Genomic DNA, 144,179 nt, shown 5'->3' with positions numbered 1-144,179 from the left:
GGGATGTCATTCCATGTGTGGCGAGGTGGCGATGGGAATGAATAAAGGCAGTGTGAATTGTGTGCATTTGTATATATGCATGTGTCTGTGTGTGTATATATATGTGTACATTGGGATGTATGGGTATGTATATTTGCGTGTGTGGACGAGTATGTATATACATGTGTATGGGGGTGGGTTGGGCCATTTCTTTCGTCTGTTTCCTTGCGCTACCTCGCAAACGCGGGGGACAGCGACAAAGCAAAATAATAATAATAATATATATATATATATATATATATATATATATATATATATATATATATATATATATATATATATATATATATATATATATATATATATATATATATATGAATAAGTATATGTTATAACAAAAAAGCAGAGGGGACGGGGAACAAGAATTTTTTTCTAAACTGCTTTTTACCTGAGGAAATGTTACCTTAGTCCAAGTGCCGAGCCTGAACAAAAATGCTCAAAAATCAGAACAAAAAGATTATAATGAAAGAAAAACATCAGATCTTCCGGAATCGCGTGTTGAGACGAAACTGATTTGTAAAACTAAGGAGCCACAATACCAGAGATGAGATTTCATGTGAAAATATTAGTCATGGACTCTCTCTCTCTCTCTCTCTCTCTCTCTCTCTCTCTCTCTCTCTCTCTCTCTCTCTCTCTCTCTCTCTCTCTCTCTCTCTCTCTCTCTATCTCTCTCTCTCTCTCTATCTCTCTCTCTCTCACGCACACACACACACACACACACACTGTTTTTCTTTTACAGTACAGACAACCTCACCACATGTGCCCCGAGCATTTTCAGTTTTTTTTTTTTTTTTTTTTTGCCATTCTGAGTCGAAGAGAAAATAATTTTTTCAAAAAATAGGATAACATCCTGGTTTGCATAGATTTTCCGAGAATAATAGTTTCAGATTTCATGACGGCAATAGATTTTACACTGTCGTAACCAATGTTGCTACCAGTGTCTTCATGGGTTGGAATAATTCGTAACGAGAAGTTGTTGTCTCCTGCAACACTGTACCAGTAAAGAGAACAATTTCCGGTGCAGTGTTGAGTCTCTCTTAAGAAACGAAAAATCACAGAATCAACAAAGCAAAATCTGGGTTAATGTCTTCGTCGAGTAAGATTCTTCTGTTGCAAAAATTTTACTGCAGATGTAATATATATATATATATATATATATACATATATATATTTTTTTTTTTTTTTTTTTTTTTTTTTATACTTTGTCGCTGTCTCCCGCGTTTGCGAGGTAGCGCAAGGAAACAGACGAAAGAAATGGCCCAACCCCCCCCCCCATACACATGTACATACACACGTCCACACACGCAAATATACATACCTACACAGCTTTCCATGGTTTACCCCAGACGCTTCACATGCCTTGATTCAATCCACTGACAGCACGTCAACCCCTGTATACCACATCGCTCCAATTCACTCTATTCCTTGCCCTCCTTTCACCCTCCTGCATGTTCAGGCCCCGATCACACAAAATCTTTTTCACTCCATCTTTCCACCTCCAATTTGGTCTCCCTCTTCTCCTCGTTCCCTCCACCTCCGACACATATATCCTCTTGGTCAATCTTTCCTCACTCATTCTCTCCATGTGCCCAAACCATTTCAAAACACCCTCTTCTGCTCTCTCAACCACGCTCTTTTTATTTCCACACATCTCTCTTACCCTTACGTTACTTACTCGATCAAACCACCTCACACCACACATTGTCCTCAAACATCTCATTTCCAGCACATCCATCCTCCTGCGCACAACTCTATCCATAGCCCACGCCTCGCAACCATACAACATTGTTGGAACCACTATTCCTTCAAACATACCCATTTTTGCTTTCCGAGATAATGTTCTCGACTTCCACACATTTTTCAAGGCTCCCAAAATTTTCGCCCCCTCCCCCACCCTATGATCCACTTCCGCTTCCATGGTTCCATCCGCTGCCAGATCCACTCCCAGATATCTAAAACACTTCACTTCCTCCAGTTTTTCTCCATTCAAACTCACCTCCCAATTGACTTGACCCTCAACCCTACTGTACCTAATAACCTTGCTCTTATTCACATTTACTCTTAACTTTCATCTTCCACACACTTTACCAAACTCAGTCACCAGCTTCTGCAGTTTCTCACATGAATCAGCCACCAGCGCTGTATCATCAGCGAACAACAACTGACTCACTTCCCAAGCTCTCTCATCCCCAACAGACTTCATACTTGCCCCTCTTTCCAGGACTCTTGCATTTACCTCCCTAACAACCCCATCCATAAACAAATTAAACAACCATGGAGACATCACACACCCCTGCCGCAAACCTACATTCACTGAGAACCAATCACTTTCCTCTCTTCCTACACGTACACATGCCTTACATATATATATATATATATATATATATATATGTAAATGAGAGGGTTAGGGATAATGATTTGGTAAACAGAGAAAAGGTAATAAAAGCTTTGCGGAAGATGAAAGCCGGCAAGGCAGCAGGTTTGGATGGTTTTGCAGTGGAATTTATTAAAAAAGGGGGTGACTGTATTATTGACTGGTTGGTAAGGTTATTTAATGTATGTATGACTCATGGTGAGGTGCCTGAGGATTGGCGGAATGCGTGCATAGTGCCATTGTACAAAGGCAAAGGGGATAAGAGTGAGTGCTCAAATTACAGAGGTATAAGTTTGTTGAGTATTCCTGGTAAATTATATGGGAGGGTATTGATTGAGAGGGTGAAGGCATGTACAGAGCATCAGATTGGGGAAGAGCAGTGTGGTTTCAGAAGTGGTAGAGGATGTGTGGATCAGGTGTTTGCTTTCAAGAATGTACGTGAGAAATACTTAGAAAAGCAAATGGATTTGTATGTAGCATTTATGGATCTGGAGAAGGCATATGATAGAGTTGATAGAGATGCTCTGTGGAAGGTATTAAGAATATATGGTGTGGGAGGCAAGTTGTTAGAAGCAGTGAAAAGTCTTTATCGAGGATGTAAAGCATGTGTACGTGTAGGAAGATAGGAAAGTGGTTGGTTCTCAGTGAATGTAGGTTTGCGGCAGGGGTGTGTGATGTCTCCATGGTTGTTTAATTTGTTTATGGATGGGGTTGTTAGGGAGGTGAATGCAAGAGTTTTGGAAAGAGGGGCAAGTATGAAGTCTGTTGTGGATGAGAGAGCTTGGGAAGTGAGTCAGTTGTTGTTCGCTGACGATACAGCGCTGGTGGCTGATTCATGCGAGAAACTGCAGAAGCTGGTGACTGAGTTTGGTAAAGTGTGTGAAAGAAGAAAGTTAAGAGTAAATGTGAATAAGAGCAAGGTTATTAGGTACAGTAGGGTTGAGGGTCAAGTCAATTTGGAGGTAAGTTTGAATGGAGAAAAACTGGAGGAAGTAAAGTGTTTTAGATATCTGGGAGTGGATCTGGCAGCGGATGGAACCATGGAAGCGGAAGTGGATCATAGGGTGGGGGAGGGGGCGAAAATTCTGGGAGCCTTGAAGAATGTGTGGAAGTCGAGAACATTATCTCGGAAAGCAAAAATGGGTATGTTTGAAGGAATAGTGGTTCCAACAATGTTGTTTGGTTGCGATGCGTGGGCTATGGATAGAGTTGTGCGCAGGAGGATGGATGTGCTGGAAATGAGATGTTTGAGGACAATGTGTGGTGTGAGGTGGTTTGATCGAGTAAGCAACGTAAGGGTAAGAGAGATGTGTGGAAATAAAAAGAGCGTGGTTGAGAGAGCAGAAGAGGGTGTTTTGAAATGGTTTGGGCACATGGAGAGAATGAGTGAGGAAAGACTGACCAAGAGAATATATGTGTCGGAGGTGGAGGGAACGAGGAGAAGTGGGAGACCAAATTGGAGGTGGAAAGATGGGGTGAAAAAGATTTTGTGTGATCGGGGCCTGAACATGCAGGAGGGTGAAAGAAGGGCAAGGAATAGAGTGAATTGGATCGATGTGGTATACCGGGGTTGACGTGCTGTCAGTGGATTGAATCAGGGCATGTGAAGCGTCTGGGGTAAACCATGGAAAGCTGTGTAGGTATGTATATTTGCACGTGCGGACGTATGTATATACATGTGTATGGGGGTGGGTTGGGCCATTTCTTTCGTCTGTTTCCTTGCGCTACCTCGCAAACGTGGGAGACAGCGACAAAGCAAAAAAAAAAAAAAAAAGAAATATATATATATATATATATATATATATATATATATATATATATATATATATATATATATATATATATATATATATATATATATATATATATGTATATATATATATATATATATTATTTTTTTTTATTTTTATTATACTTTGTCGCTGTCTCCCGCGTTTGCGAGGTAGCGCAAGGAAACAGACGAAAGAAATGGCCCAACCCCCCCCATACACATGTATATACATACGTCCACACACGCAAATATACATACCTACACAGCTTTCCATGGCTTACCCCAGACGCTTCACATGCCTTGATTCAATCCACTGACAGCACGTCAACCCCGGTATACCACATCGCTCCAATTCACTCTATTCCTTGCCCTCCTTTCACCCTCCTGCATGTTCAGGCCCCGATCACACAAAATCTTTTTCACTCCATCTTTCCACCTCCAATTTGGTCTCCCTCTTCTCCTTGTTCCCTCCACCTCCGACACATATATCCTCTTGGTCAATCTTTCCTCACTCATCCTCTCCATGTGCCCAAACCACTTCAAAACACCCTCTTCTGCTCTCTCAACCACGCTCTTCTTATTTCCACACATCTCTCTTACCCTTACGTTACTCACTCGATCAAACCACCTCACACCACACATTGTCCTCAAACATCTCATTTCCAGCACATCCATCCTCCTGCGCACAACTCTATCCATAGCCCACGCCTCGCAACCATACAACATTGTTGGAACCACTATTCCTTCAAACATACCCATTTTTGCTTTCCGAGATAATGTTCTCGACTTCCACACATTCTTCAAGGCCCCCAGAATTTTCGCCCCCTCCCCCACCCTATGATCCACTTCCGCTTCCATGGTTCATCCGCTGCCAGATCCACTCCCAGATATCTAAAACACTTCACTTCCTCCAGTTTTTCTCCATTCAAACTCACCTCCCAATTGACTTGACCCTCAACCCTACTGTACCTAATAACCTTGCTCTTATTCACATTTGCTCTTAACTTTCTTCTTCCACACACTTTACCAAACTCAGTCACCAGCTTCTGCAGTTTCTCACATGAATCAGCCACCAGCGCTGTATCATCAGCGAACAACAACTGACTCACTTCCCAAGCTCTCTCATCCCCAACAGACTTCATACTTGCCCCTCTTTCCAAAACTCTTGCATTTACCTCCCTAACAACCCCATCCATAAACAAATTAAACAACCATGGAGACATCACACACCCCTGCCGCAAACCTACATTCACTGAGAACCAATCACTTTCCTCTCTTCCTACACGTACACATGCCTTACATCCTCGATAAAAACTTTTCACTGCTTCTAACAACTTTCCTCCCACACCATATATTCTTAATACCTTCCACAGAGCATCTCTATCAACTCTATCATATGCCTTCTCCAGATCCATAAATGCTACATACAAATCCATTTGCTTTTCTAAGTATTTCTCACATACATTCTTGAAAGCAAACACCTGATCCACACATCCTCTACCACTTCTGAAACCACACTGCTCTTCCCCAATCTGATGCTCTGTACATGCCTTCACCCTCTCAATCAATACCCTCCCATATAATTTACCAGGAATACTCAACAAACTTATACCTCTGTAATTTGAGCACTCACTCTTATCCCCTTTGCCTTTGTACAATGGCACTATGCACGCATTCCGCCAATCCTCAGGCACCTCACCATGAGTCATACATACATTAAATAACCTTACCAACCAGTCAACAATACAGTCACCCCCTTTTTTAATAAATTCCACTGCAATACCATCCAAACCTGCTGCCTTGCCGGCTTTCATATATATATATATATATATATATATATATATATATATATATATATATATATATATATATATATATATATATATATATATATATATATATATATATTCTATTAATAACGCTTTGTCACCGTCTCCTGCGTTGGCGAGGTAGCGCAAGGAAACAGACGAGGAATGGCACAACCCACCCACATATATATGTATATACATAAACGCCTACACACGCACATATACATGCATATACATTTCCAACGTATACATGCATATACATACACAGACATATACATATATACACATGTACATATCCATAATTGCTGCCTCCATCCATTTCGTCGCCACCCCGCCACACATCTCTCTCTCTCTCTCTCTCTCTCTCTCTCTCTCTCTCTCTCTCTCTCTCTCTCTCTCTCTCTCTCTCTCTCTCTCTCTCTCTCTCTCTCTCACTTTCAGTTTTTCTCTATCTATCTTAACCCCACAAGCAGTACAACTCAGATTTACTAGACTCATATTTTTTGGCACAGTATTGGTTCCCTTACAGTGCTGTAGAATTACCCGCGCAATTTTCCAATCATTTGGCAAAACTCTGAAATCAAATGGATTTTCTATAAATCAGACGTAATAGCAATGTCAGTTCAACGAAACATTCTTTTTTCAAATTTGGGGATGTGATCGTCCAGGTCCTGCTGCTTTATATTTTAGATTTATTACGTTTTCTAAAACGTCACCATTATCAAACATTGCGTGAGAAACGTCTCCTTCCGTGACTGTCTCGTCTAATCACGGTAGCAATATTTGTTTTTCAAGTACAGTCATAAATTCAAGAAGTCCATACAATATTTTTTAGAGCATTTGTGCCGTACAATTACCATAACCTAACCTTCACGAGAAAACGCCACGTTATTTGTCTTTCAGACTGCTATCCTGATTCAGTCTACTTCTTGTCTTTATCAGTGACGACTTTCTGTTCACTAAACGAATCATTATCATAATAGCGTTACTACGATGATTCATACTACTGTGGTCAGTGGCGTTGTTATCTTTTTGTTATTGTTGCTTTTCTGGACATTCGATATCTATCAACATTACTGATATGATAGTTTCGTTGGGCGTTACCGGGCTCTGCCGCCTTGTGCTTACGCTGCGACCTGCATCATCACACCACAAAAGAGTCAATCCTTTCTCTGTTACTGACTGCAGGCGGCACAGTCTTGAAGCTGCAGAAACTCGTGGAGTAGGGGTCATGGGATTACTCATGTAGCTCAAAATCTTATTTCTGTCTCTGTTCTTTTTCTTTTCTATATCACTCAGGATCAGTCTGGATACCTCAGGTCATGCCTTATGTGGTACATGACCCGCTGGTCTACACAGATAAAGTGAAGTGAATGATGGCTGCCTGCCCGTGTACGTGCCTGCTTGTGTACCCACCTCCTCTTCATTATAAAGTGTCGACGACCAGATAACCATTTATAACATGATCTCTTGAACGCTGCCTGATGGGTACCTCCAGGTCTCACCAGGAGAGGATGCTTCCTCCTCCTCCTCCTGCTCTGTCGTTGCTGGGAAAGTCATACAAGGTCACACACAATGCTGTACTTTCATTAAAGCCTTTTGCGATGCAGATCCATATCTCAGTTGTCATTTTCACTATCAGTGACCATTTTATGTAGCGTACAACGAAGAAAAGAGAACCTCAGAACTCTGAACAACGGTCACGTCCACATAAACTCTTCATCTTGTGAGGGAACAATTATATGAACCAAACAAACTCATCCACTTTGTAGGGAAAGAAACAAAGTTAATGTTTGCTACACGATGAGGTAACTTTGGAGGGGCAAACGCATGTGTTTGTTACCGGTAACGAAGGTGACTACACTCTCTCTCTCTCTCATTCTCTCTCTCTCTCTCTCTCTCTCTCTCTCTCTCTCTCTCTCTCTCTCTCTCTCTCTCTCTCTCTCTCTCTCTCTCTCTCTCTCTCTCTCTCTCTCTCTCTCTCTCTCTCTCTCTCTCTCTATCTATCTATCTATCTATCTATATATCTATCTATCTCGCTCATTAGAAAACTGTGACTTTATGTTTAGTTAGTGTATAATCCGGTTTCATCGATGTCACCCTCGTCAACTATTGACCAGAAAGCATGGCCAAGATACGATGTTCCGGTGCTGACAAATACCATAAGAATACAGTTCTAAGTGCTCATCATTCAGTTCCCTTGCAACAGGAAGTAACCGATGTTGGGCAGATGTCTTGACTTACTCTGTGTGTGTGTGTGTGTGTGTGTGTGTGTGTGTGTGTGTGTGTGTGTATGCGAATGTGTGTGTGTGTGTGTGTGTGTGTGTGTGTGTGTGTGTGTGTGTGTGTGTGTGAGTGTGTGTGTGTGTGTGTGTGTGTGTGTGTGTGTGTGTGTGTGTGTGTGTGTGTGTGTGTGTGAGTGTGTGTGTGTGTGAGTGTGTGTGTGTGTGTGTGTGTGTGTGTGTGTGTGTGTGTGTGTGTGTGTGTGTTTGTGTGTGTGTGTGTTTGTGTGTGTGTGTGTGTGTGTGTGTGTGTGTGTGTGTGTGTGTGTGTGTAGCAAGATACTGGACTATAACCAATTCCCACAGTCTGTCTGTAAAGGTAGTGTGCCGCTGTGTGTTGCTGAATGTTAATCTCTGTAAATCAGTTACATAATCACTGGAGTCAGTTAAGTGAGTCTCAGATGCGTCTGGGTACAAGAGAAAGAATGATTAACTTAACAGGTTCTCCTTCTTTGACTCAGTGATGAACTGTTAGGGTGTCACTTCCCAGAGAAAATAACCTAAACTAAAGGACGAGAAAAAGAATGACAGGCTATTTCCTTTTTTTTCTGGTGAATGGACCTGAGCCCATACCTCTTAGGAGAAGTGAGCAGCTCATACATCCTTAGATTAACAACATCAGCTTTAAACAGGAGACTCCAATAACGGCAGCAGCTTTCTGTATGGCCGTATAGCTCCACGCTTTCACGAGTTTTCCTGAGAACTGGAGCATTAAGATTTGCATCTTCGTTGCATATTCAGAATACCTTGATGGCGTCTATACAACACTGATATAACTTGCCTTTATCGTTTTGGCTTCAGTAGAGCGTCTATGCAGCCTTTGTGGACCTGTCCTTGCGGATGTCCAGTTAATTAATATTCTATTTTTATGCGACTTGATATATCTAACAGTTAGCTGACGAGAAAAATTACGGTATTTGCTGTAACCTTACCAAAGAATATCAAAATTATCTCCATGTATAATCTGGTTCGTAGTTTGCTTTTACGTATAGGTGATTGGTCACTCTTACCAGATTTGCATGACACTAACAACACTGTGGTTGTAGTTTGACCGGCCCATCTGTATGATCCGTCGACCAGAGTTGCTCCTAGCTGCCTGGTAATGGTTTCTAAACTATACATCTCAGTAATAACGATTCACGCCCTCAAGCTTAGATTAGTCCTACCTGGCAGAACTATTTATTGTTACCTGCTTCATGATCAAATGAGCAACTAACAAAAGCCGTGCTGTTGTGCTCGAGGGTCGCTCCGTTGTGCACGAGAGTTTAATCAGGAGCAGGAAACCCGTTCATTAACTAATGTGAATTACTCGTAGTTAGAAGTGAGAACCAAGTGCACAAAGATACAGGTGGGGTCGCTTGGCAGCGCCGGCCTCTCGGGATTTATTTTGATTATTCGCAAGGACAGCATGGACCCCTTGGGACGAGTCCACTGAATCCACGTCGTTTTTAAACTGTACCTGAAATCACTGATAAGCTGTGATCATCCCCCATGAACTGAATGTGATATATAATATACGTACTCTGGGTAGTGAGACGATCTGCACCCACTAAACATACTCCAACATTGCCTACCAATCTTTAGGCCTTTGGTGTGTCGAGGTTTTGTAATGGCGTTGGTCTTACTTTGAAGAAAATTTTTTGTTCTTGTATAGTCGGGTTAAAGAAAATGGGAGGTGCCTCTTCTGACGTCCATAATGTTCGTTCTCATACATGTCTCTGTTTTTAACTGAAATTATATTTGGTAAGCTCCTGTTGATGCTGAATAACGTCAACGGTCACTATATTTCACAATGATTTAAGTTACGTAATTAGGATTCCCCTAGAAAGTACAAGTTCAAACAAGAGTAAATATGGTCCGGATGGCGTACCGTACTGTATCCTCTTGTGACATAAAGGAATGTGCCTCTGAATTAGCTCCACTCCTTGCTCACCTATTTTCTCTCGCAAGAAAACCCAAACTTTACCCTCGTCTTAAAATCATGCATTGATCAGCCTCCCGTGAGACAGGAGAACATTCTAACTCTTCTAACCATTGACCTGTCGCTCTCGCTTCTGCATTTCCAAACCATTTGAAACTTTTCTCTGATTTAGTTTTCCTAAACACTTAGAATCTTATTGCTGTCATATTGTCAATACTGTTTTTGAGGTACAAGGTCCACTGATGATCAGTTTTCCTATGTGACTCATCCCAAGTCATCTCAAAAGGATTTTGATGAATCTATTGTCATGGCCTTTGGCATATCCAAAGCATTTGACAAGGTTTAGTTTGTCTTTGCTATTCAAACTGTATCCTTCAGCGTTTCCGCTTCTTTCTGTTCTCTAATCCATAGCTTCCTTTACAGAAGTTTCATAGCGGTAGTTTTTGATGGCGCGATGTCTCCCTTTTATCCAATCAACTGTGGTGGCCCTCAAGATTCTATTCTGTCGCCTATCCTCTTTCATGTATACGACGAGGATTCCACTCTACACAAAACATGTTCTCTTCCCTCCAATCTCCAATGTTTATTCTTTTTCTCTGAATGAACATCTTTCCTCTCTTGATTCGGGCCTGTACAACACCTCAGAATGGGGAAGCGGTAAAATTCTTAAATTTATTCTCAAAACACTACCTCAACCCTGCAGTTACATAAACATACTGAACCTATTCATATAATCTACTTTATACAGGAAGCCCCAGCTAATGAATATAGCAAAATTTGCTCTCGAAAAACCTGAGGTGTTGTTGAGGTGTTGTAGTTATTTTTCCTAGAAGCTGCCGTTTCTTGTTAAGAGGAGGAGTGTCCTTCGCCCCTTTATGATGGTCCGCTTAGATGTCTGGGGTGATTTTTTCTGCCATGTCTCTTTTAGCCAGAGTGGAATCAATTGACATTCATCATATCAACTCTCCTGGTATCATCTCTCTTCAACCATCCCTTTCCGTCCGCAGTTGTATCTGCGTCCCTTTTGTACCACAGATAACATTTTGTCCATAACTCCCAGAACTGCCTGTGTCTCCCATCTACTATGGCCTGAAACTGCGCCACGCGACTGCCTGTTGTTTACCTTAGTACCTGGGTAGAGACCGACCACATTAGGGTTGGCGCTAGAATACCTCCGACTTCCTCTGAACTATAAAACTATAAGATTTTCCTCCTTAATTCGTCTTTCATGTACACAAAACGTCTCATTTATTGCAGGACTAAAGTGAAAATCAACATAGGACATTAATTCACACTGTATCTGATGAAGCAAAACGTAATGAAAACTGAAAAAAAGCAATAGAAAGCAGTGTTACATATGCATTGGCTTTTCAAGAATATATATATTTTTTTTTTTTTCTTTTTTATACTATTCACCATTTCCCGCATTAGCAAGGTAGCGTTAAGAACAGAGGACTGGGCCTTAGAGAGAATATCCTCACCTGGCCCCCTTCTCTGTTCCTTCTTTTGGAAAATTGAAAAAAAAAAAAAAAAATGAGAGGGGAGGATTTCCAGCCCCCCGCTCCCTTCCCTTTTAGTCGCCTTCTACGACACGCAGGGAATACGTGGGAAGTATTCTTTCTCCCCTATCCCCAGGGATAGTAATAAGTACAACATATATATATATATATATATATATATATATATATATATATATATATATATATATATATATATAGGCTAGATCATATGTTGGCAGCCCCACGGTGTTCATCGGTTCCCAAGGTCAACAACGAAGAGCTGGCAGTTGCCTACTGTCCCCTCATCACATCCCTCCCGCGGGGGGAAACGCCAGTTATGGGTACTCTTATAATATTGTTTAGCTAGTAAGGCGCAAAGTAACATGTAAGAGTAATGTAAGGACTTAGCACGTAGAATAACCTTTGGCATGTATCATGAGTATAGCTGTAGGTTGATTATAGAGATTAAATTGTACGGGAAATGTTCTCGTGCATAGCAGTTTCCATATAGGATTATGCCATGTGCAAAAGTTTACTATCTACGCTGCTCGATTAAGAACGTACAGTGATAGTTTCAAATAATGTCACCATGAAAATGCATCAAGAGTGGAAAAGAGAAAAAGTGTTATAGTGAACTAATTAACCAGGAAAACTGAAATGACCACCATGGCAACTCAACGTGATTTCAAGTCATGCAGTACACAGGCAAGACGCTGTGTCAGTAAGTACCCTAACTCGTAGAGAATCACCCAGCCCACCGGGAATAGCATTCAACATCCATAGAGAAATCCCGCTTGTGGGAGGCGATAAGTGCAGCTTTTGTGAGGTGAAGAGTCCAGCTTGTGTGGGATGAGGAGTTGTGGGAGTGCAGCTGGTGTGATTGACCTAGCACCGTTGTAGGAAACGCGAGCACGGACCGACCTGACGTGGATAAAGAGGGTCCATTGCTTGGCCACAGACACACTCACACTCAGAGGCTCGGCTGCAGTCTAGCTACCAAAAATCCAGCTAAGACCATGTGTTACACATGCATTGAACTTTTAGCACCAGAGAACAAGAAGTCCCTTGCAACTGTGAGTTAGGAAGTTTAATTACTACAAGCATTTGTGTTAGCATGAATGCCACATAATTTCTGATACTGTGAGTAGTCTTAGATATTTAATGTAAACGTCCGCGGACCCATGCAGAATGACTGATTATTAGTTTTACAACCACTTAGATATCAATATTCCAGTCACTGAGTGCTTACGCACATTTAATTGCTATTTCATGTGTACCCATGTCATTCTATTCAGGTATTGAATGTAAGAAGGTTATTAGCTTTTCCTTAGCCTACAGGGAAATGAGTAGTCAAAGTATGCTTAGCAGTCCATTGACCTAGTTGGGTCTTTGATATCTGAATTAAGTGGTTTTGCTTAAACCATGGCTATGGGCCCCATGGTAATCTCACTTGATTTATTTATATTTATTTATATTTATATAATGAATACATATATTATCATCCCTGGGGATACGAGAGAAAGAATACTTCCCACGTATTCCCTGCGTGTCGTAGAAAGGCGACTAAAAGGGGAGGGAGCGGGGGGCTGGAAATCCTCCCCTCTCATTTCTAATTTTCCAAAAGATGGTACAGAGAAGGGGGCCAAGTGAGGATTTCCCTCAAAGGCTCAGTCCTCTGTTCTTAACGCTACCTCGCTAACGCGGGAAATGGCATATATATATATATATATATATATATATATATATATATATATATATATATATATATATATATATATATATATATATATATATGCGCTTCTATATAAGTTAGAATCCAGTTATTTCAGTGTTACATGAAAAACGCATTTCTTTAGCCCGTCAAATAAAAATTTCAAATCTGTTCCATCAAAAGCATAACCGTAAATTAATTATCCATAGGCCATTGTTAATATTTCCGTTAACATAATAATTCATGTTCCTGATATCGTTATTGTATTCTATAATGGGGTTGGTCGTTGAACAGTAGTATTTTCCAATAATAATGATAATAATAATGATAATAATAATAATTACGGATACTTTTATTATGTTTAGAAATAACTCTCAAAATTACTCTCGCGTAACAATATAATGATAATTGCTTCCAGTTTGACTATAATTCAATTCATTTCTCTTTAGGGATTACACTTTTAATATCCTGTCTGTGGGTGTCGGCAGTTACCATTCCTCGCCCCAACACTCGATTGTTTCCTTTTTGGAAGTCATATAGACGATAAGATGTAACAGTAGCCTTCAACATGTTTTATTACCTTAACGATCTTACAGTATCCTCCCTGGCAACGTCATCATCATCACCATCATCAGCCTAGACTTGTCCGTTGTAAAGGTTATGGAATGTCTTCACGTTGCCACGTGAGGTTCCTTCTTCAGTGCATTTCTATGTTACGGTTAAGATAAAGTTCAGTAATCTGTTGATGAGCATATCACAAAGCCGAAATTTTAGAGAGCATGAACTTCATCTAATATGCTCTTCTTGAATTACTGCTCTCCTTTAGCCCAGATATTATGTAATTATCTGTATATTCTTTAATCAAAGGTATTTCATTAGTACTTCAGGAACTTTCACCCCATCATTCATTAACATAAAAAAGTTTTGTCCCTTTAACATTCTTCCACTTATTTCTGAAATTTTCTTGAAATTTTTTCATCTCTATCAAATCTGATGATCTAATCCGGCACAGCAGGAACTTCAGCTGTTGACTCTGATCGGTTAACTTCATAATATGAGCATCAATCTTCAGTACCAGTTCCAGCAGTTGAGGCTTAGTGATCAGTGACGTTAATATTTTGAGCAGATTCTTCAGCAACAACTTCAGCAGCTGGCAGAGTATATATCTAGGTACCATTTCTTCGACAGGATTGTTAACACATGGAATGATATACCGAATATGATAGTTGAAGGAAGTATCATAGATAAATTTCAGCTAACGCTTGATAAATATTTCGTTTCAAATCCATGACTGACATTATTTGCAGCTCCTTATCAATACGTAAATCTTACAGGTCTTCCTCTCTGAAAAATCTGTGTCATTCTGTTCCCACCATACTGATTCATGATTTTTTGTTTTCCTCTATCACAAACAGCCTCATTAGCACTCACTATTTTGTTCCTATTTGAATTCAGTTGTATTCAATTATATGTTTTCTTTACTTGATTGAAGGTATTATTGTTTCATGAGCAAGTCATGGCGAGTCAGGTGGTGATGAGGATGTGTGGCACAACCTGTACACTGTATCTCTGCTCTTCACTGCTATGCCATCTCTCACTTCGATATTACACTGAAAATTGAACCTTCATGTTTATCTGTTATATACTCCGAGGCGCACAGTTCCATTCTCTTGCCATTATTGTATTTCTTAGATATTGCCTGGAGTTGGAACATTTTATCGTAAAAAGCTTTCTCTTTCATTATAGTAATTCTCTTTTGGATGGCCTGATATTTTACGAAAATACTGGTTTTGATCATAAACTTTAGTCCCGAGACGATAACCAAACTCTGAAGATTTTTCTACTTCCAAAATTTTTATTGAAACTTTTGTCTTTTAGTACTGAAGTTTGTGTCTTGTGTTTCACATTAAGTATGTAATGTACTAGAAATACTTCTGGTGAAAGTACCGTTAGTCTTCAGTTTATTTGTTTTATTCACAATATAAACCATAATTCTGTATGTTTAACAAAATCCTTTCGTACATTTTATTTTATGGATAACTAACACACCTATCATTAAGAGGTAAACTTAAACAATGAATAGACTAAGGAAAGTAAGCATAGTTCCTAAACAGTTGCATTCATACTTCTACCCGTTTGTTGTCGAAAGATCTGTTTTTATGTTTAACATTGTTCACTTAACTGGTCCTGTTAGTCACTATTATGGCAGATACGTAAGCAGAACGGTAGCACCTGGTATCCCCACTGTTGTAGTGATATACTATGGGCTCTGTACATCTTAAATCTTGGTTGGGGTCGCATCCTCACAGAGAAAATACCAAAATTCTGTGACTGATCTTCTGTTAGTTGCCACAAGTTGTGATGATGCAGGTGAGACACACAGTGTTCACCTTCATCCCTCCGTTACAGGAATGTAAATCCAGGACTACGTCTCGTGTCAGCCTGTCATAACTAGGCGTCCTGATGCCACCATGATGCACGACGTGAGGACAACAGCCACAACACTGACCCACGATGACCTCCTTCCCTACTATAATGCTACATTAAGACATAATTTTCCTCAAGAGCGACAGGTAATTACAAAGTAGTCGGATTAACAGAATGTTCCGTCGTATCCTTGTATGTATAAACTCACTTATTCATATCAGTAATGGTTGTGGGTGCTACATTATATTAGTAATGAAATTATCATTATCATTATTGTTATTATTAGTAGTTGTAGTTGTAGTAGCAGTGGTAGTAGTAGAAGAAGTAATGGTAGTAGTAGTTGGGGTTGTAGTAGTAGTAGCAGTAGTAGCGATGATGGCAGCGTCAAAAACAAAATGATAACAACTTGATATGATCATAATGACTGACACAAACATCAGCAGACATACATTAAACACATGTATAAACACACAGAGATAATCAGTGTTACCAGTCTCATATACATGTAAGTGTCACGTACAGATACCACACGTATCTAGCTATTTTTCATTTTCGAAAAAAAAGGCCTTTTTTTGCTGAAGGGCTTAATGATTAAGAAAAATTAATCAGTTTTTCAGAGCACTGACATGAGTATGAACCACGAAATGACTAAAATCTTTTTGTTTTAACTGTTCTTGAAAAGCCAAAACAACAACAATAAACATGTGTTTAGAGTTAGGAAGGGAAAGCATATAATTATTGATGATCCTGTGTGACCACTAGATTGATACAGGGCACAGTTTCCCACCAGTGTTCAGCATGTTAACCCGAAATGACGGCCACATTTCTTTTTCCCTAACATGATAACAAGAAGTTAATTCAACTATTCTTGAATTGCCTCAAATATGAATCAGAAAACACAGGTCTTGGTGAGTGTACCTCGTCATCCCGGAAGCCGTTTGTCGCTGTGAAATATGCCTCCCTGGGGGTTCCCCACTCCGACGCTCTGGTAGCGGAAATTAAATGTTTCCACGAACATTGCTACAGACTGTAAGACACTTAATCCAACATTTCTTAATATTTATCAATATGTCTTCACACACACACACACACACACACACACACACACACACACACACACACACACACACATACATTGAAGAAATGATTATTCTACTAATACAAGTAGTAGTAGAATCCCCTCCCTTCGTCTTGTATAATCAAGCAACAGGGTTTCCCTATTCATTTCCCGTCGGACAGCTAACGTGTCAGCGATACATACTGCCAAACACAGGTATATATGAACTCTGGCTATCGTGCAGTGAACGAGCACTTCATAAATAATCCCACCTTCCACACCAGTGGCGGCGATACGAAACCTCCTGTCGGAGAAATAGTATGTGTGTGGGCGTCCACTGCACCGTAGGTGTCATGTGTTACCTCCGCGTATGACAGTAAAATTCAGTGAAATGTTAAGTACTGGTTACGGTGTGCCTGAGAAAGGATGATCAGTGACACCTTGTTCTGTTTATGTAAAAAGCTGAGGGTGTTCGAGTATTCATGGTCAGATAATCGCTTCTGCAGATGTACTCCATATCCTAGAAGCTAATATTTTACCCTCCATAACACTGACGGCTTTTTGAATCCTGGTATCATAGAATATTGTATTTCAATTGGAGTCGAGTTCCCTGTACTACAATCGTTGCTTTAGAGAGAGAGAGAGAGAGAGAGAGAGAGAGCATGTAGAGATAGAAGCAAAAGAATCTCTGAACATTTACGTTTCACGGAAGAACCAAATTCTTGCACTCTGGGTTTTTCTCAATCAACAATACTATGATCATCGTCAGAGTAACATTCATTACACAGTTTCACTCATACCAGGAGTGACATTGATTTGCCATGGGTTAGAAATTCGTCAAGATTTCTCGATCAACATTAATTTCCTCGCTTAATTTCTTGCACCAGTTCTTGCTTCAGGATGTTAGAGAGTTGTAGGCTGGTGTTCGGCAGGCAGAGATGCTCCATTGAAGTGACAAAATAAAATGTTAGCCAACTCCAAAGCCGGCCACTGAGCCAGACACATCTACAAAGGCCACACTTCTAAAACTCTCACGTTGCATAGCATAGTAGCCCAGGTGTTTTTTTTTTTCCAACTCTCAAACTCTCTACCCGTCATCCACAGTATGGCCATCGTTGGATGTGTGGTAGCTGTTCCCTGCAATCATTTTAGTGGGTTAATGGGATGATATTGAAATAATAGGCTTACTAGATACTATGCAGAAAGAAAGCGACATCATACACAATGAGATATGTACTGTATATACCTCTTGGTCAGCTGTGGCTCACCTCTCATCACACCTCACCCTTCACACAGTAAGAACATTTTCTATTCTCTACCTGAGAGACTCTAGTAAATTTCTTCAAAGCAGAAAATTTCATGAAGTCGGTAAGACAAGGAAAATTTATTTGTACTGTGAAACAGATGTAGCTTTTTGATATTATCTAGAGTTATATGAAAATTGTAAGCTCGTCCGTCCGCTCCTAAAGTTGAGGGTCAGTGCTATGATAACTATCTCAATACATCAAATGAAAATAAATACAAACGTACAACCTTTCACTCTACAATGTGATTGTAACTTGTTAGCTTCTCTGCCTTCCTGTTGTGAGACCGCTAATGTGTGAACGAACACCTTGCTAATCTGGATACTTGCTTACATTTCTGCTTACTTAAGACTGCCCAGCCTACGTGCACCCACAAATGCCTGCCTGATTGACTGAACAATGAGTTCTGATGTGCACCACTTACCGATGTATTGATTAGTTGTGTGTTTACCTGCACGCACACCTCCTGCCTAGAGTGACTGCCTCACTGCTGCCACTCTAACTTGTTCTAGGAAAATTTTCTGCATTTTGCATATCGCCTTGATACGCAGCCCTTTTTAGCTCGCCTTGGCATCCACTACTCCTGAAGCACTACTCCTCAAACTACTACAACTCACACTCCCAACCACCACACCACTACCCCTCACACCACAGTTCTGTACAACACTTCCCTTTAGGCCTCCTCCTCTCTCACTTGATCCACTGACGCTATTACCCCCACAACTCCCTCCCCTCGTAATACTTTAGTGCTGAGAATTTCACCTCTTACACTAATCCGTTACACTGCTATCCCTCATATTACTATCTATCACACCAGAATTCTTCAAAATGTTAGCCCTCACATAAGTACTCCCTTGCATCACTAACCCTCACACTATTGCCCTTTGAAATACTACCCCTCACACAAGTTCCTCTGAAACCTAATCTTAACATTACCTTCACCACCTCCAACTCGTCGTCTCACTACTACATCACCATTTGTCTCACCATCACCCCTCACGATTTCTCTTACTACTCCTCTCAACTCTATCCCACCAGTAACCTCGCCAGTACCTCGCCACAACCTCATTACTAGCTTCATAAATTCCCACTTCTATCCTCCCCTACCCCACCTCCCCTACTCCAGTTATTACCCACACAATAACCTCCACCACCTCCCCACAACTGTCACAACATTTAATGAAAGTTTTCAGTAATTTTGATGATATAGCTCAATATGTTTGGTTCATGTTTGCTACAAATACAATGAACCTCTTATAACAATATGAAATTAAAGGGAAGGGAATATGTCACACATGTATGAAAAAATCTCATCACTCGAGGTTTAAAACACTAAAATAAGCTATCAGCAAATGCTGAGGAAGTTCAGACTATCGAACTTTTAAATCAGGACTTAGACAGATGCTTTAATGATAATGATTATCAGTGAATAAGAAACTTAGGGTCTATGACAAGCAGAGTGTTCGAGGTGACATTATAGTGTGCTCGTACGTACATCAGTCCTCAGTGGCTGAAATCATGATACCAGACGCCCGTGATTATGTCTCCCTCTGCACCAGGAAAATATTGTTTTTTTTGGCTTTTTTTTTACTTCTATTTCTATATCTAATTATCAGCAACATAACGCGCCATTACTTCCTTTTTTGGCCAATAGACCTGAGCCTTGGTCGGTATGTATGATCATTTTCACCCTTCTGGAAAGTTTAAAGCCTGCCGAAAATTCCGGATTTTTGCAGCTAACTCGTTTATTTCAACAAATGCTGATGAAACTCTCAGCCTATCTTAATGAGTCCTGGTACAAGGATATCTAAGGTGTGTATGGAGCGAGATACTTCATGCGTTCGTGAAAGTTGGCTTTTCTTGTTATACAAGATTTTATTTTTCCTTTCCTATAAGATTTCAATGTCAGTACATTTTCTCTTTATTACATTGTGCTCCTTCGTAGCAATTTTCCTGCCAGCTGAGATATCGGAGGGAGTGATGGGTAGGGGTAGCCAACAACTTTACTAGTCGGCATCTATACACGATGGGTACCCAGGTTGGTCTTACCATCCTCTTGCAGATAACCTCGTCATGTCTTCTTTCATCTGGTTGTTCCAATACTCATCTTTCACCCACTTCACTACTACTGTCCTCACCATTACCTCACTTCTGATCTGCCCATACCCCATTACCTACACAGCCATTACCACCACAACCACTTCTACCTTAACTACCATCCCAGCTCTTGACTAGTCACTACCTCACCATAACCCCACTACTTGATCCATCACTTCACCATTACCATCACCACCACTCTACTGCTATCTCACCACTAGCACCACCCTCAACACTACCGAGCTCCTAGCTTACCATTACAGATATCAATAGCCAGCGACTATTTCCACCACACCCTTACCACTACCCCAACACTACCTCTACCAACAACCCGCCACTGACAACCACTGCCCTTACCACTACCCTCATCACACTTCCCATCTGTAGTTCTGTGTACAAGAAACCCAATAATTACTTAAGATGGTTCCTGTTGTTTCCAGCCAGGGATATGGACGAACATGTACAGCGCCGCCCTCTCCACTCCACCCACCACGCCCAGTCAGTGTTTCCTCGCGCTATTTCCTCTTCTATCTCCTGTTCCGGCCTGACGCCCGTGTTTCCTCTCTTCCTCCCGTCTCCCTGTGTACGTGTGGGTTGCCTTGCCTTTGCTAATCTTAGGCGCTGCCTCCTTCTCTCACCGACGTTTACCTTAGCATCTTCCTCCCACAACTCCTGCTTCTCCCCCACCACCGTTCCTGCTGCCCCTCTCCTCATGGATCACCGTATCATCCTCCCCCTCCCCCAACTACACTTCCGTCTTCCCTCACCCTCAGCCAGAATCCCATCCTCATCCTCCCCACCCTCAGCCACACTACCGTCCTTCCCCTTCCTCCAACAACTATCCCATTCTCACCCTCTCCTAGCAACGCTCCCTTCCTCCCCCTTCCCTCAGCCACAATCCAGTCCTCACCCTCCCTTAGCTACACTTCCATCCTCACTTTCCTACAGCTACACTCCCTTCCTCACCTTCACTCTGTTACACTACTTTCTCACCCCTTCCCCACCCTCACTCCCTTCCTTACCCGAGAAGGCTACATATCCTGGTATTCCTGGGATATCTCTCAGGGCCCCGCCTCACAGTATCTTCCCCACCTCGGCCTCGCCTCACAGTATCTCCTCCCCTCACTCAGGTCTTGCCTCACAGTATCTCCTCCCCTCACTCCGGTCTTGCCTCACAGTATCTCCTCCCCTCACTCAGGTCTTGCCTCACAGTATCTCCTCCCCTCACTCCGGTCTTGCCTCACAGTATCTCCTCCCCTCACTCAGGTCTTGCCTCACAGTATCTCCTCCCCTCACTCCGGTCTTGCCTCACAGTATCTCCTCCCCTCACTCAGGTCTTGCCTCACAGTATCTCCTCCCCTCACTCAGGTCCTGCCTCACAGTATCTCCTCCCCTCACTCAGGTCTTGCCTCACAGTATCTCCTCCCCTCACTCAGGTCTTGCCTCACAGTATCTCCTCCCCTCACTCAGGTCTTGCCTCACAGTATCTCCTCCCCTCACTCAGGTCTTGCCTCACAGTATCTCCTCCCCTCACTCAGGTCTTGCCTCACAGTATCTCCTCCCCTCACTCAGGTCTTGCCTCACAGTATCTCCTCCCCTCACTCAGGTCTTGCCTCACAGTATCTCCTCCCCTCACTCAGGTCTTGCCTCACAGTATCTCCTCCCCTCACTCAGGTCTTGCCTCACAGTATCCTCCTCACTCCGGCCTCAGTCTATCGGACTGGGCAATAGGTATGGCGCACACCACACCGTGGTAAGAGGTGAAATGGACTCTCTTTGTCTCTTGATTCATATGGGGTGATTAAGTTTGACATGAACCTTTATTACTATTTACGTTTACATGTAACAAATTTTGTATGAACCAAATAACCTGTCAGATTTTAATACAAAATAACGAATTAAGCCCTGAAATACATTATTATATACGACAAACTGCGCTGTGTGTCAAATGACTCTATATAGTCGGTCATATATCAGGTATGTCGACAGCCATCATGTAACGCAGGACCAGGCAGAGTAGGAACCAACACTGCTGCACATCACAGAACTACATCCCATACCTGAGGGAGATGTCAAGTCTTAGAACTAAGGGATATATCAAGTTGTAGAACTTAGGAATATCAATATTAGAATTAAGTGAGATAACAAGTGTTACAAGTGAGAGGGATGTCAAGTGATAGGGTACTGAAGTGCCGTTGGAAGGATGGTCCAATAACGCCTTCTCTTGAATATATTGTTAGTGTGAGATCAACCAGAGACTGCAGCATCACAAGCAGGACGTGAGGAATTTAGGAAAGTGTTTCTTTTCGCTCTACATCCTGCCGCATCTATGAAACAAATAAGGAAGTCAGACATGAATGGTGGGTGGTAGAGAACGTCACCCACTGAAACAAGACCGTCAAAAAAGTCTGCACAACGCGAACCTTGATTACAACGATGACACCTGCAAGTTGGTGCGATGGCTTCTTGACCTAACTCTACGTAGGATCATACCGTCGTACTCGTGGATGACACCAACATCCTCGATATATTGACACCGTCATGCATTTTCATATGAACACTTCCACCTCCAACTTCGCAGTAGCTGATGACGTACACACACACACACACACACACACACACACACACACACACTTTTTTTTCCCTAGGTGGTCAGGGTGAAGGGAAATAGGTAGGACAGGGGAAAGTGTAGACGTGAAACGGAAGAGTTATAAAGAGTGTATATATTTGTATAGAGTTGTGATGTGTGAGAAAATTTTCTTGAAACATGTGCTTTGTAGGCTGTACGTCATTTAGATTATGTATTTCCCGTTACGAAATAAAATCGATATGTGTAAAGGCAAAGGACATGTACAAAAATGTGAGCTAACACATACGTCCGTCGTACAACGCTGAAATTAAGGCGCACATCCCCAGGGGAAGTGTTGCAGGAAGGGTCTTGAAAGGTGGGCATCACTCAAATTTTCAGTTTCGCATAATGAAATAAATCTGTCAAAAAGGTAACGATATGTACTAAAAATTAAGCCAACATATTTTATATGTCTGTGGTAAACTGCTGAGGATAACGCGTTGATCTCCAGGAGAAATGGTGGATGAGAGTGTGCATCACTGTCTGAAGTGTCACTGAGTCAGTACTCAGGCTGCCAATTGATATGGTTTGTACCGGTATCCAGTGTGAGGTAGAAACTAAGGCCACATTAGTTGCCATACAATTGTCATGATATCGGCGCGCAGTTCAATAAAAGCCCGGCAGTATTAGCGTCGCTGTTACGACTACCGTCGCGCCACATTTCATTTGATTTCAAAAGTTTACTCCCAAGAGAAAAGCCACCTCGGCCACCCTACGGTGAGGCGCCTTTACTTCCTTCCCCAGTCAGTCAACTATGTATGGGTCACGTTGTTTATGCTTAAAATTATCTGCCTGTTATATAAAAGCACCTCGGGCTCTTCAAACTATGTTACATAATTTTCATATATATATATATATATATATATATATATATATATATATATATATATATATATATATATATATATATATATATATATCTTTCTTTCTTTTCTTTCAAACTATTCGCCATTTCCCGTGTTTGCGAGGTAGCATTAAGAACAGACGACTGGGCCTTTGAGGGAATATCCTCACCTGGCCCCCTTCTCTGTTCCTTCTTTTGGAAAGTTAAAAAAAAACGAGAGGGGAGGATTTCCAGACCCCCGCTCCCTCCCCTTTTAGTCGCCCTCTACGACACGCAGGGAATACGTGGGAAAGTATTCTTTCTCCCCTATCCCCAGGGATAATATATATATATATATATATATATATATATATATATATATATATATATATATATATATATATATATATTATTTTTTTTTTATTATACTTTGTCGCTGTCTCCCGCGTTTGCGAGGTAGCGCAAGGAAACAGACGAAAGAAATGCCCCCCCCCCATACACATGTATATACATACGTCCACACACGCAAATATACATACCTACACAGCTTTCCATGGTTTACCCCAGACGCTTCAAATGCCTTGATTCAATCCACTGACAGCACGTCAACCCCGGTATACCACATCGCTCCAATTCACTCTATTCCTTGCCCTCCTTTCACCCTCCTGCATGTTCAGGCCCCGATCACACAAAATCTTTTTCACTCCATCTTTCCACCTCCAATTTGGTCTCCCTCTTCTCCTTGTTCCCTCCACCTCCGACACATATATCCTCTTGGTCAATCTTTCCTCACTCATTCTCTCCATGTGCCCAAACCACTTCAAAACACCCTCTTCTGCTCTCTCAACCACGCTCTTTTTATTTCCACACATCTCTCTTACCCTTACGTTACTCACTCGATCAAACCACCTCACACCACACATTGTCCTCAAACATCTCATTTCCAGCACATCCATCCTCCTGCGCACAACTCTATCCATAGCCCACGCCTCGCAACCATACAACATTGTTGGAACCACTATTCCTTCAAACATACCCATTTTTGCTTTCCGAGATAATGTTCTCGACTTCCACACATTCTTCAAGGCCCCCAGAATTTTCGCCCCCTCCCCTACCCTATGATCCACTTCCGCTTCCATGGTTCCATCCGCTGCCAGATCCACTCCCAGATATCTAAAACACTTCACTTCCTCCAGTTTTTCTCCATTCAAACTCACCTCCCAATTGACTTGACCCTCAACCCTACTGTACCTAATAACCTTGCTCTTATTCACATTTACTCTTAACTTTCTTCTTCCACACACTTTACCAAACTCAGTCACCAGCTTCTGCAGTTTCTCACATGAATCAGCCACCAGCGCTGTATCATCAGCGAACAACAACTGACTCACTTCCCAAGCTCTCTCATCCCCAACAGACTTTTTATACTATTCGCCATTTCCCGCGTTAGAGAGGTAGCCTTAAGAACACAGGACTGAGCCCTTGAGGGAACATCCTCACTTGGCCCCCTTCTCCGTTCCTTCTTTTGGAAAATCAAAAACGAGAGGGGAGGATTTCCAGCCCCCCGCTCCCTTCCCTTTTAGTCGCCTTCTACGACACGCAGGGAATACGTGAGAAGTATTCTTTCTCCCCTATCCCCAGGGAAAAATATATATATATATATATATATGTATGTGAGAAATACTTAGAAAAGCAAATGGATTTGTATGTAGCATTTATGGATCTGGAGAAGGCATATGATAAAGTTGATAGAGATGCTCTGTGGAAGGTATTAAGAATATATGGTGTGGGAGGAAAGTTGTTAGAAGCAGTGAAAAGTTTTTATCGAGGATGTAAGGCATGTGTACGTGTAGGAAGAGAGGAAAGTGATTGGTTCTCAGTGAATGTAGGTTTGCGGCAGGGGTGTGTGATGTCTCTATGGTTGTTTAATTTGTTTATGGATGGGGTTGTTAGGGAGGTAAATGCTAGAGTTTTGGAAAGAGGGGCAAGTATGAAGTCTGTTGTGGATGAGAGAGCTTGGGAAGTGAGTCAGTTGTTGTTCGCTGATGATACAGCGCTGGTGGCTGATTCATGTGAGAAACTGCAGAAGCTGGTGACTGAGTTTGGTAAAGTGTGTGGAAGAAGAAAGTTAAGAGTAAATGTGAATAAGAGCAAGGTTATTAGGTACAGTAGGGTTGAGGGTCAAGTCAATTGGGAGGTGAGTTTGAATGGAGAAAAACTGGAGGAAGTGAAGTGTTTTAGATATCTGGGAGTGGATCTGGCAGCGGATGGAACCATGGAAGCGGAAGTGGATCATAGGGTGGGGGAGGGGGCGAAAATTCTGGGGGCCTTGAAGAATGTGTGGAAGTCGAGAACATTATCTCGGAAAGCAAAAATGGGTATGTTTGAAGGAATAGTGGTTCCAACAATGTTGTATGGTTGCAAGGCGTGGGCTATGGATAGAGTTGTGCGCAGGAGGATGGATGTGCTGGAAATGAGATGTTTAAGGACAATGTGTGGTGTGAGGTGGTCTGATCGAGTGAGTAACGTAAGGGTAAGAGAGATGTGTGGAAATAAAAAGAGCGTGGTTGAGAGAGCAGAAGAGGGTGTTTTGAAGTGGTTTGGGCACATGGAGAGAATGAGTGAGGAAAGATTGACCAAGAGGATATATGTGTCGGAGGTGGAGGGAACGAGGAGAAGTGGGAGACCAAATTGGAGGTGGAAAGATGGAGTGAAAAAGATTTTGTGTGATCGGGGCCTGAACATGCAGGAGGGTGAAAGGAGGGCAAGGAATAGAGTGAATTGGAGCGATGTGGTATACCGGGGTTGACGTGCTGTCAGTGGATTGAATCAAGGCATGTGAAGCGTCTGGGGTAAACCATGGAAAGCTGTGTAGGTATGTATATTTGCGTGTGTGGACGTATGTATATACATGTGTTTGGGGGGGGGGGGGGGGGTTGGGCCATTTCTTTCGTCTGTTTCCTTGCGCTACCTCGCAAACGCGGGAGACAGCGACAAAGTATAATAAAAGAAAAGAAAAAAAATATATATACTTATTTATTTTGCTTTGTCGCTGTCTCCCGCGTTAGCGAGGTAGCGCAAGGAAACAGACGAAAGAATGGCCCAACCCACCCACATACACATGTATATACATACACGTCCACACACGCAAATATACATGCCTATACATCTCAACGTATACATATATATACACACACAGACATATACATATATATACACACACAGACATATACATATATACACATGCACATAGTTCATACTGTCTGCCTTTATTCATTCCCATCACCACCTCGCCACACATGAAATAACAACTCACTCCTCCCTCATGTGTGCGAGGTAGCGCTAGGAAAAGACAACAAAGGCCACATTCGTTCACACTCAGTCTCTAGTTGTCATGTAATAATGCACCGAAACCACAGCTCCCTTTAAACATCTAGGCCCCACAGAACTTTCCATGGTTTACCTCAGACGCTTCACATGCCCTGGTTCAATCCATTGACAGCACGTCGACCCCGGTATACCACATCGTTCCAATTCACTCTATTCCTTGCCCGCCTTTCACCCTCCTGCATGTTCAAGCCCCGATCACTCAAAATCTTTTTCACTCCATCTTTCCACCTCCAATTTGGTCTCCCTCTTCTCCTCGTTCCCTCCACCTCTGACACATATATCCTCTTGGTCAATCTTTCCTCACTCATTCTCTCCATGTGACCAAACCATTTCAAAACCCCCTCTTCTGCTCTCTCAACCACACTCTATTTTATTACCACACATCTCTCTTACCCTATTATTACTTACTCGATCAAACCACCTCACACCACATATTGTCCTCAAACATCTCATTTCCAGCACATCCACCCTCCTGCGCACAACTCTATCTATCGCTCACGCCTCACAACCATATACATTGTTGGAACCACTATTCCTTCAAATATACCCATTTTTGCTTTCCGAGATAATGTCTCGCCTTCCACACATTCTTCAACGCTCCCAGAACCTTCGCCCCCTCACCCATCCTGTGACTCACTTCCGCTTCCATCCGATATATATATATATATATATATGTATATATATATATATATATATATATATATATATATATATATATATATATATATATATATATATATATATATATATATATGGTAAAGTGTGTGGAAGAAGAAAGTTAAGAGTAAATGTGAATAAGAGCAAGGTTATTAGGTACAGTAGGGTTGAGGGTCAAGTCAATTGGGAGGTGAGTTTGAATGGAGAAAAACTGGAGGAAGTGAAGTGTTTTAGATATCTGGGAGTGGATCTGGTAGCGGATGGAACCATGGAAGCGGAAGTGGATCATAGGATGGGGGAGGGGGCGAAAATTCTGGGGGCCTTGAAGAATGTGTGGAAGTCGAGAACATTATCTCGGAAAGCAAATATGGGTATGTTTGAAGGAATAGTGGTTCCAACAATGTTGTATGGTTGCGAGGCGTGGGCTATGGATAGAGTTGTGCGCAGGAGGATGGATGTGCTGGAAATGAGATGTTTGAGGACAATGTGTGGTGTGAGGTGGTTTGATCGAGTGAGTAACTTAAGGGTAAGAGAGATGTGTGGAAATAAAAAGAGCGTGGTTGAGAGAGCAGAAGAGGGTGTTTTGAAGTGGTTTGGGCACATGGAGAGAATGAGTGAGGAAAGATTGACCAAGAGGATATATGTGTCGGAGGTGGAGGGAACGAGGAGAAGAGGGAGACCAAATTGGAGGTGGAAAGATGGAGTGAAAAAGATTTTGTGTGATCGGGGCCTGAACATGCAGGAGGGTGAAAGGAGGGCAAGGAATAGAGTGAATTGGAGCGATGTGGTATACCGGGGTTGACGTGCTGTCAGTGGATTGAATCAAGGCATGTGAAGCGTCTGGGGTAAACCATGGAAAGTTGTGTAGGTATGTATATTTGCGTGTGTGGACGTATTTATATACATGTGTATGGGGGGGGGTTGGGCCATTTCTTTCGTCTGTTTCCTTGCGCTACCTCGCAAACGCGGGAGACAGCGACAAAGTATAATAAAATAAATATAAAGAAAATATATATATATATATATATATATATAGAGAGAGAGAGAGAGAGAGAGAGAGAGAGAGAGAGAGAGAGAGAGAGAGAGAGAGAGAGAGAGAGAGAGAGAGACAATTGAAGGGCATGTATGCTATCACAGACCAAGCAATAGTTGCTGGTAAGTAACCGTCCGTGATGATGATGTCGGCTACTTAGAGATAAGATCTGGTCTCTGCAGGAAAAGAAAATTCTTTTCAATTTTCCAAAGACCTAACTAGAGCAAAGTGAATTTTCTTAGCAAGATCCTGCTTTGAATCATATAAGTTTTAAGGCAGTGTTGGGTTTGGCTGTGAAGACGATAGCCCCTAATAAGATCCCCTGAGTCCACTGTTTAAGATATAGGAAGTTGTAAACCTAATCATCTCTTTTAAGATGTCTTTTGAGTCGTCTAATCATAATCTGTGACAATGTCTAAAACAGATCATGAAAGAAGGATTAATATTTCACTGCTTTGGTAAAGCAAAATCTACTTTCTGAAGAGTTCTTTTTGGCACCTTTCTAAGAAAATATGAAGCAACGCTTGCACAACAAATATTCATATGTGATACATCTAGATCAACCTCAGCGATATTCATAAGAGTTTATAAATAACACATCTAGTGACCTGAATTTTTCTCTACATGGCCATGACCTAAGCAGTAGAGAGCATCACCAGATTCGTCACGGACAGTCACCATAAAGTCCGTGACCACAGCCACCAGAGGGTGATGCACACAGATACTCTCACAGTCATCCCAAACAGTCACGGGAGGTAGTCTACTGAGGCTGTTTGTACACAGCTGCCCAGGACCTTCATAATCATGTCCTAGGGAACATTTATTGGAGACACCAGTGTCTGTCCCCGGAAACGGTCACTAGAGTCGTCAGACATCGGTAGGCATCACATAGCCACAGGAAACAATAAGAAGAGGCTGCTGCAACGAGGAAGGGGGTGGGGGTAGGGGTGATTAGCTGGACGATAGGACTTCCTGATTGGCTGGGGGCGGGTGTTGTGATGACTGAGACACCCACGACACCCAGACGTGTGTGTGTGTGTGTGTGTGTGTGTGTGTGTGTGTGTAACATCCGGCGGTGGGGTGGGCGCGTGACGGAGCTCCGTCACTGTGCTCAAGGTCTTCACGCCCACCCTGGCCACCCCGCCCTCACGCCTTCCTGCCGTTACCACTTCCTTCCGTTACGGGCTGGCGCGCCCCTTGTGACTCACCACTCCTCATAACTCACCTCGCCTCATGAATTTGTCCTTTACCCTACGACCCTCAGTCCCGCCAGAGCTTGAATAATAAACATCCTCATACAACGGTTGTAAAAGGTCTGCTCCCTACCTGTCCACAACCACTCTGGCACACCACCTCCCCACAACCTATCACGACATCATAATCAATGTCCTAAAATTCTACATTTATACTTTATCCATTTTCTCCTCAAACCTCCTATAACCACAGACTTGTTGGTCAGAGGTAAAACACTTGGATAATACAGCTGTGCACCACCATCGAGCTCATAAATCAATCTGCTGACAATACCACAATACAGAGCTATCTTGACTCAGCAACCAAGAATTGCAACCATCCCAGTTTACAACAGCTCACAGTCACCGCAACCCTAACCACCATAACCTTCAACCATCAAAATTCAGAATCACTACAGCGCATTACCACTAAACCTCAGAACCACTCCAACACATCCACCACAACTCAAAATCACCAAAGACTGCAACTAACAAGAATCACAACCACAACTTGTCTCCACGAGCCAGCCAACCAACCAACCCTCTCCTCTCTCAGGTAAGTTACCGGTTTAAAAATCATAATTGAATTCGCTCATGTATAAAGAATGTTTTAATTCCTCCCCTTTTTTTGTGTCAACAGTATCGTGTTTTTTACGTCGTCAGGAACCTTACCCTTACCTGCTTTTTTCCCCTTTCATCGCAACTAATTAATTCCAGGTACACCAGGTACCTCTTGGCACCCTCCACTTCCCATCATCCCCATAATCATCCATGTACTCATCAACTTACTCATACTTATCGTCTTCATGATCAGGTCTTAATAGTCACTCTCCATCTATTTCTTCCCCACTTACCATGAGTGTTATTGCGTCCATGCTGGTCCTCTCCACTTATTGCCGCACAAGCTTTCCCCCGATATTCCTCCTCCCTTCCCCGCAACTGCCTCTCCCTCCCCCACTACAACCCTTCCCACCACGCTACTAATCATCCCCTCTCCCACCGCCTCCCTTCCCTCCTCCATCACCTTCCCATGTCCTCCGTACGTCCGGCCTGCCTCGTAACACTCTCCCTCTGACCTCAATGTCTCTCGACATCCTCTTACAGCCAAGCCGCCCCAATTGTGGGTGACGTCGGGCGAGGGCGCTCACACTAAGGGTGACGCCCGGCGGGAGCGCCCATACTATAGGTGACGCCAGGCAAGGGCACCCATACTGTGAATTACGCAAGATTGGGTCACCCACGCTGTGGGTGACACTGGACCTTATCCACAAAATCGAATCTTCCTTCCATCAGCAAGAGGCGCACCCCGCCTCCCCCTTCACCTTCGCCAGTGGGGCTCGGCGCTCTCCCTTAGGGCCAATATCATTGGTTTATCAAGACCCTCCTCCGGGGCTTCACTATTAGCGTTTTATCAAGACCCTCCTCCGGAGCTTCACTATTAGCGCCTCACCAAGACCCTCCTCCAGGGCTTCATTATCAGAGCCTCACCGAGACCTTCCTCCGGGGTTTCACTCAGCACCTCACCAAAACCCTCCTCCAGGGCTTCACTATCAACGCCTTATCAAGAATGATTTACTCGACTATTTTACTTTCGGGGATAATAAGGTTGACTTTGGCTTTGGTGCAAGTGAAGAAGAGGACTGTTGGAAGCAGTCAGCCGGACTGACTGTTACAGTACCAGTCGGGCCAGACATGGTTCACTGGTGCCCGTAGGGCCGACCCCCACTGGTGCCCGTAGGGCCGACCCTCGTTGGTCCTCACGAGGATGATCCTCAACGGTGCCCACCTACCAATGCTCACATACACGACGCTCTCTGATGTCTTCCCATCTGAGTGGGATCTGTGATGTGGATAAATAAGACTGGGAGACGTGGAGGACAGAGTGATGGAGTTTCCTCAACACAGACAGAAGTAGTTGTTATTAACAAGTGCTATTTAAGATGATACCGTCATCTCGCAATAGAACATCGAGTCTACACATAAGCATTGTTTGAATAGCTCGTCTTTGTATATCAGAGTACGAAGAATCATGATTATGATGCACTAACGTCATCACAATATACCTCCGTATACCATAGTATGCCGGATTTTATATGTAATCTTCAGCATGGCTGAGTGTCCCGACTTGGCCAAATGTCCCATTAACTGAAACGAACGTGACATATTCTAGACATCCGAGGGTAAGCGTAACTTTTTTATGCTTTTCAATAAATTTGATTTCTTTCCTCTGGTTGGTTACCGTTAGAATCGCCTTAGCAATTTTCTACTTTTGTAAATTTACCTCTCTATATTTAGATCAAGGCCTGCCCTTGTGGACTTTTGTCCGTGACTGGAGCCTTCAGCGTGAAAGAAAAGATATTTTGAACTAGGTTGTTGATCTTACGTTATCCATCAAGGAATTTATTATTGTTTGATATCGACTGTTACAGTAATCCTATTATATTGCAGTCGATACATGCGGTGAGGGTCTTCAGATTGGTCCGATGGGGACAAACCCTTACCCATCTCGCCTGGATTGTGGCAGCTCAAAAATCTGTTAAATCAGGTTACAGTATCCCGGGGTATATTCTCATAAGTCTTACACCTATAAATGTCATAGGCTGGTTGATGCCGCACTTTTATTGATTTTATGATAAGTCCAATGGTCTTACCATAGTAGAGCAGACATAGGTCTGTTTGGAGGAAGTCGAGAGGAAGTTTTCTTTACACTAATCTGCTGTAGATTTGAGACATTCATCCTAGAGTAAAACGAATAAAAATGGATAATAAGTCTTTTTATTAAGAAGTGTCAGTTTCTACTAGTTTCTCTATGAGCAGTGTATTATATGAGCTCTCTATACTGATTATAACTTCAGCAACATTGCTTACTGATATAATGATAAAGTAGATTAGCAGGCTAGTGATATATATATATATATATATATATATATATATATATATATATATATATATATATATATATATATATATATATATATATATATTTATTTATATATATATACATATACTGGAAATGATTTTCTGCTCCATCTCATGCTTTGTCACACTGACTAAAAACAACCTAAAGTCCCCTCTCCCCGCCTCCAACACTCTGTTTTTTTTCATTATATGCACTTTTATTGTTCTATGATAGATTTTATCATACTTTGGATTAGGTATTGCATATCATTATCTGCAGCAGAATTTTCGTAATGTTTACCTGCGTTTGTCAATGTCAGCAGAGGCTTGGGATATGTCAATGGATGATTAACAGAGCAACTTTACATAGAATAGCAAGGTAGACTGTGAATGAGAGAATATAACGTTCATGGCAAGTAATTAAAAATGGATTATTGGAGCAAATGTATCATGACAATAGATAAAGTTCGAAACAAGCAACGATAGGCTTTGTACGGAGAATAGTAGTAACCAAATATTGATCACATTCGCATGGTCTCACGTGAGGTTGTATCCTCATTAGACTAAAACTCCTTTGCATAAAATCTCATTTGCAATACAGAATCTAAACATTTGGAGCAGTCTTTCAGTCCACGTAGCAGTAGCAAAAACAGTTTACTTGACAATGGAAGGGAAAATGTTAACAATTGATGTAAATCTCGATATAAACCGATTTTAGCCTGCAAATTCGTATATAATTGTTTTTTGCTCGGAAAAAAAATAGATTTACGAATTTTTCCTCCTTCTGTAAGATGAAATATAAATTTCATAATTCTATCTCATTTACGTGAATTAATGTAATTTCCCATCGAGGAGGGAATGTGTCCTGCAGTAGATGAGAACGAATGTTTGTTGTTGTGCGTCAGCTGATGTGGCAGACCTGCCTGAATACAAGGCGAAGCACCGTCTTGTCGTATCTACCCAGGGCATAGTTTTCTGGATGCTGTCATGATAAAGGATTAAGGTCAATGCTAGTAATATGAACTCAGTAATATGGATATACCCACGGTCGAAGTTCAAGCAAGGGACATTCTGGAGGATTTATGTAGACTGTGTGGAGCTCAGGATGGCAGAATGTTACATTTAGCGGATACCTTCTCCGTCCTGGGAGTTTCTTCAAGTATTTTACACCTCTTAGAAAGTATATCCGTCTTGCTTAAAGTACAGGTATATCAGTATTGTGGTTGGTAATTGTCAGAATCCTGCCGAGTTGAACAATTGATATAGCTTTGGAATATGTGCGATTTTGTTTTCACTAGTAGTGTAGTACGTGAAAAGAATAATCTTGGTGGAGCATGATGTTGGTTATTACTTTATAAAGAAAATCTATTGTTCGAAGGTCAGGGAAGTTACAGGGTTAACATTAAAGTAGGAGAAACACTGAAATAAAAAACTACTAACAGCATAGTTATCTGCTAAATGGTGAAGAACATTTGTTGTAGCTTGTTTGTGCAATGAAAACCATATGGTAGGAATGTGTGCTAATAGTGTCCAGTAACTAGGTGTGAAAATGATATAAATCACATAGCTTTCGTGTAACTTTGTACTTATGGGAAATGTAGGTTAGGTTTTCATTGGTTTTGTTGAGGACAAGACATTTCCCCAGCATATACTCCTGTTTAAAAAGATAATACTTAAACACTGAAATATAGTTCATTACCAGGAATGTAAAGGAATTCAAGAGGATTACCATCAGGATGGTGAACTACTTCTTTGATTCTGTATTAGACCTAGTCGACTAACGAAATTAATGTTCACAACAGCAGTTTGTTGTATTTCTGTATATTTTTTTCAATTCATTTTGGAGGATCTCCATCTTGCTGATGTGATACGTTGCAGTACTTTTAAGTTAGTTATTCTGAATTTATTGAAAAAGCTACTCTAGATTATATACACTGGATATCTGGAGTAGCTACAGTCTATGGTTAACTCGAAAGATTCCCTGATCCTCATACCTTTCCTCTGTTGATTTCATTAGTATTTGTTTATCATTGCCACCCTATTGATTGTTGAAAATGCAAAATATCTTATGAATGATGTTCTTACACCTTGCATGATTAAACTAGAGAAGAGAAGATGCTGTTAAATATCAGTCTTTAACATATAATTAAGACCCACAAAATGTGCAGGGCATTGAGACAGAGGGAAATTGTGGGGTTAAAGGAAGAAAAAAAGTGATAAAACAAACCTAGAAAAGCAGTCTAAGCACATAGAAAGCACCAGCAACTAAAACCCTAACCCAACTTCACCTAACATGACACTCTTATCAGAATTCTGAATCTTCCTTGTTTAAATCAATCATACATTGACACTGTCCATAACTCTCAAATATTGATTGTGATCCAACAAAAAGTTGACAATTTTTCGGTACCTGAACTTTTAGGATGGCAAGAGATATATATTAGAGTAAGTTGGATCACTGTGGTATATGGCGTGTAACATATTGATATGTTAGGGCATTTGAAGTGGTCAAGTAGTAGTTGATAGTACTGACCCCAGGTATAGGGAGGGTTAGTGACACCTGCATAGTGAGCTAGCACTTCAGTGGTTCTTAAGTTGCACTCCTCTAACCCAGGTAGCTGTCTTTTCTTTCTGCCTCACCAATATGTGGACTACTGGAATTCTGTCCACAAACATACAATCTTTCCTTGTAGTACATAACTCTTGACAACACTTATGTCACACAGCTCATTCTTTGTCACTAGATTTTCCTATGGTAGGCACTGTGCACTCACCCTGCCTTTTAGCAAAATTTTAGGAGCAATTGACAGAGGTAGTAGGTAGGAGCATTAGGTAGAAACATTATGTAGAAGCAGTAGGTAGGAACATTAGGTAGAAGTAGTTAGTAGGATCAGTAGGGAGGAACCTCTGCAAACACTGCACTAGTGTTGCCCTCTGCCAGTAGCCTGGTAAGGGTGAGGTGCTAAAGGCTTAGAAGCAGCTCCAGAACTCACTAGTTATGGAGACTCACTGCTATGGCCACCCCCTTAGGGGAGTTCAAGTTCGGAACAGGCATCAGAGATATAGATAGATAGGGAAGATAAACCAATTAGGCATTGAATTGTATCTGGATGGTGGGCATTTGTTTCAGAGAGTAGGATTGTGCAGATGAGGAGGTTGTTCATGTTTTCCTGACACTACCTAGCTAAAACAGGAGAAGCAGTTAGTTATAGATAAGAAATGTTTTTGATATGTGTTGTTTCACATTATATAAATGTTCATGAGTTATTTGGATAAACTATTATGAAATGGGGAGACCTCACAAAGCAAAATTTTGAAAACAGGAACAGTTTGAAGTGATAAGTCAATTAGATTTTAGATATATTTGTTTTGCATCTCTCATCACATTCTGTATATTGAGACCATTTTCTTCCTAGCTTTATATTGTCAATTGGTTTGAACGTATTTCATCTTCAATATTTTTTCTCAATTCTGAGACATTCTGAAGGTTTGAAATGCAAAAAAAAGTAAGATAACATCAGCCTCACTAGAAGCAAAAAGTGGATACAGTTTATCCTACATCCTTAAGAACCTAGCCATTTTGAAAACCTACTGTATCCAGGTTTTTCTTGGGTTATAGCAAACAAAAAAAAAAATGCCCCATTTTGAATTAAGGACATTTTGTCATATTGTCATACCCAAACTCAGAGTACTTTTGATGCCTGTTAGTATTAGGAACTTAAAAAGGCTGCGCACCAAATATAGATCAGAGATAGATCTCCAGACGTACAAGTACATAGTAACATATACACTCAAAGATGTTAATAGCTTTAATGTTTAGCACAGCATATACTGTTATAGTTATAGTGTAGGACATATTCTGTGTGGCACTTTTTGTGTATTGTTTGCATCATGTACGCTATATCCCCTGAATCTTCTGCATTTGACAGATCCATTCACATTACCTAAGGGTGCACTGCAACTGGAGTCTTTAATGTACAACTTGCCTCATCTTATACAAGGCACTCATTTGTTTACTGACCTTTGATGAAAAGGGGAAAGCCCAAAAATAGGACACACTCTTTTAATCCATCCCTTGAAGCATCCAAAGAGTAATAAGAGACTACATTTATCATTTTGTTTGATTATGATGTCCATGTTCATATACTTAGTATACCAGCACAATAGTTATTCTTAGCTGCTAAAGATAGTCATATAAGAATGATATTTGTTAGACATATCCCTTCCAACTTAGGTTTTAATCCAACAGATCATTAGTTGCATGACACATTATTCAGATATCACATATTAAAGTGAATTATGGATTTTCAGGATGATTGTGAAGAACTGATGCCCAAGAATCTTTGCTTTTCCTGCTTTAATACAGCAGTCGACATTCAAGCTTTTATTGACTCCGGTGTTAATTTCCAGAAAACGACAATCAGTCAGCTGTTTCCAAATGCAAAAGTAGAAGAAGCTTATGAACTACCAATAGCTGCTGCTTGCCACAGGGATTCACAAGTGGCAGACACAGAATTTCCACAGTGCATTGAAAATGGTTTGAAAAATGATGGATCACTGGAGGGAAAGCCACGGGATTTCTTAGACTGTTATAGCTCTTTTGAAACTTCAGGTGCTGTCAATAAACAGAAAAATTATAACAAAACTCATGGTCACGAATTGGCAGGTGAGCAGGGTGCAGATAATCATGGACACATTCTTGACTGTTGCCAAAACTCTGAAGGAATTTTAGAATCAAGTAAATCCAAAAACAGACAGTGTGTTACTCTCATTTCCAAGGCAGCTAATATTGAGCCAGATACTACTAGTCATTCTGTAGAAGTAAATCATAGGATCTCTCCTTCAGCTGAAGGAAATTCTCATGCTCGTCAACAGTGTAATTCACTGATAACACTCACAAGAAGAATTTCCAGCTTGAAACAGAAAAGAAATGGGAAAGACACACAAAATTACTTAAAACAAGACCTACAAAATGTAAGCAGTCATAGTGATGATTGTATCAAGTACCCTACAAAGGTACAGCACTTTGTTTCTCCTGAAGTGCCATCAGATGGTGATGTTAGACTGAAAAAGTGTCCAGCTTGTAATAAAACATTTCCAAGGCAGAGTCAATTAAAAAGCCACCTTGCCAGTCACAGTGAAGTGCGGCCATTTGAGTGTAAAACATGTTTTTTAAAGTTTAAATATCGTAGGAATCTCGTTGAACATTCCAGTATCCATGATGAGATGCCATCCTTCATTTGCTCAGTGTGTGGATTGACATTTAAGCAAAAAAGCAAGTAAGTTATGTCTCAAACATATGTTAACATCTTATTATTTCTATTATACTTTGTCGCTGTCTCCGCATTATTGAGGTAGCGCAAGGAAACAGACGAAAGAATGGCCCAACCCACCCACATACACATGTATATACATACACGTCCACACATGCACATATACATACCTATACATCTTAACGTATACATATATATACACACATAGACATATACATATATACACATGTACATAATTCATATTTGCTGCCTTTACTCATTCCCGTCACCACCCCACCACACATGAAATGACAACCCCCTTCCCCCGCACGTGCACGAGGTAGCGCTAGGAAAAGACAACAAAGGCCACATTCGCTAACACTCGGTCTCTAGCTGTCATGTATAATGCACTATAACCACAGCTCCCTTTCCACATACAGGCCCCACAAAACTTTCCATGGTTTACCCCAGACACTTCACATGCCCTGGTTCAATCCATTGACAGCACGTCAACCCCGGTATACCACATCGTTCCAATTCACTCTATTCCTTTCACGCCTTTCACCCTCCTGCATGTTCAGGCCCTGATCACTCAAAATCTTTTTCACTCCATCTTTCCACCTCCAATTTGGTCTCCCACTTCTCCTCGTTTCCTCCACCTCTGACACATACATCCTCTTTGTCAATCTTTCCTCACTCATTCTCTCCATGTGACCAAACCATTTCAAAACACCTCTTCTGCTCTCGCAACCACACTCTTTTTACTACCACACATCGAGTTAGAAACAGTTAAAGATAATGGCATTGTTGTATATGCAACACTGGGAGCTGTGATTTTAGGAGGATTTAAGTATTGAGTACAGTTTGATGCAAGAAAGATTGAAAGAGAATAAGTTGGATTATCAGAAAGTTTTTCATCACTAACTAGAATATCATCATTACTTGAAGAACTGCAACAGGATATGCTTCTTTTCTTCTAGTTTGTTGAAGCACGAGCGGACTCATCGGGAGATGAGTAAGCAAAGTTTTAAGTGTAACTTTTGCACTAAAGAATATTCACAGTCCTCTCACCTGAAGACACACATGAGAAATGTCCATGGTGGTGAGTTAAGAACGGATTAGAGGTTATGAGATGAATAATGATTTTTGAATATATGAATTCTGATACATTTTCACCCTCTTTGACGATGAAAAAGTAGGGCAATTTACTTTTTTTGTTTACTTTCAGATAACTGTGGCTACACATGTAGTGAGTGTAATATTATGGTACTATGCCAGTCTTCTTTGCGACGTCACATGACTACTGTGCATGCAAAATCTACAAAATTCACTTGTTCACACTGTGATAAAGGCTTTAATAACTATCAGAACTATCAAGGTAAGTTTAGATGCAAAGTTTATTTCACTATGATGTTTCTATCTCGCCAGTTTTCCTTGTGCCCTTCTCATAGCAGTTTATTAAAGATGCAGGTAGGTCTAAAAATAGAGTATAGTATCCCAAAAGTGTTTTAGAGTGTAAGTCTAGAGCCTTGAATATATTTACATATTTATACAGTACTGGGAGAGAGTTCTACACCTGTGGCATTTCATCTTTGGATCTTCTATACCATCACGTAGCCTTTTAAACCTTTGTAGACTGCCATCATTCACCATCTTCTTGAATAGTCAGTTTCAACCATCTACCATCCTTACACTAGACCATTACTTTAGTTATTCCAGTACTCCATCTTTATGAAGTTTTGTTTACTGTCATCATCATCCAGCTGCTTTTGGAACTTGGTGGCTATTCTTAGGTTCCCCATGTCTCTTTCCTCCATCATGGACAGCTGTTAAGCTCACAGCATCTCATGTAGCTCAGTTCTCTTGATTTGGGTGCCATCTTGGTTGTTCTTACTTACACCTTCTTAATCAAATCCCTGCACTTCTTTAGATATAATTCAGTTTTATTGTGATACATGTTTTATTTCATCAAATACTTGAATGCTATTCTATTTTTTGCCAGCTGAGAGTTTGCCTCTTTCACAATTCTCCAGATGTAGCACTCTGGCAACAGATTTAGCACATTGTTGATCCCTAGATCTCTCTAACACATACACTCCTGTAGTTTATTTACTGCTGAGAAATGATTTCACCAGTGCCTTCTTTCACTATGTTACATCCTCATCAACTTGCACTTATTTGGATTAGATTTATTCATCCATTTACTGAATAAACTCTGCCCTCTCCCCTACAAAAAAAAAAAAAGCAGTCATCAGCCCTTATTTTTCTCATAACCTTGGCATCATGTGTATACAAGTCTGTCAGGCAAGTCATTTACAAATACTAAGTATAATATTAGGTCCACTACCAAGCCCTATGACTTGCCAGTTGTTAAACTTAGCCCATTTCAAGATGTACCTCTTACCTTCCGCCTTTGTTGCCTTCTGCTAAGGTAATCATCAACCCGTTGGAGGAGTCACCCCTTATTCCTTCCTGTATCTCTAGCTTCTTAATCATCCTCCAGTTGGATGCAGTACCAAAGGCAGTGTGATTACTATTTTTTTTTTTTTTTTTTTTTTATACTTTGTCGCTGTCTCCCGCGTTTGCGAGGTAGCGCAAGGAAACAGACGAAAGAAATGGCCCAACCCCCCCCCCATACACATGTATATACATACGTCCACACACGCAAATATACATACATACACAGCTTTCCATGGTTTACCCCAGACGCTTCACATGCCTTGATTCAATCCACTGACAGCACGTCAACCCCGGTATACCACATCGCTCCAATTCACTCTATTCCTTGCCCTCCTTTCACCCTCCTGCATGTTCAGGCCCCGATCACACAAAATCTTTTTCACTCCATCTTTCCACCTCCAATTTGGTCTCCCTCTTCTCCTCGTTTCCCTCCACCTCCGACACATATATCCTCTTGGTCAATCTTTCCTCACTCATTCTCTCCATGTGCCCAAACCACTTCAAAACACCCTCTTCTGCTCTCTCAACCACACTCTTTTTATTTCCACACATCTCTCTTACCCTTACGTTACTCACTCGATCAAACCACCTCACACCACACATTGTCCTTAAACATCTCATTTCCAGCACATCCATCCTCCTGCGCACAACTCTATCCATAGCCCACGCCTCACAACCATACAACATTGTTGGAACCACTATTCCTTCAAACATACCCATTTTTGCTTTCCGAGATAATGTTCTCGACTTCCACACATTCTTCAAGGCCCCCAGAATTTTCGCCCCCTCCCCCACCCTATGATCCACTTCCGCTTCCATGGTTCCATCCGCTGCCAGATCCACTCCCAGATATCTAAAACACTTCACTTCCTATTTGTGTTCATATTTTACGAGGAGAGAATTTTACACTTGTGCTGTCCCGACTTCATAACCTATTATATATGTACCATGTCTGTACTCTTCTACACACCCTAACTCATGTTAGGTACCCATTCTAATGACTATTCCTTAGGGGAGGATGAACATGTGGGTGGGCTGTGGACTGGCTGCCACGACCTGGAATTGTACCACTGCAGGTTTGATCCAAGGTGGCTTGTTCGTGGCTAATGGTCAGTATGCTGACTACTACACCACTAAGGTCTGTGGTTCAGGTGCTACGGACCTGTGGAACTGTGGATCCTTGGTCTGGTAGTCTGGGTGTACACAGTCTACCCACTGGTCTCTGATCTAAGATAGAATTCACTATATCTAAAGATCAAGAGGATTCATAATTCATGGTCTCCTTCCTTGAAACGTATCTCCCAGTTAGGTAATTTTCCCTTTGTAAGTAGCCATTAACTTCTGATTATGTTTTCCAGTGTTTTACAAACCATACTTATTAGTGAAACTAACCTGTAGTTCAGCTTAATTTACTGATCATGTCTTTCAAAAATGGGCACTACATTTGCCCTCCTCCACATCTTTAGAACTGCTTTGTCCTTTAACAGCCTATTGAACAACCTTTTAAGTGGCCTAGTAAGATTTTCCACACCTTCACACACCTAGATTCATCCAGCATAGTGTGTGAAATATAAGTGGATGAATAGAAAAAGGAGAGATTTTAAAGGTTGAAGTATTTGGGTAGAGTATTTGGCAAGGATAGATAAACTGAAGCTGAGATTTCATTAAGAGCTAGGAGATTCAGGCCTCCTAGGCCCTTGTCTGCTCATTCCAGTTGAGGATGGAGAAATGGGGAATGTAATTGTTCAGTGCTGTAACCAATCACCCCAAACATTTTTCCTCCTAATAGTTCTTATATTGCAAGCACAACCTTTCTGCTCAAAACTAAAAGATTTTCAAGAAATATATCACCTTGGTAGTCAGCAATTTCTATCCTACTAAGGAGATAGATGAATTATTGGCCTGTGTATGGGACTTAGTTGACATTCATTTGGTAACTTTTTGGCATGTCTCCAGATAGAAGATGGATAAGACCAGCTTTCATGTTATGTGATATACTGTATTTTCCTGAAAATATATCATCCCCAACAACCAGAAATTTCTGTCCTGCCAGCGAAATGGGTACATTATTGGCCTCTGTATAGGAAGTTTTGTTGGTATGTCCAAAGACCCTGTAACATTGTTTGCACTTGCTTATACATCATCTTTAAAATGGAGAAAGGCTAGTAAATGTGCTGCTCCTCATATACCAGACCATGTTAACCATTTGTTTATAGCATAATGCATGCCAACTTGTATGATTTAGAAATATATTTATATTATACTTAACCGCTGTTTCCTGCATCAGAGAGGTAATGCAAGGAAACAGACGAAGAATGGCCCAACCACCCACATACACATATATATACATAAATTCCCATACACTCACATGTACATACATATACATTTCAACATATACATACATATACATTTCAACATATACATACATATACATACACAGACATATACATATATACACGTGTACATATTCATACTTGCTACCTTCATCCATTCCCGTCGCCACCCCGCACACATGAAATAGCTTCCCCCCCTGCCCCTTCGGCGAGGTAGCGCCAGGAAAAGATGAAAAGGCCACATTTGTTCACACTCAGTCTCAATCTGTCATTTGTAATGCACTGAAAACCACAGCTCCCTTTCCACATCCAGGCCCCACAGACCTTTCCATGGTTTACCCCAGATGCTTCACATGCCCTGGTTCAGTCCAATGACAGCACGTCGACCCCATTATACCACATCATTCCAATTTGCTCTATTCCTTGCACGCCTTTCACCCTCCTGTATGCTCAGACCCCGATCACTCAAAATCTTTTTCACTCCATCCTTCCACCTCCAATGTGGTGTCCCCATTCTCCTTGTTCCCTCCACCTCTGACACATATATCCTCTTTGTCCATCTTTCTTCATTCATTCTCTCCATGTGTCCAAACCAGTTTAACATACCGTCTTCTGCTCTCTCACCCACACTCTTTTTATTACCACACATCTCTCTTACCCTTTCATTACTTACTCGATCAAGCCACCTCACAATATTGTCCTTAAACGTTTCATTTCTAACACATCCACCCTCTTTCGCACAACCTTGTCTATAGCCCATGCCTTGCATTCATATAACATTGTTGGAACCACTATTCCTTCAAACATACCCACTTTTGCTCTCCAGATAAATTCTTGCCTTCCACACATTCTTCAGTGTTCCCAGAACCTTTGCCCCCTCCCTCACCGTGTGACTCACTTCTGCTTCCATGGTTCCATCCACTGCTAAGTCCACTCCCAGATATCTAAAACACCTCACTTCCTCCAGTTTTTCTCCATTCAAACGTACCTCCCAATTAACTTGTCTCTCTTCCCTACTGAACCTAATGACCTTGCTCTTACTCACATTTACTCTTAACTTTCTTCTTTCACACACTTTACCAAACTCGGTCACCAACTTCTACAGTTTCTCACCTGAATCAGCCACCAGTGCTGTATCATCAGCAAACAACAAGTGACACTTCCCAAGCCCTCTCATCCACAACAGAATGCATGCTTGCCCCTCTCTCCAAAACTCTTGCATTCACCTCCCTAACTTTTAAAGGAAATATATATTTCTGTATTTTTGCTTTATACTAAGTGCTTATACAAGTTATGACTTCTCTGAATATCAATTTCTTCATTTCTCTTTTTTGTATATTTTCCTTTTCAAGTAATATTGTGAAACTTTATTTTGTCTCTTCAGGTCACATACGACGGCATACTGGAGAGCGTCCTTATTGTTGTGCAGTTTGTAACAAGACTTTCACTACTACTAAGGCTCTTAGCAGACACCGCTTAATTCATCAGGGCACTAAGACTCATAAGGTTAGTACCATCATTATTTGACTATGGTACATATGTCCAAAGCAGTTTTAGCTAAAGGTGTTGTGCAGTGTTTGGATGATTTGTCTTTTACAGTTTGTACCCATACAACCATACTTCACATGTCATCTTTGTATCAAGATAGTACACCCATTTACTTATATTCAAATTAAATTTTTTTTGACAAATTTGTAATCCTATTCTCATTTATGTATTCCACTCATAGTCCTATTAAAACTTTAAATTTGCTTTAGCACCCTAATTTCTGTTTTTTTTAGTTTTATATTATGATTATTATACTTGATTGTCATTTTCTGCTTCAGTGAGGTAGCTCTAGGAAATGGACAAAGAATGACCCATCCACTCATATACACATATGTATACATAAACACACCCACACACACATACATACATATACATGTATATATACATACATATACATACACATACACAAGACATATACATGCATACACATGCACATATTCATACTTGCTTGCCTTCAATCCACTCCTAGCACTACCCCACCCCACAGGGAACAGCATCGGTACTCCCCTGCTTCAGTAAGGTAGTGCCAGGAAAACAGACAAAAAAGGCCATATTCGCTCACACTCAGTTTCTAGCTGTCATGTGTAATGCATTGAGACTACAGCTCCCTATCCACATGTATTCCACATCGTTCCAATTCACTCTATTCCTTGCATGCTCTCACCCTCCTGCATGTTCAGGCCCCGATCACAAAATCTTTTCACTCCATCCCTCCACCTCCAGTTTGGTTCCCGCTTCTTGTTCCCTCCACCTGACACATATACCTTCTTTGTCAACCTTTCCTCACTCATTCTCTCCATTGGCCAAACCATTTCCTGCTCTCTCAACTACATTTTTTATTACCTCACATCTCTCTTACCCCTTCATTAATTACTCAGTCAAACCACCTCACACCACATATTGTCCTCAGACATTTCATTTTCTACACATCCACCCTCCTCCATACAACCCTATCTATAGTCCATGCCTTGCAACCATATGATATTGTTGGAACTACTCTTCCTTCAAACATACCCATTTTTGCTTTCCAAGATAACATTCTCTCTTTCCACACATTCTTCACTGCTCCCAGAACCTTTACCCCCTCCCCCACCTTGTGACTCACTTCCACTTCCTTGGTTTCATTTGCTGCTAAGTCCTCTCCCAGATATCTAAAACATTTCACTTCCTCCAGTTTTTCTCCATTCAAACCTACATCCCAACTAACTTGTCCCTCCACCCGTGCTGAATCTAATAACCTTGCTCATATTCACATTTACTCTCAACTTTATGCTGAAATATCATACACGTTACCAGACTCAGTCACCAACTTTTGCATTTTCTCAATCGAATTAGCCACCAGTGCTGTATCATCGACAAACAACAAGTGACTCACTTCCCAGGCCTTCTCATCCCCAACAGACTGCATACTCACCCCTCTCTCCAAAGCTCTTGCAATTACCTCCCTAACCTCCCCATCCATAAACAAATTAAACAACCATGGAGACATCACACACCCCTGCTGCAGACCGACCTTCACTGAGAACCAACCACTCTCCTCTCTGCCTACTCATACACATGCCTTACATTCTTGATAAAAACTTTTCCCATACCATATACTTTTAAGACTTCCACAAAGCATCTCTATCCACCCTGTTATATGCCTTCTCCAGATCCATAAGTGGCACATACAATCCATCTGTTTTCTAAATATTGCTCACATACATTCTTCAAAGTAAACACCTGATCCACACATCCTCTACCACTTCTGAAACCACGTTGCTCCTTCCTAATCTGATGCTTTGTACATGCCTTTACCCTCTCAATCACTGCCCTCCCATACAGTTTTCCAGGAATACTCAAAAAGCTTATGCCTTTGTAGTTTGAACTCACCTTTATTCCCTTTGCCTTTGTACAATGAGACTCTTCATGCATTCCTCCAATCCTTAGGCACTTCATCATGATCTATACATACTCTGATTATCTTTGCCTATCAGTCCTTGCCAGCCAGTCAACACAATCACCCCCCCTTTCTTAATAAATTCATTCTTTTTTTCCAAGATTTTTGTCAGCCACCATCAAGACCATGGTAATCCACATGCATTTCGGCTGAATATAGAAAAAAAATTGCAGAGGAAGATTATAAACAATATATGAGCTCAAGCCCAAATGAATACATAGATACACCTGGTCCTATTGCCCTGAAACTTTATTTTAGTCAGTTATTGTATACTCTCAGGTCAGCTTACATCTTGCAAAGTCATTTTTAGCTTTATATTCATCACTGTTCATGTTATCTCAGATATGGAGAACTATTGCCTCTTTTGATCTGAAAATAGTCAGATTAAACATTACATATCTCAAAGGAAGAAGATACTGCTTGTATGGGTACAGTGTTGTTTCAGTTCCTAGCATTTTTGCTCTGTCTTAACTAAAATATTTTACAATGAAGCATAATTCAGCTTGTAAAAACTGAAAGGCTTTTTTATTGCAGTGTCTAACCAAAATATCTTCAGACCAAGCGTATCACAGCCTTTAGAAATGGAAAGGTGAAACATTAGGAAACAAATCCATTTAATATTTGTCCTGATTTATATACTCAAATGATGTTTCCATTAGATAAAGTTTTCCCTAGCAGACAAGCTTCAAGTAATATGATTCTGTAAATCAAGCTGAGTTGTGTACACTTAGAGCCTCTGGTTTAATTTTGCAGATGGACAAATTTCCAGAGATACAAGTCTGAGAATTAAGCCGTGGTGCATGCATTTAGTTCCTCCTTATAGTTGAGCAGCTTGCTAATGGTAACCTTGCTTTATATATAGTCGTCTGCAACAGTCACTTGGCCATAGCTGTTATTTCAGTAAGCAACTAAAAGTGAAGCTCTCATTTCTTGGGACATTTAAGCTGCATGGGGTTGCTTGGCTATCAAGGAACAGGTATAGTTTTGGTCCTGTGACAGTTTTGTTTTTGCATGAAATATACATCCCAAGGAATAAAGCATGTCTCATGATATGTGTGTGTTTATGAAAAGATAGATTGTGTGTCTTATTATGCGTAAATTAGATCAGATTATATTACATTAATACATTCTGTATTTATTGTTCACTCATTACTTAGAGAACATGTTTTGGACTTATTCCTTGTAATACAATGAGATCGAAACATAGTAGAACATTTTATACATTTCAGTGTATTTTGATCATAAAACTAAAGCTAATATTATGCTTCATACATTTCAGTGTACACAGTGTAGCAAAGGATTTCTTGAATTATGTGATTTGAAGAGGCATGTCAAACGCCATCTTTTGAAGCGTGTAAAGAAAGCCAACAAAATATCCTTAATTAAATGCCAGGAGAATGCCAGTAACCCAACAGTTTCAGTGGATCCAGGCATGAACTCCATAAATCTTATGGTGCTCACAGATTCCCTGCTATTCACTGAATCTCAACAGCTTCTTGGGAACAGTGCATCACGAGGTGCTGAGGTAAGTATCCTACAAAACTTTATTTTTACTTATAATTACCCTAGGACTAATTTCTGTGAGAATTCTGGAGTTACCCAGGACCTCTTTCTAAAGGCTCCAACAGTCCAAGACTTCACTACTTCCAGTAACGGGGAAATGTGGACTCTTTCAGAATGAGAGGTTCTTTGACGAGACTGTACTTCTAATGATACAGCCTCTCCAAAAGTGACCTTTTACTCATGGTGTTATACCTCTTGCAGATGGAGCCCTGTTACACCTCCTGCTAAACTTACTTTTGCATATATTTCACCTAAAAGATATTGAGTGTGATAAGTAAAAGCAGTGTTTGTGTTTCAGGTAGGATGTTTCAGAAAGGAGAATTAGAGGGTTAAGTATAGTTAGATAAACAGGGAAAGAAATTTAAGATAAAAACGATTTGTGATATTCGTCATGTAAAGTGTCGATAAAGCCAATAGAATTGAAGTAGAGACATCCCAGTTTGATCCAGAGGCTGGAGCTCTGAGAAGAGTTACGAAAAAAAAAAGGCTTACAGTACTGGGTGTGGTGAGGTTTGCTGGAGGAAGAGGTAAAACATAGTCCATTGTGTGTTCATGAATTATGGGTGGGCAGGATTAGATAAGAAAACAGATAGTGGGATTTGTTTAGATAATGCATGTTTGAGAAGAAACTGTAGTAAGGTAATTTTTTTTTTTTTTTTTTTTTTTATACTTTGTCGCTGTCTCCCGCGTTTGCGAGGTAGCGCAAGGAAACAGACGAAAGAAATGGCCCAACCCCCCCCCCCCCATACACATGTACATACACACGTCCAGACACGCAAATATACATACCTACACAGCTTTCCATGGTTTACCCCAGACGCTTCACATGCCTTGCTTCAATCCACTGACAGCACGTCAACCCCTGTATACCACATGACTCCAATTCACTCTATTTCTTGCCCTCCTTTCACCCTCCTGCATGTTCAGGCCCCGATCACACAAAATCTTTTTCACTCCATCTTTCCACCTCCAATTTGGTCTCCCTCTTCTCCTCGTTCCCTCCACCTCCGACACATATATCCTCTTGGTCAATCTCTCCTCACTCATTCTCTCCATGTGCCCAAACCATTTCAAAACACCCTCTTCTGCTCTCTCGACCACGCTCTTTTTATTTCCACACATCTCTCTTACCCTTACGTTACTTACTCGATCAAACCACCTCACACCACACATTGTCCTCAAACATCTCATTTCCAGCACATCCATCCTCCTGCGCACATCTCTATCCATAGCCCACGCCTCGCAACCATACAGCATTGTTGGAACCACTATTCCCTCAAACATACCCATTTTTGCTTTCCGAGATAATGTTCTCGACTTCCACACATTTTTCAAGGCTCCCAAAATTTTCGCCCCCTCCCCCACCCTATGATCCACTTCCGCTTCCATGGTTCCATCCGCTGACAGATCCACTCCCAGATATCTAAAACACTTCACTTCCTCCAGTTTTTCTCCATTCAAACTCACCTCCCAATTGACTTGACCCTCACCCCTACTGTACCTAATAACCTTGCTCTTATTCACATTTACTCTCAACTTTCTTCTTCCACACACTTTACCAAACTCAGTCACCAGCTTCTGCAGTTTCTCACATGAATCAGCCACCAGCGCTGTATCATCAGCGAACAACAATTGACTCACTTCCCAAGCTCTCTCATCCCCAACAGACTTCATACTTGCCCCTCTTTCCAGGACTCTTGCATTCACCTCCTTTACAACCCCATCCATAAACAAATTAAACAACCATGGAGACATCACACACCCCTGCCGCAAACCTACATTCACTGAGAACCAATCACTTTTTCGTTACACAGTGAATGCTAAGATCTCTTAAAATTTGTGATTTGAAGACACTGTCAACCAATATTTTAATACGTTCAAGAGATCCTATCAACAATATCCTTATCAATGCCAGGAGAATGCTAAAAACCAATCAGTTTCAGTGATTCCACATACATCTTCAAAAACAGTGATCCACAACATCCTGCTACACTTCTGAACCAACTGCTCTTGCACATGATCAGAGGTGCTGAGTAAGTTACCTACAAACTTATTTGATATCATATGATTCGCTAGAAATTTCTGTGAGAATGGAGTTACCAGGACTCTTTTAAAAGGTAACATCCAAGAATTCATATTAGTAACGGGGAAAGTGGACTCTTTGACGATTTGCAGAGGATCATTTGAGAGATGTATTCAAATGATACAGACTCTCCAAAAAGTGCTTAATAGGTGTAACCAATGGCAGATGGAGTGTACAATCTGAAAGGTAATATACAAGGAATTTAGAGGAAGACATCTCACTGTGGATAAGTATATTTGATGAAGTTATGAGATGTTGTGGACTTACTGTTATCAGAGTTGGATTTGATAGTATGTAAAGTTCCATGATGGTAGGGGAACATGGAGAGAAACAGACACAAAAAGAAAGCAATGAACTAGCTTTTAAACAGTGATTAGGGGTATTTACAGGAGAGGTTGCACATACATATATCTCAAAATTATGCACGAATCAAAAGTCATAGGATCCTAGTTGTAAAACAGGAACATCTTAAAGATATGATGTGGATCTCAGCTTATGTCTTACAACCTGTTAAAAATGTATTTTATTATAAGGTAACATTGTTTTTCATTTTGTGTTGAAGTTGTGGTGAAAGGCTACCAAATAATTCTAGTCCCTCATTAGCTAGTCTTAGTTATAGCATTCCTAAGTAAGGAGTATTAAGTATCTGAACTGACTTCAGAAATATCCAGGGAACTCTGTACATGGTAAGACAAAAGATAAAGTGGAGTGACAATGTAGAGATGTGAGGAATAGGTATATCAGTATGAAGAAAATGCATAATGAGCAATGACACATACATATAGAAAGATATCTAAATTAGCTTCAGTTTTGTTCACAAGAAAAAGGTGAATAGGTTATAGAAAAAGTAGAAAAGTGTGTGTGAATATATATTTCATATATGATTATAAGTTTGAAGGAATAGTAGTTCCAATGATATTATATGGTTGCGAGGCATGGACTATAGGTAGGGTTGTACGAAGAAGGGTGGAAGTATTAAGTATCTGAACTGACTTAAGAAATATCCAGGGAACTCTGTACGTGGTAAAACAAAAGATAAAGTGGAGTGACAATGTAGAGATGTGAGGAATAGGGATATCGGTATGAACAAAATGCATAATGAGCAATGACACATACATATAGAAAGATATCTAAATTAGCTTCAGTTCTGTTCACAAGAAAAAGATGAATAGGTTATAGAAAAAGTAGAAAAGTGTGTGTGAATATATATTTCATATCATATGATAATATGTTTGAAGGAATAGTAGTTCCAACAATATTATATGGTTGCGAGGCATGGACTATAGATAGGGTTGTATGAAGAAGGGTGGAAGTGTTGGAAATGAAATGTTTGAGGACAGTATGAGGTGTAAAGTTTGATTAAGTAATGTAAGGGTAAGAGAGATATATGGTGATAAAAAGTGTGGATGAGAGAGAGCAGAAGAGGGTGTATTGAAATGGTTTGGACTATGGAACAAATGAGTGAGGAAAGGTTGACAAAGAGGGTATATGTGTCAGAGATGGAGGGAACAAGAAGTGGAAGTCGCAATTGGAGGTGGAAGGATGGAGTGAAAAGGATTTTGAGTGATTAGGCCCTGAACATGCAGTATGGTGAAAGGAGTCTAAGGAATTGAGCGAATTGGAACAGTGTGGTATACTGGGGTTGATGTGCTGTCATTGGACTGAACCAGGGTATGTGAAAAGTCTGGCAAAAACCATGGAAAGGTCTATGGGGCCAGGCGGTGGATAGGAAGCAGTGGTTTCAGTGCATTACATATGACAGCTAGAGACTGAGTGTGAGTAGTTGCGGCCCTTTTTTTTCGTCTATTCCATGGTGCTACCTCACTGACAAGGGGTAGCGATGCTGTTCCCTGTGGGGCAGGACGGCGCCAGGAATGGATGAAGGCGAGCAAGTTTAATTATGTACTTGTGTATATATGTATGTATATGTATATATGTACATATGTACATGTATGTGCATGTATGTATCTGTGTGTATATGAGTGGATAGGTCTTTCTTCATCTGTTTCCTGGCACTACCTCTGATACAGGAAACGGCGATCAATTATTATGATAATATAAAAAAGTACCTAATAATCACCACATATTTTACAGGTTATCTTACCACATGATAAATTAGACGCACCGAAAGGAGTGACTGCTGAGCCAGTCATGGATGCAGACAATATAATACAGCCTAATGGATCTGATATGCCACAAGCATCCATGGGTTTGGCAAAGGAATCACATATATTAAGGCCAGAGGCAGAAGTTCTTGCATCCTCCCAGCTCATACCAGCTGCACCAGATATGGAAGCAGTATCACTCTTAGCAAATACTGCAGTTCTCCAGCCACCAGAAGTTATAACTGGAATTACTACACCTCTGGATCCATCTCAGGTTTTACATGCAACAAATATTGATGTTCAGGATGTAGGAAATGCTAATGAAACCACCCAGGTAACACTATCAGCACGTGGGTCACCTGAATGTTCCTCTGCTTCAGAAGCTCCAACTATGGTCATGTTATCATCTGTTCAGGCACCATCTGAGTATATACCAGTATCTGACCCTGAAAGCAATTCTGGAAACCCGGTAATTGACGGAGAGAGACATCAACAGAGTGAGCGTGTACTCAGTCATGCTACATGGTAATTTAGTTTCAAGAATTGATAAATATTGTGAATATTTACTACCTATCTATCTATAGCACTGATATCTTCCCCTCTCACCCCCTGAAGAACCCCTTTCCTGGGGAGTTGGCCATGGCAAAGAAGCCTCCATGCTGCCCTTTCCAAACACATCTTAGCATGCTCCATCCCCCTCACACCTTCTTCGATCTCCTCAGATTTCCTTTCTGGGATGCTTGTTTTCTCTCCCTTAATGTTTCCTGTACATGTTAACCAACCTGTCATCATTCATTCTCTCCATGTGACTAAACCACTTAAAAGTACTTTTCTTAACCTACTCTTGACACCACACATCATGTCTTTTCTTTCCTCATACACTTACTTCATCCTGTCTTCTAACAATGCAAGCTGTCTTTAAACAGCTCATTTCAAGGGCCTTAATCCTAGAACTGTCTGCTATATTTCGGACATGTGTATTAGGTTTGGCAGAACCATATTGTTCCTCAGTCCTTTTTTTTTTTACTCATGGTCAAATTTTTCACCTTTCTGTAAAAACTTTTCCCCAAGGATCCAATAACCTTCTTCCCTATGGATGACTTTTTCCTTTTTTGCTTCTTCCATTGCACCATTTTTGCATGATACTGAACCAAATTACATAACTTCTTTAACCTAGCATTTCACCACCAATAAGTGTATGAGAGTTACACCTCACAATGATTCCATGAGCAGAATGTGTAACTATATTAGATGCAAATGGCAAGCTCAGTGAGACTTGGAAGCCCAAAAGAATAATAAACTACTTAAGATGAAAATGGTCATGAAATATGGCATTCCTCCTTCAACAGGAATTACCATTTTCTGACAGTTCTTTGTTGACTCAGGATTGGCCATACTATGCTGATCAATGGTTACTTCATATACCAAAGACCTACCCCAATATGCAAAACTTGCAATTGCAGTATTACCATGCAATATGTCCTGATGAAATGCCAAAAATACAGGTGCCACAAGAGTCAAATAGAGTTATACAAAAAAGTGGAAGAAATAAAAAGAATTTCAAAATGTAAGACAATAATGTTATCATAAAAAGAATTTCAAAATGTAAGACAATAATGTACATTGTACAAAGGCAAAGGGGATAAGAGTGAGTGCTCAAATTACAGAGGTATAAGTTTGTTGAGTATTCCTAGTAAATTATATGGGAGGGTATTGATTGAGAGGGTGAAGGCATGTACAGAGCATCAGATTGGGGAAGAGCAGTGTGGTTTCAGAAGTGGCAGAGGATGTGTGGATCAGGTGTTTGCTTTGAAGAATGTATGTGAGAAATACTTAGAAAAGCAAATGGATTTGTATGTAGCATTTATGGATCTGGAGAAGGCATATGATAGAGTTGATAGAGATGCTCTGTGGAAGGTATTAAGAATATATGGTGTGGGTGGCAAGTTGTTAGAAGCAGTGAAAAGTTTTTATCAAGGATGTAAGGCATGTGTACGTGTAGGAAGAGAGGAAAGTGATTGGTTCTCAGTGAATGTAGGTTTGCGGCAGGGGTGTGTGATGTCTCCATGGTTGTTTAATTTGTTTATGGATGGGGTTGTTAGGGAGGTGAATGCAAGAGTTTTGGAAAGAGGGACAAGAATGAAGTCTGTTGTGGATGAGAGAGTGAGTCAGTTGTTGTTCGCTGATGATACAGCACTGGTGGCTGATTCATGTGAGAAACTGCAGAAGCTGGTGACTGAGTTTGGTAAAGTGTGTGAAAGAAGAAAGTTAAGAGTAAATGTGAATAAGAGCAAGGTTATTAGGTACAGTAGGGTTGAGGGTCAAGTCAATTGGGAGGTAAGTTTGAATGGAGAAAAACTGGAGGAAGTAAAGTGTTTTAGATATCTGGGAGTGGATCTGGCAGCGGATGGAACCATGGAAGCGGAAGTGAATCATAGGGTGGGGGAGGGGGCGAAAATCCTGGGAGCCTTGAAGAATGTGTGGAAGTCGAGAACATTATCTCGGAAAGCAAAAATGGGTATGTTTGAAGGAATAGTGGTTCCAACAATGTTGTATGGTTGCGAGGTGTGGGCTATGGATAGAGTTGTGCGCAGGAGGGTGGATGTGCTGGAAATGAGATGTTTGAGGACAATGTGTGGTGTGAGGAGGTTTGATCGAGTAAGTAATGTAAGGGTAAGAGAGATTGTGGAAATAAAAAGAGCGTGGTTGAGAGAGCAGAAGAGGGTGTTTTGAAATGGTTTGGGCACATGGAGAGAATGAGTGAGGAAAGATTGACCAAGAGGATATATGTGTCGGAGGTGGAGGGAACGAGGAGAAGTGGGAGACCAAATTGGAGGTGGAAAGATGGAGTGAAAAAGATTTTGAGTGATCAGGGCCTGAACATGTTGGAGGGTGAGAGGCGGGCAAGGAATAGAGTGAATTGGATCGATGTGGTATACCGGGGTTGACGTGCTGTCAGTGGATTGAATCAGGGCATGTGAAGCGTCTGGGGTAAACCATGGAAAGCTGTGTGGGGCCTGGATGTGGAAAGGGAGCTGTGGTTTCGGGCATTATTGCATGACAGCTAGAGACTGAGTATGAACGAATGAGGCCTTTGTTGTCTTTTCCTAGCGCTACCCCGCACACATGAGGGGGGAGGGGGATGGTATTCCATGTGTGGTGAGGTGGTGATGGGAATGAATAAAGGCAGCCAGTGTGAATTGTGTGCATGGGTATATATGTATGTGTCTGTGTGTGTATATATATGTGTACATTGAGATGTATAGGTATGTATATTTGTGTGTGTGGACGTGTGTGTATATACATGTGTATGGGGGTGGGTTGGGCCATTTCTTTCGTCTGTTTCCCTGCGCTACCTCGGAAATGCGGGAGACAGCGACAAAGCAAAAAAAAAAAAAAAAAAAAAGACAATAATGTTATCATAAAAAGAATTTCAAGATGTAAGACAATAATGTTATTATGAATAGACTGATGATTTTCTTAAAGAAAGCTAAAATATAGAATCTTATATAAATATTTGGTTTATATTTTTAAATGTTTTCAAGTTCTTAAATATCTTTTTGATGTGAAAAAGTGTCAAATGACCATTAGGTTTTACTGCTTTACAAATTCCACAAGATCAAAATTAACTATGTACCTTGCACTTCAGCTTTTTATTTTTATTCTTTACGATAGTGCAAATTCTGTCACTTTACTTTTCCTCCTTTCAAAAACCATTAACTTACTGTTACTTATGTATATATTCAGTTTTGCTCATTTATAAATAAGACTCATGGTTCACCTGTAATTTTTCTTCTTCTTACACTAGCTTTATTGAGCTGTCCACAAATTAGCTAGTCTCAGAGCAGTCCTTAGATACTGACATCTCACATGCAACTTAAATGACAAACAGAAAAAATGAGGTAGTCAGGGTATGGTTTTCAGAATGAAATATAACTTAGTTTTTAGCTCATTTATTTAAATATTCTTTAGTATTTCTCTAAAACATAAATAATTTACTTGATAATATAATTCTTAGACCCCTTTTATGGGGATCCTTCAGCTTCAAGTAACCATTTGGAGTGAGAGAGTTTTACAATGAGACTGTACTCCTTTTCATTCATTGAAGGTGAAGGTGACTTTTCATTCATGATGTAACCAGCAGAGCAGAGACCAACAACATCTAAATATGAAATTTATGTATCATTTTTTTATTCATTTTGTTTTGTCGCTGTCTCCCGCATTAGTGAGGTAGCACAAGAAAACAGACGAAAGAATGGCCCAACCCACCCACATACACATGTATATACATACACGTCCACACACGCAAATATACATACCTATACATCTCAATGTACACATATATATACACACACAGACATATACATATATACACATGTACACAACTCATACTGTTTGCCTTTATTTATTCCCATCGCCACCTCGCCGCACATGGAATAACAACCCCCTCCCCCCTTATGTGTGCGAGGTAGCGCTAGGAAAAGACAACAAAGGCCCCATTCATTCACACTCAGTCTCTAGCTGTCATGTAATAATGCACTGAAACCACAGCTCCCTTTCCACATCCAGGCCCCACAGAACTTTCCATGGTTTACCACAGACGCTTCACATGCCTTGGTTCAATCCACTGACAGTACGTCAACCCCAGTATACCACATCATTCCAATTCACTCTATTCCTTGCCCGCCTTTCACCCTCCTGCATGTTCAGGCCCTGATCACTCAAAATCTTTTTCACTCCATCTTTCCACCTCCAATTTGGTCTCCCACTTCTCCTCGTTCCCTCCACCTCTGACACATATATCCTCTTGGTCAATCTTTCCTCACTCATTCTCTCCATGTGACCAAACCATTTCAAAACACCCTCTTCTCTCTCAACCACACTCTTTTTATTTCCACACATACATTCTTCAAAGCAAACACCTGATCCACACTTCCTCTACCACTTCTGAAACCACACTGCTCTTCCCCAATCTGATGCTCTGTACATGCCTTCACCCTCTCAATCAATACCCTCCCATATAATTTACCAGGAATACTCAACAAACTTATACCTCTGTAATTTGAGCACTCACTCTTATCCCCTTTGCCTTTGTACAATGGCACTATGCAAGCATTCTGCCAATCCTCAGGCACCTCACCATGAATTATGCATACATAAAATAACCTTACCAACCAGTCAACAATACAGTCACCCCCTTTTTTCATAAATTCCACTGCAATACCATCCAAACCTGCTGCCTTGCCAGCTTTCATCTTCCGCAAAGCTTTTACTACCTCTTCTCTGTTTACCAAATCATTTTCCCTAACCCTCTCACTTTGGACATCACCTCGACCAAAACAACCTATATCTGCCACTCTATCATCAAACACATTCAACAAACCTTCAAAATACTCACTCCATCTCCTTCTCACATCACCACTACTTGTTATCACCTCCCCATTAGCCCCCTTCACTGAAGTTCCCATTTGCTCCCTTGTCTTACGCACTTTATTTACCTCCTTCCAAAACATCATTTTATTCTCCCTAAATTTTAATGATACTCTCTCACCCCAACTCTCATTTGCCCTCTTTTTCACCTCTTGCACCTTTCTCTTGACCTCCTGCCTCTTTCTTTTATACATCTCCCACTCATTTGCATTTTTTCCCTGCAAAAATCGTCCAAATGCCTCTCTCTTCTCTTTCACTAATAATCTTACTTCTTCATCCCACCACTCACTACCCTTTCTAATCAACCAACCTCCCAAGCTTCCCATGCCACAAGCATCTTTTGCGGAAGCCATCACTGCTTCCCTAAATACATCCCATTCCTCCCCCATTCCCCTTACCTTTAAAGTGAGAAGTTCTTTGACAAGACAGTACATTACTTTATTATTGTCAACCTTAGATGATACAGTGATACTAATGGTGATTTCACTCATGGTGTAACCTCAAGTAGGCAGAGTCTGGTAATACCTCTTAAGTAAGTATATACTTACTTAATTTCTGCTCTGGAGTCCCTTCTATCTTTGTGTGTGTCTCCTGCAGTGCTCAAGAAGCTGGACATGTCAACCGTAGTGGGGTTGTGTGTATGTGTATAGTATGTGCAGTTTAGGTCAAATGAGTGGTACGTATTTGGTGTTTTCGTTGTAGTAGTTGAATTATGGGCATGAAGGGTCTTGGAATATGTTGAAATGGTGTTTAAAGGGATGGATGATGTCCACATATAGGTAAAAGTGACTCTTTTTGTGTGGGGAGTGGCTTCTGATGGGTTGGAGTAAGACCAAGTTAGGAGGGCAGTTGTTTTGTGCTTGTTGGGTTATTTTAGTGTTTATGTGTTTACTTAAGTGTTAAATTTGTTGTGGGTGGGGGACCTTTTGGTAGAGTTTGCCAAGTTATGTATTGAGGGGTAAGTTTTATGATTCTACTAAGGGTTTGGTGGTTGGTTATGGAGTAGATTGGGGGAGAGAGGTCTAGTGCTGTTGCCTGGGATTGAGTGCTGAGCACGTTGAGGTGGGACTGTAGTGGGAGTATCTTTGTTTCATCGTGTAGGTGTTAGATGTGTGGTTGCTAAACAGCCAGTCATTATTCTCAGTGGTCTAATTTGAGTGGTTTTCAGTTGAGAAACAGTTTAGAGTGGAGCTGATGTTTTGTTGTAAAGGATGCTAAGGGATTTTTTTTTTGTCCAAATCTGGACAGTTCATTTTAGAGGCATTTAATGTGTGTGTTATTTCTATGTTGTTTTTTGGTTTGGACAGTAAGTGTCATATGCTAAGGTTTTTTTTTTTTCCAAACCTGGAGCCAGTTAATTTAGGAGGCATTTAATGTGTGTGTTGTTTCTGTGTTGTTTTAGGGTTTGGATAGTAAGTGTCGTGTGTGTGTGTGTGTGTGATATGATCACCAGTTATGGAGAGTCTTTTGCCATGGCCACCCCCTTGAGGGAATTTTGTAAGAGAACAGGCATCAGAGATATTGGGAGACAGATGGTGTCATATGTATACTTAGGATAGTTGATGTTTGTTCTGTGGACTTCCTTGCACAGTGACTTGAGTGTGCGAGTTTGAATTGTGTTGAGATGTAGACATTCTGTTATGGGAGATCAACTGTTTCAATCATTTATTATACTGCTACATAGTTATTGATACTGTGGTGTCAGAGTTTGTGACGTGATTTTGAGGGCATCTGCGTATGAAAGGACTTTCATGTTGTAGTTTGTTGGGGGTAATGGGATGTTATGTGGGAAGAGATTAAAAAATGAATGGAGAAAGAACAGCTCTGTGGGCAACTCTGTCATAGAATTTAAATGCTTTAGAATTAAGGTCATTGTTGGATGACTCTGGTGTTGAGGCCAGCTGTGACACTGGCCAACCACTTTCTGTTATTATTGTGGAGGAAAGTGTCAAGTGTATTTTGTATGAAGATGTGGGACAGTGTCAAATGCTTTGTTGATACCTATTACTATAAGTATTGGGCAAGATGGGGGTAAAGTTGATTGAAGCCATCTAGAATATGTTGTGTAGGGTTATTAAGTAGTGTTGTGGGAGAATGGTTGAGTCTGAAGCCATGCTTAGTTTATAAGAGTGGGATATTTTGCTTGATTCTGTTGTGGATCAGGTTTTTGGAGTATGATACACAAGATAGTAAAAGGTGGAGGAGTTGGTGTTTTGGAGGGTTTACTGATTGGTATCATATTGGCAGGTTTACAAATGCTAGGAATGTTGTTATCAGCTAAGAGTGGTTGAAGAAACTAGTAACTGCTTGGATTACAACTGGACCAATCTTATTTAATGTTTGATATGTTTTTAGGGCCTAATACAGGAGAGTTCTTTAAGCTTCTAATTGCATTGCTTGTCGACTGTATCATTGGGAGCGAAGAGTGAGTGAGTAGTTGTTTCTGAATGATTTTGTGGAGGATTTTCATCTTTCCTATCTAGGGGTGAGGTTAGTTTGTGACTTTTTCGAATAGTGTCTCACGAATATGTTTGTGTGTTTTCTGGGAGAAGGGATGTCACTGGAATGGGTCAGAATTGCTTCATGAACTGGGAGTGGACAGGTGCATTAAGTGCAGATCTTATTCAACATGTGCCTGAGTTAGTTGCTGTGGGTCTTGTGGTTCATTGTGTTAAAGGAGTATCAGAATGCAGTATGCGTCTCAGTGATTAGGTCTGTCATGGTGTTTACACTTCGGATTTGTTTTGATTTCTACTGATAATGAATGGTTCTCTCTAAGCTTCCTTCTTTATTTTCATTGTCAAGGAACTTCTCACTCCAAAGTAGTCTATCATTTCCTTGCTACTGATAGTAGTGCAGCCTCAAAGCTGCTGGAGCCCTTTAAAAGGGGTCCTGAAGTTATATAATTAAACTAATATCTTGAATTAGCTAGAACAATGGGAGTCACACGGGATTCAGTGACCTTCTCTGATTAGTAAAGAGATCAATGGACTTTAACAATGATGCTGGTGTTCTTGATGAAACAGCTTTGATGGCATTTAGCAGCAAATCCTGAGAGATGGTGATGGACTCTTGAGAATCTCTTCCCTCCTGAGTATGTTTTATATCTTGCATATTCAGTTGTGTGATTGCAGCATGTGCAGCCTGTTGATATATAGCTATGATCTGGAAAAGAAATTTCACATTGTAGTTCTTCCAAATGTATATAGTTATGCACAGGGTTTACATTGCAAGGTTATTAGGTACAGTAGGGTTGAGGGTCAAGTCAATTGGGAGGTGAGTTTGAATGGAGAAAAACTGGAGGAAGTGAAGTGTTTTAGATATCTGGGAGTGGATCTGGCAGCGGATGGAACCATGGAAGCGGAAGTGGATCATAGGGTGGGGGAGGGGGTGAAAATTCTGGGAGCCTTGAAGAATGTGTGGAGGTCAAGAACATTATCTCGGAAAGCAGAAATGGGTATGTTTGAAGGAATAGTGGTTCCAACAATGTTGTATGGCTGCGAGGCGTGGGCTATGGATAGAGTTGTGCGCAGGAGGATGGATGTGCTGGAAATGAGATGTTTGAGGACAATGTGTGGTGTGAGGTGGTTTGATCGAGTAAGTAACGTAAGGGTAAGAGAGATGTGTGGAAATAAAAAGAGCGTGGTTGAGAGAGCAGAAGAGGGTGTTTTGAAATGGTTCGGGCACATGGAGAGAATGAGTGAGGAAAGATTGACCAAGAGAATATATGTGTCAGAGGTGGAGGGAACGAGAAGAGGGAGACCAAATTGGAGGTGGAAAGATGGAGTGAAAAAGATTTTGTGTGATCGGGGCCTGAACATGCAGGAGGGTGAAAGGAGGGCAAGGAATAGAGTGAATTGGAGTGATGTGGTATACCGGGGTTGACGTGCTGTCAGTGGATTGAATCAAGGCATGTGAAGCGTCTGGGGTAAACCATGGGAAGCTGTGTAGGTATGTATATTTGCATGTGTGGACGTATGTATATACATGTGTATGGGGGTGGGTTGGGCCATTTCTTTCGTCTGTTTCCTTGCGCTACCTCGCAAACGCGGGAGACAGCGACAAAGCAAAAAAAAAAAAAAAAATGTAAATTTCATTGAGTAAGGTGATTTTTGCAGTAATGGCTCCTAATTCTTTAAACAGTACCACTGCCATACATTCCTCTAGAGGCAAGGTAACACATTTAATAAGGTATATTAATTTTACACCTTTTCTTTCTTGAATCTGTATTAATGCTACATCCATTTAGTTGGCACAATTTCTTTCAAACTCATATATATATCCCTCAAACCCTTTCTGCATCTAATACAGTAATGATATAAGTACTATTAATCATAGAAAATTTACTCACCTGAGGGCTCCATACTGTAACCATGCAAGCTATCCCATTTGCCTCAATCGACATCTGCAATCTCTATGAAAAAACATCTAGTGATTACTGTTTGAAATAAGGCTCTCATGCATTATATTTTACTTGGAACAAATCAATTATTTACAGTGAATACTGTATGTCTGGCTGCATGGTATAATCTTCAAAGTCAGCTTACAAGACATGATGCTTCAGTTACTTTGTGATATTGAAAGTGAGGGGGATACAACTTTTTATTTTTTACTCATCGTCATTGTGTTCATCAGGCTAACATTAACCTTACTGGTCTACCTAGGTTGACCAGACCCAGTTTTTTGGGGAGGGATGACATCAGAAGGAAACACAAACAACTGTCTGGCTGTAGGACTTTGCCCTGCCAGTATGTCTTGAAATCTTGCTTGTATAAGCATTTTCTTGCTTCCATCTAAGAAAACAGGCCTTTTCTTTTTGGAATAACTTCTCTGGATCAATGGTTCATTACTGATAGAAGGAAAACATCATCCAAAACGGAAACAGCATAAACACAAGGACAGCTAGTAAAAGTTGCATCTCTCTACTCTCCATAGCATGGGTTTACTTGGGCAGCAAATCTTGTTCAACTAACTTTTGACAACTGTCCCATTCTGACAGATATATGATATTCCCACCATGAGTGAGTAATAGGAATTGTTCTAGAAATAAAACCTGACCCTTGAAAGCCTTATTTCAAATGGTAATCACCAGATTTTTTTGTTGAGACTGTAGTTCTGATATTTTTTGCCATGTACACAAATGATTAATTTTCTAGATATTCCCTTATTTTTTCCTAATTTGACTTACTTCTTAAAACAATTATCGTTTAGATCTTTTGCCTTTTCTTCAGTAATCTCATTTCACTTTCTCATTTTTTGTATCCATCTGTATCTTGCAAAAGGTGTTCTAAAAACAATTTACATCTGAAATACGTGAGGACAATTTCAGATGGCATCTATTTGTAAAATAATCTCAAATATTAAATATCTAATGGTAATGCCCAAAATGTTTGCAGAGGAATTCTGTATGGTAATTTAGCTATAAAACAAGGTGAAGCATTGTTACCTTTAGCAATAATTTAAGTTTTTCATTTGAAAAATTTCACCCTTTCTAATACCATGTTTATTCAGTGCTTTTTCTCTGTGGTTATAGAAAGCTAATTTCTCCTGATTTACTGTGGAACAGATTTTGAGTACTGGAAATATGCATCATTTTGGTCTGCTTCTGATGCAAAGCATTTGAATTTTTTTTCATAATCGATCACCATTTCCTGTATTAGCGAGGTAGCGTCAGGAAACAGATGAAGAAAGGCACATTAGTTCAAATAAACATATATATACATATACATATATATACATATAAATTCTGGGAGCCTTGAAGAATGTGTGGAAGTCGAGAACATTATCTCGGAAAGCAAAAATGGGTATGTTTGAAGGAATAGTGGTTCCAACAATGTTGTATGGTTGCGAGGCGTGGGCTATGGATAGAGTTGTGCGCAGGAGGATGGATGTGCTGGAAATGAGATGTTTGAGGACAATGTGTGGTGTGAGGTGGTTTGATCGAGTAAGTAACGTAAGGGTAAGAGAGATGTGTGGAAATAAAAAGAGCGTGGTTGAGAGAGCAGAAGAGGGTGTTTTCAAATGGTTTGGGCACATGGAGAGAATGAGTGAGGAAAGATTGACCAAGAGGATATATGTGTTGGAGGTGGAGGGAACGAGGAGAAGAGGGAGACCAAATTGGAGGTGGAAAGATGGAGTGAAAAAGATTTTGTGTGATCGGGGCCTGAACATGCAGGAGGGTGAAAGGAGGGCAAGGAATAGAGTGAATTGGAGCGATGTGGTATACCGGGGTTGACTTGCTGTCAGTGGATTGAATCGGGGCATGTGAAGCGTCTGGGGTAAACCATGGAAAGCTGTGTAGGTATGTATATTTGCGTGTGTGGACGTATGTATATACATGTGTATGGGGTGGGTTGGGCCATTTCTTTCGTCTGTTTCCTTGCGCTACCTCGCAAACGCGGGAGACAGCGACAAAGCAAAAAAAAAAAAAAAAAAAAAAAATACATATACCCACACGCTTTATTTTTTTTCATCACACTTGATCGCCGTTTCCCATGTCAATGAGGTAGTGCCAGGAAACAGACGAAGAATGGCCCATCCACTCATTATTATACATAATCGCTGTTTCCCGCGTCAGCGAGGTAGCACCAGCAAACAGATGAAGAATGGCCCATCCACTCATATACACATATATATAAATAAATACCCATACATGCTACATATCAACTTATACACATATACACATACATAAACATACACAGACATATACATATATACACATGTACATATTCATATTTACTTGCCCTCAATCCATTTCTGGCACCATTCCACCCCAAAGGAAACAGCATCACTGCCCCCTGCTTCAGCAAGGTAGCGCCAGGAAAACAGACAAAAAAGGCCACATTCGTTCACACTCATTCTCCAGCTGTCATGTGCAATGCACTGAAACCACAGCTCCTTATCCACATCCAGGCCCTACAGACCTTTCAATGGTTTACCCCAGACATTTCACATACCCTGGTTCAGTCCATTGACAGCACGTCAACCCCGGTATACCACACTGTTTCAATTCACTCTATTCTTTGCACGCCTCTCACCCTCCTGTATTACAAGGCCCTAATCACTCAAAATGTTTTCACTCGAGCCTTCCACCTCCAATATATAGACATATACATATGTATACATACACATATATACAAATGTATGCATTCATACTTGCTAGCTGTCATCCGTTACTGATCCACCCTGCCCCACAGGAAACATACCAAATGCTTGAAAGAAAAAAGATAACATACACATTCTCCTCTCCTTCCCCACACCTGATTGCTGCTCTCTGTGTCAGTGAGGTAGCACCAGGAAACAGACATAACAAAGAAAACACTTGTTTGTATGTAATGCACCAAAACCACAGCTTCATATCCACATCCAGACCACAAATAAATATATTATAATAAGTTTAATCTGATTTACATCACTAAGGTCGCTGTATCACACAGGATGGTGTCACACAATAAATTTTATTTACAAGGTTACAGTTATGTATCACTCAACCAAATAATTTTTCTCTAGTTACCTCTGCTCCTGAGTAGCCTGCTGTTGCATCACTTAGCATTCCTATATCCATCTGGCCTTTCAGTGGTATATCCTGAAGTATGCCTTTCCAAATCTCAAGTCGACAATCAAAATCCGGCAAGTCAACATGGATGACTTGTTCAAAGCAGCCAGGTCTCAGAAGAGCCTATAAAAGTGATTTTAATGAAAGAATTACTTTTTGTACTGAGACAATATGTGGAGAGCATGCCAGTAGTCCACATGTTAATGAGGCAGAAAAAAAAGACAGCTACCTGAGTCAGAGGAGTGCAACTTGACAGCCACTAAAGTGCTGGCTCACTAAGTAGATGTCACTAACCCTCCTGATACCCAGGTGAGTATTACTGGTAATATACCTCCCTGGTAATTGGCTGCCTACCATCTACTACCTGCAATCTCTCCTTGTCATTTGTAACACTTGATACCACTACTCACATGGCTCATTCTTCGTAACTCTAGATTTTCCTGCAGTGAGCACTATATAGCTAGCCTTGTCTTTTGGCAAAATAGTAGGAGCAGTGGATAGAAGTAGTAGGTGGGAACATTTAGGCAGGATTATTAGGCAGAAGCAGTAGATGAAGCATAGGAACATTAGACAGGAGCCTCTGCAAACACTGCGCTACACTTGCGCTTTGCCAGTGGCCTGATAAGGGTGAGGCTCTAAAGGCTTATGAAGGGGCACTGGAGTTCTTTATTTATGGAAACTGTTGCCATGGCCACCCTTCTAAGGGAGTTCCAAATGGAACAGGCATCAGAGATATAGGTAGATGAACAATGTGATCTACAAGGACGACTAAGTACCTCAATTTGCCTTGCCAGTCTTCCTTTGACTACATTCCTCAAAACATTCAATAGGTATAGTTTGAGTATGAAATGAAGAGTATGCAAGTGTTTAAAGTATGATACTGGTGGAGGCTGCTCAACTTGGCTCACTCTTCCTTTGATTTTTTAGGAATTTAGATAAATTCTCCCTTTTAACAACAAATCTCACTAACTTTCTTGAGGCCATTCCCCTTTCAAATAACAATTAATGCAACAGAATTCCACTCCCCCTGAATGATATAATTTTGTATTTTTTCTCCCTTACTTGGCTATCAATGTAACTAACAAGAAATATTTTCGCAGATAAACCTTATGCTATTGTATACAAGTCTTGCTATCATCAGCAATCATCAGACTGGTAGCTGTCCAATATCTAGCTTACATCAAGCTACAGAACAACTTTATATGAACTAATTAAGATGCATCTAGAGAGTTACAGCTTATCATTTTCTACCCTAACCCAACTTGAGTTTAGTTAAAGTAATTTAAGATTGGCAAAACAAGGCTTAGTTGACTTAACCTATTATAAATTTAGCTCATCTTCATTATGCTGTACCTTAGTTTAACTGATCTAACCTAGCCTCAGCTAATTCTCATGTACCAAGCATAGCTTTGCATAGTTAAGCTTAGCCACCTCATCAGATGAACCTTAGTTGAACTATCTGAACCTTGTTCAGGGTTAGCCAAAGCATTTTTATCACATTAAGTGTAACTGACCTCATGAATATTTTATGTCTAACTAACTAAACCTAACCAGTTTTACAATATAAAAGCTTGAATAACCTAACCGACCCTAATCTGGCCATACCTAACCAAATTTAGTCTATCCTGACTTTTCCCAGGATAATATTACATGTTCTAAAGTTCAGTGATGCTGAATGAACCTAACGTATGCTGAGCTATCCTGTCTCATCAACTAATCTCTTTCAACCAAAGTTTCATTATATCAAGCAACATATAATTTTCTTGTTAACCAGCAACTTGACTACTATGATGCTCGGGAAAATGATATTTCCAGGACATGAGCTCACAGGACTACCACATATTACAGCTGAAAGCATTGTAGCTTTATTGTCGCTGATGTCAATTTTGTGATGCACCACTGCATAATCTCTATTCAAGAATCCAGCAAAACAATTCATACATATGCAAACTGAAAAGCAAAAGAGTGGTGTGCACTTCCATTTTTCCAACAGGGAAAGAGTGCATTCTGCTTGGGAAAACAGATGAAATAGTATCTTAGGTTTAGTTCAATGCACTCATGCTGCATGCAGGAAACCACTCTAAAAGGTCATTTATATATGAAGCTTCATAAGCATCATCAAACAGGCTTGTATTCACATAAATATCCCACATACACACAGCCAGCTCCAATAGAAAAAAGCCACAGTGCCTTTAGTCTTCTATTTACCTTGACAACATTCTATGTACTTATACAAGTGCACCATAAGTAGCTATCAGCAATAAAAAGTTTCACAGGAAATATATCTCCCTTTTAACAGCATAACTAACACAATAAATATTATGCTCTTATTCTATTCTATTGTATAAGATGAGGTTACCAAGTACCAGTTCTTCATAATCATGAGTAAAGCTGACTGGATAAGAGACAGCTATTTGTCCTAAATCTAGTATAGGAGAGGGATGGGGTAACACTATCTACTTGCAGATTTGGGCAACACATGCAGAGCTTTGGTTTCATTACGGGCTAACTGCTAACATGTGGGTACTAGCAATGATGAGGCTACTAACAGTTTGTACAGATAATTTTTCATATAACCTTTTGCTTAACCACGTCCCAGATGGGGGTTTAACTGCAAGTCTTCAGCTCACTACTGACATCAGAAAATTATCTGGAAATACCACAGGGGTCGCTATCAAGGATATAGTGTATCAGGAAACAGATTAAATGATGAAAGATGTGACAGCAAAGCAAACTCAAGAACTATCCAAACTTATATACTAACAGAAGTCAAACTTTTCACACAGTTTACAGTAACAGGAGCACAATATTTTATTTATTTATTTTTTTTTTTTTTTTTTTATACCTTGTCGCTGTCTCCCGCGTCTGCGAGGTAGCGCAAGGAAACAGACGAAAGAAATGGCCCAACCCCCCCCCCCCCATACACATGTACATACACACGTCCACACACGCAAATATACATACCTACACAGCTTTCCATGGTTTACCCCGGACGCTTCACATGCCTTGATTCAATCCACTGACAGCACGTCCACCCCTGTATACCACATCGCTCCAATTCACTCTATTTCTTGCCCTCCTTTCACCCTCCTGCATGTTCAGGCCCCGATCACACAAAATCTTTTTCACTCCATCTTTCCACCTCCAATTTGGTCTCCCTCTTCTCCTCGTTCCCTCCACCTCCGACACATATATCCTCTTGGTCAATCTTTCCTCACTCATTCTCTCCATGTGCCCAAACCATTTCAAAACACCCTCTTCTGCTCTCTCAACCACGCTCTTTTTATTTCCACACATCTCTCTTACCCTTACGTTACTTACTCGATCAAACCACCTCACACCACACATTGTCCTCAAACATCTCATTTCCAGCACATCCATCCTCCTGCGCACAACTCTATCCATAGCCCACGCCTTGCAACCATACAACATTGTTGGAACCACTATTCCTTCAAACATACCCATTTTTGCTTTCCGGGATAATGTTCTCGACTTCCACACATTCTTCAAGGCTCCCAAAATTTTCGCCCCCTCCCCCACCCTATGATCCACTTCCGCTTCCATGGTTCCATCCGCTGACAGATCCACTCCCAGATATCTAAAACACTTCACTTCCTCCAGTTTTTCTCCATTCAAACTCACCTCCCAATTGACTTGACCCTCAACCCTACTGTACCTAATAACCTTGCTCTTATTCACATTTACTCTTAACTTTCTTCTTCCACACACTTTACCAAACTCCATCACCAGCTTCTGCAGTTTCTCACATGAATCCGCCACCAGCGCTGTATCATCAGCGAACAACAACTGACTCACTTCCCAAGCTCTCTCATCCCCAACAGACTTCATACTTGCCCCTCTTTCCAAAACTCTTGCATTTACCTCCCTAACAACCCCATCCATAAACAAATTAAACAACCATGGAGACATCACACACCCCTGCCGCAAACCTACATTCACTGAGAACCAATCACTTTCCTCTCTTCCTACACGTACACATGCCTTACATCCTCGATAAAAACTTTTCACTGCTTCTAACAACTTGCCTCCCACACCATATATTCTTAATACCTTCCACAGAGCATCTCTATCAACTCTATCATATGCCTTCTCCAGATCCATAAATGCTACATACAAATCCATTTGCTTTTCTAAGTATTTCTCACATACATTCTTCAAAGCAAACACCTGATCCACACATCCTCTACCACTTCTGAAACCACACTGCTCTTCCCCAATCTGATGCTCTGTACATGCCTTCACCCTCTCAATCAATACCCTCCCATATAATTTACCAGGAATACTCAACAAACTTATACCTCTGTAATTTTTTTATAATACTTACTTAACTTTAAATCATGCATAGAAATAAAGAAAAATAGAATTTATGAATCTTGGAAACAACAGCAAGAAAACGTGTACCTCATCCATTGCATGAGGTCTGTTGGTTGCTCCAATAACCAATATATCTCCTGCTTGGGATATCCGCAGCATCAGTGAGAGGAGCTCTGACACCAGACCACTGCTGCTCCCACGATCACCACATAAACTGTCCACTTCATCCATGAATATGATTGAGGGTGCTGCCTGAAGTGCACGACTGAACACTTTATTGAGAGACTTTTCAGTTTCACCAACATATTTAGACAATAGATCAGAGCACTGAAATAGAAAGTTAAGGAAAAATATAATATGATCAAACACAACCTGTTAAAAGCTTATTTTCAATCAAGATAATAATAATAATAGCAAGAATGATAATGATAATAATGATAATAATAATAATAATAATAATAATTATTTTTTCTATTTTGCTTTGTCGCTGTCTCCCGCATTTGCGAGGTAGCGCAAGGAAACAGACGAAAGAAACGGCCCAACCCACCCCCATACACATGTATATACACACACGTCCACACACGCAAATATACATACCTATACATCTCAACGTACACATACATATACACAGACAGACACATGTACATAATTCATACTGTCTGCCTTTATTTATTCCCATCGCCACCTCGCCACACATGGAATAACATCCCCTCCCCCCTCATGTGTGCGAGGTAGCGCTAGGAAAAGACAACAAAGGCCCCATTCGTTCACACTCAGTCTCTAGCTGTCATGTAATAATGCCCGAAACCACAGCTCCCTTTCCACATCCAGGCCCCACAGAACTTTCCATGGTTTACCCCAGACGCTTCACATGCCCTGATTCAATCCATTGACAGCACGTCAACCCCGGTGTACCACATCGATCCAATTCACTCTATTCATTGCCCGCCTTTCACCCTCCTGCATGTTCAGGCCCCGATCACTCAAAATCTTTTTCACTCCATCTTTCCTCCTCCAATTTGGTCTCCCACTTCTCCTCATTCCCTCCACCTCCGACACATATATCCTCTTGGTCAATCTTTCCTCACTCATTCTCTCCATGTGACCAAACCATTTCAAAACACCCTCTTCTGCTCTCTCAACCACACCTTTTTATTTCCACACATCTCTCTTACCCTTACATTACTTACTCGATCAAACCACCTCACACCACATATTGTCCTCAAACATCTCATTTCCAGCACATCCACCCTCCTGTGCACAACTCTATCCATAGCCCATGCCTCGCAACCATACAAAATTGTTGGAACCGCTATTCCTTCAAACATAGCCATTTTTGCTTTCGGAGATAATGTTCTCAACTTCCAAACATTCTTCAAGGCTCCCAGGATTTTCGCCCTCCTCCCCCACCCTATGATTCACTTCCACTTCCATGGTTCCATCCGCTGCCAGATCCATTCCCAGATATCTAAAACACTTTACTTCCTCCAGTTTTTCTCCATTCAAACTTACCTCCCAATTGACTTGACCCTCAACCCTACTGTACCTAATAACCTTGCTCTTATTCACATTTACTCTTAACTTTCTTCTTTCACACACTTTACCAAACTCGGTCACCAGCTTCTGCAGTTTCTCACATGAATCAGCCACCAGCACTGTATCATCAGGAAACAACAACTGACTCACTTCCCAAGCTCTCTCATCCACAACAGACTGCATACTTGCCCCTCTTTCCAAAACTCTTGCATTCACCTCCCTAACAACCCCATCCACAAACAAATTAAACAAATTAATAATAATAATAATAATAAAACTGGAGGAAGTGAAGTGTTTTAGATATCTGGGAGTGGATCTGGCAGCGGATGGAACCATGGAAGCGGAAGTGGATCATAGGGTGGGGGAGGGGGCGAAAATTCTGGGAGCCTTGAAGAATGTGTGGAAGTCGAGAACATTATCTCGGAAAGCAAAAATGGGTATGTTTGAAGGAATAGTGGTTCCAACAATGTTGTATGGTTGCGAGGCGTGGACTATGGATAGAGTTGTGCGCAGGAGGATGGATGTGCTGGAAATGAGATGTTTGAGGACAATGTGTGGTGTGAGGTGGTTTGATCGAGTAAGTAACGTAAGGGTAAGAGAGATGTGTGGAAATAAAAAGAGCGTGGTTGAGAGAGCAGAAGAGGGTGTTTTGAAATGGTTTGGTCACATGGAGAGAATGAGTGAGGAAAGATTGACCAAGAGGATATATGTGTCGGAGGTGGAGGGAACGAGGAGAAGAGGGAGACCAAATTGGAGGTGGAAAGATGGAGTGAAAAAGATTTTGTGTGACCGGGGCCTGAACATGCAGGAGGGTGAAAGGAGGGCAAGGAATAGAGTGAATTGGAGCGATGTGGTATACCGGGGTTGACGTGCTGTCAGTGGATTGAATCAAGGCATGTGAAGCGTCTGGGGTAAACCATGGAAAGCTGTGTAGGTATGTATATTTGCGTGTGTGGACGTATGTATATACATGTGTATGGGGGTGGGTTGGGCCATTTCTTTCGTCTGTTTCCTTGCGCTACCTCGCAAACGCGGGAGACAGCGACAAAAAAAAAAAAAAAAAAAAAAAATTTATTGATTTATTTATTTTGCTTTGTCACTGTCTCCCGCATTTGCGAGGTAGCGCAAGGAAACAGAAGAAAGAAATGGCCCAACCCACCCCCATACACATGTATATACACACACGTCCACACACGCAAATATACATACCTATACATTTCAATGTACACATATATATACACACACAAACACATACATATATATCCATGCACACAATTCACACAGTCTGCCTTTATTCATTCCCATCGCCACCTTGCCACACATGGAATACCATCCCCCTCACCCCTCATGTGTGCGAGGTAGCGCTAGGAAAAGACAACAAAGGCCCCATTCGTTTACACTCAGTCTCCAGCTGTCATGCAATAATGTCCGAAACCACAGCTCCCTTTCCACATCCAGGCCCCACACAACCTTCCATGGTTTACCCCAGACGCTTCACATGCCCTGATTCAATCCACTGACAGCACGTCAACCCCGGTATACCACATCGATCCAATTCACTCTATTCCTTGCCCGCCTTTCACCCTCCTGCATGTTCAGGCCTCGATCACTCAAAATCTTTTTCACTCCATCTTTCCACCTCCAATTTGGTCTCCCACTTCTCCTTGTTCCCTCCACCTCCGACACATATATCCTCTTGGTCAATCTTTCCTCACTCATTCTCTCCATGTGCCCAAACCATTTCAAAACACCCTCTTCTGCTCTCTCAACCACGCTCTTTTTATTTCCACACATCTCTCTTACCCTTACATTACTTACTCGATCAAATCACCTCACACCACACATTGTCCTCAAACATCTCATTTCCAGCACATCCACCCTCCTCCGAACAACTCTATCCATAGCCCACGCCTCGCAACCATACAACATTGTTGGAACCACTATTCCTTCAAACATACCCATTTTTGCTTTCCGAGATAATATTCTCGACTTCCACACATTCTTCAATGCTCCCAGAATTTTCGCCCCCTCCCCCACCCTAATAATAATAATAATAATAATAATAATAATAATAATAATAATAATAATAATAATAAATGTAATAATAATAATAATGTCAGAAGTCAAGGTGAAAAGAGAACATGAGACCAAACTGGGAATGGTATGATAGAGTGAAGAGTATTTTCAGTGGTTGTAGCCTAAACATGCAAGAGGGTGGAAGGCATGCATGATATAGTGAAACTGGGGCAATATGATGTACAGGGGACATTATGCTGTCAATTGCTGAATTTGGTCATATGAAACAGCCAAAGGAAATCATGAGGAGACCTATGGGAAATACTACAACAGAAATGTTATCATTCATGCTAATAAATTCACTTCTGTCTAAGTTAAGTCTGTCTATATGCAGACATACTGAGGAAGATGTCAAATGCATTACAATTAACCCCCACACACAGCTGCTAATTATTCATACATTTTCTTGGAATGATAGAAACTGCTGGATGCAAGGATGACATATTTTCATGAAATTATTTTATAACAGAGCAGAAAGGTTATGCCACCAGCATGGGAAGTATGAAAGGGGAAAATGGTGATGGTGTGTAATTATACCACTGAACAATGCCATTTCACTGTTCCGAAAGCAGTTGCAAGGGAGGGAGATAGTGCTGGTGGTGAAAGAGGGCATAGTAACCTTGGAAGGAGGAAACAATGGTGGTGAGGGAGGATTTGGTGGCCAGGGAGGGAGGGTGTGGTAGCCAAGGAGGGAGGGAGTGGTAGTGGTAGGGAGGGTGTATCAGCACTCCATAGCAGAGAGCAGATGTGGGCCTGTGGATCTTGAATCTGCTGGTATAATAAAATGGTTCCCAAAAAACATATATATTCAAATATGAAAACAGTACTTTGTTTACATTCATGTAGCACATGTTCTGCAGTAATAGTGAAACTGCAGGAGTCACATACTGGGGCAGGTCTTTTCTCCATTAAGTGCCCATGGGTCAATGTAGTATGACTTAGCCTTATTTGACAAAGCACTGTCTCAAAATAGCAATCCCTGCTGAAGGAGGAATGCCATACTTCAACAGCTTTCTTTATCCTCTGTAGTTTGTTAGTCCTTCAGGCTTCCAAGTCATCTAGCTTGCCATTTACTTTTAACATTCACAACATCCTCAGAGTGTGAAGACTGCTTAATTCAACACACTTACTTAGTGTCTTTACTTCTCAGTACATTCCACCATCTTACAATAAGACATTAATAAATCGTGTTTGGCTTTTCAACTGTTTTGCTCTTTCCTTTTTTAAGGAGGGGATAACTGAACACTGAAGTAATTCCCTTATGATCATTTCTTTCCCAAACATGTTAAAAACCTCAGCTGTCTTTGCTGAAATCAAATTAGGAACTGAGCATGTTAAATTGCACTGGTAAACTCAGACTAATTTCTGCAGCCATAAAAATATATTCTGACATATTTTTCTTTCATACATGCTTGCCATTTCCTGCATGAGTGAGGTAGCAACAAGAACTTGCTCTGTTCCTTCTTTTGGAAAGTAATAAAGGAAGGAAGGATTTCCAGCAAACCACTCCCATCCCTCTTAGTCACCTTCTACAATATGCGGTGACTTCATGGGCAGTATTCTTTCTTCCCTATCCTCAGGGATAACATTCTCATATATATTATCCATACACTCAATACAACTAAGTACAGTATAAATATACCTGTATTCCCTTTGTTATTATTCCTCAAAGTATACTGAACTTAAATTGTAAATGTAAACACATTGCCTTACAAACCTTGAGAGGGAAGAAGTTGAAGCTTGACTCATTTACTAAGGCTCTGACAAACATGGTCTTTGAACATCCTGGAGGCCCATATAAAAATAGTCCTTTCAGCGGATATTTCTCAGGTTCACTAGTATGCCGCTGAATCATTGCCTACAATAAAGTTTTATATTAGTGTCAAAATTGAAGATGACCTTGAAAATTAACATGATCAAAAAATGCAGATGAAAGATTCCTTTATGGAGATCTAATATTTTTACATTATAATTTGTTTATGGATGGGGTTGTTAGGGAGGTGAATGCAAGAGTTTTGGAAAGAGGGGCAAGTATGAAGTCTGTTGGGGATGAGAGAGCTTGGGAGTGAGTCAGTTGTTGTTCGCTGATGATACAGCGCTGGTGGCTGATTCATGTGAGAAACTGCAGAAGCTGGTGACTGAGTTTGGTAAAGTGTGTGAAAGAAGAAAGTTAAGAGTAAATGTGAATAAGAGCAAGGTTATTAGGTACAGTAGGGTTGAGGGTCAAGTCAATTGGGAGGTAAGTTTGAACGGAGAAAAACTGGAGGAAGTAAAGTGTTTTAGATATCTGGGAGTGGATCTGGCAGCGGATGGAACCATGGAAGCGGAAGAGGATCATAGGGTGGGGGAGGGGGCGAAAATTCTGGGAGCCTTGAAGAATGTGTGGAGGTCGAGAACATTATCTCGGAAAGCAAAAATGGGTATGTTTGAAGGAATAGTGGTTCCAACAATGTTGTATGGTTGCGAGGCGTGGGCTATGGATAGAGTTGTGCGCAGGAGGATGGATGTGCTGGAAATGAGATGTTTGAGGACAATGTGTGGTGTGAGGTGGTTTGATCGAGTAAGTAACGTAAGGGTGAGAGAGATGTGTGGAAATAAAAAGAGCGTGGTGAGAGAGCAGAAGAGGGTGTTTTGAAATGATTTGGGCACATGGAGAGAATGAGTGAGGAAAGATTGATCAAGAGGATATATGTGTCGGAGGTGGAGGGAATGAGAAATGGGAGACCAAATTGGAGGTGGAAAGATGGAGTGAAAAAGATTTTGTGTGAGCGGGGCCTGAACATGCAGGAGGGTGAAAGGAGGGCAAGGAATAGAGTGAATTGGATCGATGTGGTATACTGGGGTTGACGTGCTGTCAGTGGATTGAATCAGGGCATGTGAAGAGTCAGGGGTAAACCATGGAAAGCTGTGTAGGTATGTATATTTGCGTGTGTGGACGTATGTATATACATGTGTATGGAGGTGGGTTGGGCCATTTCTTTCATCTGTTTCCTTGCGCTACCTTGCAAACGCGGGAGACAGCGGCAAAGCAAAAAAAAAAAAAAAAAAAATGAATAGAGAGTACAAGATAGCAAAAGACTGGAAATTTAAGGTGTGCTCAGGACAGTCTCTAGCTGTCATGTATAATGCACCAAAACCACAGCTCCCTTTCCACATCCAGGCCTCACAGAACTTTCCATGGTTTACCCCAGATGCTTCACATGCCCTGGTTCAATCGACTGACAGCACGTCGACCCCAGTATACCACATTGTTCCAATTCACTCTATTCCTTGCACGCCTTACACAACCCTGCATGTTCAGGCCCCGATCACTCAAAATCTTTTTCACTCCATCCTTCCACTTCCAATTTGGTATCCTACTTCTCCTCGTTCCCTCCACCTCTGACACATATATCCTCTTTGTCAATCTTTCCTCACTCATTTTCTCCATGTGACCAAACCATTTCAAAACACCCTCTTCTGCTCTCTCAACCACACTCTCTTTATTATCATACATCTCTCTCACCCTTTCATTACTTACTCGATCAAACCACCTCACACCACATATTGTCCTCAAACATACATAAATAAATAAATATCATTTAATCATTGTTTCTGACATCAGCGAGGTAGCACCAGGAAACAGACGAAGAATGGCCCATCCACTCATATACATGTATACATACATAAATGCCCATATACACACATATGAATACACAAATATATCAACATGTACATACATATACATACACAGATATATGAATATATACTTTTTTTCTTTTTTTTTTTTTTTGCTTTGCCACTGTCTCCCGCGTTTGCGAGGTAGCGCAAGGAAACAGACGAAAGAAATGGCCCAACCCACCCCCCTACACATGTATATACATACGTCCACACACGCAAATATACATACCTAAACAGCTTTCCATGGTTTACCCCAGACGCTTCACATGCCCTGATTCAATCCACTGACAGCATGTCAACCCCGGTATACCACATCGATCCAATTCACTCTATTCCTTGCCCTCCTTTCACCCTCCTGCATGTTCAGGCCCCGATCACACAAAATCTTTTTCACTCCATCTTTCCACCTTCAATTTGGTCTCCCATTTCTCCTCGTTCCCTCCACCTCCGACACATATATCCTCTTGGTCAATCTTTCCTCACTCATTCTCTCCATGTGCCCAAACCATTTCAAAACACCCTCTTCTGCTCTCTCAACCACGCTCTTTTTATTTCCACACATCTCTCTTACCCTTACGTTACTTACTCGATCAAACTACCTCACACCACACATTGTCCTCAAACATCTCATTTCCAGCACATCCATCCTTCTGCGCACAACTCTATCCATAGCCCATGCCTCGCAACCATACAACATTGTTGGAACCACTATTCCTTCAAACATACCCATTTTTGCTTTCCGAGATAATGTTCTCGACTTCCACACATTCTTCAAGGCTCCCAGGATTTTCGCCCCCTCCCCCACCCTATGATCCACTTCCGCTTCCATGGTTCCATCCGCTGCCAGATCCACTCCCAGATATCTAAACACTTTACTTCCTCCAGTTTTTCTCCATTCAAACTTACCTCCCAATTGACTTGACCCTCAACCCTACTGTACCTTATTACCTTGCTCTTATTCACATTTACTCTTAACTTTCTTCTTTCACACACTTTACCAAACTCAGTCACCAGCTTTTGCAGTTTCTCACATGAATCAGCCACCAGCGCTGTATCATCAGCGAACAACAACTGACTCACTTCCCCAGCTCTCTCATCCCCAACAGACTTCATACTTGCCCCTCTTTCCAAAACTCTTGCATTTACCTCCCAAACAACCCCATCCATAAACAAAAAACAACCATGGAAAATCAAACCCCTGCCGAAAAACCTACATTCACTAAAAACCAATCTTTTTCCTCTTTTCCCTACACTTACAAATGCTTACATCTCGATAAAAACTTTTCACTGCTTTTTAACAACTTGCCTCCCCACCATATATTCTTAATCCTTCCACGAGCATCTCTATCAACTTATATTCCCTTTCTCCAGACCCCTAAATGCTAATAAAACCCATTTGCTTTTCTAAGTATTTTCACTTTACATTCTTCAAAGCAAACCCTGATCCACACATCCTTACCATTTTCTGAAACCCATCTTTTCCCCCCCAATCTGATGCTCTGTACATGCCTTCACCCTCTAAATCAATACCCTCCCTATTAATTTACCAGGAATACTCAACAAACTTATACCTCTGTAATTTTTTATAAACTTATTAACTTTAAATCATGCATAGAAATAAAGAAAAATAGAATTTTATGAATCTTGGAAACAACAGCAAGAAAACGTGTACCTCATCCATTGCATGAGGTCTGTTGGTTGCTCCAATAACCAATATATCTCCTGCTTGGGATATCCGCAGCATCAGTGAGAGGAGCTCTGACACCAGACCACTGCTGCTCCCACGATCACCACATAAACTGTCCACTTCATCCATGAATATGATTGAGGGTGCTGCCTGAAGTGCACGACTGAACACTTTATTGAGAGACTTTTCAGTTTCACCAACATATTTAGACAATAGATCAGAGCACTGAAATAGAAAGTTAAGGAAAAATATAATATGATCAAACACAACCTGTTAAAAGCTTATTTTCAATCAAGATAATAATAATAATAGCAAGAATGATAATGATAATAATGATAATAATAATAATAATAATAATAATAATAATAATTATTTTTTCTATTTTGCTTTGTCACTGTCTCCCGCATTTGCGAGGTAGCGCAAGGAAACAGACGAAAGAAACGGCCCAACCCACCCCCATACACATGTATATACACACATGTCCACACACGCAAATATACATACCTATACATCTCAACGTACACATACATATACACAGACAGACACATGTACATAATTCATACTGTCTGCCTTTATTTATTCCCATCGCCACCTCGCCACACATGGAATAACATCCCCCTCCCCCCTCATGTGTGCGAGGTAGCGCTAGGAAAAGACAACAAAGGCCCCATTCGTTCACACTCAGTCTCTAGCTGTCATGTAATAATGCCCGAAACCACAGCTCCCTTTCCACATCCAGGCCCCACAGAACTTTCCATGGTTTACCCCAGACGCTTCACATGCCCTGATTCAATCCATTGACAGCACGTCAACCCCGGTGTACCACATCGATCCAATTCACTCTATTCATTGCCCGCCTTTCACCCTCCTGCATGTTCAGGCCCCAATCACTCAAAATCTTTTTCACTCCATCTTTCCTCCTCCAATTTGGTCTCCCACTTCTCCTCATTCCCTCCACCTCCGACACATATATCCTCTTGGTCAATCTTTCCTCACTCATTCTCTCCATGTGACCAAACCATTTCAAAACACCCTCTTCTGCTCTCTCAACCACACCTTTTTATTTCCACACATCTCTCTTACCCTTACATTACTTACTCGATCAAACCACCTCACACCACATATTGTCCTCAAACATCTCATTTCCAGCACATCCACCCTCCTGTGCACAACTCTATCCATAGCCCATGCCTCGCAACCATACAAAATTGTTGGAACCGCTATTCCTTCAAACATAGCCATTTTTGCTTTCGGAGATAATGTTCTCAACTTCCAAACATTCTTCAAGGCTCCCAGGATTTTCGCCCTCCTCCCCCACCCTATGATTCACTTCCACTTCCATGGTTCCATCCGCTGCCAGATCCATTCCCAGATATCTAAAACACTTTACTTCCTCCAGTTTTTCTCCATTCAAACTTACCTCCCAATTGACTTGACCCTCAACCCTACTGTACCTAATAACCTTGCTCTTATTCACATTTACTCTTAACTTTCTTCTTTCACACACTTTACCAAACTCGGTCACCAGCTTCTGCAGTTTCTCACATGAATCAGCCACCAGCACTGTATCATCAGCAAACAACAACTGACTCACTTCCCAAGCTCTCTCATCCACAACAGACTGCATACTTGCCCCTCTTTCCAAAACTCTTGCATTCACCTCCCTAACAACCCCATCCACAAACAAATTAAACAAATTAATAATAATAATAATAATAAAACTGGAGGAAGTGAAGTGTTTTAGATATCTGGGAGTGGATCTGGCAGCGGATGGAACCATGGAAGCGGAAGTGGATCATAGGGTGGGGGAGGGGGCGAAAATTCTGGGAGCCTTGAAGAATGTGTGGAAGTCGAGAACATTATCTCGGAAAGCAAAAATGGGTATGTTTGAAGGAATAGTGGTTCCAACAATGTTGTATGGTTGCGAGGCGTGGACTATGGATAGAGTTGTGCGCAGGAGGATGGATGTGCTGGAAATGAGATGTTTGAGGACAATGTGTGGTGTGAGGTGGTTTGATCGAGTAAGTAACGTAAGGGTAAGAGAGATGTGTGGAAATAAAAAGAGCGTGGTTGAGAGAGCAGAAGAGGGTGTTTTGAAATGGTTTGGTCACATGGAGAGAATGAGTGAGGAAAGATTGACCAAGAGGATATATGTGTCAGAGGTGGAGGGAACGAGGAGAAGAGGGAGACCAAATTGGAGGTGGAAAGATGGAGTGAAAAAGATTTTGTGTGATCGGGGCCTGAACATGCAGGAGGGTGAAAGGAGGGCAAGGAATAGAGTGAATTGGAGCGATGTGGTATACCGGGGTTGACGTGCTGTCAGTGGATTGAATCAAGGCATGTGAAGCGTCTGGGGTAAACCATGGAAAGCTGTGTAGGTATGTATATTTGCGTGTGTGGACGTATGTATATACATGTGTATGGGGGTGGGTTGGGCCATTTCTTTCGTCTGTTTCCTTGCGCTACCTCGCAAACGCGGGAGACAGCGACAAAGCAAAAAAAAAAAAAAAAAAAATTTATTGATTTATTTATTTTGCTTTGTCACTGTCTCCCGCATTTGCGAGGTAGCGCAAGGAAACAGAAGAAAGAAATGGCCCAACCCACCCCCATACACATGTATATACACACACGTCCACACACGCAAATATACATACCTATACATTTCAATGTACACATATATATACACACACAAACACATACATATATATCCATGCACACAATTCACACAGTCTGCCTTTATTCATTCCCATCGCCACCTTGCCACACATGGAATACCATCCCCCTCACCCCTCATGTGTGCGAGGTAGCGCTAGGAAAAGACAACAAAGGCCCCATTCGTTTACACTCAGTCTCCAGCTGTCATGCAATAATGTCCGAAACCACAGCTCCCTTTCCACATCCAGGCCCCACACAACCTTCCATGGTTTACCCCAGACGCTTCACATGCCCTGATTCAATCCACTGACAGCACGTCAACCCCGGTATACCACATCGATCCAATTCACTCTATTCCTTGCCCGCCTTTCACCCTCCTGCATGTTCAGGCCTCGATCACTCAAAATCTTTTTCACTCCATCTTTCCACCTCCAATTTGGTCTCCCACTTCTCCTTGTTCCCTCCACCTCCGACACATATATCCTCTTGGTCAATCTTTCCTCACTCATTCTCTCCATGTGCCCAAACCATTTCAAAACACCCTCTTCTGCTCTCTCAACCACGCTCTTTTTATTTCCACACATCTCTCTTACCCTTACATTACTTACTCGATCAAATCACCTCACACCACACATTGTCCTCAAACATCTCATTTCCAGCACATCCACCCTCCTCCGAACAACTCTATCCATAGCCCACGCCTCGCAACCATACAACATTGTTGGAACCACTATTCCTTCAAACATACCCATTTTTGCTTTCCGAGATAATATTCTCGACTTCCACACATTCTTCAATGCTCCCAGAATTTTCGCCCCCTCCCCCACCCTAATAATAATAATAATAATAATAATAATAATAATAATAATAATAATAATAAATGTAATAATAATAATAATGTCAGAAGTCAAGGTGAAAAGAGAACATGAGACCAAACTGGGAATGGTATGATAGAGTGAAGAGTATTTTCAGTGGTTGTAGCCTAAACATGCAAGAGGGTGGAAGGCATGCATGATATAGTGAAACTGGGGCAATATGATGTACAGGGGACATTATGCTGTCAATTGCTGAATTTGGTCATATGAAACAGCCAAAGGAAACCATGAGGAGACCTATGGGAAATACTACAACAGAAATGTTATCATTCATGCTAATAAATTCACTTCTGTCTAAGTTAAGTCTGTCTATATGCAGACATACTGAGGAAGATGTCAAATGCATTACAATTAACCCCCACACACAGCTGCTAATTATTCATACATTTTCTTGGAATGATAGAAACTGCTGGATGCAAGGATGACATATTTTCATGAAATTATTTTATAACAGAGCAGAAAGGTTATGCCACCAGCATGGGAAGTATGAAAGGGGAAAATGGTGATGGTGTGTAATTATACCACTGAACAATGCCATTTCACTGTTCCGAAAGCAGTTGCAAGGGAGGGAGATAGTGCTGGTGGTGAAAGAGGGCATAGTAACCTTGGAAGGAGGAAACAATGGTGGTGAGGGAGGATTTGGTGGCCAGGGAGGGAGGGTGTGGTAGCCAAGGAGGGAGGGAGTGGTAGTGGTAGGGAGGGTGTATCAGCACTCCATAGCAGAGAGCAGATGTGGGCCTGTGGATCTTGAATCTGCTGGTATAATAAAATGGTTCCCAAAAAACATATATATTCAAATATGAAAACAGTACTTTGTTTACATTCATGTAGCACATGTTCTGCAGTAATAGTGAAACTGCAGGAGTCACATACTGGGGCAGGTCTTTTCTCCATTAAGTGCCCATGGGTCAATGTAGTATGACTTAGCCTTATTTGACAAAGCACTGTCTCAAAATAGCAATCCCTGCTGAAGGAGGAATGCCATACTTCAACAGCTTTCTTTATCCTCTGTAGTTTGTTAGTCCTTCAGGCTTCCAAGTCATCTAGCTTGCCATTTACTTTTAACATTCACAACATCCTCAGAGTGTGAAGACTGCTTAATTCAACACACTTACTTAGTGTCTTTACTTCTCAGTACATTCCACCATCTTACAATAAGACATTAATAAATCGTGTTTGGCTTTTCAACTGTTTTGCTCTTTCCTTTTTTAAGGAGGGGATAACTGAACACTGAAGTAATTCCCTTATGATCATTTCTTTCCCAAACATGTTAAAAACCTCAGCTGTCTTTGCTGAAATCAAATTAGGAACTGAGCATGTTAAATTGCACTGGTAAACTCAGACTAATTTCTGCAGCCATAAAAATATATTCTGACATATTTTTCTTTCATACATGCTTGCCATTTCCTGCATGAGTGAGGTAGCAACAAGAACTTGCTCTGTTCCTTCTTTTGGAAAGTAATAAAGGAAGGAAGGATTTCCAGCAAACCACTCCCATCCCTCTTAGTCACCTTCTACAATATGCGGTGACTTCATGGGCAGTATTCTTTCTTCCCTATCCTCAGGGATAACATTCTCATATATATTATCCATACACTCAATACAACTAAGTACAGTATAAATATACCTGTATTCCCTTTGTTATTATTCCTCAAAGTATACTGAACTTAAATTGTAAATGTAAACACATTGCCTTACAAACCTTGAGAGGGAAGAAGTTGAAGCTTGACTCATTTACTAAGGCTCTGACAAACATGGTCTTTGAACATCCTGGAGGCCCATATAAAAATAGTCCTTTCAGCGGATATTTCTCAGGTTCACTAGTATGCCGCTGAATCATTGCCTACAATAAAGTTTTATATTAGTGTCAAAATTGAAGATGACCTTGAAAATTAATATGATCAAAAAATGCAGATGAAAGATTCCTTTATGGAGATCTAATATTTTTACATTATAATTTGTTTATGGATGGGGTTGTTAGGGAGGTGAATGCAAGAGTTTTGGAAAGAGGGGCAAGTATGAAGTCTGTTGGGGATGAGAGAGCTTGGGAGTGAGTCAGTTGTTGTTCGCTGATGATACAGCGCTGGTGGCTGATTCATGTGAGAAACTGCAGAAGCTGGTGACTGAGTTTGGTAAAGTGTGTGAAAGAAGAAAGTTAAGAGTAAATGTGAATAAGAGCAAGGTTATTAGGTACAGTAGGGTTGAGGGTCAAGTCAATTGGGAGGTAAGTTTGAACGGAGAAAAACTGGAGGAAGTAAAGTGTTTTAGATATCTGGGAGTGGATCTGGCAGCGGATGGAACCATGGAAGCGGAAGAGGATCATAGGGTGGGGGAGGGGGCGAAAATTCTGGGAGCCTTGAAGAATGTGTGGAGGTCGAGAACATTATCTCGGAAAGCAAAAATGGGTATGTTTGAAGGAATAGTGGTTCCAACAATGTTGTATGGTTGCGAGGCGTGGGCTATGGATAGAGTTGTGCGCAGGAGGATGGATGTGCTGGAAATGAGATGTTTGAGGACAATGTGTGGTGTGAGGTGGTTTGATCGAGTAAGTAACGTAAGGGTGAGAGAGATGTGTGGAAATAAAAAGAGCGTGGTGAGAGAGCAGAAGAGGGTGTTTTGAAATGATTTGGGCACATGGAGAGAATGAGTGAGGAAAGATTGATCAAGAGGATATATGTGTCGGAGGTGGAGGGAATGAGAAATGGGAGACCAAATTGGAGGTGGAAAGATGGAGTGAAAAAGATTTTGTGTGAGCGGGGCCTGAACATGCAGGAGGGTGAAAGGAGGGCAAGGAATAGAGTGAATTGGATCGATGTGGTATACTGGGGTTGACGTGCTGTCAGTGGATTGAATCAGGGCATGTGAAGAGTCAGGGGTAAACCATGGAAAGCTGTGTAGGTATGTATATTTGCGTGTGTGGACGTATGTATATACATGTGTATGGAGGTGGGTTGGGCCATTTCTTTCATCTATTTCCTTGCGCTACCTTGCAAACACGGGAGACAGCGGCAAAGCAAAAAAAAAAAAAAAAAAAATGAATAGAGAGTACAAGATAGCAAAAGACTGGAAATTTAAGGTGTGCTCAGGACAGTCTCTAGCTGTCATGTATAATGCACCAAAACCACAGCTCCCTTTCCACATCCAGGCCTCACAGAACTTTCCATGGTTTACCCCAGATGCTTCACATGCCCTGGTTCAATCGACTGACAGCACGTCGACCCCAGTATACCACATTGTTCCAATTCACTCTATTCCTTGCACGCCTTACACAACCCTGCATGTTCAGGCCCCGATCACTCAAAATCTTTTTCACTCCATCCTTCCACTTCCAATTTGGTATCCTACTTCTCCTCGTTCCCTCCACCTCTGACACATATATCCTCTTTGTCAATCTTTCCTCACTCATTTTCTCCATGTGACCAAACCATTTCAAAACACCCTCTTCTGCTCTCTCAACCACACTCTCTTTATTATCATACATCTCTCTCACCCTTTCATTACTTACTCGATCAAACCACCTCACACCACATATTGTCCTCAAACATACATAAATAAATAAATATCATTTAATCATTGTTTCTGACATCAGCGAGGTAGCACCAGGAAACAGACGAAGAATGGCCCATCCACTCATATACATGTATACATACATAAATGCCCATATACACACATATGAATACACAAATATATCAACATGTACATACATATACATACACAGATATATGAATATATACTTTTTTTCTTTTTTTTTTTTTGCTTTGCCACTGTCTCCCGCGTTTGCGAGGTAGCGCAAGGAAACAGACGAAAGAAATGGCCCAACCCACCCCCCTACACATGTATATACATACGTCCACACACGCAAATATACATACCTAAACAGCTTTCCATGGTTTACCCCAGACGCTTCACATGCCCTGATTCAATCCACTGACAGCATGTCAACCCCGGTATACCACATCGATCCAATTCACTCTATTCCTTGCCCTCCTTTCACCCTCCTGCATGTTCAGGCCCCGATCACACAAAATCTTTTTCACTCCATCTTTCCACCTTCAATTTGGTCTCCCATTTCTCCTCGTTCCCTCCACCTCCGACACATATATCCTCTTGGTCAATCTTTCCTCACTCATTCTCTCCATGTGCCCAAACCATTTCAAAACACCCTCTTCTGCTCTCTCAACCATGCTCTTTTTATTTCCACACATCTCTCTTACCCTTACGTTACTTACTCGATCAAACCACCTCACACCACACATTGTCCTCAAACATCTCATTTCCAGCACATCCATCCTTCTGCGCACAACTCTATCCATAGCCCATGCCTCGCAACCATACAACATTGTTGGAACCACTATTCCTTCAAACATACCCATTTTTGCTTTCCGAGATAATGTTCTCGACTTCCACACATTCTTCAAGGCTCCCAGGATTTTCGCCCCCTCCCCCACCCTATGATCCACTTCCGCTTCCATGGTTCCATCCGCTGCCAGATCCACTCCCAGATATCTAAACACTTTACTTCCTCCAGTTTTTCTCCATTCAAACTTACCTCCCAATTGACTTGACCCTCAACCCTACTGTACCTTATTACCTTGCTCTTATTCACATTTACTCTTAACTTTCTTCTTTCACACACTTTACCAAACTCAGTCACCAGCTTTTGCAGTTTCTCACATGAATCAGCCACCAGCGCTGTATCATCAGCGAACAACAACTGACTCACTTCCCCAGCTCTCTCATCCCCAACAGACTTCATACTTGCCCCTCTTTCCAAAACTCTTGCATTCACCTCCCTAACAACCCCATCCATAAACAAATGAAACAACCATGGAGACATCACACACCCCTGCCGCAAACCTACATACATGAATATATACACATGTACATATTCATACTTACTTGCCTTCATCCATTCCTGTCACTACTACTCCCCACAGGAAACAGCATTGCTATCCCTGCTTCAGCAAGGTAGTGCCAGGAAAACAGATAAAAAAGGACACATTCGTTCACACTCATTCTCTAGCTGTCTTGTGTAATGCACTGAAACCCAGTAGATATGATGATCAAAATAGTCCGTGATGATAGTTTGGTGAAAACGCACTTCTTGTAACAAAAATGTGACAAATAAGGATGTCTAAATGTTTAGAGTTTCCCTATTCTCCCAACTTAGCTAATCTAAGACATGTTTTAAAAAACAGTGCTTGTAATGTTGCTTTCCAGTACAATAACACCATCAGTAAGACCTTAATAAACAGTAGGCCAAATCATGCAACGATTGGGAGTGTTCACGCCGTCAAATGCAAGGAATGTAAAGATATTCATATAGGCCGGACAGGTAAAACTGTAACGGGGGTATTATTGGCACCATCATTCAGTATGCAGGGATGACCACAAAAATGTGATCGCTAAACACTGTCATGAAAATTATCACCCCATGGGTCTTGAAAATCCTGTTATTCTATATCCCTCTGCTAATTATGCCACATGCAACGTCACTGAATCCGTCTTAAATGCTAATACTAAGAACTTTAATTTGTCCCTAGGTAATTTTAAAGCCCATCCTAGCATTAACCAAATCATTATGAGAATTGATAAAACAATAACATAAAAAAAGCTGTTCAAGACACCCAGCTACCCAGGTCAACCCCCACCATATGAACCACCCCTTAATCACTCTCCTTTACAATGGTTACAGCCAGACAAAGCAGACAGTGCTTGGTCTATATAGATTGGTGTTGGAAGGTGGGAATCAAGTGTGATGTTGGGATTTAAATTACTCTGTTAAGTACTGGCACCTGACGAGGTGGATTGTCTCCATGAAACATGTCTTGCCACATGTATAGAAAAATCACATTAAATAAAATTGTATGAACTCCTAGTGAAGTCCGATTTCACCTTCATATATATACCCATAAACACTGACCTACCAGTCATACATCCATCAGAAACCACAATCGCCAAACATGAGTTAACTTTCCTGTCTATGCTCTGGACGTCGCCCAACCCAACATTACTACAAATACCAATTCGAGATATGCCAGGACTCCATCATGCCCATGATGCAGCAACCACAATGTAGACACCAAATACTTACTGCTCAGATGCCCTGCATTCTTCATATAAAGATACACCCACAACATCATTACATTTTATGACCTATAGTTCTGCTTGGTGGATGTGGCTGTCTTCCAGTTCTTTGGGAGTCTTTTGTATAGATAGAATGGACTCCTGGGGTAGGAAGTAAATAAGTATATGTTTGGTAGTATAGTGGTACTTTTGATGCTATATGGATGTGAGAAAGAAAAAACAGGTTTTTTAGTTCTTTTAGAGGTTTGACATCATTTCAAAACCTATTTTTGCACTGAAGACAAGATCCTATTAAAATTTTAACTTACCTGTAGTTTAGACTTTATTTCCTGGTACCCCCATATGTCAGACCACTTTACCTGTCAAACAGAAGTAAACATCAAGTTTAACATTGTGTAAATGGCACACTTTGGATAACATTTTATTTCTAAAACAGTTATATATTCACTTGAGATAACTAATTAAGTCCAGTTATCTTTTGACTATTTCCATCAGCATGGGGTAGATCTTGTATGTATATGCACCAGGTGTCTGCAAAACTTAATGCCTTCCAAGTTTTCTCCATTCAAATTCATATGCCAAGTAACCTGTGTCTTTTCACTGCTAAACCTAATAACTTTGCCCTTACTTGCATTTGCACTCTCCTAAACTCAGACACCAGCTTCCACAGTTTCTCATTTGAATCTGACACAAGTGCCACGCCATCAGGAAACATCTGATTTACCTTCTAGGTGACTCACCCCTAACAGACTGCATACCTATTCCTCCCTCCAATATCCTTGCATTTACTTTCAACATTCTCCATTCACACACTTCCAAACTCACTCAGCAACTTCTGCAGTTTCTCACTTGAATCTGCCACTAGTGCTGCATCATCAGCAAACAACAACTGACTCACTTTCCAAGGCACCTCATCCCATACACACTGCATACTGCCTCTCTCTCTCTCCAAAACTCTTGCATTTACTTCTCTCACTACCCCATCCATAAACATATTAAACAGCCATGGTGACATTACACACCCTTGCTACACAGATAACCTAACTTGGAACCACTCACCCTCTTCTCTACCTACTCTCACTCGATAAAAACACTTCACTGCTTCTAATGGGTGTCACATTTTTTTTATTCTCAAACAGATTAAAGAAAACATATTGACACAGGAGACTCTCTGTACTGCTAATCTTGTCACTTAATCTAGAAATGCTCAAATGTAACAATGCTACTGTGAACAACAGTAATGCTTTATTCAGGGGTATATTTTTCTTTACCAACAAAGATACTATAGGTAGATTCCAAAATTAACACAAGGAAAACCAAGAGAGAAAATAACCATGGGTTGCATCACCAGGGAGATGGGTTACATTGATACTTTAAATACTAGCAGCTAGCAGGAGCATACAGATGAAGAGTTTGGTGGTTCCTACAGTTCATAAATAAATCTTTATGGACTTCTGTGAGCATTTATTGTCCAACAAAATCTCTCCAGGAGAAATGATCTCATAATCTCATGATCTCATAATCCAATCAAACTGAAGTAACTTCAGTAAAAGGTATGATGTGATAGTAAGAGAAAAGTTACGACAGAGGTGAACTACCATTGCTAGTGCAATGAAACAGCAGGAACATCCAACAATCCAAATGATGGTGATTTATTCCTGATGTATAAAAAAGCCTTCACCAAGGTTCATAACTATAATTCTCCACAATCAAGTTTAAATATGATTAAAACATTGCAAATGTTTGTAACACCTCCTACGATAACATTCATTCCTAATTACCCCACGGCCAATTTCAAAGATAGTCTTGGTGTTATTCAGGATCTCTATCCAGATGCTCCAAGCAGCCCAAGCTGTGATATTTCCAGAAGCAAGGAAATGTGAATTCATCTGGAGTGCAATGCTTTATGACAAGATTGTACTCTCAATGACATAGCCTTGCCAAGGTGACTTTTCACTCACTATGTAACAGTGAACAGGTGAGTCCAGCAACACCTTTGATATCATTTACAAATGCACATAAACAAGACTTTGGCATTTCATTTATTCAAGTTCACTCACATGTACACATAAGCAAGCTCTGAATTCATATTGTATACATCAGGTGCATTTTGCATAACTTACAAGATAGGAACTTACAAACATAATATATATAAATAAACAGATGGACAGACACAAGCAAATCAATATAATTCCTTTGGCAAAATGCATGGAGCAATAGATATATATATACCTAACCCACTTTAGGGAGTTCCCAAAGGGAACAAGCATCAAAGATATAGACAGATAAATAGACATAGTATAACACTCTTAGAGACAAAAGATGTCATTATTGAGAATAAACAGGTAAGTAAAAACTGAATACAGACAATTAAATGTCTGCATAACCTAATTCACAAAAAAAGAAGCCAGAGTCTGTAAGTGCAAATAAAGTCATGTTTGAAGTTATAGCAGTCCTGGCTGTGATGTATGACTGTGAGTCTTAGGCCTTGAACACCAAACAACATGGTTAGGATGAGTGACACAAAAGACTGCTTATGAGGCTCTACTTGTTGAGGGAAGAACAAGATGGAAAGATGGAGTGGAGAAGGCCTTGAGGTACTGGGGCCAGAACATTCAAGAGAGTGAGAGGCATATATGGAACAGAATGAGTTTGAGGTACTGGGGCCAGAACATTCAAGAGAGTGAGAGGCATATATGGGACAGATGAGTTTGAGTGATGTAGTATGTGGATGTGAGATTCTGTCAATGGACTAAACCAAGGCTTAGCAAAAGGTCATGGTATACATCTGTTGGACTTGGTTATGGATGTGGCTTTGATTTTAGCACACTAAACATGACAGCTACAGTTAGGTAGTATACGAATGAGGCTATTGTTTGTTTGTTCCTAATCCTACTTTGCTCGGGCAGGATAGGCAATTAGGTGAAAAAAAAAAATAAAAGACTGAGATGTTCATGAATCTTAAGCTTAATTCTCTTTTAATTAAGTACATACCAGTGATACTGCCGAGTAATCTTGCCTTAACATGCTTGGCACAATGCTATGCAAGCTGGATAGAACATCTTCTTTGGTTAGATTGAGAGCTGTCAACTTTTCTTGATGAGTACAATTCTTCTATAAGGATGCATATGTTGTGACGCATGTGGTTAAAGAAGAAAATGATTAAATTAAATTAGATGTCACTGTGAACTTCATATCCTTACTTCAAAATACTGTAACATAACTTATTTTCTTAAACAAAAAATAAATGATTAGTTTTCTAAATAGGATAATAAAATAAAATTTTCTTTCAGGTAATATGTTACCAAAACAGCTTTCATTGCCCATGGAAGAACCATTATGGGAGAATTTAAGAGCATACAACTTTGAAGGTTCTCTCCTCAACAAAAAGAATACTTAAGTCCAAATTGAAATGCATGATTTACATTTAAAACAAATTAAAAGATTGAAATACACACAACCAACATGCAACTTCTGAATATGACACCTCATGGAATGCACTCTGCCTCACCTTGATCTTACCAGTATCCAAAAATTCTTCCAAACATTCAAATAGGTGAAGGGAGCAAGTCTTTGGCTGTACTTTGGATCTGTTGCTCTGTACCATTACCTATGAAATTATGTTAAATCAACAGACCTAACCTCAACTTTAAGGTGTCCATCATCCTAACAGATCTCATCAATAAGCAGACTTTATGTCCTTGGTTGGGAATGCAGCAAATGAGTGCATAAGTTCCTTTGAATAGGTCACTGTGGTATACTTTGTGCTTGTTACAATATCATTGGTATGTAACACAGTAGTTTTTATCTCTTGCCCACAAAGATGAAACCTCTGTTGCTGAAAAACTTAAAACAGCTTGTTACTTTTATCTACATAAGGTTTTACCTTTATTTTTATCTACATAAGGTTTTACCTAGCCTCTCATGATCTTTCTTCTCATGCCCAGGTGCATTTTTTTTTTTCTTTTTTTTATACTTTGTCGCTGTCTCCCGCGTTTGCGAGGTAGCGCAAGGAAACAGACGAAAGAAATGGCCCAACCCCCCCCCATACACATGTATATACATACGTCCACACACGCAAATATACATACCTACACAGCTTTCCATGGTTTACCCCAGACGCTTCACATGCCTTGATTCAATCCACTGACAGCACGTCAACCCCGGTATACCACATCGCTCCAATTCACTCTATTCCTTGCCCTCCTTTCACCCTCCTGCATGTTCAGGCCCCGATCACACAAAATCTTTTTCACTCCATCTTTCCACCTCCAATTTGGTCTCCCTCTTCTCCTTGCTCCCTCCACCTCCGACACATATATCCTCTCGGTCAATCTTTCCTCACTCATCCTCTCCATGTGCCCAAACCACTTCAAAACACCCTCTTCTGCTCTCTCAACCACGCTCTTTTTATTTCCACACATCTCTCTTACCCTTACGTTACTCACTCGATCAAACCACCTCACACCACACATTGTCCTCAAACATCTCATTTCCAGCACATCCATCCTCCTGCGCACAACTCTATCCATAGCCCACGCCTCGCAACCATACAACATTGTTGGAACCACTATTCCTTCAAACATACCCATTTTTGCTTTCCGAGATAATGTTCTCGACTTCCACACATTCTTCAAGGCCCCCAGAATTTTCGCCCCCTCCCCCACCCTATGATCCACTTCCGCTTCCATGGTTCCATCCGCTGCCAGATCCACTCCCAGATATCTAAAACACTTCACTTCCTCCAGTTTTTCTCCATTCAAACTCACCTCCCAATTGACTTGACCCTCAACCCTACTGTACCTAATAACCTTGCTCTTATTCACATTTACTCTTAACTTTCTTCTTCCACACACTTTACCAAACTCAGTCACCAGCTTCTGCAGTTTCTCACATGAATCAGCCACCAGCGCTGTATCATCAGCGAACAACAACTGACTCACTTCCCAAGCTCTCTCATCCCCAACAGACTTCATACTTGCCCCTCTTTCCAAAACTCTTGCATTTACCTCCCTAACAACCCCATCCATAAACAAATTAAACAACCATGGAGACATCACACACCCCTGCCGCAAACCTACATTCACTGAGAACCAATCACTTTCCTCTCTTCCTACACGTACACATGCCTTACTTCCTCGATAAAAACTTTTCACTGCTTCTAACAACTTTCCTCCCACACCATATATTCTTAATACCTTCCACAGAGCATCTCTATCAACTCTATCATATGCCTTCTCCAGATCCATAAATGCTACATACAAATCCATTTGCTTTTCTAAGTATTTCTCACATACATTATTATGCCCAGGTGCATATGCACCAATAATCACCCATCTCTCTCCATCCACTTTCAGTTTTACCCATAGCAATCTAGAGTTTACTTTCTTACACTCTATCACATACTCCCACCACTCCTATTTCAGTAGTGCTACTCCTTCCCTTGCTCTTGTCCTCTCACCAACCCCTGACTTTACTCCCAAGACATTTCCAAACACTCTTCCCCTTTACCCTTGAGCTTCATTTCACTCAGAGCCAGAACATCCAGGTTCCTTTCCTCAAACATACTACCTATCTCTCCTTTTTTCTCATCTTGCTTACATCCACACACATTTAGACACCCCAATCTGAGCCTTCAAGGAGGATGAGCACTCCCCGCGTGACTCCTTCTTCTGATTCCCCTTTTAGAAAGTTAAAATACAAGGAGGGGAGGGTTTCTAGCCCCCCGCTCCTGTCCCCTTTAGTCGCCTTCTACGACAAGTGAGGAATGCGAGGGAAGTATTCCTTCTCCCATATCCCCAGGGACAGGATTTGTATGTAGCATTTATGGATCTGGAGAAGGCATAAGAAAGAGATGCTCTGTGGAAGGTATTATGAATATATGGTGTGAGAGGCAAGTTATTAGAAGCAGTGAAAAGTTTTTACTGAGGATGTAAGGCATGTGTACGAGTAGGAAGAGAGAAAATAGATTGGTTCTCAGTGAATGTAGGTTTGCGGCAGGGGTGCGTGATGTCTCTATGGTTGTTTAATTTGTTTATGGATGGGGTTGTTAGGGAGGTAAATGCAAAGGTTTTGGAGAGAGGGGCAAGTATGCAGTCTGTTGTGGATGAGAGAGCTTGGGAAGTGAGTCAGTTGTTGTTTGCTGATGATACAGTGCTGGTGGCTGATTCGGGTGAGAAACTGCAGAAGCTGGTGACTGAGTTTGGTAAAGCAAGTGAAAGAAGAAAGCTGAGAGTAAATGTGAATAAGAGCAATATTATTAGGTACAGTAGGGTTGAGGGACAAGTCAATCGGGAGGTAAGTTTGAATGGAGAAAAACTGGTGAAAGTGAAATGTTTTAGATATCTGGGAGTGGATTTGGCAGCAGATGGGACCATGGAAGTTGAAGTGAGTCATAGGGTGGGGGAGGACGCGAAAGTTCTGAGAGTGTTGAAAAATGTGTGGAAGGCGAGAACATTATCTCGGAAAGCAAAAATGGATATATTTGAAGAAATGGTGGTTCTGACAATGTTATATGATTGTGAGGCATGGGCTATAGATAGAGTTGTGCAGAAGAGGGTGGATGTGCTGGAAATGAGATGTTTGTAGACAATATGTGATGTGAGGTGGTTTGACCGAGTAAGTAATGAAAGGGTAAGAGAGATGTGTGGTAATAAAAACAGTGTGGTTGAGAAAGCAGAAGAGGGTGTTTTGAAATGGTTTGGTCACATGGAGAGAATGAGTGAGGAAAGATTGACAAAGAGGATATATGTGTCAGAGGTGGAGGGAACGAGGAGAAGTGGGAGACCAAATTGGAGGTGGAAAGATGGAGTGAAAAAGATTTTGAGTGATCGGGGTCTGAACATGCACGAGGGTGAAAGACGTGCAAGGAATAGAGTGAACTGGAACGATGTGGTATACCGGGGTCGACATGCTGTCAATGGATTGAACCAGGGCATGTGAAGTGTCTGGGGTAAACCATGGAAAGTTTTGAAGGGCCTGGATGTTTAAAGGGAGCTGTGGTTTCGGTGCATTATACATGACAGCTAGAGACTGAGTGTGAATGAATGTGGCCTTTGTTGTCTTTCCCAGTGCACCTCGCGCACATGTAGGGGGAGGGAGCTGTCAGTTCGTGTGTGGCGGGGTGGCGACAGGAATGAATAAGGGCAAACAGTATGAATCAAGTACATGTGTATATATGTATATGTCTGTGTGTGTATATATATGTAAACATTGAGATGTATAGGTATGTATATGTGCGTGTGTGGACGTGTATGTATATACATGTGTATGTGGGTAGGTTGGGCCTTTCTTTTGTCTGTTTCCTTGTGCTACCTCGCTAACCCGGTATACAGCGACAAAGTATAATTAAAAAAATAAAGTTTTACCTGACTTTCATATCTTTCCACACAATTGAGCCAAGCACATCTAAGCAGCACACTTAAATCAGCTCCAGAAAATCCATATGCATATTTGGCCACTTGTGCTATTTCCTCTTGGTTAAGTCTGTGACAATGGGAGGAAAGTAACTGGCAGAGTATGTTCTGCCTTTGATGAGAATCTGGCAGTGGCACCATGATTTCCCTATCAAGTCTTCCAGAACACCGCAGCTTGGATGCAATGGCATCTGGTCGACTTGATGCAGCAACCAAGAGTACTGGTTTTGAAGCTGTCTGAAAACAAAACAAAATTCAAATTAATCAGAGATAGATGGAAATGCATAATTATTAGCAAATGGGAAGACAATAAAAATAATGATAATAAAGAAATACTAATGTTCTGTCAATTCTTTATCTATAACTGATCACTATTTCCTACTTTATCAAGGAAGCAACACAAACGGAAAAAGAAAGTCTGCATCTGCTTAAATCCATTCTTTAACTGTCATGCGTTTTGTCACTGGAGCTATATAATACTTTTTGAAAGTCTTGAGACATGAATATTACATTTCCTAGAACTCTAAACATCCATGACTTTCTGTAATGGCACAATAATTCTTATATCAGCAATAGTAATTTTCCTCTCACCTACTTCAAAATGTCATCCAAAACAAAGGAATAGTGCAAAACAATGAAGGCAAAGGATAGTGTTTGTTAACAAAAGGCATATGCCACTCTATTACTGAGAAAAATCCTGATGTAAAATACAAGGTTTGATGTTAGGGGGCCTCATGCTCCCAAGATGCCCCTATAAATCCTTTGATTTACCTGAAACTTTTACTGAAACTTTATTCTAATCTACAACAGATGTGGTGTCAATTTATAGCCAGCTGAGCTGAAAACAAGAGGGATAAGTAACATCAATGAAACTGGCATTTTGCAGCTGCTACAAAGATCCTTATTTGCATCAAAATCTAGTTATATTCTTTCTTATCATTACTGTTTACAGCTATCCCTGGGAATTGGGAAAAAGGAAGCTATCCATATATCTCCAATGCAGTGCAGTAGGAAACTAAGAGTGGTAGAAGAGAGGGGTTGGAAATCCTTCCCTCTCTTATTTCTACTTTGAAAAGTTGGCACAGAAGGAATCAATCAAGTTTTTTCCTCAAACAGTAAGTCATCCTTTTATAATGCTACCTTACTAAAGTAGGAATGGCTAACATTTCATTTTCTGAGCCTTGTTAAGTAAAGAAAGGAAAGCAGACATTATCAAATTATCAAACCTATGATAAAGAGGAAAAATTTTTTCCAGAGGAATAAAAACTTGACTCAGTAACAGAAACATGTACAGATCATACAATAATGCATCAAAATATACTAGTAAGGGATTATAAAAAAAATTACCCATCTAACAACTGTACCTGTACCTCTAATGGCTTATCCCACCTAGGAAGTCCTCTCCTAGGAAATAGACCAAACAGAAAATTATCCATGCTGTCCTATTCAAACACACTTCCATCCACTTAAGTCTTCTTCAAGGGGCTGAGACGAAATAAGAATAATGCAATAATGAATCATACCTGTAAAGTTTGGATCCCACGCACAACAGCAGGTGTCAAATCTTTGTTGCCTCGTGCCTTGTGTTCACCTGCAGGACAAAGACTTTCCACTTCATCTAGAAACAAAACTGATGGTGCACTGTAGGGAGTTAAATAACTTTTGTCAGTGATGTTCTCCAACAAATACACTGTTTTCATACTGAAAGAGAATCTCCACTTCATCTAGACACAAAACTGATGGTGCACTGCAAAGAGTAAAGTAAGTGATGTCTGTAACTTTATCCAACATATTCCAGATGCACTTTTCCATTCTTCATGATCAAAGAGGCTCTATCTTAATATGCTACATAAGTAGAAATCTATCTTAAGGAGAAACAAAATGATTTGTTTGTGCCACTTATGAATCTAGAGAAAGCATATGACATATAGGTAAATAGTTGCCTTATGGAAGGTCTTAAAAATGGTGTGGGAGGAAAGCTGCTAGATGCAGTGTAAGTCATGTGTACCAGAAGGAAGAAAGGATAGTGAATGTTTCCAAGTGAAGGTTGGACTGCAGCAAGTGTGTGATATCATCATGCTTGTTGGATTCATCTATGGATGTGATGGTGAGGGAGAGGGCCGATCATAAAGTCTGTGGTGGAAGAGAGAGCCAGGGAAGTTATTCTGCTGCTGTTTGCTGAAGATACAGCATTAGTGGCAGATTTCAAGATAAAACTACAGAAGTTGGTGACTGAGTCTGGAAGAGTCTGTGAAAGGAGGAACTTGGAGTAAATGCAAATAAAAGCAAGATTATCAAGTTTAGCAAGGTTGAGGGACAGGTAAGTTGGGGTGAGTCTGAATGGAGAAAACTTGGAGGAAGTAGTGTTTTTGATACCTGGGAGTGGACATAGCAGCAAATGGAACAATGGAAGCAGAGGTGATCCATGGGGTGAGTGAGTGGGCAAGTATTCTGGGAGTGCTGAAGAATGTGTGGAAAGCGAGATCATTAATTCGGAGGGCAAAAATGGCTATCTTTGAAGATATAGTAGTACTAACAATATCATATGGATGCGAGGCATGGTCTAGAGATAGGGCTGTGCTGAGGAGGATGGATATGTGTGAAATAAAATGTCTGAGTACAATATGTGGTGAGAGGTGGTTTGATCGACTAAGTAATGAAAAGGTAAGAGAGAGGTGTGGTAATAAAAAAAAACTGTGGTTGAGAGAGCTGAAGAGGGTGTGCTGAAATGGTTTGGACATATGGAGAGAGTGAGTGAGGAAAGATTGACAAGGAGGATATATGTGTCAGAAGTGGAGGGAATGAGGTAATGGGGAGACCAAATTGGAGATGGAGGGATGAAGGGAAAAAGATTTTGAGCAATCGAGCCTGAACATGTAGGAGGGTAAAAGGTGTGCACGAGATAGAGTGATTGGAATGATGTGGTATACTGGGGTCAATATGCTGTCAATGGACTGAACCAGGGTATGTGAGGGCTGGCTGTGGATAGAAAGCTGGTGTTTTGATGCATTTCATATGACAGCTAGAGAACTGATGTGAGCAGACACAGCTTTTCTTCATCTGTTCCTGATGCTATTTCACTAATGCAGGAAACAGTGATCAAGCATGAAAAAAAGATAAATATGAAAGGGCTTAGGAGATGAGTCATTTCTTGTTTGTTGATGATACAGCACTGGTGGTAAATTCAAGTGAGATACTGTAGAAGTTGGTGACAGTATGGAAGAGAGGGTTAAAGGAAGATATTGGCAGTAAGTGGGAATGTATGCAAGGTTGTTAGGTTTAGCAGAGTTGAGAGACAGGTTAGTAAGGGTGTGAATTTGAATAAAGAAAATTTGGATAAACTGAAGTGTTCTAGATACCTGGGAGTGGACATGGCAGCAAATGGAACCATGGAAAGTGATTCAAAGGGTGGTTTATGAAGATATGGCTCTGGGAGTGCTGAAGAGTGCATGGACACAGACATCATTATCTGGGAGGGCAAAATTGGGTAAGTTGAAAGGTACAGTAGTACTAACAATATTGTATGGATGCGAGGTATGGGCTACAGATAAGGCTGTGTGAAGGAGGGTCTGTGTGGAGGAGGGTGAATGCATAGGATATGAAATGTTTGAGGATAATATGGGGAGTAAGGATAGGATAGGATAAAATGGAGAGGTGCGGTAATATACTGAGTGTGATTGAGAGAGCTGAAGAGGGTGTGTTGAAATGCTTTGGGCATGCGGATAGAATGTCAATGGACTGAACAAAGGTATGTGAAGCATCCAGGGTAAACCATGGAAAGGTCTGTGGCCCCTGATTGTAGATAGGGAACTAGAGCTAGAGAACAGATGTGATCGGATGCACTCTTTCTTTGTCTATTCCTAGAGTTACCTCGTTAGCATGGCAAATGGCAATCAATTGTGAAAAATAATAAGTAATACTTTAAAACAGTAGGGATGGGTAGCTTACATAGTACCATATTAATTAGGATGACTGAATGAAAGTGAAGATGCATGAAGGTTGTGCAAAGAATTTAATGAATTTTTGAAGAGAAATCATCAAAAAGGTTTGCAGATGAAAATCATTTGGGGTAATACGACCACGTAAAATATATGTCTTGAAGGCATGTAGTAATTCAGCTGCTGGTATGATGTGCAGAGGTAAACCACAGAGATAAATACATGTAGTGATGGATCTGATTATGGATATACATGTTACAGATTTTACTTTCCTCTCCCAGGATTCCCTTCTATGAGGTTACAGCAGCTCTCAGAAAGCCAGCCACATCCATCAAATGGAATCAAAAGTCAAGCAGTAAGGTGACTTTGCATGCATTTTAGAGGAAGATGCTTAAGGAATGGGTGGGGATTGGATGCAATGGAAGTATTTTTAATATGAAAGTGAGATGAATGAACATAGTCAATAGAGTGCAAAAATACATTGTACAAAGTTCATTTTTCACTGTAGAAGAAGAAAGGACATGGGACAAGGATGTGTGAAAGTAATTTCAGTGACTGTAAGTACCTGAACCATCACTTGGAACTGGTAAGGTGAGGCAAAAGACAGAGAAAGGGGTAATGTGTACAAAAGGAGGGCAATACTACTTAAAATATGCAGATATGTATAAAAATTGGCAATTGGATTTCTTCACGTTATCTAATCAAAGGGAAGACGTTTACAGTACACTATCATGGATACACATGCATGAACATGTAAAGTCTACATCAAAAGATCATAAAATTAGTGTACTAAAGTATTTAAAATCAATAAGAACCTTACCATTCACAAACAATCCTAAACTTATGTCGCACACATTCACCACCACTAGCTGATCTTGTAATATCAGCAAGTGAAAGGGTTACTAATGGAACATTCATATCAGATGCTGCTTGGTTAACCAGAAGAGTCTTGCCTGTACCTGGTGGGCCATAGAGAAGCACGCCACTCCAACCTCTCAAAAGTGGGCTGTCTGAAAATGATGACACTGTTCATGATAATCAACTAGTGTCATCACTTCTTGTCTTTTGTCACAAATATGGAAGGTACATTTGTCAGTCATTTTATATTGCCTTGGGAATCCATGTAAAAAGTATTTATATGAACAATAAGCAAAGAGAATTTGATGACAAAAGACATTTTTCATCCTGTAGGACAAACTAAATTTCCTTCAAAAGGAAAATGAATATGTAATAAATTACACATGGCTTATAGAAAATATACAAATGAAAACGGTAATTTCTATAAAAATGTTAAAGGCTCTGAAACCCCATGCTCCCAAATATTTGAGCAAAGGAGTTAACTTGCACAAATGATATCAAATGGAAATATTCTATGAAACTAACAAAAATTATAATTTGTTGTGCCAAGGATGCACACTTCCCTGACAACCTCCTGTAAAACAAGTCTAAATCTGCCATCATGCCACCAACTCACCCTGAACAAGTCTCAGATCTGCCCAGCTTTTCTTTGCACTTATCTTGATAGGAACAGTTCACCTTTTCATTCTTCTTATTTCTTTTCAACTGCTATTTCTACTCCTGTGTACTAACCTCTATATCACTAACAAGTGATATGACAAACCCCCTCCCAACTCTCTCTTTACCATACATCATTTGGACTGCCTATTACATTCCTTCTTACAATAAAAATTAATCAATTATGCTTTTGTTTACCCAATGTCTGCACCACATTTACTCATGAGCATTCTCATCATACCAAAATTAATTATACACACAAAGAGATAGTAATCAAACAAAAATAAATGAAATAATCAAGACTGTTTACCCTCTAAATTGAGTAATCAAACAAAAATAAATGAAATAATCAAGACTGTTTACCCTCTAATTTGAAATCCTTGAGTTTAGTTTGCATGACCTTCAATAGTGTATCATATGTCTTGTCTCTGCAGTACTTCTCATTCTGGGTCATTACTTTTGGAGTATCCTTAGTAGCAATGTTGTAAAGCTGGTGCACTCTAATTTTGGTGTCCCTTCCCACTCGAATCCAGTCACTGCATTTTTGAGAGGCAACTGCCTCAATTTTAGACTCATCTTTTCCAAAGTCAGAATTCACTTTGCCATAATTCTTTGAGGGATAAAGTGAACTGGACATGTCTCCATCACCAACAGTAAATTTCTTTGGTGTGGATGTAAATACATTGGACTGAGAAGTGCTTATTTCTACAGATTCCCTCTGACAGAAATTATTGTTGGTAATAAAACCAGCACTTGTATTAGATCCTTCAACCTGGAATTCTGAGCTGCTTTCTATCACAGAAGAAAATCCTGAACCTCTGCATTCATCCAATGTCAAGAGCTGAGATGGTATACTTCCACTCTTTTCAAAAAGAGAATTGTCACTGATTTTGCTGCCAATGTTCAAACTCTGAATTCCTTTAAGAAGGGTATCATCCTCTTTCACTGAATATTTCATATTTCCTTTATCAAACTTAAAATTATCAACACTGAATGATACCTCTGCACTGTGTGATGAGAATAGGTACACTTTACAACCAATACTCAGTGTGAAAGGTGCACCTAAAGGAAAGTTACAGAACAGTAAATATTTCAACTGCTGTTCAAAGAAATTGCATTCCTTTTCTGAGTGAGGCCTACTGGGCATCAATGATACCTCATTTGCATACTCAACACCAGTTATCTTCTTGAGCCAGAGAAATGCGTCCTGTGTAAGCCCTGGCAGGTACGTAGAACCTGAAAATATAACCAAATTTAATAACCTCACAATCTTTCGAAGATAATGTGCAAAAGCCTTCAGTTCTCCTTTAACACCACTGATGATTCTTTTTCGACTACATTGTATTCTTAATCTAGAGTTTGTTGTTACCTTCAAAAAGGCCCTATAACTATTACTATTTTCAATGTCAACCTTTATTTGTCACACTTACTATCCTTACTCATTTTTCTCTTATCTAAATTGTTTGTGACTTCCAGCAGGGGTTAAATCATTGTTGTATTTTCAAAGCTCCCTAACTCTGAATGTGAAAAGCAGAATCAAGGAACCTACAAGCAGTAATATGACAATGATAATGATGTAGATGCCATAATAAAACTGTCTGAAAAGTATATTGCTGAAGTCCCAAAAGAAGTGAAAAAAAAATAGGTGAATGGAGTGGTGTAATCCACTCCAATGTATACTAATGAAGCATGGTCTAATATTCATGGGATGACCAGTTGAATGTAAAACTAGAGAGATTTACTTAAAACATGGACAAGCAAGAGTAATGAAGAACAAATATGAATAAAATGGTTAATGGATCATTGAAGTATTACAGACATGTGGGGAGAATGATTAAGGAGAAAATGACTAAAAATCACAAGTAAATGACAAGGATTACAGGTTCAAAGAATGCCCATGGGTAAGGAAAAAGGGTTAGAGGTAAATGTGACCATAGGAATGTACCTAGACTGGTGTTATGAAAGGTTTGCAAGGAGGGAAATGCTGTTGCTAAAAAAACTACAAAAAGATCATGCAAAGATTATCAGAAAAAATCATACAACTTCTATCCTTCACCTACTCCACTCATTACATTAACCTTCCAATATATTCAATTATACACGTCCCTTTCCTCATGCTATTTAACTATAATCAGTTATCATTCACCTTCAATTACTTCTATCCTTCCTCTTTACATGAAGTAACAATGCTTTGCTACCCTACTGTGTTGAGGATAGGGACCTCAGTTATGTAAAATATCTTTTTTTTATGAATGATCGCCATTTCCTGCGATAGTGAGGTAGCACCAGGAACATATGAAGAAAGGATGCATACACTCACATCCATTCTCTAGCTGTCATGTGTAATGCACTTAAACCAGGCCCCAATGAACTTTCCATAGTTTATCCCAGCCACTTATCATGCCCTGGTTAAATCCATTGACATCATGTTGACCCCAGTACACCACATCATTCCAACTCACTCTTATCCCTTGTATGCATTTTATATATTTATAATGGATGGAGTGAGTATTTTGAAGGTTTGTTGAATGTGTTTGATGATAGAGTGGCAGATATAGGGTGTTTTGGTCGAGGTGGTGTGCAAAGTGAGAGGGTTAGGGAAAATGATTTGGTAAACAGAGAAGAGGTAGTGAAAGCTTTGCGGAAGATGAAAGCCGGCAAGGCAGCAGGTTTGGATGGTATTGCAGTGGAATTTATTAAAAAAGGGGGTGACTGTATTGTTGACTGGTTGGTAAGGTTATTTAATGTATGTATGACTCATGGTGAGGTGCCTGAGGATTGGCGGAATGCGTGCATAGTGCCATTGTACAAAGGCAAAGGGGATAAGAGTGAGTGCTCAAATTACAGAGGTATAAGTTTGTTGAGTATTCCTGGTAAATTATATGGGAGGGTATTGATTGAGAGGGTGAAGGCATGTACAGAGCATCAGATTGGGGAAGAGCAGTGTGGCTTCAGAAGTGGTAGAGGATGTGTGGATCAGGTGTTTGCTTTGAATAATGTATGTGAGAAATACTTAGAAAAGCAAATGGATTTGTATGTAGCATTTATGGATCTGGAGAAGGCATATGATAGAGTTGATAGAGATGCTCTGTGGAAGGTATTAAGAATATATGATGTGGGAGGAAAGTTGTTAGAAGCAGTGAAAAGTTTTTATCGAGGATGTAAGGCATGTGTACGTGTAGGAAGAGAGGAAAGTGATTGGTTCTCAGTGAATGTAGGTTTGCGGCAGGGGTGTGTGATGTCTCCATGGTTGTTTAATTTGTTTATGGATGGGGTTGTTAGGGAGGTAAATGCAAGAGTTTTGGAAAGAGGGGCAAGTATGAGGTCTGTTGGGGATGAGAGAGCTTGGGAAGTGAGTCAGTTGTTGTTCGCTGATGATACAGCGCTGGTGGCTGATTCATGTGAGAAACTGCAGAAGCTGGTGACTGAGTTTGGAAAAGTGTGTGGAAGAAGAAAGTTAAGAGTAAATGTGAATAAGAGCAAGGTTATTAGGTACAGTAGGGTTGAGGGTCAAGTCAATTGGGAGGTAAGTTTGAATGGAGAAAAACTGGAGGAAGTGAAGTGTTTTAGATATCTGGGAGTGGATCTGGCAGCGGATGGAACCATGGAAGCGGAAGTGGATCATAGGGTGGGGGAGGGGGCGAAAATCCTGGGGGCCTTGAAGAATGTGTGGAAGTCGAGAACATTATCTCAGAAAGCAAAAATGGGTATGTTTGAAGGAATAGTGGTTCCAACAATGTTGTATGGTTGCGAGGCGTGGGCTATGGATAGAGTTGTGCGCAGGAGGATGGATGTGCTGGAAATGAGATGTTTGAGGACAATGTGTGGTGTGAGGTGGTTTGATCGAGTGAGTAACGTAAGGGTAAGAGAGATGTGTGGAAATAAAAAGAGCGTGGTTGAGAGAGCAGAAGAGGGTGTTTTGAAGTGGTTTGGGCACATGGAGAGGATGAGTGAGGTAAGATTGACCAAGAGGATATATGTGTCGGAGGTGGAGGGAACGAGGAGAAGAGGGAGACCAAATTGGAGGTGGAAAGATGGAGTGAAAAAGATTTTGTGTGATCGGGGCCTGAACATGCAGGAGGGTGAAAGGAGGGCAAGGAATAGAGTGAATTGGAGCGATGTGGTATACTGGGGTTGACGTGCTGTCAGTGGATTGAAGTAGGGCATGTGAAGCGTCTGGGGTAAACCATGGAAAGCTGTGTAGGTATGTATATTTGCGTGTGTGGACGTATGTATATACATGTGTATGGGGGGGGGGTTGGGCCATTTCTTTCGTCTGTTTCCTTGCGCTACCTCGCAAACGCGGGAGACAGCGACAAAGTATAATAAAAAAAAAAATATATTTATATACAAAGAATGGCCCAAACCACCCACATACGTGTGTGGACATGTATGTATATATGTATATGTGGGTGGGTTGGGCCATTTTTTCGTCTGTTTCCTTGCGCTACCTCGCTAATGCAGGAGACAGCGACAAAGCAAAATAAATGAATAAAATAAAATAAATATATATATGATCTAACTTTTGAGTAACCAAACTGAAACTTACTCTTCTGGTGTAGGATGATGTGCCCAATGCGCACACTCTCATCTGGTACAGCAAGGAATGCAACAGATGAATTCATATGCTCCACTTCCACTGGAGTATATGCACAAATATTACAGCGAATCATATCCCGTTCATTTAACAAAACTATTCGGTAATGAAAGTCACCAAAGATCTTTCTCAGCCATTCTGCAAAATATGAAATAATACAAATGATTCCTTCTAGTCAAAGTTACTAGTATAAAAATATATATATATATATATATATATATATAATTTGTTTATGGATGGGGTTGTAAAGGAGGTAAATGCAAGAGTCCTGGAAAGAGGGGCAAGTATGAAGTCTGTTGGGGATGAGAGAGCTTGGGAAGTGAGTCAATTGTTGTTCGCTGATGATACAGCGCTGGTGGCTGATTCATGTGAGAAACTGCAGAAGCTGGTGACTGAGTTTGGTAAAGTGTGTGGAAGAAGAAAGTTGAGAGTAAATGTGAATAAGAGCAAGGTTATTAGGTACAGTAGGGGTGAGGGTCAAGTCAATTGGGAGGTGAGTTTGAATGGAGAAAAACTGGAGGAAGTGAAGTGTTTTAGATATCTGGGAGTGGACCTGTCAGCGGATGGAACCATGGAAGCGGAAGTGGATCATAGGGTGGGGGAGGGGGCGAAAATTTTTGGGAGCCTTGAAAAATGTGTGGAAGTCGAGAACATTATCTCGGAAAGCTAAAATGGGTATGTTTGAGGGAATAGTGGTTCCAACAATGCTGTATGGTTGCGAGGCGTGGGCTATGGATAGAGATGTGCGCAGGAGGATGGATGTGCTGGAAATGAGATGTTTGAGGACAATGTGTGGTGTGAGGTGGTTTGATCGAGTAAGTAACGTAAGGGTAAGAGAGATGTGTGGAAATAAAAAGAGCGTGGTTGAGAGAGCAGAAGAGGGTGTTTTGAAATGGTTTGGGCACATGGAGAGAATGAGTGAGGAGAGATTGACCAAGAGGATATATGTGTCGGAGGTGGAGGGAACGAGGAGAAGAGGGAGACCAAATTGGAGGTGGAAAGATGGAGTGAAAAAGATTTTGTGTGATCGGGGCCTGAACATGCAGGAGGGTGAAAGGAGGGCAAGGAATAGAGTGAATTGGAGTCATGTGGTATACAGGGGTTGACGTGCTGTCAGTGGATTGAAGCAAGGCATGTGAAGCGTCTGGGGTAAACCATGGAAAGCTGTGTAGGTATGTATATTTGTGTGTGTGGACGTGTGTATGTACATGTGTATGGGGGGGGGGGGGGTTGGGCCATTTCTTTCGTCTGTTTCCTTGCGCTACCTCGCAAACGCGGGAGACAGCGACAAAGTATAAAAAAAAAAAAAAAAAAAAATATATATAAATATATATATATATATGTATATTTCTTTCTTTTAAACTATTAGCCATTTCCCGCGTTAGCGAGGTAGCGTTAAGAACAGAGGACTGGGCCTTTTTTGGAATATCCTCACCTGGCCCCCTCTGTTCCTTCTTTTGGAGGAAAAAAAAAAAAAAAGAAAAAAAAAACGAGAGGGGAGGATTTCCAGCCCCCGCTCCCTCCCCTTTTAGTCGCCTTCTACGACACGCAGGGAATACGTGGGAAGTATTCTTAATCCCCTATCCCCAGGGATAAAATATATTTTTTTTTTTTTTTTTTTTTTATACTTTGTCGCTGTCTCCCGCGTTTGCGAGGTAGCGCAAGGAAACAGACGAAAGAAATGGCCCAACCCCCATACACACGTACATACACACGTCCACACACGCAAATATACATACCTACACAGCTTTCCATGGTTTACCCCAGACGCTTCACATGCCTTGATTCAATCCACTGACAGCACGTCAACCCCTGTATACCACATCGCTCCAATTCACTCTATTCCTTGCCCTCCTTTCACCCTCCTGCATGTTCAGGCCCCGATCACACAAAATCTTTTTCACTCCATCTTTCCACCTCCAATTTGGTCTCCCTCTTCTCCTCGTTCCCTCCACCTCCGACACATATATCCTCTTGGTCAATCTTTCCTCACTCATTCTCTCCATGTGCCCAAACCATTTCAAAACACCCTCTTCTGCTCTCTCAACCACGCTCTTTTTATTTCCACACATCTCTCTTACCCTTACGTTACTTACTCGATCAAACCACCTCACACCACACATTGTCCTCAAACATCTCATTTCCAGCACATCCATCCTCCTGCGCACAACTCTATCCATAGCCCACGCCTCGCAACCATACAACATTGTTGGAACCACTATTCCTTCAAACATACCCATTTTTGCTTTCCGAGATAATGTTCTCGACTTCCACACATTTTTCAAGGCTCCCAAAATTTTCGCCCCCTCCCCCACCCTACGATCCACTTCCGCTTCCATGGTTCCATCCGCTGACAGATCCACTCCCAGATATCTAAAACACTTCACTTCCTCCAGTTTTTCTCCATTCAAACTCACCTCCCAGTTGACTTGACCCTCAACCCTACTGTACCTAATAACCTTGCTCTTATTCACATTTACTCTTAACTTTCTTCTTCCACACACTTTACCAAACTCAGTCACCAGCTTCTGCAGTTTCTCACATGAATCAGCCACCAGCGCTGTATCATCAGCGAACAACAACTGACTCACTTCCCAAGCTCTCTCATCCCCAACAGACTTCATACTTGCCCCTCTTTCCAGGACTCTTGCATTTACCTCCCTAACAACCCCATCCATAAACAAATTAAACAACCATGGAGACATCACACACCCCTGCCGCAAACCTACATTCACTGAGAACCAATCACTTTCCTCTCTTCCTACACGTACACATGCCTTACATCCTCGATAAAAACTTTTCACTGCTTCTAACAACTTGCCTCCCACACCATATATTCTTAATACCTTCCACAGAGCATCTCTATCAACTCTATCATATGCCTTCTCCAGATCCATAAATGCTACATACAAATCCATTTGCTTTTCTAAGTATTTCTCACATACATTCTTCAAAGCAAACACCTGATCCACACATCCTCAACTTTTGAGTAACCAAACTGAAACTTACTCTTCTGGTGTAGGATGATGTATATATATATATACATCGCAAACGCGGGACACAGCGACAAAGCAAAAAGAAAAAAAAAAAATATATATATACATATATATATATATATATATATATATATATATATATATATATATATATATATATATATATATATATCCCCCCATGGAAAGCTGTGTAGGTATGTATATTTGCGTGTGTGGACGTATGTATATACATGTGTATGGGGGGGGGTTGGGCCATTTCTTTCGTCTGTTTCCTTGCGCTACCTCGCAAACGCGGGAGACAGCGACAAAGTATAAAAAAAAAAAAAAAAAAAAAAAAAATATATATATATATATATATATATATATATATATATATATATATATATATATATATATATATATAATGTATATATATATATATACAAATGGATTTGTATGTAGCATTTATGGATCTGGAGAAGGCATATGATAGAGTTGATAGAGATGCTCTGTGGAAGGTATTAAGAATATACGGTGTGGGAGGCAAGTTGTTAGAAGCAGTGAAAAGTTTTTATCGAGGATGTAAGGCATGTGTACGTGTAGGAAGAGAGGAAAGGTAAATGCAAGAGTTTTGGAAAGAGGGGCAAGTATGAAGTCTGTTGGGGATGAGAGAGCTTGGGAAGTGAGTCAGTTGTTCAGTTGTTGTTCGCTGATGATACAGCGCTGGTGGCTGATTCATGTGAGAAACTGCAAAAGCTGGTGACTGAGTTTGGTAAAGTGTGTGAAAGAAGAAAGTTAAGAGTAAATGTGAATAAGAGCAAGGTTATTAGGTACAGTAGGGTTGAGGGTCAATTCAATTGGGAGGTGAGTTTAAATGAAGAAAAACTGGAGGAAGTGAAGTGTTTTAGATATCTGGGAGTGGATCTGGCAGCGGATGGAACCATGGAAGCGGAAGTGGATCATAGGGTGGGGGAGGGGGCGAAAATTCTGGGAGCCTTGAAGAATGTGTGGAAGTCGAGAACATTATCTCGGAAAGCAAAAATGGGTATGTTTGAAGGAATAGTGGTTCCAACAATGTTGTATGGTTGCGAGGCGTGGACTATGGATAGAGTTGTGCGCAGGAGGATGGATGTGCTGGAAATGAGATGTTTGTAGACAAAGTGTGGTGTGAGGTGGTTTGATCGAGTAAGTAACGTAAGGGTAAGAGAGATGTGTGGAAATAAAAAGAGCGTGGTTGAGAGAGCAGAAGAGGGTGTTTTGAAATGGTTTGGTCACATGGAGAGAATGAGTGAGGAAAGATTGACCAAGAGGATATATGTGTCGGAGGTGGAGGGAACAAGGAGAAGAGGGAGACCAAATTGGAGGTGGAAAGATGGAGAGAAAAAGATTTTGTGTGATCGGGGCCTGAACATGCAGGAGGGTGAAAGGAGGGCAAAGAATAGAGTGAATTGGAGCGATGTGGTATACCGGGGTTGACGTGCTGTCAGTGGATTGAATCAAGGCATGTGTATGGGGGTGGGTTGGGCCATTTCTTTCGTCTGTTTCCTTGCGTTACCTTGCAAACGCGGGAGACAGCGGCAAAAAAAAAAAAAAAAAATATATATATATATATATATATATATATATATATATATATATATAGGGGATAGGGGAGAAAGAATACTTCCCACGTATTCCCTGCGTGTCGTAGAAGGCGACTAAAAGGGGAGGGAGCGGGGGGCTGGAAATCCTCCCCTCTCACTTTTTTTTTTTTAATTTTCCAAAAGAGGGAACAGAGAAGGGGCCCAGGTGAGGATATTCCCTCAAGGGCCCAGTCCTCTGTTCTCAACGCTACCTCGCTAATGCGGGAAATGGCGAATAGTATGAAAGAAAAGAAAGAAAGATATATATTTTTCCCTAGGGATAGGGTACAAAGAATACTTCCCACGTATTCCCTGCGTGTCGTAAAAGGCGACTAAAAGGGGAGGGAGCGGGGGGCTGGAAATCCTCCCCTCTCGAATTTTTTTTTTTTTTTAATTTTCCAAAAGAAGGAACAGAGAATTGGGCCAGGTGAGGGTATTCCCTCAAAGGCCCAGTCCTCTGTTCTTAACACTACCTCGCTAATGCGGGAAATGGCGAACAGTTTGAAAGAAAAAAGTATAAAAAAAAAAAAAAAAATATATATATATATATATATATATATATATATATATATATATATATATATATATATATATATATATATATTTTTTTTTTGCTTTGTCGCTGTCTCCCGCATTTGCAAGGTAGCACAAGGAAACAGATGAAAGAAATGGCCCAACCCACCCCCATACACATGTATATACATACGTCCACACACACAAATATACATACCTACACAGCTTTCCATGGTTTACCCCAGACGCTTCACATGCCCTGATTCAATCCACTGACAGCACGTCAACCCCGGTATACAACATCGATCCAATTCACTCTATTCCTTGCCCTCCTTTCACCCTCCTGCATGTTCAGGCCCCGATCACACTAAATCTTTTTCACCCCATCTTTCCACCTCCAATTTGGTCTTCCACTTCTCCTCATTCTCTCCATCTCCGACACATACATCCTCTTGGTCAATCTTTCCTCACTCATTCTCTCCATGTACCCAAACCATTTCAAAACACCCTCTTCTGCTCTCTCAACCACGCTCTTTTTATTTCCACACATCTCTCTTACCCTTACGTTACATACTCCATCAAACCACCTCACACCACACATTGTCCTCAAACATCTCATTTCCAGCACATCCATCCTCCTGCGCACAACTCTATCCATAGCCCACGCCTCGCAACCATACAACATTGTTGGAACCACTATTCCTTCAAACATACCCATTTTCGCTTTCCGAGATAATGTTCTCAACTTCCATACATTCTTCAAGGCTCCCAGGATTTTCGCCCCCTCCCCCACCCTGTGATCCACTTCCGCTTCTATGGTTCCATCTGCTGCCAGATCCACTCCCAGATATCTAAAACACCTTACTTCCTCCAGTTTTTCTCCATTCAAACTTACCTCCCAATTGACTTTACCCTCAACCTTACTGTACCTAATAACCTTGCTCTTATTCATATTTACTCTTAACTTTCTTCTTTCACACACTTTACCAAACTCAGTCACCAACTTCTGCAGTTTCTCACATGAATCAGCCACCAGCGCTGTATCATCAGCAAACAACAACTGACTCACTTCCCAAGCTCTCTCATCCACAACAGACTTCATACTTGCCCCTCTTTCCAAAACTCTTGCATTCACCTCCCTAACAACCCCATCCATAAACAAATTAAACAACCATGGAGACATCACACACCCCTGCCGCAAACCTACATTCACTGAGAACCAATCACTTTCCTCTCTTCCTACACGTACACATGCCTTACATCCTCGATACAAACTTTCACTGCTTCTAACAACTTTCCTCCCACACCATATATTCTTAATACCTTCCACAGAGCATCTCTATCAACTCTATCATATGCCTTCTCCAGATCCATAAATGCTACATACAAATCCATTTGCTTTTCTAAGTATTTCTCACATACATTCTTCAAAGCAAACACCTGATCCACACATCCTCTACCACTTCTGAAACCACACTGCTCTTCCCCAATCTGATGCTCTGTACATGCCTTCACCCTCTCAATCAATACCCTCCCATATAATTTACCAGGAATACTCAACAAACTTATACCTCTGTAATTTGAGCACTCACTCTTATCCCCTTATATATATATATATATATATATATATATATATATATATATATATATATATATAAAGTGTGTGTAAAGTGTGTGGAAGAAGAAAGTTAAGAGTAAATGTGAATAAGAGCAAGGTTATTAGGTACAGTAGGGTTGAGGGTCAAGTCAATTGGGAGGTGAGTTTGAATGGTGAAAAACTGGAGGAAGTGAAGTGTTTTAGATATCTGGGAGTGGATCTGTCAGCGGATGGAACCATGGAAGCGGAAGTGGATCATAGGGTGGGGGAGGGGGCGAAAATTTTGGGAGCCTTGAAAAATGTGTGGAAGTCGAGAACATTATCCCGGAAAGCAAAAATGGGTATGTTTGAAGGAATAGTAGTTCCAACAATGTTGTATGGTTGCGAGGCGTGGGCTATGGATAGAGTTGTGCGCAGGAGGATGGATGTGCTGGAAATGAGATGTTTGAGGACAATGTGTGGTGTGAGGTGGTTTGATCGAGTAAGTAACGTAAGGGTAAGAGAGATGTGTGGAAATAAAAAGAGCGTGGTTGAGAGAGCAGAAGAGGGTGTTTTGAAATGGTTTGGGCACATGGAGAGAATGAGTGAGGAAAGATTGACCAAGAGGATATATGTGTCGGAGGTGGAGGGAACGAGGAGAAGAGGGAGACCAAATTGGAGGTGGAAAGATGGAGTGAAAAGGATTTTGTGTGATCGGGGCCTGAACATGCAGGAGGGTGAAAGGAGGGCAAGGAATAGAGTGAATTGGAGCGATGTGGTATACAGGGGTTGACGTGCTGTCAGTGGATTGAATCAAGGCATGTGAAGCGTCCGGGGTAAACCATGGAAAGCTGTGTAGGTATGTATATTTGCGTGTGTGGACGTGTGTATGTACATGTGTATGGGGGGGGGGTTGGGCCATTTCTTTCGTCTGTTTCCTTGCGCTACCTCGCAAACGCGGGAGACAGCGACAGAGTATAAAAAAAAAAAAAAAAAAAAAAAAAATATATATATATATATATATATATATATATATATATATATATATATATTCTTTTTCTTATTTTTTATTATACTTTGTCGCTGTCTCCCGCGTTTGCGAGGTAGCGCAAGGAAACAGACGAAAGAAATGGCCCAACCCCCCCCCCACACACGTGTATACATACGTCCACACACGCAAATATACATACCTACACAGCTTTCCATGGTTTACCCCAGACGCTTCACATGCCTTGCTTCAATCCACTGACAGCACGTCAACCCCGGTATACCACATCGCTCCAATTCACTCTATTCCTTGCCCTCCTTTCACCCTCCTGCATGTTCAGGCCCCGATCACACAAAATCTTTTTCACTCCATCTTTCCACCTCCAATTTGGTCTCCCTCTTCTCCTTTTTTTTTTTTATATATATTTTATATATATATATATATATATATATATATATATATATATATATATATATATATATATATATATATGTACAGAGCATCAGATTGGGGAAGAGCAGTGTGGTTTCAGAAGTGGTAGAGGATGTGTGGATCAGGTGTTTGCTTTGAATAATGTATGTGAGAAATACTTAGAAAAGCAAATGGATTTGTATGTAGCATTTATGGATCTGGAGAAGGCATATGAGAGAGTTGATAGAGATGCTCTGTGGAAGGTATTAAGAATATATGGTGTCGGAGGCAAGTTGTTAGAAGCAGTGAAAAGTTTTTATCGAGGATGTAAGGCATGTGTACGTGTAGGAAGAGAGGAAAGTGATTGGTTCTCAGTGAATGTAGGTTTGCGGCAGGGGTGTGTGATGTCTCCATGGTTGTTTAATTTGTTTATGGATGGGGTTGTTAGGGAGGTAAATGCAAGAGTTTTGGAAAGAGGGGCAAGTATGAAGTCTGTTGGGGATGAGAGAGCTTGGGAAGTGAGTCAGTTGTTGTTCGCTGATGATACAGCGCTGGTGGCTGATTCATGTGAGAAACTGCAGAAGCTGGTGACTGAGTTTGGTAAAGTGTGTGGAAGAAGAAAGTTAAGAGTAAATGTGAATAAGAGCAAGGTTATTAGGTACAGTAGGGTTGAGGGTCAAGTCAATTGGGAGGTGAGTTTGAATGGAGAAAAACTGGAGGAAGTGAAGTGTTTTAGATATCTGGGAGTGGATCTGGCAGCGGATGGAACCATGGAAGCGGAAGTGGATCATAGGGTGGGGAGGGGGCGAAAATCCTGGGGGCCTTGAAGAATGTGTGGAAGTCGAGAACATTATCTCGGAAAGCAAAAATGGGTATGTTTGAAGGAATAGTGGTTCCAACAATGTTGTATGGTTGCGAGGCGTGGGCTATGGATAGAGTTGTGCGCAGGAGGATGGATGTGCTGGAAATGAGATGTTTGAGGACAATGTGTGGTGTGAGGTGGTTTGATCGAGTGAGTAACGTAAGGGTAAGAGAGATGTGTGGAAATAAAAAGAGCGTGGTTGAGAGAGCAGAAGAGGGTGTTTTGAAGTGGTTTGGGCACATGGAGAGGATGAGTGAGGAAAGATTGACCAAGAGGATATATGTGTCGGAGGTGGAGGGAACAAGGAGAAGAGGGAGACCAAATTGGAGGTGGAAAGATGGAGTGAAAAAGATTTTGTGTGATCGGGGCCTGAACATGCAGGAGGGTGAAAGGAGGGCAAGGAATAGAGTGAATTGGAGCGATGTGGTATACCGGGGTTGACGTGCTGTCAGTGGATTGAATCAAGGCATGTGAAGCGTCTGGGGTAAACCATGGAATGCTGTGTAGGTATGTATATTTGCGTGTGTGGACGTATGTATATACATGTGTATGGGGGGGGGTTGGGCCATTTCTTTCGTCTGTTTCCTTGCGCTACCTCGCAAACGCGGGAGACAGCGACAAAGTATAAAAAAAAAAAAATAAAAAAAAAATATATATATATATATATATATATATATATATATATATATATATATATATGTTCTGGAAGGAGGTAAATAGGGTGCGTAAGACAAGGGAGCAAATGGGAACTTCAGTGAAGGGCGCAAATGGGGAGGTGATAACAAGTAGCGGTGATGTGAGAAGGAGATGGAATGAGTATTTTGAAGGTTTGTTGAATGTGTCTGATGACAGAGTGGCAGATATAGGGTGTTTTGGTCGAGGTGGTGTGCAAAGTGAGAGGGTTAGGGAAAATGATTTGGTAAACAGAGAAGAGGTAGTAAAAGCTTTGCGGAAGATGAAAGCCGGCAAGGCAGCAGGTTTGGATGGTATTGCAGTGGAACTTATTAAAAAAGGGGGTGACTGTATTGTTGACTGGTTGGTAAGGTTATTTAATGTATGTATGACTCATGGTGAGGTGCCTGAGGATTGGCGGAATGCGTGCATAGTGCCATTGTACAAAGGCAAAGGGGATAAGAGTGAGTGCTCAAATTACAGAGGTATAAGTTTGTTGAGTATTCCTGGTAAATTATATGGGAGGGTATTGATCGAGAGGGTGAAGGCATGTACAGAGCATCAGATTGGGGAAGAGCAGTGCGGTTTCAGAAGTGGTAGAGGATGTGTGGATCAGGTGTTTGCTTTGAAGAATGTATGTGAGAAATACTTAGAAAAGCAAATGGATTTGTATGTAGCATTTATGGATCTGGAGAAGGCATATGATAGAGTTGATAGAGATGCTCCGTGGAAGGTATTAAGAATATATGGTGTGGGAGGCAAGTTGTTAGAAGCAGTGAAAGTTTTTATCGAGGATGTAAGGCGTGTGTACGTGTAGGAAGAGAGGAAAGTTATTGGTTCTCAGTGAATGTAGGTTTGCGGCAAGGTGTGTGATGTCTCCATGTTTCTTTAATTTGTTTATGGATGGGGTTGTAAGGGAGGTAAATGCAAGAGTCCTGGAAAGAGGGGCAAGTATGAAGTCTGTTGGGGATGAGAGAGCTTGGGAAGTGAGTCAGTTGTTGTTCGCTGATGATACAGCGCTGGTGGCTGATTCATGTGAGAAACTGCAGAAGTGTGACTGAGTTTGGTAAAGGGTGTGGAAGAAGAAAGTTGAGGTAAAATGTGAATAAGAGCAAGGTTATTTACAGTAGGGGTGAGGGTCAAGTCAATTGGGAGGTGAGTTTGAATGGAGAAGAATGGAGAAGTGAAGTTTTTAGATATCTGGAGTGGATCTGTCAGCGGATGGAACCATGGAAGCGGAAGTGGATCAATAGGTGGGGGAGGGGCGAAATTTTGGGAGCCTTGATAAAATGTGTGGAAGTCGAGAACATTATCTCGGAAGCGAAAATGGGTATGTTTGAGGATGTTCCAAAAGTTGTTGGTTGCAGCTGGGTTAAGGATGTGGCGGATGATTTGTGGAAATGAGAAGCTGGTGACGAGTTTGGTAAAGTGGTGGAAGAAGAAGTTAGGTAATGGAATAGAGAGGTATAGGTTAAGTAGGGGTGGGGTCAGTCAATTGGGAGGTGAGTCTTGAATGAGAAAACTGGAGGAGTGAAGTGTTTTGATATCTGGGAGTGGATCTGTCAGCGGATGGAACCATGGGAAGCGGAAGTGGTTTCATAGGGGGGGAAGGGGGCGAAAATTTGGGAGCCTGGAAAAATGTGTGGAAAACGAGAAATTATCGGAAAGCAATAATGGGTATGTTGAGGAATAGTGGTTCCAACAATGTTGTATGGTTGGGGGCTTTGGGCTATGGATAGAGATGTGGAGGGAGGATGGATGGGGCTGGAAATGAGATGTTTGAGGACAATGTGTGGTGTGAGGTGGTTTGATCGAGTAAGTAACGTAAGGGTAAGAGAGATGTGTGGAAATAAAAGAGCGTGGTGAGAGAGCAGAAGAGGGTGTTTTGAAATGGTTTGGGCACATGGAGAGAATGAGTGAGGAGAGATTGACCAAGAGGATATATGTGTCGGAGGTGGAAGGGAACGAGGAGAAGAGGGAGACCAAATTGGAGGTGGAAAGATGGAGTGAAAAGATTTTGTGTGATCGGGGCCTGAACATGCAGGAGGGTGAAGGAGGGCAAGGAATAGAGTGAATTGGAGTCATGTGGTATACAGGGGTTGACGTGCTGTCAGTGGATTGAATCAAGGCATGTGAAGCGTCTGGGGTGTAAACCATGGAAAGCTGTGTAGGTATGTATATTTGCGTGTGTGGACGTGTGTATGTACATGTGTATGGGGGGGGGGGGCCTTTTCTTTCGTCTGTTTCCTTGCGCTACCTCGCAAACGCGGGAGACAGCGACAAAGTATAAAAAAAAAAAAAAAAAAAAAAAAAAAAAAAAAAAAAAAAAAAATATATATATATTTTATCCCTGGGGATAGGGGAGAAAGAATACTTCCCACGTATTCCCTGCGTGTCGTAGAAGGCGACTAAAAGGGGAGGGAGCGGGGGGCTGGAAATCCTCCCCTCTCAATTTTTTTAATTTTCCCAAAAGAAGGAACAGAGAGGGGGCAGTGAGGATATTCCCTCAGTGGCCCAGTTCTCTGTTCTTAACGCTACCTCGCTAACGCGGGAAATGGTGAATAGTTTGAAAAAAAAAAGTATATTTATTTATATTTCATTTGTATTTTTAACTTTCTAAAATGGGAAACAGAAGAAGGAGTCACGCAGGGAGTGCTCATCCTCCTCAAAGGCTCAGACTGGGGTGTCTAAATGTGTGTGGATGTAACCAAGATGTGAAAAAAGGAGAGATAGGTAGTATGTTTGAGGAAAGGAACCTGGATGTTTTCGCTCTGAGTGAAACGAAGCTCAAGGGTAAAGGGGAAGAGTGGTTTGGGAATGTCTTGGGAGTAAAGTCAGGGGTTAGTGAGAGGACAAGAGCAAGGGAAGGAGTAGCAGTACTCCTGAAACAGGAGTTGTGGGAGTATGTGATAGAATGCAAGAAAGTAAATTCTCGATTATTATGGGTAAAACTGAAAGTTGATGGAGAGAGATGGGTGATTATTGGTGCATATGCACCTGGGCATGAGAAGAAAGATCATGAGAGGCAAGTGTTTTGGGAGCAGCTGAATGAGTGTGTTAGTGGTTTTGATGCACGAGACCGGGTTATAGTGATGCATGATTTGAATGCAAAGGTGAGTAATGTGGCAGTTAAGGGAATAATTGGTATACATGGGGTGTTCAGTGTTGTAAACAGAAATGGTGAAGAGCTTGTAGATTTACGTGCTGAAAAAGGACTGGTGATTGGGAATACCTGGTTTAAAAAGCGAGATATACATAAGTATACGTATGTAAGTAGGAGAGATGGCCAGAGAGCGTTATTGGATTACGTGTTAATTGACAGGCACGCAAAAGAGAGACTCTTGAATGTTAATGTGCTGAGAGGTGCAACTGGAGGGATGTCTGATCATTATCTTGTGGAGGCTAAGGTGAAGAATTGTATGGGTTTTCAGAAAAGAAGAGTGAATGTTGGGGTGAAGAGGGTGGTGAGAGTAAGTGAGCTTGGGAAGGAGACTTGTGTGAGGAAGTACCAGGAGAAACTGAGTACAGAATGGAAAAAGGTGAGAACAATGGAAGTAAGGGGAGTGGGGGAGGAATGGGATGTATTTAGGGAATCAGTGATGGATTGCGCAAAAGATGCTTGTGGCATGAGAAGAGTGGGAGGTGGGTTGATTAGAAAGGGTAGTGAGTGGTGGGATGAAGAAGTAAGAGTATTAGTGAAAGAGAAGAGAGAGGCATTTGGACGATTTTTGCTGGGAAAAAATGCAATTGAGTGGGAGATGTATAAAAGAAAGAGACAGGAGGTCAAGAGAAAGGTGCAAGAGGTGAAAAAGAGGGCAAATGAGAGTTGGGGTGAGAGAGTATCATTAAATTTTAGGGAGAATAAAAAGATGTTCTGGAAGGAGGTAAATAAAGTGCGTAAGACAAGGGAGCAAATGGGAACTTCAGTGAAGGGCGCATATGGGGAGGTGATAACAAGTAGTGGTGATGTGAGAAGGAGATGGAGTGAGTATTTTAAGGTTTGTTGAATGTGTTTGATGATAGAGTGGCAGATATAGGGTGTTTTGGTCGAGGTGGTGTGCAAAGTGAGAGGGTTAGGGAAAATGATTTAGTAAACAGAGAAGAGGTAGTAAAAGCTTTGCGGAAGATGAAAGCCGGCAAGGCAGCAGGTTTGGATGGTACTGCAGTGGAATTTATTAAAAAAGGGGGTGACTGTATTATTGACTGGTTGGTAAGGTTATTTAATGTATGTATGACTCATGGTGAGGTGCCTGAGGATTGGCGGAATGCGTGCATAGTGCCATTGTACAAAGGCAAAGGGGATAAGAGTGAGTGCTCAAATTACAGAGGTATAAGTTTGTTGAGTATTCCTGGTAAATTATATGGGAGGGTATTGATTGAGAGGGTGAAGGCATGTACAGAGCATCAGATTGGGGAAGAGCAGTGTGGTTTCAGAAGTGGTAGAGGATGTGTGGATCAGGTGTTTGCTTTGAAGAATGTATGTGAGAAATACTTAGAAAAGCAAATGGATTTGTATGTAGCATTTATGGATCTGGAGAAGGCATATGATAGAGTTGATAGAGATGCTCTGTGGAAGGTATTAAGAATATATGGTGTGGGAGGCAAGTTGTTAGAAGCAGTGAAAAGTTTTTATCGAGGATGTAAGGCATGTGTACGTGTAGGAAGAGAGGAAAGTGATTGGTTCTCAGTGAATGTAGGTTTGCGGCAGGGGTGTGTGATGTCTCCATGGTTGTTTAATTTGTTTATGGATGGGGTTGTTAGGGAGGTGAATGCAAGAGTTTTGGAAAGAGGGGCAAGTATGAAGTCTGTTGGGGATGAGAGAGCTTGGGAAGTGAGTCAGTTGTTGTTCGCTGATGATACAGCGCTGGTGGCTGATTCATGTGAGAAACTGCAGAAGCTGGTGACTGAGTTTGGTAAAGTGTGTGAAAGAAGAAAGTTAAGAGTAAATGTGAATAAGAGCAAGGTTATTAGGTACAGTAGGGTTGAGGGTCAAGTCAATTGGGAGGTGAGTTTGAATGGAGAAAAACTGGAGGAAGTGAAGTGTTTTAGATATCTGGGAGTGGATCTGGCAGCGGATGGAACCATGGAAGCGGAAGTGGAATCATAGGGTGGGGGAGGGGGCGAAAATTCTGGGAGCCTTGAAGAATGTGTGGAAGTCGAGAACATTATCTCGGAAAGCAAAAATGGGTATGTTTGAAGGAATAGTGGTTCCAATAATGTTGTATGGTTGCGAGGCGTGGGCTATGGATAGAGTTGTGCGCAGGAGGGTGGATGTGCTGGAAATGAGATGTTTGAGGACAATGTGTGGAGTGAGGTGGTTTAATCGAGTAAGTAATGTAAGGGTAAGAGAGATGTCTGGAAATAAAAAGAGCGTGGTGAGAGAGCAGAAGAGGGTGTTTTGAAATGGTTTGGGCACATGGAGAGAATGAGTGAGGAAATGATTGACCAAGTGGATATATGTGTCGGAGGTGGAGGGAACGAGGAGAAGTGGGAGACCAAATTGGAGGTAGAAAGATGGAGTGATAAAGATTTTGTGTGATCAGGGCCTGAACATGCAGGAGGGTGAAAGGAGGGCAAGGAATAGAGTGAATTGGATCGATGTGTATACCGTGTTTTTTATATTTGTGCTGTCCGGTTTGCATGGGTAGCGCAAGGAAACGGACGCGAAGTGGCCCAACCCCCCCCCTATTACTCCTGTACATACATACGTCCACACACGCAAATATAGTACTACACAGCTTTTGTTGTTTCTAGCCACCGCCTCACATGCCTTGACAAGTCATGACCAGTCAATCCCCTGTATACACATCGCTGAATAACTCTATCCTTGCCCTCCTTTATCCTCGCATGTTCAGGGCCCGATACACAAAATCTTTTCCTCATTTTCACTCCAATTTGGTCTCCTCTTCTCCTGTTCCCTTCCACCTTCGACAGTTGATCCCTTGGTCAATCTTTCCTCGATGTTGGCCTTTCTTTGTCCAAACCATTTCAAAACACCTCTCTGCTCTCGAACCACGCTTTTATTTCCAACAAATCTACTTACTTTTTTTCTTAAAAAAGTACTTAATCGATTCTAACACCTTACTTAACATTGTCCTCAATAAAAATCTCATTTCACATCATTCATTCCTCTTGCGCAATTTCTATCATATGCCTACGTCCTCGCAATCCATACAACATGTTGGAGACTGTCCTTCAGAAAACCCATTATTTAGCTTCCGCACCCATAATGTTCTCGACTTCCACACATCTTTCAGGTCCCAAATTTTCGCCCCTCCCCATTCTATGATCACTCCGCTCCATGGTCCATCCGCTATCAGATCCACTCCCAACTAAAACACTTACTTCCTCACGATTTTCTCCATTCCAAACTCCCTTCCAATGAACTGACCTCAACCCTAACTGTCTAATGAACCTTGTTTTCGCCACATTTACCTTAACTTTTCTTCCCACACTTTACCAAACTCGGTCACCAGCTTCGCGATTCCTCACAGAATCAAACCACTTTATCCTGTTTTTCTCAGCGCACAACTGACACTTCCACTCTCTCATCCCCACAGACTCATATTGCCTTTCAAGACTCTGCATTTACCTCACTGTAGGAGCAACCCCATCATATATATATATAATAATTTTATATATATATATATGAATATATGATAATTTTTCCCAGGGATAGGGACAAAGAATACTCAGTATTCCCTGGTGTCGTAAAGGCGACTAAAAGGGGAGGGAGCGGGGGGCTGGAAATCCTCCCCTCTCGAATTTTTTTTTTTTTTTAATTTTCCAAAAGAAGGAACAGAGAATTGGGCCAGGTGAGGGTATTCCCTCAAAGGCCCAGTCCTCTGTTCTTAACGCTACCTCGCTAATGCGGGAAATGGCGAACAGTTTGAAAGAAAAAAGTATAAAAAAAAAAAAAAAAAAATATATATATATATATATATATATATATATATATATATATATATATATATATACATATATATATATATATATATTTTTTTTTTTTTGCTTTGTCGCTGTCTCCCGCATTTGCGAGGTAGCACAAGGAAACAGATGAAAGAAATGGCCCAACCTACCCCCATACACATGTATATACATACGTCCACACACACAAATATACATACCTACACAGCTTTCCATAGTTTACCCCAGACGCTTCACATGCCCTGATTCAATCCACTGACAGCACGTCAACCCCGGTATACAACATCGATCCAATTCACTCTATTCCTTGCCCTCCTTTCACCCTCCTGCATGTTCAGGCCCCGATCACACTAAATCTTTTTCACCCCATCTTTCCACCTCCAATTTGGTCTTCCACTTCTCCTCATTCTCTCCATCTCCGACACATACATCCTCTTGGTCAATCTTTCCTCACTCATTCTCTCCATGTACCCAAACCATTTCAAAACACCCTCTTCTGCTCTCTCAACCACGCTCTTTTTATTTCCACACATCTCTCTTACCCTTACGTTACATACTCCATCAAACCACCTCACACCACACATTGTCCTCAAACATCTCATTTCCAGCACATCCATCCTCCTGCGCACAACTCTATCCATAGCCCACGCCTCGCAACCATACAACATTTTTGGAACCACTATTCCTTCAAACATACCCATTTTCGCTTTCCGAGATAATGTTCTCAACTTCCATACATTCTTCAAGGCTCCCAGGATTTTCGCCCCCTCCCCCACCCTGTGATCCACTTCCGCTTCTATGGTTCCATCTGCTGCCAGATCCACTCCCAGATATCTAAAACACCTTACTTCCTCCAGTTTTTCTCCATTCAAACTTACCTCCCAATTGACTTTACCCTCAACCTTACTGTACCTAATAACCTTGCTCTTATTCATATTTACTCTTAACTTTCTTCTTTCACACACTTTACCAAACTCAGTCACCAACTTCTGCAGTTTCTCACATGAATCAGCCACCAGCGCTGTATCATCAGCAAACAACAACTGACTCACTTCCCAAGCTCTCTCATCCACAACAGACTTCATACTTGCCCCTCTTTCCAAAACTCTTGCATTCACCTCCCTAACAACCCCATCCATAAACAAATTAAACAACCATGGAGACATCACACACCCCTGCCGCAAACCTACATTCACTGAGAACCAATCACTTTCCTCTCTTCCTACACGTACACATGCCTTACATCCTCGATACAAACTTTTCACTGCTTCTAACAACTTTCCTCCCACACCATATATTCTTAATACCTTCCACAGAGCATCTCTATCAACTCTATCATATGCCTTCTCCAGATCCATAAATGCTACATACAAATCCATTTGCTTTTCTAAGTATTTCTCACATACATTCTTCAAAGCAAACACCTGATCCACACATCCTCTACCACTTCTGAAACCACACTGCTCTTCCCCAATCTGATGCTCTGTACATGCCTTCACCCTCTCAATCAATACCCTCCCATATAATTTACCAGGAATACTCAACAAACTTATACCTCTGTAATTTGAGCACTCACTCTTATCCCCTTATATATATATATATATATATATATATATATATATATATATATATATATATATATATTTATTTATTTATTTATTATACTTTGTCGCTGTCTCCCGCGTTTGCGAGGTAGCGCAAGGAAACAGACGAAAGAAATGCCCCCCCCCCCCATACACATGTATATACATACGTCCACACACGCAAATATACATACCTACACAGCTTTCCATGGTTTACCCCAGACGCTTCACATGCCTTGATTCAATCCACTGACAGCACGTCAACCCCTGTATACCACATCGCTCCAATTCACTCTATTCCTTGCCCTCCTTTCACCCTCCTGCATGTTCAGGCCCCGATCACACAAAATCCTTTTCACTCCATCTTTCCACCTCCAATTTGGTCTCCCTCTTCTCCTCGTTCCCTCCACCTCCGACACATATATCCTCTTGGTCAATCTTTCCTCACTCATTCTCTCCATGTGCCCAAACCATTTCAAAACACCCTCTTCTGCTCTCTCAATCACGCTCTTTTTATTTCCACACATCTCTCTTACCCTTACGTTACTTACTCGATCAAACCACCTCACACCACACATTGTCCTCAAACATCTCATTTCCAGCACATCCATCCTCCTGCGCACAACTCTATCCATAGCCCACGCCTCGCAACCATACAACATTGTTGGAACCACTATTCCTTCAAACATACCCATTTTTGCTTTCCGAGATAATGTTCTCGACTTCCACACATATATATATATATATATTTTTTTTTTCTTATTTTTTATTATACTTTGTCACTGTCTCCCGCGTTTGCGAGGTAGCGCAAGGAAACAGACGAAAGAAATGGCCCAACCCCCCCCCCACACACATGTGTATACATACGTCCACACACGCAAATATACATACCTACACAGCTTTCCATGGTTTACCCCAGACGCTTCACATGCCTTGCTTCAATCCACTGACAGCACGTCAACCCCGGTATACCACATCGCTCCAATTCACTCTATTCCTTGCCCTCCTTTCACCCTCCTGCATGTTCAGGCCCCGATCACACAAAATCTTTTTCACTCCATCTTTCCACCTCCAATTTGGTCTCCCTCTTCTCCTTTTTTTTTTTTATATATATTTTATATATATATATATATATATATATATATATATATATATATATATATATATATATATATATATATATATGTACAGAGGATCAGATTGGGGAAGAGCAGTGTGGTTTCAGAAGTGGTAGAGGATGTGTGGATCAGGTGTTTGCTTTGAATAATGTATGTGAGAAATACTTAGAAAAGCAAATGGATTTGTATGTAGCATTTATGGATCTGGAGAAGGCATATGATAGAGTTGATAGAGATGCTCTGTGGAAGGTATTAAGAATATATGGTGTCGGAGGCAAGTTGTTAGAAGCAGTGAAAAGTTTTTATCGAGGATGTAAGGCATGTGTACGTGTAGGAAGAGAGGAAAGTGATTGGTTCTCAGTGAATGTAGGTTTGCGGCAGGGGTGTGTGATGTCTCCATGGTTGTTTAATTTGTTTATGGATGGGGTTGTTAGGGAGGTAAATGCAAGAGTTTTGGAAAGAGGGGCAAGTATGAAGTCTGTTGGGGATGAGAGAGCTTGGGAAGTGAGTCAGTTGTTGTTCGCTGATGATACAGCGCTGGTGGCTGATTCATGTGAGAAACTGCAGAAGCTGGTGACTGAGTTTGGTAAAGTGTGTGGAAGAAGAAAGTTAAGAGTAAATGTGAATAAGAGCAAGGTTATTAGGTACAGTAGGGTTGAGGGTCAAGTCAATTGGGAGGTGAGTTTGAATGGAGAAAAACTGGAGGAAGTGAAGTGTTTTAGATATCTGGGAGTGGATCTGGCAGCGGATGGAACCATGGAAGCGGAAGTGGATCATATGGTGGGGAGGGGGCGAAAATCCTGGGGGCCTTGAAGAATGTGTGGAAGTCGAGAACATTATCTCGGAAAGCAAAAATGGGTATGTTTGAAGGAATAGTGGTTCCAACAATGTTGTATGGTTGCGAGGCGTGGGCTATGGATAGAGTTGTGCGCAGGAGGATGGATGTGCTGGAAATGAGATGTTTGAGGACAATGTGTGGTGTGAGGTGGTTTGATCGAGTGAGTAACGTAAGGGTAAGAGAGATTTGTGGAAATAAAAAGAGCGTGGTTGAGAGAGCAGAAGAGGGTGTTTTGAAGTGGTTTGGGCACATGGAGAGGATGAGTGAGGAAAGATTGACCAAGAGGATATATGTGTCGGAGGTGGAGGGAACAAGGAGAAGTGGGAGACCAAATTGGAGGTGGAAAGATGGAGTGAAAAAGATTTTGTGTGATCGGGGCCTGAACATGCAGGAGGGTGAAAGGAGGGCAAGGAATAGAGTGAATTGGAGCGATGTGGTATACCGGGGTTGATGTGCTGTCAGTGGATTGAATCAAGGCATGTGAAGCGTCTGGGGTAAGCCATGGAATGCTGTGTAGGTATGTATATTTGCGTGTGTGGACGTATGTATATACATGTGTATGGGGGGGGTTGGGCCATTTCTTTCGTCTGTTTCCTTGTGCTACCTCGCAAACGCGGGAGACAGCGACAAAGTATAAAAAAAAAAAAAAAAAAAGAGAGCAGAAGAGGGTGTTTTAAAATGGTTTGGGCACATGGAGAGAATGAGTGAGGAAAGATTGACCAAGAGGATATATGTGTCGGAGGTGGAGGGAACGAGGAGAAGAGGGAGACCAAATTGGAGGTGGAAAGATGGAGTGAAAAAGATTTTGTGTGATCGGGGCCTGAACATGCAGGAGGGTGAAAGGAGGGCAAGGAATAGAGTGAATTGGAGCGATGTGGTATACAGGGGTTGACGTGCTGTCAGTGGATTGAATCAAGGCATGTGAAGCGTCCGGGGTAAACCATGGAAAGCTGTGTAGGTATGTATATTTGTGTGTGTGGACGTGTGTATGTACATGTGTATGGGGGGGGGTTGGGCCATTTCTTTCGTCTGTTTCCTTGCGCTACCTCGCAAACGCGGGAGACAGCGACAAAGTATAAAAAAAAAAAAAAAAAAAAAAAAAAAAATATATATATATATATATATATATATATATATATATATATATATATATATATTTTATCCCTGGGGATAGGGGAGAAAGAATACTTCCCACGTATTCCCTGCGTGTCGTAGAAGGCGACTAAAAGGGGAGGGAGCGGGGGGCTGGAAATCCTCCCCTCTCAATTTTTTTTAATTTTCCAAAAGAAAGGAACAGAGAAGGGGGCCAGGTGAGGATATTCCCTCAGTGGCCCAGTTCTCTGTTCTTAACGCTACCTCGCTAACGCGGGAAATGGTGAATAGTTTGAAAAAAAAAAGTATATTTATTTATATTTCATTTGTATTTTTAACTTTCTAAAATGGGAAACAGAAGAAGGAGTCTCGCAGGGAGTGCTCATCCTCCTCAAAGGCTCAGACTGGGGTGTCTAAATGTGTGTGGATGTAACCAAGATGTGAAAAAAGGAGAGATAGGTAGTATGTTTGAGGAAAGGAACCTGGATGTTTTCGCTCTGAGTGAAACGAAGCTCAAGGGTAAAGGGGAAGAGTGGTTTGGGAATGTCTTGGGAGTAAAGTCAGGGGTTAGTGAGAGGACAAGAGCAAGGGAAGGAGTAGCAGTACTCCTGAAACAGGAGTTGTGGGAGTATGTGATAGAATGCAAGAAAGTAAATTCTCGATTATTATGGGTAAAACTGAAAGTTGATGGAGAGAGATGGGTGATTATTGGTGCATATGCACCTGGGCATGAGAAGAAAGATCATGAGAGGCAAGTGTTTTGGGAGCAGCTGAATGAGTGTGTTAGTGGTTTTGATGCACGAGACCGGGTTATAGTGATGCATGATTTGAATGCAAAGGTGAGTAATGTGGCAGTTAAGGGAATAATTGGTATACATGGGGTGTTCAGTGTTGTAAACAGAAATGGTGAAGAGCTTGTAGATTTATGTGCTGAAAAAGGACTGGTGATTGGGAATACCTAGTTTAAAAAGCGAGATATACATAAGTATATGTATGTAAGTAGGAGAGATGGCCAGAGAGCGTTATTGGATTACGTGTTAATTGACAGGCACGCGAAAGAGAGACTCTTGAATGTTAATGTGCTGAGAGGTGCAACTGGAGGGATGTCTGATCATTATCTTGTGGAGGCTAAGGTGAAGAATTGTATGGGTTTTCAGAAAAGAAGAGTGAATGTTGGGGTGAAGAGGGTGGTGAGAGTAAGTGAGCTTGGGAAGGAGACTTGTGTGAGGAAGTACCAGGAGAAACTGAGTACAGAATGGAAAAAGGTGAGAACAATGGAAGTAAGGGGAGTGGGGGAGGAATGGGATGTATTTAGGGAATCAGTGATGGATTGCGCAAAAGATGCTTGTGGCATGAGAAGAGTGGGAGGTGGGTTGATTAGAAAGGGTAGTGAGTGGTGGGATGAAGAAGTAAGAGTATTAGTGAAAGAGAAGAGAGAGGCATTTGGACGATTTTTGCTGGGAAAAAATGCAATTGAGTGGGAGATGTATAAAAGAAAGAGACAGGAGGTCAAGAGAAAGGTGCAAGAGGTGAAAAAGAGGGCAAATGAGAGTTGGGGTGAGAGAGTATCATTAAATTTTAGGGAGAATAAAAAGATGTTCTGGAAGGAGGTAAATAAAGTGCGTAAGACAAGGGAGCAAATGGGAACTTCAGTGAAGGGCGCATATGGGGAGGTGATAACAAGTAGTGGTGATGTGAGAAGGAGATGGAGTGAGTATTTTAAAGGTTTGTTGAATGTGTTTGATGATAGAGTGGCAGATATAGGGTGTTTTGGTCGAGGTGGTGTGCAAAGTGAGAGGGTTAGGGAAAATGATTTAGTAAACAGAGAAGAGGTAGTAAAAGCTTTGCGGAAGATGAAAGCCGGCAAGGCAGCAGGTTTGGATGGTACTGCAGTGGAATTTATTAAAAAAGGGGGTGACTGTATTATTGACTGGTTGGTAAGGTTATTTAATGTATGTATGACTCATGGTGAGGTGCCTGAGGATTGGCGGAATGCGTGCATAGTGCCATTGTACAAAGGCAAAGGGGATAAGAGTGAGTGCTCAAATTACAGAGGTATAAGTTTGTTGAGTATTCCTGGTAAATTATATGGGAGGGTATTGATTGAGAGGGTGAAGGCATGTACAGAGCATCAGATTGGGGAAGAGCAGTGTGGTTTCAGAAGTGGTAGAGGATGTGTGGATCAGGTGTTTGCTTTGAAGAATGTATGTGAGAAATACTTAGAAAAGCAAATGGATTTGTATGTAGCATTTATGGATCTGGAGAAGGCATATGATAGAGTTGATAGAGATGCTCTGTGGAAGGTATCAAGAATATATGGTGTGGGAGGAAAGTTGTTAGAAGCAGTGAAAAGTTTTTATCGAGGATGTAAGGCATGTGTACGTGTAGGAAGAGAGGAAAGTGATTGGTTCTCAATGAATGTAGGTTTGCGGCAGGGGTATGTGATGTCTCCATGGTTGTTTAATTTGTTTATGGATGGGGTTGTTAGGGAGGTGAATGCAAGAGTTTTGGAAAGAGTTGCAAGTATGAAGTCTGTTGTGGATGAGAAAGCTTGGGAAGTGAGTCAGTTGTTGTTCGCTGATGATACAGCGCTGGTGGCTGATTCATGTGAGAAACTGCAGAAGCTGGTGACTGAGTTTGGTAAAGTGTGTGAAAGAAGAAAGTTATGAGTAAATGTGAATAAGAGCAAGGTTATTAGGTACAGTAGGGTTGAGGGTCAAGTCAATTGGGAGGTAAGTTTGAATGGAGAAAAACTGGAGGAAGTAAAGTGTTTTAGATATCTGGGAGTGCATCTGGCAGCGGATGGAACCATGGAAGCGGAAGTGAATCATAGGGTGGGGGAGGGGACGAAAATCCTGGGAGCCTTGAAGAATGTGTGGAAGTCGAGAACATTATCTCGGAAAGCAAAAATGGGTATGTTTGAAGGAATAGTGGTTCCAACAATGTTGTATGGTTGCGAGGCGTGGGCTATGGATAGAGTTGTGCGCAGGAGGGTGGATGTGCTGGAAATGAGATGTTTGAGGACAATGTGTGGAGTGAGGTGGTTTGATCGAGTAAGTAATGTAAGGGTAAGAGAGATGTGTGGAAATAAAAAGAGCGTGGTTGAGAGAGCAGAAGAGGGTGTTTTGAAATGGTTTGGGCACATGGAGAGAATGAGTGAGGAAAGATTGACCAAGAGGATATATGTGTCGGAGGTGGAGGGAACGAGGAGAAGTGGGAGACCAAATTGGAGGTAGAAAGATGGAGTGAAAAAGATTTTGTGTGATCAGGGCCTGAACATGCAGGAGGGTGAAAGGAGGGCAAGGAATAGAGTGAATTGGATCGATGTGGTATACCGGGGTTGACGTGCTGTCAGTGGATTGAATCAGGGCATGTGAAGCATCTGGGGTAAACCATGGAAAGTTCTGTGGGGCCTGGATGTGGAAAGGGAGCTTTGGTTTCGAGCATTATTGTATGACAGCTAGAGACTGAGTGTGAACGAATGGGGCCTTTGTTGTCTTTTCCTAGTGCTACCTCGCACACATGAGGGGGGAGGGGGATGGTATTCCATGTGTGGCGAGGTGGCGATGGGAATGAATAAAGGCAGACAGTGTGAATTGTGTGCATTCGTATATATGTGTGTGTCTGTGTGTGTGTATATATGTGTACATTGAGATGTATAGGTATGTATATTTGCGTGTGTGGACGTGTATGTATATACATTGTGTATGGGGATGGGTTGGGCCATTTCTTTCGTCTGTTTCCTTGCGCTACCTCGCAAATGTGGGAGACAGCGACAAAGCAAAATAAATAAATTATTTTTTTTTTCCTTAAAAAAAAAATAATAAATATATGTATATATTTTTATTTATATATTATGAATAAATAAATAAAAATATATATATATTCATTATTTTCTATTTTTATTTTTTTTCTATTTTGCTTTATCGCTGTCTCCCGCGTTTGCGAGGTAGGGCAAGGAAACAGACGAAAGAAATGGCCCAACCCACCCCCATACACAATGTATATACATGCACATCCACACCACACATTGTCCTCAAACATCTCATTTCCAGCACATCCATCCTCCTGCGCACAACTCTATCCATAGCCCATGCCTCGCAACCATACAACTTTGCTGGAACCACTATTCCTTCAAACATACCCATTTTTGCTTTCCGAGATAATGTTCTCGACCTCCACACATTCTTCAAGGCTCCCAGGATTTTCGGCCCCTCCCCCACCCTATGATTCACTTCCGCTTCCATGGTTCCATCCGCTGCCAGATCCACTCCCAGATATCTAAAACACTTTACTTCCTCCAGTTTTTCTCCATTCAAACTTACCTCCCAATTGACTTGATGGGGGAGGGGGATGGTATTCCATGTGTGGCGAGGTAGCGATGGGAATGAATAAAGGCAGACAGTGTGAATTGTGTGCATGGGTATATATGTATTAATCTGTGTGTGTATATATATGTGTACATTGAGATGTATAGGTATGTATATTTGCGTGTGTGGACATGTATGTATATACATGTGTATGGGGGTGGGTTGGGCCATTTTCTATTGTCTGTTTCCTTGCGCTACCTCGCAAATGTGGGAGACAGCGACAAAGCAAAATAAATAAATAAATATTTATATTTATTTATTATACTTTGTCGCTGTCTCCCGCGTTTGCGAGGTAGCGCAAGGAAACAGACGAAAGAAATGGCCCAACCCCCCCCCCATACACATGTATATACATACGTCCACACACGCAAATATACATACCTACACAGCTTTCCATGGTTTACCCCAGACGCTTCACATGCCTTGCTTCAATCCACTGACAGCACGTCAACCCCGGTATACCACATCGCTCCAATTCACTCTATTCCTTGCCCTCCTTTCACCCTCCTGCATGTTCAGGCCCCGATCACACAAAATCTTTTTCACTCCATCTTTCCACCTCCAATTTGGTCTCCCTCTTCTCCTTGTTCCCTCCACCTCCGACACATATATCCTCTTGGTCAATCTTTCCTCACTCATCCTCTCCATGTGCCCAAACCACTTCAAAACACCCTCTTCTGCTCTCTCAACCACGCTCTTTTTATTTCCACACATCTCTCTTACCCTTACGTTACTCACTCGATCAAACCACCTCACACCACACATTGTCCTCAAACATCTCATTTCCAGCACATCCATCCTCCTGCGCACAACTCTATCCATAGCCCACGCCTCGCAACCATACAACATTGTTGGAACCACTATTCCTTCAAACATACCCATTTTTGCTTTCCGAGATAATGTTCTCGACTTCCACACATTCTTCAAGGCTCCCAGAATTTTCGCCCCCTCCCCCACCCTATGATTCACTTCAGCTTCCATGGTTCCATCTGCTGCCAGATCCACTCCCAGATATCTAAAACACTTCACTTCCTCCAGTTTTTCTCCATTCAAACTTACCTCCCAATTGACTTGACCCTCAACCCTACTGTACCTAATAACCTTGCTCTTATTCACATTTACTCTTAACTTTCTTCTTCCACACACTTTTCCAAACTCAGTCACCAGCTTCTGCAGTTTCTCACATGAATCAGCCACCAGCGCTGTATCATCAGCACTGGTGGCAAATAAATGAATATATATATATATATATATATATATATATATATATATATATATATATATATATATATACGGGGTGAAAGCATGTACAGAGCATCAGACTAGGGAAGAACGGTGTGGTTTCAGAAGTGGTAGAGGATGTGTGGATCAGGTGTTTGCTTTGAAGAGTGTATGTGAAAAATACTTAGAAAAACAGATGGATTTGTATGTAGCATTTATGGATCTGGAGCAGGTAAGTTGCTAGAAGCAGTAAAAGGTTCTTACCAAGGATGTAAGGCATGTGTATGAGCAGGAAGAGAGGAAAGTGATTGGTTCCAGTAAATGTCGGTCTGTGGTAGGGGTGTGTGATAATCCCATGGTTATTCAATTTGTATATGGATAGGGTGGTTAGGGAGGTAAATGCAAGTTCTGGAGAGAGAGGCAACTATGCAGTCTGTTGAGGATGAGAGGGCTTGGGAAGTGAGTCAGTTGTTGTTTGCCGATGATGTAGCTCTAGTGGCTGATTCGGGTGAGAAACCACAGAACTGGAGATGGAGTTTGGGAAAGTGTGTGAAAGGAGAAAATTTAGAGTAAATGTGAGTAAGAGCAAGGTGATTAGGTTCAGTAGGGTGGAGGGACAAGTTAACTGGGATGTAAGTTTGAATTGAGAAAAATTGGAGGAAGTGAAGTGTATTAGATATCTGGGAGTGGACTTAGCAGCAGATGGAACCATGGAAGTGGAAGTGAGTCACTGGGTTAGGGAAGGGGCGAAGGTTCTGGGAGCGATGAAGAACATGTGGAAGGCAAGAATGTTATCTCGGAGAGTAAAACTGGATATGTTTGAAGGAATAGTGGTTCCAACAATCTAGTATGGTTATGAGGTGTGGGATATAGATAGGGATGTGCAGAAGAGGGTGGATGTGTTAGAAATGAGATGTTTGAGGACAATATGTAGTGTGATGTGGTTTGATTGATTAAGTAATAAAAGGGTAAGAGAGATGTGTGGTAATAAAAAGACAGTGGTGGAGAGAGCAGAAGAGGGTGTATTGAAATGGTTTGGTCACATGGAGTGAATGAGTGAGGAAAGATTGACAAAGATGATATATGTGTCAGAGGTGGAGGGAACGAGAAGTGGGAGACCAAACTGGAGGTGGAAGGATGGAGTGAAAAAGATTTTGAGCAATCAGGGCCTGAACAAGCAGGAGGGTGAGAGGCATGCAAGGAACAGAGTGAATTGGAACGATGTGGTATACCGTGATCAACGTGCTGTCAATGGATTGAACCAGGGCATGTAAGCTTCTGGGGTAAACCATGGAAAGTTCTGTGGGGCCTGGATGTGGAAAGGGAGCTGTGGTTTGGGTGCATTATACATGACAGCTAGAGACTGAGAGTGAACGAATGTAGCCTTTGTTAGCACTACCTCGAGCGCGTGTGGGGGAGGGGGTTGTCATTCATGTGTGGCGGAGTGGTGATGGGAATGAATAAAGGCAGCAAGTATGAATTATGTACATGCGTATATATGTATATGTCTGTGTATGTATATATATGTATACGTTGAAATGTATAGGTATGTATATGTGCGTGTGTTGACGTTTATGTATATACATGCGTATGTGGGTGGGTTGGGCCATTCTTTTGTCTGTTTCCTTGCACTATCTCGCTAACGTGGGAGACAATGACAAAGTATAATAATAATAAAAAAATTTCCCCATCTGCATTAGCAAGGTAGTGTTAAGAACAGAGGACTGAGCCTTAGAGGGAATATCCTCACTTGGCCCCCTTCTCTGTTCCTTCTTTTGGAATATTGAAAAAAGGAAGAAGAGGATTTCCAGCCCCCCACTCCCTCCCCTTTCAGTTGCCTTCTATGACATGCTTTAAAACATGGGAAGTATTCTTTCTCCCCTATATGGGTGAAGTGGTTACCCAAGCACTGTACACATATGGGTAGAGTGGTTACCCATGCACTATATACATATGGGTGGAGCAGTTATCTAAGCACTCGATGCCGAGTGGATGAATCAGAATTGCAGTAAAATGATAAAATTAACAGATCACATATGCCATGGACACAGTGAACAGGTTAAAAATATCAGTGATATCCACTGATATCCACACATCTGTCCCTATTCCATGCAAACACAACAGTGACAAAACATATACACACTGTAATGACCAAACAAAGACTAAACAATTAGCCCCAACCCATTTCACCAAAATCAAAACAATCTGAAGCTACACTCCCCTCACACATACAAATTTCACTACCTTGCCTATCCTCTGGATATCTCCCATCACCTATCATCTCCATGAAGACTGTAGTGCTGTCATAAAAGGATAAAAAGATATACAGTCTTCCTGATAACCTTCTCACTTCGAGGGCCCAATATTGGACCCAGGGCTAATATTTCCATACCCCTGTTTGGAGTGCAGCCTTGATGTTGCACAATCCTCAAGATAGGGGTCCTTGGGCTATTTTATACAAACAAAAACAGATACAAAAGTGAAGGAAACAAGTGGAGAGGAAGACTGATCATCAGAGTGAAAAAGCCTTGATGTACTGGGTCCAGAGTATTTAAGAGAGTGAAAGGTAGGCACTCGATAGAGCAAATTGGAACAATGTAGTATAGAGGAAGGGGGGATTCTGACAGTGGGCTGAACCAGGGTATATAAAACTGCTGAGAGACACCACCAAACAGTCTGTTGGGTTTGATGAATGGTGAGCTCTGGCTTGAATACATTATACATAAGAGGAAGATAGTGGACGTGAGCATATGACGCTGTTGTTTGTGGTACTAACTCCTAAAAGATGGAAACAGGAAAGAAATATAAGAAAAATATGGTGATAAGATATACAGCACTCATTACAAGTTAAAATAATTAGATAGCTTGGACAATCCCATGATCTTCATTATGATATATGATAATCAGGATTATGGTAAAACTAATGATGCCTGAAATGAAACACCAACCTGGCTCTTCTACTTGACTTTTACAGAAGCCTCCCACTTTGGAGCTTTCTTTGGACATTTTGTTCTTCTGGTTTTCTTACTCTCTTCATCCTTCAGTTTCTTAGAACCTTTATTCTCTTCATCAACAACTTTTGCTTTTACTTCTTTATTCTTTTCATTGCAGTCTTTCAATGATGACTGGACATCTCCAATAGTTACAACTTGACAAAACATTGATGATCCTTAGAAAACATAAGGGGGATGAAGGTAATTATGCCAGCATATATGCATGCAAAAAAAGTCAACATACTAGAACATACAGTAAAGATAGTGAGATAGAGCAAATAAATCATTCTTGTGATTACAGCTAACATTTCAGAGAAATGATATCAAAAATTTCAGTTCCATAATCTTTCATTATGTGATACTATTTCACTATGTATTTCCTTTTACCCATAATTATATTCTGTCTAGTCCCCCTAAACATCTTTATGCATTATCATTCTAGTCTAGTGTCAAAACAAAACATGAGTTTTATATACAAGCATACTTTCGAAAAGCAGGCATCGAACAAACATTTCTATTCAAATGACTTTTGCATAAAAATTATTGTATAATGTAGATTTTTGTATACAATAACTGCAGCTTTTTCACTTATACATATAAAGAATATTCACTTACCAAAAATATATGGATGAGTAAATGATAGAAAACCTAATTCATGGCATTCTGTTATATGTATTTCTTTTGAATATTTTGGCACCCAAGCATCACATCTTGAGCAAGGAAAATACAGGTCTGCATCCAATGTCTGCCTCATCTGAAATTTATGAAATTCATAAATATTGAAATACTTAAGCGATTTCTATTAATTTTACATTATCAATTACATGCAATATACTACTCCGTTTATAAATTTTGCTGAAAAAAGTTCTTATATTAAAGACAAGTGCTACGAAAATGTATCATTTTCAAAGAGAAAAAGGTCAATTCTATACTACTTCCCACTTAAACTAGTTTATGAAACCAATACAAGACTGCCTAACAACTATGGCATACACTACTGTAGCTAGACGTATTCTAATTTGTTTTTCACTGAACTCCTACCTTCAAGTGCCAAATACGTAGCTGTTATGGTTTCCAATTACTTATAGTTGCCGCACTTTGTATCAACATACTAATAAGTGGATTTCACTGGATTCAGAGCACATGCAAAATATGGCAACAGAGAAAAAAGACAGCAGAGAAAAACGACAATAGTAAATCTTTACTTTAATATTGATATCTAAGGTAAATCTGGCCTACTCAGGGAAGTCAGGTGAGGTTTTCAGATTATGCTGATTTCCAGAGGTGTTTTCCTAATTTTGTATTAAAGAACCCTTCCTGCTCTTCTTAGCTTTGTGCATATTCCTGTATTCATAATGGATTCCATCAATTACAAACCAGTAATTGTTTTATCTGAGGACACAATAAGTAAAAAGTTTTTCAGGTAAGATTTTCATTGGGTCTCCTGCTTTCAAGAAGTGTTTCACTAACTTTTATGATAATGAATCTCATATCTTTCCTGATCTTCATAGCCTACACCACTTGTTTTATCTATTACACGTAGCACAGTAAAAAAAATAATGTTTAAACAGTGACCAAACTCCTTCAGTCTTAAATCTATCATCAATACCAAATCCTACCATTGAAAAACATCCATTAAATTCCACTGACAATAAAGTAGCGAGAGTAAACTGAAACATTCACAAATTAGATCTCCTACCCAATAATAACCAAAGCATAATTTCAATCTAAGGACAGTGATTTTAACTCTCGAATACTGACAAAAACATGATGATAAAATCATTACTGTTAGCAAAACTGTTTCATCTGCAACAATCATCTGAATGTTAAAATTCTGAGTTAGGTTTCTCAGAATGATAAAATTTTTCCCATATTCATGGAGGTTTCCAAAATTAAAGAAAATGTGGAAAATTACTTGTTTCAGCACACACTGAAACTAGCTGAATCTATTAAGGGATGTACTACAATGCTAAATTAATGTTTAAAGAAACAATATGAGCAAAAGAGAATGATTTAGAACATTTTACTTTATAAAATTATTTAAAGCAATAGCAGTAAGGGTTATAAATCTCAGGGAAAATGTGGGATTCATGTAAAAAAGGTATGTAAAACTTAAGAATTCTAAAGGCCCCATGAATACCTCACCTAACCTCCCTAGCAGTAGAAGTTTATCTTATTGTCTAATCATTAAGTAAAATATACCAGTGAAGGGTGCAAATGGGGAGGTGATAACAAGTAGTGGTGATGTGAGAAGGAGATGGAGTGAGTATTTTGAAGGTTTGTTGAATGTGTTTGATGATAGAGTGGCAGATATAGGGTGTTTTGGTTGAGGTGGTGTGCAAAGTGAGAGGGTTAGGGAAAATGATTTGGTAAACAGAGAAGAGGTAGTAAAAGCTTTGCGGAAGATGAAAGCCGGCAAGGCAGCAGGTTTGGATGGTATTGCAGTGGAATTTACTAAAAAAGGGGTGACTGTATTATTGACTGGTTGGTAAGGTTATTTAATGTATGTATGACTCATGGTGAGGTGCCTGAGGATTGGCGGAATGCCTGCATAGTGCCATTGTACAAAGGCAAAGGGGATAAGAGTGAGTGCTCAAATTACAAAGGTATGTTTGTTGAGTATTCCTGGTAAATTATATGGGAGGGTATTGATTGAGAGGGTGAAGGCATGTACAGAGCATCAGATTGGGGAAGAGCAGTGTGGTTTCAGAAGTGGTAGAGGATGTGTGGATCAAGTGTTTGCTTTGAAGAATGTATGTGAGAAATACTTAGAAAAGCAAATGGATTTGTATGTAGCATTTATGGATCTGGAGAAGGCATATGATAGAGTTGATAGAGATGCTCTGTGGAAGGTATTAAGAATATATGGTGTGGGAGGAAAGTTGTTAGAAGCAGTGAAAACATTTTATCGAGGATGTAAGGCATGTGTACATGTAGGAAGAGAGGAAAGTGATTGGTTCTCAGTGAATGTAGGTTTGCGGCAGGGTTGTGTGATGTCTCCATGGTTGTTTAATTTGTTTATGGATGGGGTTGTTAGGGAGGTGAATGCAAGAGTTTTGGAAAGAGGGGCAAGTATGAAGTCTGTTGGGGATGAGAGAGCTTGGGAAGTGAGTCAGTTGTTGTTCGCTGATGATACAGCGCTGGTGGCCGATTCATGTGAGAAACTGCAGAAGCTGGTGACTGAGTTTGGTAAAGTGTGTGAAAGAAGAAAGTTAAGAGTAAATGTGAATAAGAGCAAGGTTATTAGGTACAGTAGGGTTGAGGGTCAAGTCAATTGGAAGGTAAGTTTGAATGGAGAAAAACTGGAGGAAGTAAAGTGTTTTAGATATCTGGGAGTGGATCTGGCAGCGGATGGAACCATGGAAACGGAAGTGGATCATAGGGTGGAGGAGGGGGCGAAAATTCTGGGAGCCTTGAAGAATGTGTGGAAGTCGAGAACATTATCTCGGAAAGCAAAAATGGGTATGTTTGAAGGAATAGTGGTTCCAACAATGTTGTATGGTTGCGAGGCGTGGGCTATGGATAGAGTTGTGTGCAGGAGGATGGATGTGCTGGAAATGAGATGTTTGAGGACAATGTGTGGTGTGAGGTGGTTTGATCGAGTAAGTAACGTAAGGGTAAGAGAGATGTGTGGAAATAAAAAGAGCGTGGTTGAGAGAGCAGAAGAGGCTGTTTTGAAATGGTTTGGGCACACGGAGAGAATGAGTGAGGAAAGATTGACCAAGAGGATATATGTGTCGGAGGTGGAGGGAACGAGAAGTGGGAGACCAAATTGGAGGTGGAAAGATGGAGTGAAAAAGATTTTGTGTGATCGGGGCCTGAACATGCAGGAGGGTGAAAGGAGGGCAAGGAATAGAGTGAATTGGATCGATGTGCTATACCGGGGTTGACGTTGCTGTCAGTGGATTCCATCAGGGCATGTGAAGCGTCTGGGGTAAACCATGGAATGCTGTCTAGGTATGTATATTTGTGTGTGTGGACGTATGTATATACATGTGTATGGGGGTGGATTGGGCCATTTCTTTCATCTGTTTCCTTGCGCTACCTCGCAAACGCGGGAGACAGCAACAAAGCAAAAAAAAAAAAAAAAAAAAAAAAAACCCATATCTAAGTATCAACCTAACTGCCAACAAATATCAAAACACAATTAGTTTTTTCACACATACTCGCCATTTCCCACATTAGTGAAGTAGCAATAAATACCTATATACCTATCCCAGGGATGGGGAAGAGAGAACACTGCCTTCATATGACCTGCGTGTTGCAGGTGACCAAGAGGGGAGGGAACAGATGGCTGGAAATCCTCTCTTCCTGTATTACTTTACAAAAAAAGGAACAGAGCAAGGAGTCAAATGAGGAATTTTCATGTTAAGGCTCAGTCATCTGTTCTTGGCACTGCCTTGCACATGCAGGAAGTGGCAAGCAAGTGTGAAAAAAATCTACTGAGCAACTTGGCTATCATGAGAACTATGGTGAGATTAAAACAAGTTATGTGACGTATTCACAATTTCTTACCTATTTCTACATTAATAAACATCACATTTTCCTTTACATACATAACACTCACTCTCTGCCATATTTAATATGAAAGAGCAAAAAGCTCCAAATCATGTTCTTGAATTGCTATTTAATGTATTCTTCACAGGATAACAAAATTACTTGGTAGTCTATAACAGATTCACAACAGATTAGCTTTGAATGTTGGCTAATTGTATTCTGCAACATTAGCATAGTATCTAAAAATCTATGGTAACAGTTGCAGAGCTAGATTTGCAGCATTACATTATACTGAGTGATATCAAGTATGGTGATGGAGGTTATGCATTTCAGGGAAAATGTACAGTTAATCAATGTAAAAAGTAGCAATAGAAAAGCTCAGATGGATTTGTGTGCATGTTTGATACTTGTCCCTAAGAATATCAATTGCTTTTGTTTACACAGATTTAACATGAAAAGTTTATGAATGATCGTATCATATGCAGCATTTTTTCAGCATTTCATCATGGAATATGTCTGTGAAGGCTGTGATAATATAAATTCTGAACTTTGACATCTACTTCAGGACCAACATATGTTGATTTCCCTCCTCCTGGCACATAAATTAACTGACAAGAAAACACAGTGCCCACATGGGGGGCTGATGTAAATATGATGAAGCAAGTGCTGTAACTCTACTGTGACAGGACATGTATGATTACAAAAGAGCATGCACTACTGGAAAAATGTAAAACTGACAACAAAGAAAGTTATACCTTTCCATACATGTTTTAATCAGTTTGTAAATTGCACTGCAGAATCCCGACAACCACTAGGTACAGGTTTGTTTTTGGTAATCCGCAGGACAGTAATTTGCAGATGTCCTCACACTTTGCACAGGGACATTCACCAATGACATACTTTGAAAAACTCCAGGCAGCCCTGTTGTTCCAGGAGACAAATTTTGATGGAATTGGTACCAGTCATTTTTGTACACTCTGAACGGTTATTACAGAGAGGTTTTATCCCATTTGCTCTCTAATTCAAATCCCAGCCCACTTTGTGGGTATCTGAAATTATTTAGTAAGGGGTGCTACAGGTAAAATCATACTCTATATCAACTCTGCTAAGTGTGTGAAATCCACTGGTATTCTAGAACACAAGGGTCTGCTTTCTAATGGATTACCTGTAAAAGAAGGTAATGCTTTGTAAAATATCAACGTAATCTCTAAAACTTTATGTAACAGTTCTCCCTGAACCAAGTACATTGTATCAGCAAAAACTACACTATAAAAGTAATAATGAAAGTGTATACACATATTCAGAAACAATGGAGACAAACAGAGAGCTGTTTATACTTGGAGCATCTGTAGCAAGTTGGAATCATGCTAATATAAAAAGATCTAAGTATCACTTGGCGAGATAAGTCAAACACCAGACTGTGTAAGGTTCAACTGCCTTTTAGTGAGAAACTCTCACAAAAAAGTATCACTTCTCCCTAATTCAAGGCCTATATTACTTATTTCTTGAGTGTTTTGATTGGGGCCGAGATGGTGGTAAGGGCCAAAGTATCCGGCATCCTTTTTCCGAGTCCAACAAGTATGGTGTCACATCATCACATTGGAGATCACAAATTCATAAAATCCATACAAATGAATAAAGAAAAAGCAATAATCTGTTAACACAGAAATAAATTTCATTAACCCACTGTGTCCTCTACAGTACCACAGGTGCATATCCCCAATTTTATTGCAACCATTTGGAATCTTTATGGCATTTAGCGGTATCTGGCAGTATTTGAAAGTTAGAGATATTGCACCTAACTTCACTTTGTAGCTGAAATGATAGCAGAAACATATTAATATATTTGTTGACGTTTGGCACCATTTTAGCAGTGTACTTTCCTGTTGTTTTTGCATATTTCTTCTAGAATATTGAAAATCAAGATAAATCTTGAGAGCAAAGGAGATTAGATGAAGTTTTCAAAGGTTCTGTGTAACCTAGAATCTACTCTTACCTTACCCTACATTTACTGTGATACACTACTATCACCTTAAGTAATATCTAATCTATTATGATGCTCCACAATTATCAGTTATCTCAGAACACTACACTAGCATAGGAGGAAACTATCAGTCAATGTTACAAAGTTGGTAACAATAGGGAGTTATTCTGGACAATCATTAATCACTCAACATCGAAAACTAGTAATTTACCAGAAATACCACCCAAAGAATCCTAACCCAATTTAATATTTTTTAGTGGTCACTTCTGAGCAGTCTCCTCAGAGGACAATCAAACCAGGAAACAATGTCAAAAAGCAACAATCCCAGCAAATGCTCACCCTAATTTAACCAAAGACTGAGAGTGAGTTTGAAGGGTAATCTATGAAAACAATGATGAGGATTGTTCTCTCTGGCCCTCTGGTAGAAACTGCACTCCTATTGTCCTGTTGGGTGGAAAAGGAAGTGAGTTTATCTTAGCAAAATTCACATTGTGGACTCACATGTAAATTTTTCTCAAAGGATAACACATAAAAGTATATAAAAACATTTACCTCCAACAAACTATATCCACTGAGATGATTTTCGTCTACACTAATAAACATATCACTGCACTGCTTAAAGTTATATAAAATATAAATGCATGGAATATACTTTACTTTCCATTCACTGTACACTTATTTCTCAAGTTGCATATTGTGGCTCACAGCATAATTAGACTGGTGAGACGATTGATAGTCATTTTAAAGACCAACTCAACATGCATACAATGGTGGAAAGACTCCATGATAATACTTCGAAATACAGTACCTATATTGATGTTTAGGTTCATTAATAGGACTGTTAGCAATAAAACTCCCAGAGTACTATTGTAACATTAACTTACATTGGTAAGACATTTGAATTATAAGGTACAGTTTTGGGCTCCATACAATAAGGTTGATAGAGATTATTTAGAGAGTACAAAGGTGGATGACAAAATGATCCCTGGAATTAGAAACCTCACATGACGAAAGGTTAAAAAGATTGAATTTACAATCACTTAAGAGGAGGAAGGATAGAGGGGATATGAATGAAGTTTATAAATGAGTGAAGGACATTAACAAAGGTAACACGAATAAAATTCTTAGAATGGCTCCACCAGATAGGATACGAAATTATGGATTTAAATTAGATAATAGATTCAGGTCGGATGTGGGTAAATATTGGTTCAGGAATAGGGTAGAAAATTTGTGGAAAAGTAGTCGAAGCTAGGTCTTTAGGTAGCTTTAAACGAAGGTTGGATGTGTTACGGTTTCAGGGGGTTGGTTGTAGGGTGGAAAGACTCTGGGCCTGCCTAGTATGGTCCAATACCTCTTGTGCAGTGTTGATACTTATGTTCTATACAGTCAAACTAAGTGTAAGTTTGTTTATGCCGAGTATTGACGTCATGTTGGTACATAGAATCCAAACACGGATTTTGGAATTGTTTGCATGATACCCATATATACATATATATATATACATATATATATATATATATATATATAAATATACACATATAAATATACATATGTATATATATACACACATGTCGTCAGATCTGATAGCCAAGAACTATGAGATGATCATGAGGCTAGATCCATATCACACTTGAGTAAACTTAATCTCAACGAAACTACTGACGGATGTTGAATCCGGATTTTAGATCTACTATGTAAACAAATAAGCCAACCAAAAGAGAAGCTCTGTAAGCACTAAGAATGAATTACGATCGAATAAATAATTCATTCAACAAACTGTACCTCAAGAGTCATAGAATGTCATAATAATATTCATTACAAATACAAGCAACAGGTTGCCATTTAGAGGAATTCAAACAACATCTTTTTCACCTTTGTTTTGACTACGCGTCATTTAAACTCATTCATAGTATGTCTTTTTAAACTGAGTTTTTCCTACGTGTCATTTAAACCCATTCATACTATTTCTCTTTAAACTACGTTTCAGTACGCTCTCATTCATAAATAATTTGATTGCTACACCATTCATAGAATTCATTCATGAAAGTTTTCTCTTCATTTTTAATTATTGTAAGGAAAGAATTACAGTTGTGTCTGCTAGGAATACTAAACTATTTTCAGTCTTGAAAAAAACTGGATGGAAAGCGGGTCTTATGACTTACAAGATTCTGAAGACATTAATTTGAATAGGGTAGATTTTTCAGTACAGTGAAGGGAAATAAGTGGAATCAAGAAAAATTGAGAAGAGATCTAAGGAAATACTTCTTAATCACTTGTATAACTGATACTTGTAATACGCTAAGAGTATTAGCATACAAGAGTCTGAATGTTGCAAAAAAGG

The 144,179-nt window shown here is 40.9% G+C and overlaps 2 protein-coding genes across 4 annotated transcripts; one reads left to right on the top strand and one right to left on the bottom strand.

Annotated features, from left to right (window-relative positions):
• Nucleotides 1–33,839: 33,839 nt before the first annotated feature.
• On the top strand, nt 33,840–56,032 carry LOC139753506 (uncharacterized). Of its 3 annotated transcripts, none has more exons than XR_011713726.1 (7): nt 33,840–34,158; nt 37,264–38,231; nt 39,185–39,306; nt 39,433–39,582; nt 44,382–44,503; nt 47,764–48,686; nt 50,317–52,214. XR_011713726.1 is itself a non-coding variant. In XM_071670154.1 (7 exons), exons 1-7 carry the CDS (start codon nt 33,985–33,987, stop codon nt 52,762–52,764), a joined length of 2,322 nt encoding a protein of 773 aa, XP_071526255.1. In that variant the 5' UTR covers nt 33,840–33,984; the 3' UTR covers nt 52,765–56,032. The 3 variants fall into 3 exon arrangements, 2 of the variants coding, with proteins under 2 accessions (XP_071526255.1, XP_071526256.1); XM_071670154.1 differs by lacking the exon at nt 50,317–52,214 and adding an exon at nt 52,225–56,032 and having other exon boundaries at nt 47,764–48,009; XM_071670155.1 differs by lacking the exon at nt 50,317–52,214 and adding an exon at nt 52,225–56,032 and having other exon boundaries at nt 33,841–33,955; nt 47,764–48,009.
• Nucleotides 56,033–58,917: 2,885 nt separating this feature from the next.
• On the bottom strand, nt 58,918–143,523 carry LOC139753507 (uncharacterized). The gene is given in 17 exon segments (XM_071670156.1): nt 58,918–60,830; nt 65,179–65,343; nt 78,500–78,739; nt 83,747–83,887; nt 88,440–88,490; nt 91,126–91,245; nt 95,499–95,783; nt 97,070–97,187; nt 100,305–100,494; nt 101,363–102,235; nt 105,549–105,734; nt 135,313–135,378; nt 135,381–135,533; nt 135,973–136,111; nt 140,610–140,775; nt 142,178–142,282; nt 143,407–143,523. Coding segments are annotated over 15 exon segments (2,961 nt in total). The 5' UTR covers nt 140,622–140,775; nt 142,178–142,282; nt 143,407–143,523; the 3' UTR covers nt 58,918–60,608.
• Nucleotides 143,524–144,179: the final 656 nt, after the last annotated feature.

Source organism: Panulirus ornatus, chromosome 14 (assembly GCF_036320965.1).
Source record: "Panulirus ornatus isolate Po-2019 chromosome 14, ASM3632096v1, whole genome shotgun sequence".
Taxonomy (NCBI): Eukaryota; Metazoa; Arthropoda; class Malacostraca; order Decapoda; family Palinuridae; genus Panulirus; species Panulirus ornatus.
Note: the sequence above shows the minus strand (reverse complement) of the source record. Positions and strands in the feature narration are given on the sequence as shown.

Excerpts from the sequence above, each read along its gene's own strand:
- LOC139753506 (XM_071670154.1), top strand. The coding sequence starts at position 33,985 with ATGGATATACCCACGGTCGAAGTTCAAGCAAGGGACATTCTGGAGGAT. Across the intron at positions 39,583-44,381 it reads TAACTATCAGAACTATCAAG|GTCACATACGACGGCATACT; the intron begins GTAAGTTTAGAT and ends TTGTCTCTTCAG. Across the intron at positions 44,504-47,763 it reads AGGGCACTAAGACTCATAAG|TGTACACAGTGTAGCAAAGG; the intron begins GTTAGTACCATC and ends CATACATTTCAG.